Raw genomic sequence first — 144,179 nt, forward strand, 5'->3', positions numbered from 1 at the left:
AGCAGAGATGGATGTTTAATGTGATGTGATGTCAAGTCATGTGATCATCATGTCATGTCATTAGGCTTGTGTTTTGCAGAACCAATAAAGCCTCATCATTTTTGTAGAATCACTTCTTTCTTCTACTTGTGCTATGACAGTCATTTTAAGTGGACACTCTCTCAGTTCACGTACCCATGGTCGAACCAGTTAACACCATCTAGACTACACAATTGTTTGTGAGTAACTTTTTAAAAAGTTTGCATAACATCCAAATGTAGCTCTTTAGGTCTTTGAAATTTAACAAATTTGCTATTTTAGCATGTTTTTATATGTATTTAGTAGTCATGAATGCCTCAGATTCATCAGTCTAATTTTAATATATGAACTTAATGGTAGATGTACTCACTGAATTCATAAAGTATCTGATCAATGTGGAACTCTAAATGGGTAGATTACATTGTACTCTTTATGATTGCAGGCCAGACAAGTCATCCTTTTAAAAGCCATGAATATATTTTTGGTGCATTTCCTTCTGTGTCTAACAGGTATGGTGCAGTTATACACAGTCAATTTACATATGTGTATTTCAAATGCACATGATATATAGTATTATACAGCAAACTTGTATATTGTATATATAATATTTACCAATAGATTCTTAGCATTTGTTGTGTTTCAGCTGTGCAGTGCGATAGGAGTGTGACCTATCCCTCCAGACAGGTCTGTGGTCTTAAAGGGGCATCAGTGGTCCTGCCCTGCCGATACCAGTATTCCTGGATCGGTCACTATATCAGAGGAGAGTGGTACACAGAGAAGAGAGGCAGAGTGAGTGAACTCTCTACCTCTAATACATATCCAGACTGCAGCCTGAGAGTAGACAAACTTTCCGACAATCACACTGGTGTCTATCGCTTTCGGTTTTACACAACCCTTTACACGAGCTGGATAACAGGCATATCAGGTGTTTCAGGCGTATCGCTTTCAATCACTGGTAAGAAGAATTGAATCAAAGTTTAACATATTTTATTTTCAATGGTAGAAGAAATCTCAATTATCACCAACCTGTCTTCTTATATTAGACCTACAAGTGAAGAAGGACGCTGTTGTAGGGAATCAGAATCAGACTAACGTGACCTGCAGCACCTCCTGCAGTTTGGGCTCTAAACTCCAGTATGTCTGGTACAAGAATGGACAGAGTCTACAACACAAAACCACAGCCTCTATACTAGTGGACACCACCAGACCCAGTGAAGAGAGCTACTCCTGCAGTATAAGAGGCTATGAGGCTCACCGCTCCCCTGCAGTGTGTGAGCAGATATCACATCATTAACTTCACATTCATCTCAACAGAGAGAATGGACCTTGTGGAAAATCTAGCCACACCTAACAACAACTTCTACATTTTTGTGAAATTTTCTCCGAGAAAGGGACATCGCAACTGACAAATATCAATATCCCAATGTAGTGCGACTGGTTAAGTCCATATTCCAGGACAATCGTTCACTTTGTGGTACAAGCACCAATATTGGCATGAATAATCCCTAGAGCCTACTTTTTGAAAAAAAAGCACATTAGCTCAAGCTAACAAGTCAACACTTGTTATGGTTCTTTTGTCTCATTAGCTCAACAAATTGGCTGCCAACAGCCAATAAAAATGGGTGGGAATGTTATCATTCAGTCTGATAATCATTAATGTTATCATTTCAAACATTGTTTTAGGTGTTCCAGCAAAACAGTGTTGGAGTGTGACCTACTCATCAACCAGCATTTGTGCATTAAAGCAGTCCTCTGTGGACATTCCCTGCACTTACAGATATCCTAGAGATCACAGAATCAAAACAACATTCTGGATTAACAAACAAAATTCCAATAATCACCCTGACAATGTACCTCTGAATGAAGAATATCAGAATCATGTGCATTATCTCAGTGAAAAAGACAACAGCTGTATTGTGAGACTGAAAGACATCAGAGAGAGTCACTCTGGAGAATATGCCTTCGGGTTTACAACAGAACAGGGTGAAGGGCACACCGGATTACCTGGAGTCACCATCAATGTAACGGGTAAGCCCTCTTTGTAAACATGAACTGTGTTAACACACATTTGCCGTGTAAATGTCACCACATCTGTATACCTCCTCCAGCTCTGCAGGTCATGGTGACTTCTGCTGCAGTGACAGAGGGAGAGAGAGTGACACTGACCTGCAGCACCACCTGCACTCTGAGTGACCACCCCACCTTCACCTGGTTCAAGAACTCTCTCCTCTACAAAAACACCACTGACAAGAACCTTCACTTTGACCCAGTCCAAGGACACGACTCAGGCAATTACTCCTGTGCTGTTAGAGGACACGAGAGTCTCGCCTCCACTGATGTCCTCCTCAATGTCAGATGTAAGTTACCATATCCTTATCTAGAAGATGGGTTCCTTATGCCCACTAAACTCTCATATATTACCACTTTAAAATGTGAAATATTTGTGTGATATAAGATTTATTTTGAATTGTAGTATGGTCTAAAATATTTCACTATCAGGTAGGCTAGTTGCAAAAATTTAGTGAGAGATTTAGATTTTGATTTAGATTTTGTCAGCACAATTTACTTCAGAACAACTGCAACATTTACACTTAAATGTAGCTTCATATTTACACATACAGTATAAAATGATGATGATCTTCAGTGTCCTGTGGTGTCTAAGTGTAGATGAACGCTTTATAGAACATTTTATTATTGCTCTCGCTACAGTCACAGTGCAATAAGTGATGGCAAGCCTTTTGGGCTTCCGAAGAGTTTAACCAACTCTGTCGCAGAATGCTATCACTAATTTATCAAATCATTTTTTGAGATGTAATGAACCTACAGTTTATGTTCTCTCTCTCTCTCTCTTTCAATTCAATTCAATTCAATTCAAAAGTGCTTTATTGGCATGACAAATATTTAGACACTTGTATTGCCAAAGCAATTATCACATATGTTGAACATACAGGTTTAAGACAAGGACATAACAACAGACAATTAATCAGAATGTAGGGATAAAACATGTTCCTAAACAGACATTCATACAGTATATACAGTATACAGTCCATAGTATGAATAATAATGCAATTTGCAAACAGAGGATAGTGAAGGTGCGTGTATGTTTGGGGAGACATAGGTCAGAGTGTGTGTGTGTGGGGGGAGAGATATATCAGTGTGTGTGTGTGTGTGTGTGTGTGTGTGTGTGTATGAGTGTGTGTATGTGTGTGTGTGTGTGTGTGTGTGTGTGTGTGTGTGTGTGTGTGTGTGTGTGTGTGTGTGTGTGTGTGTTTCTGTGTGAGAATATGCACAACACAAGTTATTCGGTGTGGGTCACTCACTGTCCCTCAGTTGATGACAGGCAAGGATGTACTGGGCAGCTATAATGCAGGTGGATTTGTCTTCACCCAAAATAAAAGGTAATTTGCTTATGATTGGTAACGTTAGAAAATCAGGGTATTTTTCTTGAAATTTTGGGAAATAGAATTCACAAATTGATTGAAAGGTTTTGCATTCTGCTAAGAAATGGAGTTCAGTTTCAACAACATTTTCATTGCATTGCTTACAAAAGCGTTCCTCTTTGGGCAGCCATGTTTTTTGTGTCTACCAGTTTCTATGGCTAAGCGGTGTTCGCTGAGTCTGTATTTCGTCAATATGTTTCTCAAATTGGTTTCTTTAATTTCAGTCAAGTAATTTGCAAGTGTATATTCTCTGTTTAGGGCCAAATAGCATTGCATTTTGCTTTGTGATTTGGTTTTTGATTGCCAATATTGATCATAATTATCTTTTAAGTATGAGGAAATTTGCTTTGCTGTTGTGTGTTGGGTAATGTGGACCTGGTCAACGCCTGGGGTGTTGGTATGTGTTAGTAGAAAGGGTTGGCTGTGGACCAGGTTGGTAGGAGAGGTCTTGTCTTTGCTCAACTCTTGGTATTGCAGGGCTTTGTAATGGAACGAGTGTGGGTCACTTAATTTGAGGTGTTTCCAGAATTTGATTGCCCTTTTTTGAATTTTAATTAGAAGAGGATTGGCCTAATTCTGCCCTGCATGCGTTGTTAGTAGAATGTCGATGGACTTTTAGGATGGTTTTGCAGAATTCAACGTGCAGGGTCTCAATTGGGTGTTTTTCCCATTTATCCAATTCCTGATTTGTAAGTGGGCCCCACACTTCACTGCCATAAAGGGCAATTGGTTCGATCACTGATGAGAATATTTTAAGCCAAATTTGGATTGGAATTTCAAAAGGAACTTGTCTTTTTATGGCATAGAGAGCCCTGCGTGCCTTGTCTTTTAATTCATTCACTGCCATGTTGAATTTTCCATTGTAGTTGATTGTAAGGCCTAAGTAAGTATAATTTGTAACATGTTCAATTATTTGTGGTCCTAAACTAAATGTATGCTGTCTTCCCTGGTATCTGGATCCTTTTTGAAAGATCATTATTTTGGTTTTGTTTGTATTAACTGCCAGGGCCCAGGTCTGGCAAAACTTTTGAAGGAGGTCTACAGTAGTTGAATTTGGAGTCCTTTTTCCGTTGGTGAGAGAAGGACTAGATCATCTGCAAAGAGCAGGAATTTGGCCTCACAGTCGTGCAGAGTGGGTCCAGTGGCGGGTGACTTTTCCAGTATGGTCGCCAACTCATTTATATATATATTGAATAGGGTCGGGCTTAGAGGGCAGCCCTACCTCACTCCGCACTCTTGAGGGATGTAATGAGTTCTTTTGGGTTCAATTTTAATGGCGCACTTAGCTCCTGAATACATTGATTTTATGATGTCATATGTTTTACCCCCTACACCACTTTCAATTAGTTTGTAAAATAATCCATTGTGCCAAATAGAATCAAAAGCTTTTTTGAAGTCAACAAAACAGGAGAACAATTTATTTCGATTTTGGGTATGTTTTTCTATTAGGGTGTGTAGGGTGTATGATCAGTAGTGCGATAATTTGGTAGGAATCCAATTTGGCTTTTACAAGACATTGTGTTTCATAAGGAAGTTCAGGAGCCGTGTGTTAATAATACTACAGAATAACTTCCCCAGGTTGCTGTTCACACAAATGCCTCGGTAATTTTTGGGGTCAAATTTATCTCCATTTTTATAAATTGGTGTAACAAATCCATGATTCCAGATATCAGGGAAATAACCCACACTCAGAACTAGATTGAATAATTTGAGAATAACCAATTAAAATTTTCCATTCATACATTTTAGCATTTCATTTAAAATGCAGTCAGGTCCATATGCTTTTTTATGCTTCAATTTTTTAATAGGGGTGAGAAGGTCCTGTTCAGTGATTGAGGAGTCAAGTGAGTTTTGATAGTCTTTGACTGATCTTTCTAGATTTTGTAGTTTGTAGATTATGTCATTTTGGTCCCTGTTTTGGTCAGATTGGACATTCTTGAAAAGAGTTTGGAAATGATTAGTCAAGATATCTCCATCTTGAATCACTAATTCTTGCTGGTTTGATTTTTTAAAGTTATTCCAATTGTCCCAAAATGTATTTGTATTTATTGATTCCTCAATCAGTGCCAGTTGGTTTTGGGTGTATTGAGCTTTCTTAGTTCTGAGTGTGCGTTTGTATTGCCTTAGGGTCTCACAATATAAATGACGGATTGATGTATTATTTGGATCTCTATGTTTCTGATTGGACAATTTGCGAGTTTCTTTTCTTAATAATTGGCATTCAGCATCAAACCAAGTGATGTCATCTTTTTTAAATTTAGGTTTAGCCCTTGACCTTTTCAATTTGGCCTTTTCTGCTGTTTTTTCAAATATCATGTCAACTGTTTCCACAGCCTGGTTGACACCCTCTTTACTTAAGGTATATGGTGTGTATAAAAAAGTGTCCAGGAGAATTTGAATTTCATTATTTTATGTTGCTTTCTTGAATTCGTCGCTACTGTTTTCAGCCCATCTGTATGATTTTTTAATGTGGAACAGCTTACTGGGCTGTGATTTGAGGATGATATTTTCTGTCATTTTGATGTATATTGTGAGTTGGCTGTGATCTGATAGGGGGGTTAGTGGTTTGACAGTGAATGCTCTAATTGACATAGGATCTATATCTGTTATTGCATAATCTACTGTGCTATTCCCAAGAGGTGAGCAAAATGTGTGTCTTCCAAAGGTGTCTCCTCTTATCCTACCGTTGGCGATATACAGTACAGACCCAGACTACGGCAGAGTTGCAAGAGTTCTTTTCCATGTCTGTTCGTAACTGGATCGTAGTTTCTTCTGTGTGGGTGAACAGACAGATTATCTTTATCAAGTGAGTGGCAGATGTAGGCATTACCGTCAGTGTTTATAAAATCATCTTGGGTGCCTGTCCGTGCATTTAGGTCTCCAAAAACAAGAACATTTCCCTGGGCCTGGAAATGGCTTGCTTCTGTTTCTAGTGAAACGAATGTATCCTCTGAGTAGTATGGAGAATCGTAAGGGGGAATGTACAGTATATTGCACAGAGAAAGATATCTTGTTGTGAGATTAGTATATCTTTCTTAATCTTAAGCCAAATGTGGTATTTTCCCATTTTTATAATACTAATATACTTGTCAAATTTGGATTTATACCATATTAGTAAACCACCTGAGTTTCTTCCTTGTTGCACCGTACTAAGTTTTTGTGGGGGTACTGTTATTTCCTTATGGTCTGGGGGACAGTGACTGATGTCATTCTTTTGCCAGGTTTCCATTACAATATCAATATCTTTAATGTTTTCCTGGAATTCTCGATTCTTACATTTCGGGCCAAAAGCTGATGAGTTCAGGCCCTGAATGTTCCAAGTGCTAATGGTTAGTGAAGCCATATTAAATACTAACAACTAAATGTTCACAATGGGATAAACCTTTCATGTTATGATATAAGATAGATTTAAGTCAATATAGTTACAAATCAAATCAATACAGTATCAAATATAATATCAATATCGAACAATATATTACAATATAAGGATACATTTTTCTTTTCAGGTCTTAGATGGATCCTAAGTGAGCATAGAGCAGATATTCAAGAGTAACTGTTTGATCTCACCCATCTTTGGTGATCCTTGACCTTTCAGCACCTCTGCATAGCTGGTTTCCAATGTGATGGGTTGTGCTGCATGTTGGGGGTAGTGTAGCCAGGTGGAGGGGGGGTGGTGGTTTGGAGGGTAGTTGCCTGGTTTGGCGGGGAGGTGGTGCTGATGATGGTTAGGCTCTGGGAGCCCGTGGTTGGCTCTGGAAGGAGGAGGATGAGCTGGTGCTGGGGACTGGAGGTCTGGCCTGGAGGAGGTGCATGCTGGCTCTGGAGGTGAAGGGTCAGGTCTGATGCCAGGGTGGTTGGTCTGAGTAGGCGGGCTCGCTGTGTAGATGGTGTTGACTGCTCTAACTGTGACTGGTGGGCGTGGTGTGTGGGCTTCCTTTGGTTGAGGTGCTGGGTGCTGGGGCTTGTGGGCAGGTCCTCTTGGTCCATGGTGTTGGTATGGAGGACGATTCGGCTGCATGGCTCTGTATGCTGGCATGTTGTGGGGGGGCCAGGGCTGGGGGCTGGTGTGTCCATCTACTGGTGCAACTTGTCTGCCTAGTGCGGTGTCTTTAAGCATTTTCACAAACTTCCTGCCTTCTTATTTAGGTGACACTGGTCGTACAAGTCATGTTGATATTGTAGTGGTGAGCAACATGGACATTAGGGAGACGGGCGCAGTCTCTGAAGATGTTTGCATTCACTCTCTGGATTCTTGTTGGGTGGAAGTCTTTGCGAGGCAGAAGGGTGGATACAGTGATTCGGGAGCTGGGAAAAGACTCACTTGCTTTGTTTACCAGCCTGCCGATGAGTTTTCCTACCCGCTCCTGTTCAGTTCTCAGGTCATTTGTGCCTGTGTGTATTATTATGTGAGCTGGTGAACCAAACTCAGGATCAGAGAGGTGACACAGGGCATCTTCTATTCTGGGACTCCAGACTTTAGATACTCTCTGTCTAGGGAACAGTACCTGTTCTTGGAGAAACTTGCCATTGGTGTCTATCAAGATAGCCACCTCAGCTGCTCTGTCGAGCTTGGTTGTAGAAGCTGTATTTTGTCTGCTGACAGGGGTTGAGCATGAGATGGACTCACTTAATGGTGCAGGTCTTGTCTCAGCAGGGGCTGGTGTAGGTTGTTGGGTGCAGGGCTGCTCAGTTGGGTCCAAGACAGGTCTCTGTGGGGAGGCTGGGGTGGGGGGTGAGTACAATGTTTTAAGGTGTTCAATTATTTCTTCTCTCAGGTAGAGCTCCTCTCTGAGTTTTGTTAGCTCCCTTCTCATTTCACATCGCATTTCGGTAATGTCATTTTTAACAGTGTCTTTTAAATCTGTGAGGTCTTTCTGTAGTTTCTCATTGTTTTGTACTAGGTTTTCAGCGTGTCTTCTGGCTTCCTGGGCTGATGTCTTCATTTGTTTTTTGCTTGACTGAGTTGGTCTTTAAGAGCATCAATGTGGTTGTCTGGTGCATACCTTTCAACCTTTTCAGTCAGTTCCACTACACATGTCTCTATGTCAGAAATGGTGTATTTTAACTGGGCCACTTCTGCTTCAAGGCCAGGGCTTTGGGTGTTGCATGCAGGTAGATGTGTGGTGTCACTGCCTGGAGTCATTTGTGGAGTTGTGGAGGGTGATGGCAGGGGCTCTGTCTTGGGGGTTTGGTCTGTGCTTTCTTTTAAGTCTTTAACTTTGGGAAAAGCCTTTTCAAACGAACAGAGGGCAGCTTGGTTGCCTTGCACCATGACTGTGCCATTTTGGTTTACTGTGAGGAATTTGTTCTCTTTGTTTCCATCATCAAAAATACTCTCTTTCTCTCTCTCTCTCTCTCTCTCTCAGTGACAGAGATGGACACAATGTTATTTGTTTTGGTCGCTGTGACAGCTGTACTGGCTGTGGGAGCTTTGATTGCTGTTACTGTAGTTTGTATAAGGTGTGTTTCTCTCCACTGTTGTCTATTCATACATTGTCATGTTTACACTAAAATTCATTTGCTACAGTATTTGATTTGTAATGATTAATAATTAATGATTCATGTTCACAGAAGTGAAAGAAGTAAAATAAATGGTGTACAGGTACTGAATCTGTTCAAATTATAATGAAAGTTTCAATACGTGTGTGTGTGTGTGTGTGTGTGTGTGTGTGTGTGTGTTTCTTCATTAATCAATCAAACTGTTAAGAAGCCTTAAAGTAATTGCATCTGTATCTTTCAGAGAGTGCGGACTGTGAGTGACACATACATGGCTCTCCAGAGAAGAGCTCACTCGGTGTATGAGACTGTGCTGATTAAAGGGACGCCCCACACGCAGATGGAGGATCTTTCACAGGGCCTTTAGTTTATTTGCTGTGGATGGTGTAAGCCAGGCCTATTCAACTAGCGGCCCGCGGGCCAGATGCGGCCCGGTTCAAATTTCCTGTGGCCCGCGTGTCATGTCATGAGAATGAACTCGCTTTGATGCGTGAGCATTGGCGAGTAGCGCACTGTCGGCCCGCTGTCTTCCAGTTATCTTCACTCAGAGAACACAGCACATCACTACACAAACTGAAATGTCCAAATGTGTAACTCATTTTAAATGTTATCATTAAATGTTAATTAAATTACGATTTCTTACCGGCAAATATTCTAAACCTCGAGTGTGCGCAAAATAATTAACAATGTTACAATCATACCTCTCCGTTCCTCCGAGCCCTCGGGAAAGTTAGTGGAAAAGGAGCTGTGGTTTGTAGAGAATTGCCTCTTGACTTTATATTCCTTCCTTACAGCGATGGATTCGTTGCACAATAAACATGAAAGTCTCATAGCCTACTTGTTGCAGAGGGTAAAATGAACGATTCTCATTGTCAATTAGACGTTTCTTTAGACAGAGCCATCTTCACTCCACTCGTGGGAATGTTATTGTTTGTGATTTGTGCAGGCTCGACGTTTAGAATCTTTGGCGGTAAGAAATCGTGAAATAGATAAACAGAGGCAGAGCTGGCATTACTTTTCCTTTAAATTCAATGCTAATTATATTTAAGAGATTGGCGCTGTAGGCTGTGTGTGTTTGAAGCACCTATGAGCCTAATGATCTTGAAGTAGGCTAGTTACTGTAAATCAACACTGTGCAATTGTCCCCACTGATGCATGATATGGCAGCTACCAGACATCAGGTATGAAATATGGGTAGCCTGGGTGTTTTCAAATAGTGTAGTTTGTGTGGCAGCCTATCTTTTTTTTTTAATGGATATGGATAGTAGGCTATGTTCTTAGTTTCTATTCCAGTGTTTGTTGACATAGGCTACTGATATTGCCACTGTATAAAATTCAATTGAACTGAATTTTGCTCTGACTTTATCAAATATTGTTGGATACAATTATTTTGCGGCGTCTTATTTTATGCGGCCCCCGAGAACCCAGTGATTTTTCCATTGGGCCTTCTTGGTACTGAAGTTGAATAGCCTGAGGAGAAATCATCAGCTACATTGAAAACTTTTGATTTGAACATTTGATCACTATCAGAGGCTTGCAGGCAAATATTTTTTGTTTGACAAGTGAAAAGTTAAGATGACGTTTTGAGAAGCCTCCAAATGCCACCTCCATCAAAAATGAGATTTCCAATGCCGCCCGCCCGTCACCACACGCATTTAGCCAATAAATATAAGTGCCATAGCTTTACTTCAAACTACTTTTCATCCTTCCGAATGTTTACATTGGCAAAATGCAGCAACCCTGTTACATGCAATGATGATATGGGTCCTCTCAATCTCCACAATGCAGCAGATCTAATCTGGGGTGCGTTTACCTAAAACCACAGTTGCTAACCTCTTAGCAGCTTAGTTGTTTGGTAATGGGAAATTGCATTGCAACCAACAAAGTTGCTAACTTAGTTAGCTACAATGGTTTTTGGGAAACGCACCCCAGAATGTTTTGCTACTCCATTTAATGGGCTCTTTTGCACAAAAGGCTCTCAATGTGGCCTCTTTGTTTCCGTCGGAGCCAGGTGTAGACTTTTTGAATCTGCTGCTTTTAAAGGGATAGTTCGGGTTTTAAGACACGAAGTTATATGGGTTCCCTGTCAGCAACGTTGTGCATCAGCACTGACTTACCCCGCAACAGCGTCCTGTGAGCCGAGATCCAGCCGGTTTTTGATGCTGAAGAAAGTAGTCCGGCAAGTTTCTGGGGTCACGAAAGTAAAGTGTTTTTCTTCTCAAAACCATATGCGTTCAAAAGAGTGATATATTTGCACCACAAAAACGTTGTCCAGGAAAAATTCAAACCTCGTTATCACTTACTTATTTTTCGCGATTCCTATCACTGCGCGCTACTGACAGCCGGACAACGTTTTTGTGGTGCAAATATATCACTCTGTTGAACGCATATGGTTTTGAGAAGAAAAACACTTTACTTTCGTGACCCCAGAAACTTGCCGGACTACTTTCTTCAGCATCAAAAACGTTCAAAAACCGGCTGGATCTCGGCTCACAGGACGCTGTCGGGGGGTAAGTCAGTGCTGATGCACAACGTTGCTGACAGGGAACCCATATAACTTTGTGTCTTAAAACCCAAACTATCCCTTTAAGTCTGCTATGTTAAGTCTACTACGCCGACCCGGAGCACGTTATGATAAAGAAGGATTTATGCAAGTTAAAACTGTTATTGGCTGGGTTTCCCAGATTCGTTAAGAAGCTCTTAAGTGCTAAGAACCTCTTAGGAGTGCTCTAAGAACGTTCTAAGAACGCTCCTAAGAAGTTCTTAGCACTTAACTCATTGAGTGCCAACAACGTAATATTGCGTTTTTAGCTCCCATGCGTAGAGTGCCAATAACGCAATATGAATGCTTAGACCAAAGCCTCAATACGTAAACTTGTACTGTAGCATACCTTAAACATTGTTTCCAATTCTGCAATTAATTTATTGCAAAACATTACACACAATTTATTACATTAGACACTTTGCTCAAAAGTGAAATCTCATGTTATTATTGGGAAAATACCTCCATTCAAAGCACATCTGGTAAATGGTAAAACCCACAAACATACCTAAACTCGTTCTCTGCACACACACATATGTATATGCACACACACATGTACATTGCATTGATAAGTGTTTTCTTTATTTCTGTAAGAATGTCAGTTGATTACTGTAGAAATTCTACTTTTGTGTTTCACAAGACTGAGTCTGAGAAAATGACAATAAAATAGAAACACAAAGTCTGCAGTGTTTTATATAAAACATCAGTGTATTGCTGTTATTTGAAAGAGTAACTCAAATGGTGCATGTGTGTATGGTTTTGTTGCAATAATTACACTTTTAGAAGGGATTTTTGAATTTTGATTGCAGTGTTTCATGTTGCTTATGCATGCAAGTTTGTGCCACCAGGCACAAACAAAAAGTCTCCAGCCTGGCGATCATGCTCATGAAAAGGCAGACTGACTGATTGAGGATTGTTGTAAAATATATACACACTAAAGCTGTAGGGAAGCTCTGCAGAGAAATCTGCAAGGGTAAAAAGAACAAAAACGAAAAGCGAAAGCGAAAGCAAATCCAGTGATGAAATCGCCAAACCTGCATAGTTTTCCTTTAACGTTGGAACTTCAGTACACAGGGGCATAATCCCAGAAAAAAATATTTCTTTCATAGAGCCAGTGTAAAGTGTAAAGAATCTCTTGCTAGTCTCCTAAAAAGGCATGACGCTTTCAAACCCTACGTCATAGGGGAACAGGAAGAAATCACTGAATCATCTCGCTTTCTCAACCTTTCTGGTCAAGCTTGCCGAACTTAGTGACAGTATGGTGTTTTTTCCTGTTTGATGATACTTTCACATTCGTATGAGTTTCAATATTAAGCCTAACGGATTTATTTGGTCAGGATGAAACTAAATGCAAATCCCACGTTAGATGGGAAATACTGGAAAACCCAAATTACATTATAATCAGATACAATAACACATATTTTAATGATTGGCCGAGCAGCGCTTTGGTGACGTCTTGGGAGGGAGGCACTTATGAAGCAACTATACCAAAGATTGTTAAGGCGGAGCAAGATACTTCATCAGAAGCCACTTCTGGAAACCTGTAAAACACAAGAGTTCCATTGAAGTCTATGACCTCTGCTCTGCATGAAGGGGGATGTTGCGATCCGGCTTCTCGTAGGTGCAGAGCAACAGTCATCAGTAGCTCAGACCTCATCGGTGTAAATCCAGTCATTCACTCTATTGCCTGACAGTTCAGTCTGCATTGTTTGAGCTGTATTCTCAATGCAATACAGTGGATAAAGATCAACAGTCTGTGGTATCCTCTGTTTGTGTTGTCTCCTTCGGATCTTTGGTTCCCGAGTGCTAATTTGTCTAACAGGTTCTTTTCTAACATTTTTAATGACACCCTGACAATGGACTCACAACAAAACAACGATAAGCATTACCATGTATGACTTGTTTTTAAGAATTGAAAGTATTTTCTTTCACATTCATGTAATCTATATCCATGATCTGTCAACACACACAACAGAACATCATGATAACCAAACCAGGTGATTCATGGGAGAAATCTCTTAGCTGCTCTATGATGTGTCTTGGCAGATAACCATGATATTATCTGGTATGGTTCATCAAGAAAGGCCTTTAAGATGGTGACTATGCTACACTGCTATTCAGAGATGAGCAAGACAAGAGAAATAAGACTGATAAGGAGAATGGACACATGGCATTCTTGCACGCAGCCGTCGTATGGAGCTGCTCATTATGAATTCATACAGCCAAATCTCGAGGCTTTCTTGGATTGGAACAATTAAATAATTTGGCATCTGTTCTGTATATTTCAGTTTTTCAATTAAGGTCAGATAAGGATTGTTTTGGAACCACTGGAACCACCTCTTACTATCTGCATGTCGAATGGACAGTACCCGGATTGTGTTTTGTCCCAGAAGTCTGTTTTGATGTAGTGGTATGAAACACACACTAATCGATCTACTGAGGATGCCGTGGCCACAGCCCTCCACATTGCACTGTCCCACCTGGAGAAGCAGGGTAGATTCACGGCTGCTCTTCATAGACTTTGCCTCTGCTTTTAACACCATCCTCCCCCACAGACTGGTGTTCAAACTGTCCAGTATTGGAATCTACCTGCCTTTGGATCAAGGACTTTCTAACAGCCTGAACTCAGAGGGTAAGAGTGGGCAACCATACGTCCACGGCCCTAAGCCTCAGCACTGGCTCCCCATAGTGGTAGGTGCCGAGTCCTCTGCTCTATACCCTCTACACTCACGACTGCACACCCACTCACAACAGCAACACTTCCGTGAAATTCGCTGATTACTCCGCGGTAGTGAGGTTCATCTCAAGGGGGGGGAGAGTCCAACCAAAGATCTGACAAGATAGAGCAACATAATGCATAATTGCAAAATTTGAACAGTTCCTGTCTGCTTAAAGAGGTGTGTCGCAAAGTCGTCATAGTGGGATATCGATCTCTGTCTGATTGCCAAGCAGTTCAGTTCGAATGTAACGTCACTTTCTAGGTCTGCTTAAAGAGGGATTTCGCCCCCCCTCCCCTTTGTGAAAACAGAACGCGGAAATGTTTGAACGTTTGTGCCTCTCGCTCCGCTTTAACCCTCTCTGGTCCAACTGCAGAGAAGAGGTGGAGCGACTGGCAGTGTGGTGCAGAGTTAACAACTTGCTCCTCAACACATCAAAGACCAGGGAGCTCATGGACTTCAGAAGGAAGAAAACAGATATCCAGCTGCTGCTCATAGTCGGGACGTGTGTAGAGAGGGTCTCTAACTTTCAATTCCTGGGAGTCAACATGGACCTGGCCTGGGGCGCCCACACCACTGAGCTTGTGAAAAAGCAGAGACTCTCAGGTGAGAGTTCTCAGGAGGGACATCCTTCAAAAACTGCTGGTGTCCTTCTATCGCTGCTCAATTGAGGACATCATCGGAAATCATTGGAAATCAGAAGTCTGTAAATGTAATGTAAATAGATAAGGGGGTGCAGAGGGGGTAAGACTCTTAGCAGCGTGGGTGCAGTGAAAAACAAGGCTCCCAGGAGGTAGCCTGGCACGCCCTCCCAGTGACGTAACACCTTCGGCTTTTGCTGTCTCTGGTCTGGTCAACTGCTAATCGGGAAGGATTTCTGAGTTCCCGAAATCTGTGGAACTGCCCCCTTTGGTCGAGAACCAATCAACTTTGAGCAGCTCCAACGGCTCTGGGTAGAGGCGTGTTCAAGGCAGAGGAAAGAGTGTTGTTATTGGTTTAAACTCGGCAAACCGCTTTCTGACATCGACCAGTAGCAAATCGAGGCATTTAAAGGAGGCGGGTCAACCAGCGCTTGGAGAAACCGTGTTAGCACAGGCTCTTGGTCAGACTAAAGTCTCGCAGAGCCTTTGAATGTCGATGGTAATCAGGCTACCCATGAGGTGCATTCCCAGGGCCGATAGCAACAATCAGGCGACCAACATGATGGCCATGTCTAAGCTGCAGAAGTGGGCGAAGGTGCTATCCACAGCCCAGCTCGTACTCAGACAGATTTGTTCAATAGGCACTCTCCCAGTGGAGTGAACTGACAGACGTCAAACAAAACGGGAAGCATACCTGTGGCATTGTAGACAAGTTCTATCGGCCATTGTTCCATCGCCACACAGTGTTGTCAGAGAGGTCTTTTTTGGGGCTTCGTAGCTTGAAAGTGAAAGCCGTTGAGATCTGGAACAGGGGATGAAGGGTTCCTGCTGCAGTAGCAGGTTGTTGGAGATTTGCATCAGATCTATGACATGACCTGAGGATGAGCTCCCCTGGGTGAAGAAAACTGTCATGAAAGCTTCTTGATCATTATCTCAGTTCTCCCCATAAGCCCAATATCTCACACAGACATCTCACGGCGCTTTTGATGATCACAGATATCCCAACTATGTACTAAAACCAGTTATGCTGCTTTCAATTGGACTAGGTTGGTAATCCTTCATGTTGTCATTTCTGCACTACAGAAGAAGCGGTGAGCAAGATAAGGGATACTGCTGGATACACCACACAAAAACAAAGGTGAGATGAGAAAACCCACTAATGGCAACAAAATTGCTTTAATTTATCAACCATACTGCTTTTATTACAGTGCATGAAAATGCACTGTACTGTTCTTCCTATTCTTCTTATTACAGTGCATGAAAATGCACTGTACTGTTCTTCCTAGGCTTTTTCTTATTATTACAGTGCATGAAAATGCACTGTACTGTTATTCCAAAACTTCTTATTAGAGTGCATGAAAAATGCACTCTACTGTTATTCCACTTATTAGAGTGCATGAAAAATGCACTCTATTGTTATTCCACTTATTCTTATTAGAGTGCATGAAAAATGCACTCTATTGTTATTCCAACTATTCTTATTATTCTTCTTCTAACGCTTTTTGTGCGTTTAATGCGGCTTCAACGGTTTAACTTTGAAACTTCATTCAAACTGTGTCGCGTAGATCTCACTTAGGTGACTTCAGCTATATATTGTTCAACTTTGAAACTTTTATACTTTTTAAACCATTTAATTAAAACTATCAAAATTTCCCCATAGACTTAACATTATGATTATGACATCACCGATTAGAATCCTATGCCAGAACTCTCTCTCCCAGGCTTTTAGAATCCTATCCCAGAACTCTCAGGCTTCTAGAATCCTACTGTATGCCAGAACTCTCTCTCTCAGGCTTTTAAGCATGCAGTCTGGCTCTAATAAGACTACAGATCCTATTCAACTGTTCCCTGTGCCCAAAACTGTTTCAAAATAAAAATCCTCACTACCATAATTCACTATCAAATCGTTCAACCATTTAAACTACTCAACTATTTAACTGTTCAGCCATTTTAACTGTCAGTTGTCATCAACTGTTTCAACTACTCAACTATTTAAACTACTCAACTATTTAACTGTTTGGCTATTCAAACTGTCAGTTTTCATCAACTATGACTCCCTCCAACTGTTTCTACTACCTGAAACTAAATTCACTATTAATTAATTCAACTATTTAAACTACTCAACTATTTAACTGTTTGGCTATTCCAACTGTCCGTGTTCATCAACTATGACTCCCTCCAACTGTTTCTACTGCCTGAAACTAAATTCACTATTAAACAATTCAACTATTTAAACTACTCAACTATTTAACTGTTCAGCCATTTTAACTGTCAGTTGTCATCAACTATATATCCCACCAACAGTTTCCTCTGCCCACAGCTGTTTCAAAATAAAACTCCTCACTAAAATAATTCACTATTAATTAATTCAACTATTTAAACTACTCAACAGTTTAACTTTTTGCCAATTCAAACTGTTAATTGTCATCAACTATGACTCCCATCAACCATTTATCTACTTCACCTCTATCTTTGTGCTTGAATGATATTTGAAACATTATCTAACAATATTTTACTGAGCAGAAATGTCTCAATTTTCATGCACTCGTAATTCCTTGGAATTGCTTTCTCTAGTTATTACAGTGCATGAAAATGCACTGTACTGTTCTTCCTAGGCATTTTATTATTATTCTTCTTCTAACGCACTTAATGCAGCTTCAACCGCTTAACGTAGAAACTCCATTCAAACTATGTTGCGTAGGTCTTACTTACGCGATGTGGGCTTTGTATTTTTCAACTTTGTAACTTTTATACTTTTTAAACTATTAGTTAAAAACTATTATAATTTCCCCCATAGACTTAACATTGCTCATTATGACATCACGGCAGCAATTAGAATGTTACCCCAGCTGGTCAGCCACCTGGGCACCAACTGTCAGTTTCTCTCAGGCTTTAAGCATACAATCTCTCTGAAGACTACACATATCCTGTTAAACTGTTTCCTCTGTCCACAACTGTTTCAAAATAAAAGTCCTCACTGCAATAATACACTATTAAATCATTTAACCATTGAAACTACTCAACTATTTAACTGTTCAACCATTCCAACTGTCAGTTATCATCAACTATGCCTCCAGTCAACTACATGAAACCTCCATGTACCTAGCAACCAACATAGCAACCATTAAAATTAAGCGTTTATGACCGTTTCCATAGCAACCAACATGATTTTACTACAGTAACTTCTTTATTCCTGATAGTGGCCACCATGGATACCCTAGCAACAAATGTTTCAAAATAAAAGTCCTCACTAGCAAGTTATCTAGTTAGCATGGTTAGCATTGTTAGCATAGCTAGCATTTTTAGCGTAACTGCAAAAAATCATCAACTAAGTTAGCTAATCAACCTGGTTAGCAGTGTTAGCAAATCTAGCATTGTTAGCATAGTTAGCATTTTTAGCATTACTGCTAGAAATCATCGGTTAAGTTAGCTAATCAACCTGGTTAGCATTGTTAGCATTGCTAGCATAATTAGCATTTTTAGCACAACTGCTAGAAATCATTAGCTAAGTTAGCTAATCAACATTTTAACATGAATAGAAATCATTAGTTAAGTTAGAACTGGAATGTTTCAGCTTTAAACGGTCTACCTTCACACTATGAACTCTCTGTAAACTATGCAACCACCATGTTTACCCTAGCTACACCTTAGTAACCATATCTACATTATCTATCTTTTTTTGCATTTTCATGCACTGGTAATTCCTTGGAATTGCATTTCTAGTTCTTATTCTTCTTCTAACGCTTTTTGTGCGTTTAATGCGGCTTCAACGGTTTAACTTTGAAACTTCATTCAAACTGTGTCGCGTAGATCTTACTTAGGTGACTTGAGCTATATATTGTTCAACTTTGAAACTTTTATACTTTTTAAACTATTTAATTAAAACTATCAAAATTTCCCCATAGACTTAACATTGTGATTATGACATCACAATTCGATTAGAATCCTATGCCAGAACTCTCTCTCCCAGGCTTTTAGAATCCTATGCCAGAACTCTCAGGCTTCTAGAATCCTACTGTATGCCAAAACTCTCTCTCTCTCTCTGGCTGGCTCTAATAAGACTACAGATCCTGCTCAACTGTTCCCTGTGCCCACTATCAAATCGTTCAACCATTTAAACTAGGCTACTCAACTATTTCACTGTTCAGCCATTTTAACTGTCAGTTGTCATGAACTGTTTAAACTACTCAACTATTTAAACTACTCAACTATTTAACTGTTTGGCTATTCCAACTGTCAGTTTTCATCAACTATGACTCCCTCCAACTGTTTCTACTGCCTGAAACTAAATGCACTATTAATTAATTCAACTATTTAAACTACTCAACTATTTAAACTATTCAACTATTTAACTGTTTGGCTATTCCAACTGTCAGTTTTCATCAACTATGACTCCATCCAACTGTTTCTACTGCCTGAAACTAAATTCGCTATTAATTAATTGAACTATTTAAACTACTCAACTATTTAACTGTTTGGCTATTCCAACTGTCAGTTTTCATCACCTATGACTCCCTCCAACTGTTTCTACTGCCTGAAACTGTTTCAAAATAAAAGTCTTCACTAAAATAATTCACTTTTAATTAATTCAACTATTTAAACTCATCTATTTAAACTGCTCAACTATTAAGTGTTTGGCTATTCCAACTGTCCGTTTTCATCAACTATGACTCCCTCCAACTGTTTCTACTGCCTGAAACTGTTTTAAAATAAAAGTCTTCACGAAAATAATTCACTATTAATTAATTCAACTATTTAAACTACTCATCTATTTAAACTGCTCAACTATTAAGTGTTTGGCTATTCCAACTGTCCTTTTTCATCAACTATGACTCCCTCCAACTGTTTCTACTGCCTGAAACTGTTTCAAAATAAAAGTCCTCACTCAAATAATTCACTATTAATTAATTAAATATTTAAACTATTCAACTATTTAACTGTTCAGCCATTCTAACTGTCAGTTGTCATCGACTATGACTCCCTCAAACTGTTTCTACTGCCTGAAACTGTTTCTTAATGAAAGTACTTACTTCAATTATTCACAATTAAAGAATTAAACATTTAAACTGCTCAATTAATCAACTGTTCAGCCATTTTAACTATGACTCCCACCACCTATTTCCTCTGCCCACAACTGTTTCAAAATAAGTCATCAGTGTCCTCATTCCGTATTTAATAATGTAACTATTTAAACTATGCAACTATTTAACTCTTTAGCCATTCAGAATTACAGTTGTCATCAGCAATGTATCCCACCAACAGTTTCCTATGCCCACAACTGTTTCAAAATGAAAGTCCTCACACAGTAATTCTCTATTAAATAGCTCAACTATTTGAACTACTTAACTGTTTAACTTTTTGCTCATTCCAACCGTTAATTGTCATCAACTATGACTCCCCTCAACCTTTTCTCTACTTCACCTCTATCTTTGTCTCAATTTTCATGCACTCGTAATTCCCTGGAATTGCTTTCTCTAGTTAGAGTGCATGAAAAATGCACTCTATTGTTATTCCACTTATTCTTATTATTATTATTCTTCAACGCTTTTTACGCGTTTAATGCGGCTTCAACGGTTTAACTTTGAAACTTCATTCAAACTGTGTTGCGTAGATCTCACTTAGGTGACTTCAGCTTTGTTTTTTTCAACTTTGAAACTTTTAAACTTTTTAAACTATTTAATTAAAACTATCAAAATTTCCCCATAGACTTAACATTGTGATTATGACATCACAATTCGATTAGAATCCTATGCCAGAACTCTCTCTCCCAGGCTTTTAGAATCCTATGCCAGAGTTCTCAGGCTTCTAGAATCCTACTGTATGCCAGAACTCTCTCTCTCTCAGGCTGGCTCTAATAAGACTACAGATCCTGCTCAACTGTTCCCTGTGCCCACTATCAAATCGTTCAACCATTTAAACTAGGCTACTCAACTATTTAACTGTTCAGTCATTTTAACTGTCAGTTGTCATCAACTGTTTTATCTACTCAACTATTTAAACTACTCAACCATTTAACTGTTTGGCTATTCAAACTGTCAGTTTTCATCAACTATGACTCCCCTCCAACTGTTTCTACTGCCTGAAACTAAATTCACTATTAATTAATTCAACTATTTAAACTACTCAACTATTTAACTGTTTGACTATTCCAACTGTCCGTTTTCATCAACTATGACTCCCTCCAACTGTTTCTACTGCCTGAAACTAAATTCACTATTAAATAATTCAACTATTTAAACTACTCAACTATTTAACTGTTCAGCCATTTTAACTGTCAGTTGTCATCAACTATTTAAACTACTCAACTATTTATACTCAACTATTGAACTGTTTGGCTATTCCAACTGTCCGTTTTCATCAACTATGACTCCCTCCAACTGTTTCTACTGCCTGAAACTAAATTCACTATTAAATAATTCAACTATTTAAACTACTCAACTATTTAACTGTTCAGACATTTTAACTGTCAGTTGTCATCAACTATTTAAACTATTCAACTATTTATACTCAACTATTTAACTGTTTGGCTATTCCAACTCTCCGTTTCATCAACTATGACTCCCTCCAACTGTTTCTACTGCCTGAAACTAAATTCACTATTAAATAATTCAACTATTTAAACTACTCAACTATTTAAACTACTAAACTATCTAACTGTTTGGCTATTCCAACTGTCAGCTTTCATCAACTATGACTCCCTCCAACTGTTTCTACTGCCTGAAACTGTTTCAAATATTAAAGTCCTCACTAAAATAATTCAGTATTAATTAATTCAACTATTTAAACTAGGACTCAACTATTTAAACTACTAAACTATTTAACTGTTCAGCCATTCTAACTGTCAGTTGTCATCAACTATGACTCCCTCCAACTGTTTCTACTGCCTGAAACTGTTTCTTAATGAAAGTCCTTACTAGGCCTACAATTATTCACAATTAAAGAACTAAACATTTAAACTGCTCAATTAATCAACAGTTCAGCCATTTTAACTGCCAGTTGTCTTCAACTATGACTACCACCACCTATTTCCTCTGCCCACAACTGTTTCAAAATAAGTAATCAGTGTCATAATTCCGTATGTAATAATGTGACTATTTAAACTATGCAACTATTTAACTCTTTAGCCATTCCGAATTACAGTTGTCATCAGCTATGTATCCCACCCAACAGTTTCCTCTGCCCACAACTGTTTCAAAATAAAAGTCCTCACACAATAATTCTCTATTAAATAGCTCAACTATTTGAACTACTCAACTGTTTAACTTTTTGCTCATTCCAACTGTTAATTGTCATCAACTATGACTCCCCTCAACCTTTTCTCTACTTCACCTCTATCTTTGTCTCAATTTTCATGCACTCGTAATTCCCTGGAATTGCTTTCTCTAGTTCTTATTATAGTTCTTATTCTTCTTCTAACGCTTTTTGTGCGTTTAATGCGGCTTCAACGGTTTAACTTTGAAACTTCATTCAAACTGTGTCGCGTAGATCTTACTTAGGTGACTTCAGACATGTATTTTTCAACTTTGTAACTTTTATACTTTTTAAACTATTTAATTAAAACTATCAAAATTTCCCCATAGACTTAACATTATGATTATGACATCACCGATTAGAATCCTATGCCAGAACTCTCTCTCCCAGGCTTTTAGAATCCTATGCCAGAACTCTCAGGCTTCTAGAATCCTACTGTATGCCAGAACTCTCTCTCTCTCAGGCGTTGAGCTCTAATAAGACTGCAGATCCTGTTCAGCTGTTCCCTGTGCCCAAATCTGTTTCAAAATAAAAATCCTCTCTACCATAATTCACTATCAAATCCTTCAACCATTTAAACTACTCAACTATTTAACTGTTCAGCCATTTAAACTGTCAGTGGTCATCAACTATTTAAACTACTCAACTATTTATACTCAACTATTTAACTGTTTGGCTATTCCAATTGTCCGTTTTCATCAACTATGACTCCCTCCAACTGTTTCTACTGCCTGAAACTAAATTCACTATTAAATAATTCAACTATTTAAACTACTCAACTGTTCAGACATTTTAACTGTCAGTTGTCATCAACTATTTAAACTATTCAAACTATTCAACTATTTATACTCAACTATTTAACTGTTTGGCTATTCCAACTGTCCGTTTTCATCAACTATGAGTCCCTCCAACTGTTTCTACTGCCTGAAACTAAATTCACTATTAATTAATTCAACTATTTAAACAACTCAACTATTTAACTGTTTGGCTATTCCAACTGTCTGTTTTCATCAACTATGACTCCCTCCAACTGTTTCTACTGCCTGAAACTAAATTCACTATTAATTAATTCAACTATTTAAACTATTTAACTGTTCAGCCATTCTAACTGTCAGTTGTCATCAACTATGACTCCCTCCAACTGTTTCTACTGCCTGAAACTGTTTCTTAATGAAAGTCCTTACTACAATTATTCACAATTAAAGAATTAAACATTTAAACTGCTCAATTAATCATCTGTTCAGCCATTTTAACTGTCAGTTGTCTTCAACTACGTCTCCCACCACCTATTTCCTCTGCCCACAACTGTTTCAAAATAAGTCATCAGTGTCCTAATTCCGTATTTAATAATGTAACTATTTAAACTAGGGAACTATTTAACTCTTTAGCCATTCCGAATTACAGTTGTCATCAGCTATGTATCCATCCCACCAGGAGTTTCGTCTGCCCACAACTGTTTCAAAATAAAAGTCCTCACACAATAATTCTCTATTAAATAGCTCAACTATTTGAACTACTGAACTTTTTGCTCATTCAAACTGTTAATTGTCATCAACTATGAGTTCCCTTAACCTTTTCTCTACTTCACCTCTATCTTTGTCTCAATTTTCATGCACTCGTAATTCCCTGGAATTGCTTTCTCTAGTTACAGTGCATGAAAATGCACTGTACTGTTCTTCCTAGGCTTTTTCTTATTAGAGTGCATGAAAAATGCACTCTACTGTTATTCCACTTATTCTTATTATAGTTCTTATTCTTCTTCTAACGCTTTTTGTGCGTTTAATGCGGCTTCAACGGTTTAACTTTGAAACTTCATTCAAACTGTGTCGCGTAGATCTTACTTAGGTGACTGGAGACATGTATTTTTCAACTTTGTAACTTTTATACTTTTTAAACTATTTAATTAAAACTATCAAAATTTCCCCATAGACTTAACATTATGATTATGACATCACCGATTAGAATCCTATACCAGAACTCTCTCTCCCAGGCTTTTAGAATCCTATGCCAGAACTCTCAGGCTTCTAGAATCCTACTGTATGCCAGAACTCTCTCTCTCAGGCTTTTAAGCATAAAGTCTGGCTCTGATAAGACTACAGATCCTGTTCAACTGTTCCCTGTGCCCAAAACTGTTTCAAAATAAAAATCCTCACTACCATAATTCACTATCAAATCGTTCAACCATTTAAACTACTCAACTATTTAACTGTTCAGCCATTTTAACTGTCAGTTGTCATCAACTATTTAAACTACTCAACTATTTATACTCAACTATTTAACTGTTTGGCTATTCCAACTCTCCGTTTTCATCAACTATGACTCCCTCCAACTGTTTCTACTGCCTGAAACTAAATTCACTATTAATTCATTCAACTATTTAAACTACTCAACTATTTAACTGTTTGGCTATTCCAACTGTCAGTTTGCATCAACTATGACTCCCTCCAACTGTTTCTACTGCCTGAAACTAAATTCACTATTAATTCATTCAACTATTTAAACTACTCAACTATTTAACTGTTTGGCTATTCCAACTTTCCGTTTTCATCAACTATGACTCCCTCCAACTGTTTCTACTGCCTGAAACTGTTTCAAAATAAAAGTCTTCACTAAAATAATTCACTATTAATTTATTCAACTATTTAAACTACTCATCTATTTAAACTGCTCAACTATTAACTGCTCAACTATTAAGTGTTTGGCTATTCCAACTGTCCGTTTTCATCAACTATGATTCCCTCCAACTGTTTTTACTGCCTGAAACTTTTCAAAATAAAAGTCCTCTCTCAAATAATTCACTATCAATTAATTCAACTATTTAAACTGTTCAACTATTTAACTTTTCATCCATTTTAACTGTCAGCTGTCATCAACTATGACTCCCTCCAACTGTTTCTACTGCCTGAAACTGTTTCATAATGAAAGTCCTTACTACAATTATTCACAATTAAAGAATTAAACATTTAAACTGCTCAATTAATCAACTGTTCAGCCATTTTAACTGCCAGTTGTCTTCAACTATGACTCCCACCACCTATTTCCTCTGTCCACAACTGTTTCAAAATAAGTCATTAGTGTCCTTATTCCGTATTTAATAATGTAACTATTTAAACTATGCAACTATTTAACTCTTTAGCCATTTCGAATTACAGTTGTCATCAGCTATGTATCCCACCAACAGTTTCCTCTGCCCACAGCTGTTTCAAAATGAAAGTCCTCACACAATAATTCTCTATTAAATAGCTCAACTATTTGAACTACTCAACTGTTGTTGACTCCCTCCAACTGTTTCTACTGCTTGAAACTGTTTCTTAATGAAAGTCCTTACTACAATTATTCACAATTAAAGAATTAAACATTTAAACTACTCAATTAATCAACTGTTCAGATCAACTGTTATTTAAACTATGCAACTTTTTAACTCTTTAGCCATTCCGAATTACCGTTGTCATCAGCTATGTATCCCACCAACAGTTTCCTCTGCCCACAACTGTTTCAAAATGAAAGTCCTCACACAATAATTCTCTATTAAATAGCTCAACTATTTGAACTACTCAACTGTTTAACTTTTTGCTCATTAGAGGGGATGCATCCCCTCTATTGAAATCCGGTCGCTTCTTATTATTATTATTATTATTCTTTTTACCTTTTTGTGCGCGCTATTCAGCCCGAACCGCTTAACGTACAAACTTGGTTGAAACACCGTTCTGTAGATCTTCCAAATATCTACTAGACAATCTATTTGACATTTTTGAGAAGTTTATACTTTTTGAGATATTTGTAATTAAAAGTGTATTTTTCCCCCATAGACTTTAATGGAGAATGTGATGTCATAATGAGCCAGAACTCTCAGTTCCCAGTCTAGTTAGAACACTGCCCTGTGAATCCAACTGTCACTTTTAATCAAAGATTCTAGAACAGAGTTCCACTTTAGAATGTTTGCCATACAATCTGCATACAAAGCATACAATCTGGCTCTCCCTGAACTACACATCCTATTGAAGTGTTTCCTGTGTGTCAAAATAAAAGTCTACCCAACAGATTGCATCCCCTCGTGTAATTCCTCGGGAATTGCATTTCTAGTTCCAACTGTTAATTGTCATCAACTATGACAACAATTTTCATGCACTCGTAATTCCCTGGAATTGCTTTCTCTAGTTATTATTATTCTTCTTCTAACGCACTTAATGGAGCTTCAACCGTTTAACGTAGAAACTTCATTCAAACTGCGCTGCGTAGGTCTTACTTAGGCCATGGGAGCTTTGTAATTTTCAACTTTGTAACTTTTATACTTTTTGAACTATTAATTAAAAACTATTAAAATTTCCCCATAGACTTAACATTGCGATTATGACATCATAATAGGGCAATTAGAATCTTATGCCAGGTGGCCAGGCAAGCTGCAGCAGCTCTCTCTCTCTCAGGCTTTAAGCATACAATCTCTTTGAAGACTACATATCCTGTTTCCTCTGTCCACAACTGTTTCAAAATAAAAGTCCTCACTGCAATAATACACTATTAAATCATTTAACCATTGAAACTACTCAACTATTTAACTGGTCAACCATTCCAACTGTCAGTTATCATCAACTATGCCTCCAGTCAACTACATGAAACCTCCATGTACCTAGCAACCAACATAGCAACCATTGAAATTAAGCGTTTATGACCGTTTCCATAGCAACCAACATGATTATACTGCAGTAACTTCTTGTTTCCTGATAGTGGCCACCATGGATACCCTAGCAACAAATGTTTCAAAATAAAAGTCCTCACTAGCAAGTTAGCTAGTTAGCATGGTTAGCATAGTTAGCATAGTTAGCATTTTTAGCATAACTGCAAAAAATCATCAACTAAGTTAGCTAATCAACCTGGTTAGCATTGTTAGCATATTTAGCATTGTTAGCATAGTTAGCATTTTTAGCATTACTGCTAGAAATCATCGGTTAAGTTAGCTAATCAACCTGGTTAGCATTGTTAGTAAAGTTAGCATTGCTAGCATAATTAGAATTTTTAACGTAACTGTTAGAAATCATTAGCTAAGTTAGCTAATCAACATTTTAACATGAATAGATATCATTAGTTAAGTTAGAACTGGAATGTTTCATCTTTAAACTGTCTACCTTCACACTATCAACTCTCTGTAAACTATGCAACCACCATGTTTACCCTAGCTACACCTTAGTAACCATATCTACATTATCTATCTATTTTTGCATTTTCATGCACTGGTAATTCCTTGGAATTGCATTTCTAGTTATTATTCTTCTTCTTCTAACGCACTTAATGGAGCTTCAACCGTTTAACGTAGAAACTTCATTCAAACTGCGCTGCGTAGGTCTTACTTAGGCCATCCGGGCTTTGTATTTTTCAACTTTGTAACTTTTATACTTTTTAAACTATTAATTAATTAAAATGACAATTTCCCCATAGACTTAACATTGTGATTATGACATCATAATAGGGCAATCAGAATCTTCTGCCAGGTGGCCAGGCCAGCTGCAGCAGTTCTCTCTCTCTCTCAGGCTTTAAGCATACATTCTCTGTGAAGACTACATATACCTGTTAAACTGTTTCCTCTGTCCACAACTGTTTCAAAATAAAAGTCCTCACTGCAATAATACACTATTAAATGATTTAACCATTGAAACTACTAATCTATTTAACTGTTCAACCATTCCCACTGTCAGTTATCATCAGCCATGCCTCCGGTCAGCTACATGAAACCTCCATGTACCTAGCAACCAACATAGCAACCATTAAAATGAAGCGTTTATGACCGTTTCCATAGCAACCAACATCATTATACTGCAGTAACTTCTTGTTTCCTGATAGTGGCCACCATGGATACCCTAGCAACAAATGTTTCAAAATAAAAGTCCTCACTAGCAAGTTAGCTAGTTAACATGGTTAGCATAGTTAGCATTGTTAGCATAGTTAGCATTTTAGCATAACTGCTAGAAATGATTAGCTAAGTTAGCTAATCAACCTGGTTAGCATTTTAGCATAGTTAGCATTGTTAGCATAGTTAGCATTTTTAGCATAACTGCAAAAAATCATCACCTAAGTTAGCTAATCAACCTGGTTAGCATTGTTAGCAAATTTAGCATTGTTAGCATAGTTAGCATTTTTAGCATAACTGCAAAAAATCATCAACTAAGTTAGCTAATCAACCTGGTTAGCATTGTAAGCAAATTTAGCATTGCTAGCATAGTTAGCATTTTTAGCATTACTGCTAGAAATCATTGGTTAAGTTAGCTAATCAACCTGGTTAGTAAAGTTAGCATTGCTAGCATAATTAGCATTTTAAGCACAACTGCTAGAAATCATTAGCTAAGTTAGCTAATCAACATTTTAACATGAATAGAAATCATTAGTTAAGTTAGAACTGGAATGTTTCAGCTTTAAACTGTCTACCTTCACACTATCAACTCTCTGTAAACTATGCAACCACCATGTTTACCCTAGCTACACCTTAGTAACCATATCTACATTATCTATCTTTTTTTGCATTTTCATGCACTGGTAATTCCTTGGAATTGCATTTCTAGTTATTATTCTTCTTCTAACGCACTTAATGGAGCTTCAACCGTTTAACGTAGAAACTTCATTCAAACTGCGCTGCGTAGGTCTTACTTAGGCCATGGGAGCTTTGTAATTTTCAACTTTGTAACTTTTATACTTTTTGAACTATTAATTAAAAACTATTAAAATTTCCCCATAGACTTAACATTGTGATTATGACATCATAATAGGGCAATTAGAATCTTATGCCAGGTGGCCAGGCCAGCTGCAGCAGCTCTCTCTGTCTCAGGCTTTAAGCATACAATCTCTCTGAAGACTACATATCCTGTTTCCTCTGTCCACAACTGTTTCAAAATAAAAGTCCTCACTGCAATAATACACTATTAAATCATTTAACCCTTGAAACTACTCAACTATTTAACTGTTCAACCATTCCAACTGTCAGTTATCATCAACTATGCCTCCAGTCAACTACATGAAACCTCCATGTACCTAGCAACCAACATAGCAACCATTGAAATTAAGCGTTTATGACCGTTTCCATAGCAACCAACATGATTATACTGCAGTAACTTCTTGTTTCCTGATAGTGGCCACCATGGATACCCTAACAACAAATGTTTCAAAATAAAAGTCCTCACTAGCAAGTTAGCTATTTACCATGGTTAGCATAGTTAGCATTTTTAGCATAACTGCTAGAAATGATTAGCTAAGTTAGCTAATCAACCTGGTTAGCATTTTTAGCATAGTTAGCATTGTTAGCATAGTTAGCATTTTTAACACAACTGCAAAAATCATCACCTAAGTTAGCTAATCAACCTGGTTAGCATTGTTAGCAGTTTTAGCATTGTTAGCATAGTTAACATTTTTAGCATTATTGCTAGAAATCATCAGTTAAGTTAGCTAAACAACCTGGTTAGCACTGTGAGCATAGTTAGCATAGTTAATATTTTTACCATAACTGCATGAAATCAGTAGCTAAGTTAACAATCAACCTGGTTATCATTGTTACCATAGTTATCATTTTAACAGGAATAGAAATCATTAGTTAAGTTAGAACTGGAATGTTTCAGCTTTAAACTGTCTACCTTCACACTATCAACTCTCTGTAAACTATGCAACCACCATGTTTACCTTAGCTACACCTTAGTAACCATATCCACATTATCTATCTATTTTTGCATTTTCATGCACTGGTAATTCCTTGGAATTGCATTTCTAGTTATTACAGTGCATGAAAATGCACTGTACTGTTATTCCAAGTCTTCTTATTATTATTATTAAACTTCTTCTTCTAACGCTCGCAATTCAGCTTCAACCGTTTAACGTAGAAACTTCATTCAAACTTTGTTGCGTAGGTCTTGCTTATGCCATATGTGCTTTGTATTTTTCAACTTTGTAACTTTTATACTTTTTAAACTATTAGTTAAAAACTATCACCATTTCCCCCATAGACTTAACATTGCTCATTATGACATCACGGCAGCAATTAGAATGTTACCCCAGCTGGTCAGCCACCTGGGCACCAACTGTCAGTTTCTCTCAGGCTCCTCTCTGAAGACTACATATTCTGTTCCCCTGTATCCTCTGCGCACAACAGTATCAAAATAAGTCCTCCTAATTCCATCCAACTTTATATCCATTCATCTTCTTCAAACCATTCACTCATCCACCCATTCTAAACAGTCTGCCTATCAACAACATCAACTAGAAATGCAATTCCAAGGAATTACCAGTGCATGAAAATGCAGAAATAGATAGATAATGTAGATATGGTTACTAAGGTGTAGCTAGGGTAAACATGGTGGTTGCATAGTTTACAGAGAGTTGATAGTGTGAAGGTAGACAGTTTAAAGATGAAACATTCCAGTTCTAACTTAACTAATGATTTCTATTCATGTTAAAATGTTGATTGGCTAACTTAGCTAATGATTTCTAGCAGTTACCCTAAAAATGCTAATTATGCTAGCAATGCTTACTTTACTAACAATGCTAACCAGGTTGATTAGCTAACTGAACCGATGATTTCTACCAGTAATGCTAAAAATGCTAACAATGCTAAATTTGTTAACAATGCTAACCAGGTTGATTAGCTAACTTAGTAGATGATTTTTTGCAGTTATGCTAACAATGCTAACCATGCTAACTAGCTAACTTGCTAGTGAGGACTTTTACTTTGAAACATTTGTTGCTAGGGTATCCATGGTGGCCACTATCAGTAAACAAGAAGTTACTGCAGTATAGTCATGTTGGTTGCTATGGAAACGGTCATAAACACTTAATTTTAATGGTTGCTATGTTGGTTGCTAGGTACATGGAGGTTTCATGTAGTTGACTGGAGGCATAGTGGATGATAGCTGACAGTTGGAATGGTTGAACAGTTCAATAGTTGAGTAGTTTCAATGGTTAAATGATTTAATAGTGTATTATTGCAGTGAGGACCTTTATTTTGAAACAGTTGTGGACAGAGGACGTAGTGAAACAGGATCTGTAGTCTTAATGAGATTGTATGCTTAAAGCCTGAGACAGAAGGTGCCTCTCATATAGCGTTTACGCGTCCTCTGTAGCGGCAACAATGGGATAGTCTAGCCCTTCTTCTATCTTTCTTTATGTAGATCATTGAGGATCGAGGAGCGAGGGAGGACATATAAACGCTGCTTGAGAGGGACCCACAGTAAATACTTTAAAAGTTGTATGTAGATAGTCTAATTAATGTTGATAGACAGAATGTTTAATGGATGTTGATAGGCAGATTGTTTAATAGATATTGATTGACAGTTTAATGGGTGGATGAGTGAATGGTCTGAAGAAGATGAATGGATAGAAGGTTGGATGGAATGTGCCTTATATTCTTGTTAAGAGAGACACTGATACAGCTCTCTGAGAGTAGTTGACACAGGTATAATCAATTTAACTGGCTAGTCTTAAGAGAGCCAGAGTACTCTTAAAGCCTGAGACAGAGTAAATAATTTAAAAGTTAAATGTAGATAGTCTAATTAATGTTGATAGACAGAGAGTTTAATGGATGTTGATAGACAGATTGTTTAATAGATGTTGATAGACAGTTTAATGGGTGGATGAGTGAATGGTCTGAAGAAGATGAATGGATAGAATGTTGGATGGAATGTGCCTTATATTCTTGTAGAATGGAGAGACACAGCTCTCTACTGAGAGTAGTGGATACAGATACAGGTGTAATCAATTTAACTGGCTAGTCTTAAGAGAGCCAGCCTGAGACAGAGTAGATTGTTTAAAAGTTGAATGTAGAGCGTCTAATTGATGTTGATAGGCAGACTGTTTAGAATGGGTGGATGAGTGAATGGTTTGAAGAAGATGAATGGATATAGAGTTGAATGGAATTAGGAGGACTTATTTTGATACTGTTGTGCGCAGAGGATACAGGGGAACAGAATATGTAGTCTTCAGAGAGATTGTAAAGCCTGAGAGAAACTGACAGTTGGTGCCCAGGTGGCTGACCAGCTGGGGTAACATTCTAATTGCTGCCGTGATGTCATAATGAGCCATGTTAAGTCTATGGGGGAAATGGTAATAGTTTTTAACTAATAGTTTAAAAAGTATAAAAGTTACAAAGTTAAAAAATACATTGCGCTGATGTCCTAAGCAAGACCTTCGTAACACAGTTTGAATGAAGTTTCTACGTTAAACGGTTCAAGCTGAATTGCGTGCGTTAGAAGAAGAATAATAAGAAGTAGTAGAAGAAGAAGCCTAGGGATAACAGTACAGTGCATTTTCATGCACTGTAATTAGACGCTCTACATTGAACTTTTAAACAATCTACTCTGTCTCAGGCTGGCTCTCTTAAGACTAGCCAGTTAAATTGATTACACCTGTATCTGTATCCACTACTCTCAGTAGAGAGCTGTGTCTCTCCATTCTACAAGAATATAAGGCACATTCCATCCAACATTCTATCCATTCATCTTCTTCAGACCATTCACTCATCCACCCATTAAACTGTCTATCAACATCTATTAAACAATCTGTCTATCAACATCCATTAAACTCTCTGTCTATCAACATTAATTAGACTATCTACATTCAACTTTTAAATTATTTACTGTCTCAGGCTTTAAGAGTACACGCTGGCTCTCTTAAGACTAGCCAGTTAAATTGATTACACCTGTGTCAACTACTCTCAGAGAGCTGTATCAGTGTCTCTCTTAACAAGAATATAAGGCACATTCCATCCAACCTTCTATCCATTCATCTTCTTCAGACCATTCACTCATCCACCCATTAAACTGTCAATCAATATCTATTAAACAATCTGCCTATCAACATCCATTAAACATTCTGTCTATCAACATTAATTAGACTATATACAACTTTTAAAGTATTTACTGTGGGTCCCTCTCAAGCAGTGTTTATATGTCCTCCCTCGCTCCTCGATCCTCAATGATCTACATAAAGAAAGATAGAAGAAGGGCTAGACTATCCCATTGTTGCCGCTCCATCATTCTTTATGTAGATCAGTGAGGAGCGAGAGAGGACGCGTAAACGCTATATATGAGAGGCACCTTCTGTCTCAGGCTTTAAGCATACAATCTCATTAAGACTACAGATCCTGTTTCACTACTTCCTCTGTCCACAACTGTTTCAAAATAAAGGTCCTCACTGCAATAATACACTATTAAATCATTTAACCACTGAAACTACTCAACTATTGAACTGTTCAACCATTCCAACTGTCAGTTATCATCCACTATGCCTCCAGTCAACTACATGAAACCTCCATGTACCTAGCAACCAACATAGCAACCATTAAAATTAAGTGTTTATGACCGTTTCCATAGCAACCAACATGATTATACTGCAGTAACTTCTTGTTTCCTGATAGTGGCCACCATGGATACCCTAGCAACAAATGTTTCAAAATAAAAGTCCTCACTAGCAAGTTAGCTAGTTAGCATGGTTAGCATACTTAGCATTGTTAGCATTTTAAGCATAACTGCAAAAAATCATCAAATAAGTTAGCTAATCAACCTGGTTAGCATTGTTAGCAAATTTAGCATAGTTAGCATTTTTAGCATTACTGCTAGAAATCATCGGTTAAGTTAGCTAATCAACCTCATTAGCATTGTTAGTAAAGTTTGCATTGCTAGCATAATAAGCATTTTTAGCGTAACTGCTAGAAATCATTAGCTAAGTTAGCTAATCAACATTTTAACATGAATAGAAATCATTAGTTAAGTTAGAACTGGAATGTTTCATCTTTAAACTGTCTACCTTCACACTATCAACTCTCTGTAAACTATGCAACCACCATGTTTACCCTAGCTACACCTTAGTAACCATATCTACATTATCTATCTATTTTTGCATTTTCATGCACTGGTAATTCCTTGGAATTGCATTTCTAGTTATTAAACTTCTTCTTCTAACGCTCGCAATTCAGCTTCAACCGTTTAACGTAGAAACTTCATTCAAACTTTGTTGCGTAGGTCTTGCTTATGCCATATGTGCTTTATATTTTTCAACTTTGTAACTTTTATACTTTTTAAACTATTAGTTAAAAACTATCACCATTTCCCCCATAGACTTAACATTGCTCATTATGACATCACGGCAGCAATTAGAATGTTACCCCAGCTGGTCAGCCACCTGGGCACCAACTGTCAGTTTCTCTCAGGCTCCTCTCTGAAGACTACATATTCTGTTCCCCTGTATCCTCTGCGCACAACAGTATCAAAATAAGTCCTCCTAATTCCATCCAACTTTATATCCATTCATCTTCTTCAAACCATTCACTCATCCACCCATTCTAAACAGTCTGCCTATCAACAACATCAATTAGACGCTCTACATTGAACTTTTAAACAATCTACTCTGTCTCAGGCTGGCTCTCTTAAGACTAGCCAGTTAAATTGATTACACCTGTATCTGTATCCACTACTCTCAGTAGAGAGCTGTGTCTCTCCATTCTACAAGAATATAAGGCACATTCCATCCAACATTCTATCCATTCATCTTCTTCAGACCATTCACTCATCCACCCATTAAACTGTCTATCAACATCTATTAAACAATCTGTCTATCAACATCCATTAAACTTTAAATTAAACATTAATTAGACTATCTACATTCAACTTTTAAATTATTTACTCTGTCTCAGGCTTTAAGAGTACTCTGGCACTCTTAAGACTAGCCAGTTAAATTGATTACACCTGTGTCAACTACTCTCAGAGAGCTGTATCAGTGTCTCTCTTAACAAGAATATAAGGCACATTCCATCCAACCTTCTATCCACTCATCTTCTTCAGACCATTCACTCATCCACCCATTAAACTGTCAATCAATATCTATTAAACAATCTGCCTATCAACATCCATTAAACATTCTGTCTATCAACATTAATTAGACTATCTACATACAACTTTTAAAGTATTTACTGTGGGTCCCTCTCAAGCAGCGTTTATATGTCCTCCCTCGCTCCTCGATCCTCAATGATCTACATAAAGAAAGATAGAAGAAGGGCTAGACTATCCCATTGTTGCCGCTCCATCATTCTTTATGTAGATCAGTGAGGAGCGAGAGAGGACGCGTAAACGCTATGAGAGGCACCTTCTGTCTCAGGCTTTAAGCATACAATCTCATTAAGACTACAGATCCTGTTTCACTACTTCCTCTGTCTACAACTGTTTCAAAATAAAGGTCCTCACTGCAATTATACACTATTAAATCATTTAACCATTGAAACTACTCAACTATTGAAATGTTCAACCATTCCAACTGTCAGTTATCATCAACTATGCCTCCAGTCAACTACATGAAACCTCCATGTACCTAGCAACCAACATAGCAACCATTAAAATTAAGTGTTTATAACCGTTTCCATAGCAACCAACATGATTATACTGCAGTAACTTCTTGTTTCCTGATAGTGGCCACCATGGATACCCTAGCAACAAATGTTTCAAAATAAAAGTCCTCACTAGCAAGTTAGCTAGTTAGCATAGTTAACATTGTTAACATAGTTAGCATTTTTAGCATAACTGCAAAAAATCATCAACTAAGTTAGCTAATCAACCTGGTTAGCATTGTCAGCAAATTTAGCATTGTTAGCATAGTTAGCATTTTTAACATTACTGCTAGAAATCATCGATAAGTTAGCTAATCAACCTGGTTAGCATTGTTAGTAAAGTTAGCATTGCTAGCATAATTAGCATTTTTAGCTTAACTGCTAGAAATCATTAGCTAAGTTAGCTAATCAACATTTTAACATGAATAGAAATCATTAGTTAAGTTAGAACTGGAATGTTTCATCTTTAAACTGTCTACCTTCACACTATCAACTCTCTGTAAACTATGCAACCACCATGTTTACCCTAGCTACACCTTAGTAACCATATCTACATTATCTATCTTTTTTAGCATTTTCATGCACTGGTAATTCCTTGGAATTGCATTTCTAGTTGCTAATTGGTGTTTTGATCAATAACATAAAATCCTAATCTAACTTGTAAACAGTCTTTCCTCAGATTAATCTATGACCTTCAAAGTGATCACAACGTTCAGAATCATGGTAAGTTAAGATCAAATATTACTAATTCACTAATTTCCAACCAGTGCTCAAGCATTTCTTTCACATTTCTCTCCCCCCGAAACACTTGCAGCTTAGCTGGTCCTTTGCTTTGCTGCTTCCCTGGCTGGTGCAGTCTCGCCCGCTCAATCAGGATCTCCTGCCTATCGACTGTGAAGACGTCTTCTTCAACGGATCGATTCACAATGGCGTCTACACCATCTACCCAGTAGGAAAGGACTCACCCATGGAGGTGTTCTGTGACATGGGCTGCCGTGAAGATGAAAGCCATGAAAGGGGCCAGTGGACGGTGTGTGGAAGTCTGACTCTTACATACTGTACATGCCTCTTAATACTGTACCTCTCTTTTAACATGGTCCACATTCTTCCAATATTCACAATCAATTTACCTCTCAGGTGATCCAGAGGAGAATAGATGGTAACGTGAACTTCGAAAGGAACTGGAATGACTACAAGAGGGGCTTTGGAGTCAAGTATGGAGAGTACTGGCTAGGTAGAATACAGTACATTCAATACAACTACTGATGCTAACTTGACACATCTCTGTTGTCAGTCACTTGATGTTTGCTCTGACACTATTTCTCCTTCACCACAGGTCTCCAGAACATTTTTCTGCTCACACATGGGATGAAGTATGAGCTGAGGGTGGACATGGAGGACTGGGAGGGGGGGACTGTCTATGCTCTCTACCGCTCTTTCTTTCTAGAACCAGAGTCAGATGGGTACAGACTACAAGTATTTGACTTCATTGATGGTGGCGCAGGTAAGTCCGGTCTCTCTTCACCTACAGTAGGATGCACAGTACACAGCACATACTCTCTTTTCATTTTTATAAAAACAATCACTGCTTTTCAGGTGATTCCTTAACCTACCATAATGGACAGAAGTTCTCCACTTTTGATAGAGACCAGGATAACTGGTCTGGCAACTGCGTAGCGACTCACAAGGGAGGGTTTTGGTATAACGCTTGCATTAACACCAGTCCCAATGGTGACTACAAATTTCGGAACTACCAGATCGGGTCTGGTGGAATATCTTGGAAAGGATGGAAGGGGGTTAATTATTCACAGAGGAAATTCTCCATGAAGGTCAGGAGGTTGTCCTTGCCTGAGTCAGAAGACTAGTTACAGTTGTCTCCGGTTTTGGTCATGACTCAAAAACACTGTGATAAGTATGATAATTCATCATTATTATATCACATAATAATATATAATTTGAAATCAGATCATCAATCACTGTTACTGTACATGGAATTACAATGTTATAAATTGATCATACTTATGTTAGAAGATGTATTAAGGACAAAACTACTCGGAAAAGTTTATTAAAAGTACACTAATTTGAATAAATGTCAAAGTGTTTCCACTTTTATTATAGATACTGATATTTTTTATTTTTTAATTTTCTTTATTGCATGTTCTGCCTTTGAGTTCTGATTGAAGCCTCATTGTATGCGTACTGTAAATCACTTGGAGTGTAATTTGGAGATTCCTTTCACTGATTAACCTTGAAAGATAGTTCCGGAGTTACAGTAGAACAACCTAGGGTCTTTTTACAGAGAGGAGAGGAAAACCATTTCAAACTGTCATTTGAGCGCAAAATTATTTTAATTGGTGGAGTTTTGGACAAGACTGTTTTCTGCATTAGCAAAACGAATTGGCTTAGAGTGAAAGTTGTGTGTCTAGTTTTGTGCTTTAGACTGAAAAAAATAAAAAATACAGTATGTGCATTGTGTTATGGCCACAGGTCATGGGTTACCCCCCACGAAGGCTTGAGATTAATTTTACACAAAAATGGGAGTTAATAAATAAATAAGTTTAGTAAAAATTCAAGATATGACAACAAAACTAAAGAAAACTACAAAACAAAAGTATGAACAACAAAATATAGCCACTGTTCAGTCCTACACATTCTCTCCGCGGGAAATCAAATTTGTGTGTGCGTGTGCTGGTGTATGTCTGTGCATGTGTGTGTGTGTATTTGTGTGTGTGTGTGTGTGTGTGTGTGTGTGTGTGTGAGTGAGTGTGTGCATGTGTGCCTGCCTGCCTGCCTGCCTGCGTGCGTCAAGTGAGTCTATCAGGCCATGTGTGCTGTAATGGTTTCTATGCAAAGTGCCTCTCATAATGCTATGCTGTACTGCATTTTGTCTTTAAACTGAAGGACTAAAGGATTTCATATTGATGTTTATAGTAGTGTAACCTACTGTATGTCAATGCCATTTATGAACTGTAATGCTAATGTACTTCAGTAATAAATAGTAACCACCTTTATACAAATTGGACCTGGATTCATGTTGTATCCTGTGTGTTGAATGCAAGATGTATGCAATTACATCTGTATTTTATTTCTTTTTGTATTTTACTTTCTTTGCCTTGTAACCAGCACACTGTAAAATGTTTTGGACTAGACTTGACTCCATTGTTTCCAACACTGTTACGTGATTTGTCTTGGCTCTGAACAATATGGAGGCACCCTTTTTTATAGAGGTGTCTGTAACTTATGTATTTTAAGTAGCCAATGATTTGTTAGAGGAGGAGTTTTCCTTCTTTTAAAGGTAGGTACCTTTTCCCGTACTTCACTTGACTTCTTACTTCACTTTTATTTCTCCACTTTCCTATCACCCCATATCCCCCCATCTCCAACATGTTCCCGACTCTTTCTGTACTTTTCTTTACTCTTTCATTTCGCCTCATCTCATCCTCATCGAGTCACCTGTAAGTCTACAAGCCTGTCTACAGAGCGGTAGCCTACAAACGAGCCTGCGCAAAAGCAACCGTGCAAACTCTGGCTCCGGGAGAAGCCAAGGATCCTCGCAAGATTGTACAGTGTGACATGAACTTATTGTTTTCTATCACTTCCTGTCCTTAAACTCTCTTTCCATTGTTGTGTTAGTACTTAAGTCATATAGGTTAGTTTATCGTGCCTCCTCCTTTTATTTCTGGAATCAATATTTATCCAGGCAACCTGAGGACAAACATCTGAGCATACTGTATAAGCTATCTGTTGGAACCTAGACATCCCTTTAAAACTTTGTGTGAAACTCCCCTCGGAAGCCTGATCAACTTCCAAGAGTAAATCCACCTAACAACACAAGGACCGCTGGAGAGCACACACCAACAGCTCCGCCTCCACTGAGCTCAGAGGTACACACACACACACCAACAGCATTTAAGAATTATTGCATCATCAGTTTCAGAATGCCTCAACATTGTAGTTTTAAGGTGAACATTCTAGACTGATTCTAGAACATTCTAGATTCTACTGGTTTTGGTCTACTTCTGCCTAGTTACAGTAACTATGCAGACACATTCAGTGTTTTAATTGCTAATGATGTAATAAAGGAAAGTCAATGACATCACAATATGAAATGTAGGGATTCACTCCAAGGTTGTAGTTTGTGCTCAGTCTCTTCTAACAATGTGAGGGAAATGTCACGTTTGAAGAGGGCTCTTTGTTTCTTCTGCTGCCTTAGGGCAGAGACAGAGACTGAGGAAGAGGACCATGAATATACAGACCTGCTAAAGAGAGCGAGGTTACGACAGGAGACATGGCGCCGGGATGAACTGGCCCGACTCAAAATTGAGTTGGAGAGCCAAAGCAGGGTCCAGCAACCTGTCCAGGCAACCCAGGACCCTCCTAATGACAAGGCATCTAGAGGGGACAGTGTGGAGATAGATGTGGAGAAGGAGAGAGCACTGGAACAGGAGAGAAAGCAGGAGGAGAGAGTGACCCGTCTGATGGAGATCAGACGGCAAAATCTGCAGTGGAGATTTCAGGCAGAGAAGGTTAGACAGGCAGAACTAAACAGAAGCACCATTGAGTGTGTGTAGTCTAAAGGCCTGTTCAGTTGTTAACGTGTGTTCTGTTGATCTTTACAGCTCCGTAAGGAACTGGCTGCTGTTACGGTCCTTGAAATCAGGACGGGCATAGTCTGTAAGTGTGAACAAATGCCACACTAATGAAAGCTATTTCTTATCATGGATCTAACATTGCTATGGCACAAAGCTGGAGAGATATGTTGGATGTAGACACAAGAAAACCAGAGCATGACCTATGCTTTCATTGTGTTTTAGTGATCAGTCAGGGTGTCAATGGGACCTCCAATTATGTCATCTGGAAGGGCCTTCGTAATATCATCTCCAACCGCAAGGTAGGCCTAAATCCATTACCCACCACCAGAGGGGTCCACTGGTTGTTGGCATGCCGGAAAAAGATGAAAATGTTTGTTTGAGACTAAAACAACAAAGTGTGAGATACTTGGGTTACTTGGTACTTGATACTAGGGGGTGCATTAAGCTCTATGTTCTTCCTAGGGTGTGATGACTACCCTGCATGAGGGACAGGACCTGCTGGTCCCTTTCAGGCCTCAAGTGATCAGGCAAGAGCACGTCCGCAATTTCCTCCGAGTAGGAAATAGGGATTTTATGAGCATCCTCAAGGTAAGAGTCCTAAAGGGAATGGCCCTGCATGACTACATGCTGGAATTATACAGTACATGTGTACGGTGGTCGGGTGTTTGTTCATGTACATTTGTTTTGGTTGAGTTGTGAATGTACTGTATGTGCATGTATTGAAGGATGTGAATGCAAGCATGGTGCACATTGAGGAGAAGGGTGTGCCAGCACTCATCCTAAAGAGGAGCTCCGACCTGGTGTTTGCTCCAGGTGCACCAGAACCTGCATCCTGCAGCAATAAGTGAGTACTTTGACTGGGCTATAACCTAGCCATGACAAATCACTGTACAAACAATGGAAATCAAACAAAAGCTCTGGTGTGAGGGACTAACTACTAATCTGATAAATGATAGTTGTTCAATTCACTGACCAAAAATAGCCTCATCACTTTAATCCAAGCCATGTCTTCTATGGTCCTGTCTTTGTCTGTGCATTGCATAAAATCTGCTGCCTTTATCAGGTTCTTGGTGAAGTCGGGAACACCTGACAAAATTCTCCAGTTCCTGCTCTTCTCAATGACCCTGAACACTCCAGATGACCAGATGGGTAAGTCACTTCATGTGTGAGGGCAACTGGTGTGAAACTCAAATATACCATTTACATTGCAGATGGCTGAAATTGCTCTGTTTTTTTATGTGATAAAAATGTAGTTTATAGAGTGATTATGATCATTGTTTTGCTGTATTTTTCTGCAGATCCATTTGTGTGCAGTTTCCTGCTCACATATCATGTGTTCATGACATCTGAAGAGTTGTGCTCCGCCCTGCTGAACTAATATCCTTCCAAAACAACTGCCACTGACTGACCATTGTTTTTAGTAACAGAAATAGTTTAGACAGAAATTGCTATACTATAAAAATGTCCCTATATGGTTTAGGTTTTCTGTGTTTCTGAGAGGAAAGCAAAGACAGTTTTGGTTGAGTCAGAGGTCACACTTCCTTAACGATCGTTTCACTCTCAATTTTGAGCAATCAGTGGACACTGGGCTGGTGCAGGTCAAAGAGAGAGTAGTGACGCTGGTCATCCAGTGGGTGGCACTGTATGGCCTTCTCCTGCTGGACAACCCTGCAGTGGTTCTCTTCTTCGAGGTAATGTTTGTTTGACCCAGTGAGTGTGTGTAATCCCAAACAGTGTGTTGTGAGGGTGTGTCGTGTGAGAGATTCCAAGTGACAAGTTTTTTTTCTTTCTCCTTAATAACCATTAACAATTTGCCCAAAAGTGCAGATTATTAAGTTAGATTTCATTAAATCACTTCTATTCTGAACATGTATGCCTTTATTTGCTATTTGCATCATTTGCTTTTGTGCTCTCTTAAAACAGAAGCTGTCAAGACAGGTGAAGGGCTATGCACATCTCCGCATGCTGAGAGACTACATCAGGGCAAGGAGACCCATTTTGTGAGTAATACACACACACACACACACACACACACACACACACACACACACACACACACACACACACACACACACACACACACACACACACACACACACACACACACAGTTGGAAACCTTAAGGAAGTGGTTGGCTCCTCTGTCTGTGTCCCATGCATATGGCGCATGACAAAAATTGCAATATCAGCGTGCCATGCAGGGATATCATGTGCCTCGACAACCAACGATACACATCTTCGATGCACGCACATGTGCACGCAGATGTGCATACCACTTCCTTTAGCCCCTGAAAGATGTGCAATAGTGATAATATAGATATAATCATATCTTCAATGCTTTTTCCAGGCTGAACAATGGACAATGGATGAAGAATCAGCCCTCAAATAGGGTAAGTGAAAAACTCACAATATTCTAAAATGTATTAAACTACCTTTTAGTCTTCTTACATAAAGTACATTTCACTTCATTGTGTAAAGTAGATCATTATGACATCTGCCCTGTAATGATCATTGATTCATGATGTCTCTCAGGGACTTGTGTTTAATCGGCCTCTGGTTTGGAACATAAACCAAAGAACCCAGCCAATCAGGATAAAGGACAAAGGTGTGTAGCGTTTTTTTTTTTATTCCTGACCACTGAACTGACTGATTGCAACTCCTCTGTGTAAAAAGTTAACTATGTTGCTCCCATGACATGGTTAAAAAGTAGATCAATTAAATGGATCAGACCATCACCTTAGAGACTCTTCTTTGCAGTGCTGGTGAATGTCTACAGTCAGGACCACAGCTTTGTGTCTGTGACGATGCCCCTCCACGCCTCTGTCGAGGACGTCATGACATCCTTGAAAGCCCCAGCAGGAGACAGCTTGCTAGTGAGGGTGCAGTCCTCTGGAGGTGAGACCAACACTCAAACACTTTGTTGAAGAGGGACGAGTTGTGTTACCTCTCTTTCCACCTGATCTGGAGCTAGGAACAAGTAACAAGTAACCAAACGGTTTATTGAAGAGGTTTGTTAGTTACTGAGTTTTGAATGTATTATATCTCACTCCAGCGAGGGAGCAGCTCAAGATGGATGCCAGGGCCGTCTCCTTTCTGAGCATCAATGAGAGGCTGTTCCTCTGCTCTGCCAGCCAGGCTGCTGAGCTGGTGAGTGCCCTCTGAATCTACACTCATTTATACAGACACACTGTTGGAATCTACGGACTACGGAGTTTGAGGGAGCCCTGGCAGTGTTGAGATTTATACAAAAGACAAAGAACAGCAATGGTGCTAGTCCTGCAAGTGTATTGTATTCAGAGAGCTAAAGTGTGTGTGTGTGTGATCTTCACAGACGCCCCTGCAGGTACAGCTCGGCCCAAAGGCAAACACAAACGCAGTGGAGAACATGAGTGCCAAGGCCTTGGCAGTCCAGCTCACCAGCTATGACTGGGAGCTCTTTAATGCCATGCATGAGGTGAGAAACTTAGGGGAACTATAGGGAGGGGAGAACCATAGGGGATCTCGAGGGGAGAACCATAGGGGAACTAGAGGGGAGAACCATAGGGGAACTGCAGAGGGGAGGGGAGGGAGGGCAAGAGTTCTGTCTGTGAACTATAAGAGGTTGACTTTGTTTTTCATGTCACCATCTATACTTTACTTATCCCTTGGTAACCCAAAGAGCACATCATATAGTCACTAAACTGTTTAGCAACCATTACGTATTTAGAATGTTGACTCTTTTATTGGTCCATTTACACCAACTACCAACTCCATTCTCTTGTCCTTCCCTTTCTACCATGTCCATCCAACTAGACGGAGCTACTCTATTACGTGTTGGGGACAAAAAAATTCCCCAACAGCCCAACAGCTAACTTGGAGCGCTTCATACGCCGCTTCAATGTGGTGGTGTACTGGGTGGCCACAGAGATCTGTCTGTGTGCAGAGCTCTCCAAGCGAGCGCGGCTGATGAGGAAGTTCATCCAGATGGCCTCCATGTGAGTTTGACCGGACACTATGGAGAAGGAACAGTTTCCTTCACAGTTTATTTTAGAGATCCATAATGAAAATTCTAACATGGTCACTTGCCCTTCACAGCTTGCTTTGTGAGATTTTGCTGTTCCAAATGTGTGTTTAGCTTACGTGGTAGTAGATGCATGATCCTTGGTTTCTCCTCTTTTCAGCCTATATCGTGAAAAAAATATTAACTCATTCATGGCTGTAATGTATGGCCTGACAAACAGTGCAGTGTCCAGACTGCACAACACCTGGAAGGTATAGTTGGGGGCCAAGCAGCGAAGCTGCGAGGACCCCATTGTGTTACTCTGTTTTCTTATTAGGGCCCGAGCACCGAGGTGCGGCCGCTGTAGCAGCGGCTGCACCGTAGGTGCAAGGCCCTATTGTTTTTGCTCAGATTATTATTATTAGGGCCCGAGCACCGAGGTGCGGCCACTGAAAGTGGCTGCACCGTAGGTGCAAGGCCCTATTGTTTTTGATCAGATTATTATTATTATTATTAGGGCCCGAGCACCGAGGTGCGGCCACTGAAAGTGGCTGCACCGTAGGTGCAAGGCCCTATTGTTTTTGCTCAGATTATTATTATTCTTATTAGGGCCCGAGCACCGAGGTGCGGCCACTGAAAGTGGCTGCACCGTAGGTGCAAGGCCCTATTGTTTCTGCTCAGATTATTATTAGGGCCCGAGCACCGAGGTGCGGCCACTGAAAGTGGCTGCACCGTAGGTGCAAGGCCCTATTGTTTTTGCTCAGATTATTATTATTATTATTATTATTTTTCTTCTTCTTCCGTCTTACCTGTTTTTTTTTTTTCACCAACTTGGCATGCTCTAAAACTCTTGTAATTTCGCAGCCATTTGTAGAATTGCAATCGAAACTCAGAGACAGAGCTTTGGCCTAGGGTGTGGCTCAGGGACTCTATAGCGCCACCTAGCGCGGTTTCTGTTGTGTTTGACACATACATGCACGAAAATGAACCAAATTCGGTGGACATGTGTGTTGTATTAATCTGAACAATTTTTACATTTACACTCTATAGTAAATATTCGAAGAATTTGAGTTATGGTTATGATTATGAATTTTGCACATCATGTATTTTGAAACACTTCTCCTAGACGGTTTATCGAAATCATGTCCTTTTAGCAGTAAAATGATCTTGAGGGGTTGCCCAAGAGAAATTGCGACCAGATTTTTGAATTTCAAAAGTATATTGAAATGGCGAAGGTTTGAATCTAGGTGTCTTATAAAAGAAACAAAAAGTTGGTGTTATAGGCAGAAAACAGTGACTAATTTGGATGAAATTTGATGGAGTATTAGTTAGTGTGTTTGTAGTGACAGTCATATACAAAGTTTTGAATTTGGTGTTGTTTGTGATTTTTAAAAGCGCATTAATGATTGTGGTGGACACAGTTTTAGCTAAAATATGTTGAAGCGAGTTGATGAATAATAATAATCATATTAACCTATGCTGCAATTTTGACTTTAACCACATTAACAGAAAGTGAGTTATTTAGGTTTTCATATGAGGATGGCTCTGTGTTACTATCCTTCCTCATCCGCGCCTTCATGTTGGTCCTGTTACACACACAGAACCACATGTAACCGCACACACATTACACACGCGCAAGCTTTCCAGAGAGTTACGCACACACACGGCCTCCCCCTTGACCCCTCTGCCTCCCTCCCTCTCTCTCTTTGTATCTTAGCCCCATGCCCCCCCCCCCTCATTTGCATACCTACCCCCCACACACTCTCTCACCCATCCCCCATGCCTCTCTGGTGGTGGTAAGAAGGCCAACAGATGATAACCCAACTTGAGGATGAGAGAAGGCACCACAATCCTGCAACTTATTTGCCATGTGTGTGTGTGACAACACCTTGGTTAATAGATCTTAAACTTTCCTTAATATTAGACAATGATTAAAGAAGGCTTAAGAACGCTCTGTCGGGTTGTCTGTTGTGGTTGACACAAACATTCACAAAAATGAACCAAATTTGGTGGGCTTGTGTGTTATTGCTATCTCTAGTCAGAGACAGAGCTCTGGCCTAGGGTGTGGCTAAGGGACTCTATAGCGCCACCTAGTGCATTGCCTGTTGTGGTTGACACATACATTCACGAAAATTAACCAGATTTGATGGGCTTGTGTATTATCCCTATTGCTGGTCAGAGACTAACTCTGGCCAAAGGTGTGGCTTAGGGACTCTATAGCGCCACCTAGAGCATTGTTTGTTGTGGTTGACACAAACATTCACAAAAATGAACCAAATTTGGTGGGCTTGTGTGTTATTGCTGCCGCTAGATAAAAACAGAGCTCTGGCCTCGGGTGTGGCTTAGGGACTCTATAGCGCCACCTAGCACATTGCCTGTTGTGGTTGACACGTACATTCACGAAAATTAACCAAATTTGATGGGCTTGTGTGTTATTCCTATTGCTAGTCAGAGACAGAGCTCTGGCCAAAGGTCTGACTTAGGGACTCTATAGCGCCACCTAGAGCATTGTTTGTTGTGGTTGACACAAACATTCACAAAAATGAACCACATTTGGTGGGCTTGAGTGTTATTGCTGCCGCTAGATAAAGACAGAGCTCTGGCCTCGGGTGTGGCTTAGGGGCTCCATAGCGCCACCTAGCGCATTGTCTGTTGTGGTTGACACGTACATTCACGAAAATGAACCAAATTTGGTGGGCATATGTTTTGCTATAGCTATTCAGAGACAGAGCTCTGGCCGAGGGTGTGGCTTATGGACTCTATAACGCCACCTAGTGTGTTACCTGTTGTGGTTGACATATACATTCACGAAAATGAATCAAATTTGGTGAGCTTGTGTGTTATTACTGCCGCAAGTCAGAAACAGAGCTCTGGCCTAGGGTGTGGCTTTGGGACTCTATAGCGCCACCTAGCGCATTGTCTGTTGTGGTTGATACATTCACGAAAATGAACCACATTTGGTGGGCATGTGTGTTATTGCTACCGCTAGTCAGGGATAGAGCTCTGGCCTAGGGTGTGGCTTAGGGACTCTATAGCGCCACCTAGCACATTGTCCATTATGGTTGACACATTCACGAAAATGAACCACATTTGGTGGGCATGTGTGCTATTGCTACTGCTTGACAGGGATAGAGCTCTGGCCTAGGGTGAGGCTTAGGGACTCTATAGCGCCACCTAGCACATTGTCTATTATTGTTGACACATACATACACAACAATTAGGTACGCTTGTGTGTTATTGCTGCCACTAGTCAAAGACAGAGCTCTGGCCTTGGGTGTGGCTTTGGGACTCTATAGCGCCACCTAGCTTGTTTTCTGTTGTGGTTGACACATACATTGATGAAAATTAACCAAATTTGGTGGGCATGTGTGTTGCTCATGCACATGCCCACCAACAAGTACGTGTTGCTTTGTTAGATTCCGCAAATGTCACGGATCCGCACCGCAGGTGCTCGGGCCCGCCATCGCCGCTTGCGGCTATATTTATTATTATTCTTTTTCCGTCTTACCTGTTTTTTTTTTTTCACCAACTTGGCATGCTCTAAAACTCTTGTAATTTGGCAGCCATTTGTAGAATTGCAATCGAAACTCAGAGACAGAGCTTTGGCCTAGGGCGTGGCTCAGGGACTCTATAGCGCCACCTATCACGCTGTCTGTTGTGGTTGACACATGCATTCACGAAAATGGCCCAGATTTGGTGGGCATGTGTGTTGTATTAATCTAAACAATTTTTACATTTACACTCTATAGCAAATATTCGAAGAATTTGAGTTATGGTTATGATTATGAATTTTGCACATCATGTATTTTGAAACACTTCTCCTAGACGGTTTATCGAAATCATGTCATATAAGCACTAAAATGATCTTGAGGGGTTGCCCGAGAGGAATTGCGACCAGATTTTTGAATTTCAAAAGTATATCGAAATGGCGAAGGTTTGAATTATGGTGTTTTATTGAGAAACAGGAAGTTGGTGTTATAGGCAGAAAAAAGATTATGAATTGGATGTAATTTGGCAGCTACATGTGGAATTGCTTCAGCTAGTCAGAGACAGAGCTCTGGCCTAAGGTGTGGCTTTGGGACTCTATAGCGCCACCTAGCAGCACATTATATTTTGTGGTTGACACGTACATTCACCAAAATGAACCAAATTTGGTGGACTTGTGTGTTATTGCTATGGCTAGTCAGAGACAGAGCTTTGGCAAAGGGTGTGGCGTAGGGACTCTATAGCGCCACCTAGTGCGTTGTCTGTTGTGGTTGACACAAACATTCACCAAAATGAACCAAATTTGGTGGACTTGTGTGTTATTGCTATGGCTAGTCAGAGACAGAGCTTTGGCCTAGGGCGTGGCTCAGGGACTCTATAGCGCCACCTATCACGCTGTCTGTTGTGGTTGACACATGCATTCACGAAAATGGCCCAGATTTGGTGGGCATGTGTGTTGTATTAATCTAAACAATTTTTACATTTACACTCTATTCGAAGAATTTGAGTTATGGTTATGATTATGAATTTTGCACATCATGTATTTTGAAACACTTCTCCTAGACGGTTTATCGAAATCATGTCATATAAGCACTAAAATGATCTTGAGGGGTTGCCCGAGAGGAATTGCGACCAGATTTTTGAATTTCAAAAGTATATCGAAATGGCGAAGGTTTGAATTATGGTGTTTTATTGAGAAACAGGAAGTTGGTGTTATAGGCAGAAAAAAGATTATGAATTGGATGTAATTTGGCAGCTACATGTGGAATTGCTTCAGCTAGTCAGAGACAGAGCTCTGGCCTAAGGTGTGGCTTTGGGACTCTATAGCGCCACCTAGCAGCACATTATATTTTGTGGTTGACACGTACATTCACCAAAATGAACCAAATTTGGTGGACTTGTGTGTTATTGCTATGGCTAGTCAGAGACAGAGCTTTGGCAGAGGGTGTGGCATAGGGACTCTATAGCGCCACCTAGTGCGTTGTCTGTTGTGGTTGACACAAACATTCACCAAAATTAACCAAATTTGGTGGGCTTGTGTGTTATTGCTATCGGTAGTCAGAGACAGAGCTCTGGCCTAGAGTGTGGCTTAGGGACTCTAGAGCGCCACCTAATGCATTGTCTGTTGTGGTTGACACGTACATTCACCAAAATGAACCAAATTTTATGGGCATGTGTGTTATTGCTATAGTTATTCAGAGACAGAGCTCTGGCCTCGGGTGTGGCTTAAGGACTCTATAGCGCCCCCTAGTGCATTGTCTGTTGTGGTTGACACATACATTCACAAAAATGAACCAAATTTGGTTGGCATATGTGTTATTGCTATAGCTATTCAGAGACAGCACTCTGGCCAAGGGTGTCTTCGGGACTGTATAACGCCACCTAGCGCATTGTCTGTTGTGGTTGACACACACATTCACGAAAATTAACCAAATTTGGTGGGCTTGTGCGTTATTGCTATCGATAGTCAGAGATAGAGCTCTGCCCTAGGGTGTGGCTTAGGGACTCTATAGCGCCACCTAGCGCATTGTCTGTGTACGTTCAACAAATTAACCAAATTTGGTGGGCATGTGTGTTATTGCTATAGTTATTCAGAGACAGAGCTCTGGCCTCGGGTGTGGCTTAGGGACTCTATAGCGCCACCTAGTGCATTGCCTGTTGTGGTTGACACATACATTCACAAAAATGAACCAAATTTGGTTGGCATGTGTTATTGCTATAGCTATTCAGAGACAGCACTCTGGCCAAGGGTGTCTTCGGGACTGTATAACACCACCTAGCGCATTGTCTGTTGTGGTTGACACACACATTCACGAAAATGAACCAAATTTGGTGGGCTTGTGCGTTATTGCTATCGATAGTCAGAGAGAGAGCTCTGGCCTAGGGTGTGGCTTAGGAACTCTATAGCGCCACCTAGCGTGTTGTCTTTTGTGGTTGACACATACATTCAGGAAAATTGACCAAATTTGGTGGGCATGTGTGTTGCTCATGCACATGCCCACCAACACGCACATGTTGCTTTGTTAGATTCCGAAATGTCACATGTCTCCGCACCGCAGGTGCTCGGGCCCGCCATCGCCGCTTGCTGTATAATTATCTTACCAGTAACATTTTTCACCAACTTGGCATGCTCTAAAACTCTTGCAATTTACCTGGCATATGTAGAATTGCATTTGATACTCAGACACAGAGCTGTGGCCTAGGGTGTGGCTCAGGGACTCTATAGCGCCACCTAGCACGCCGTCTACTGTGGTTGACACATACATTCACGGAAATGAACCAAATTTGGTGGACTTGTGTGTTGTATTATTCTGAACAAGTTTTACATTTAAACTATATAGTGAATCTTAGAGGAATTTGAGTTATGATTATGATTATGATTTTTGCACATCACGTATTTTGAAATACTTCTCCTAGACGGTTTATCGAAATCATGTCATATCAGCACTAAAATGATCTTGAGGGGTTGCCCGAGAGGAATTGCGACCAGATTTTTGAATTTTTGAAGTATATTGAAATGGCGAAGGTTTGAATCTAGGTGTCTTATAAAAGAAACAAAAAGTTGGTGTTATAGGCAGAAAACAGTGACTAATTTGGATGAAATTTGATGGAGTATTAGTTAGTGTGTTTGTAGTGACAGTCATATACAAATTTTTGAATTTGGTGTTGTTTGTGTTTTTTAAAAGCACATTAATGATTGTGGTGGACACAGTTTTAGCTAAAATATTTTGAAGCGAGTTGATGAATAATTATAATCATATCAACCTATGCTGCAATTTTGATTTCAACCATGTTAACAGAAAGTGAGATATTTAGGTTTATTAGGTTTTTATAGGTCTGTTTCCCTAGCCGCGCATGGTCTTGCTCCCTCACTGTGGCTCACCCACTCTACCCCTCCTTTTCTGTTTCCCTCCCCCCACAGTTCTTCCCACCCCTCCCCTCTCTCCCAGCTGGATGTCTCTCTAACCTCCCCCGCTTTCCACACAGAGACTCAGACACAGACACAGACACAGACACACACACACAGACACACACACACACACACACACACACACACACACACACACACACACACACACACACACACACACACACACACACACACAGACACACACACACACACACACACACACACACACACACAAACACACACACACACACACACACAGAGTCAAGAATGACAGTGTGATGCAAAGTAAAAGGTAAAGAAAAGATCATGTGTATAAAGATTTTACTCAGGTTAAGTCATTTTTGTGATAGAATTGGGGACTGACTAAGTCAGACCCAAGTTCTAATCCTCATAAAACTGCTTGGTTGGAATGGCATGTAATAACCAGAATACAGTAAAGTCATGTATTTTGAAACACTTGTCCTAGACGGTTTATCGAATCAAACCAAGGGTTTATCAAATCATATCATATCAGCAGTAAAATGATCTTGAGGGGTTGCCCAAGAGGAATTGTGAAGTATATTGAAATGGTGAATGTTTGAATTGGGGTGTCTTTTAAGACAGAAAAAGGCCGCAAGGGGCATTGATGGGCCCAAGCACCTGTAGTCTGTGACCCAAATTTGCTACCTCTAGACTGAGACAGAGCCCTGGCCTAGGGTGTGGCTTAGGGACTCCTGGTCACTCACTCACTCACTCACTCACACACACACACACACACACACATACTCTCACTCTCACTCTCACTCACACACACACACACACACACACACACACACTCTCCTCACTCACTCACTCACTCACTCAATCACACACACACACACACACACACACACACACACACACACACACACACACACACACACACACACACACACACACACACACACAACCCCCCCCCCCCCCCCCCTTGAGGCAGCCGTGGCCTACTGGTTAGGGCTTGGGGCTTGAAACAGGAGGGTTGCCGGTTCAATCCCCAACCAGTCCACCACTAAAGTGGTTCTTATCCTCACAAAAATGCTTGGTTGGAATAGCATGTAATAACCAGAATACAGAGACGTCAAACAATCATGACTTAGTTACGTTTTGTTTACATCAAGACACACACACATTAAAAACAGCAACAGGTTTTATGAATTCAATGATCTGAAGCAAAGATATTGATGTAAGCCTTACAGATGCATGATTTACAGTACACCATATCAACACACTGGTTATCATCTCAAATTTGGACTACAAATATGGATACAGAGATAGAGCTCTGGCCTATGGTGTGGCTTAGGGGCTCTATAGCGCCACGTAGCGCGTTGTGTACTGTGGTTGACTCATATATTCATGAAAATGAACCAAATTTAGTGGGCTTGTGTGTTATTGCTACCACTAGTCAGAGACAGAGCTCTGGCTTAGAGTGTGGCTTAGGGACTCTAGAGCGCCACCTAGCGCATTGTCTGTTGTGGTTGACACACACATTCACGAAAATGAACCAAATTTGGTGGGCTTGTGCGTTATTGCTATCGATAGTCAGAGATAGAGCTCTGGCCTGGGGTGTGGCTTAGGGACTCTATAGCGCCACCTAACGTGTTGTCTGTTGTGGTTGACACATACATTCAGGAAAATTGACCAAATTTGGTGGGCATGTGTGTTGCTCATGCACATGCCCACCAACACGTACATGTTGCTTTGTTAGATTCCGAAATGTCACAGGTCTCCGCACCGCAGGTGCTCGGGCCCGCCATCGCCGCTTGCGGCTATATTTATAGTATTTTCCTCTTACCGGACATGTTTTGCCCTTTTTCACCAACTTGACATGCTCTAAAACTCATGAAATTTTGCAGCCACCTGTGGAATTGATGCCTCTACTAAGACACAGACCTCTGGCCTAGGGTGTGGCTCAGGGAATCTATAGCGCCACCTAGCGCGCTGTCTGTTGTGGTTGACACATACATTCACGGAAATGAACCAAATTTGGTGGACATGTGTGTGGTATGAATCTGAACAAGTTTTACATTTAAACTATATAGTGAATCTTAAAAGAATTTGAGTTATGATTATGATTATGATTTTTGCACATCACATATTTTGAAACACTTCTTCTAGACGGTTTATCGAAATCATGTCATATAAGCACTAAAATGATCTTGAGGGGTTGCCCGAGAGAAATTGCGACCAGATTTTTGAATTTTTGAAGTATATTGAAATGGCGAAGGTTTGAATTATGGCGTTTTATTAAGAAACAGGAAGTTGGTGTTATAGGCAGAAAAAAGGTTAGGAATTGTATGTAATTTGGCAGCTACATGTGGAATTGCTTCTGCTAGTCAGAGACAGGGCTCTGGCCTAAGGTGTGGCTTTGGGACTCTATAGCGCCACCAAGCAGCACGTTATCTGTTTTGGTTGACACAAACATTCACGAAAATGAACCAAATTTGGTGGACTTGTGTGTTATTGCTGTGGCTAGTCAGAGACAGAGCTTTGGCCTAGGGTGTGGCATAGGGACTCTATAGCGCCACCTAGCATATAGGCTGTTGTAGTTGTCACATACATTCACGAAAATTAATCAAATGTGGTGGGCTTGTGTGTTATTGCTACCACTAGTCAGAGACAGAGCTCTGGCCTAGAGTGTGGCTTAGGGACTCTAGAGCGCCACCTAGCGCATTGTCTGTTGTGGTTGACACATACATTCACGAAAATGAACCAAATTTGGTGGGCATGTGTGTTATTGCTATTGCTAGTCAGAGACAGAGCTCTAGCCAAGGGTGTGGCTTAGGGAATCTATAGCGCCACCTAGCAGCACGTTATCTGTTGTGGTTGACACAAACATTCACGAAAATTAACCAAATTTGGTGGGCTTGTGTGTTATTGCTATTGCTAGTCAGAGACAGAGCTCTAGCCAAGGGTGTGGCTTAGGGACTCTATAGCGCCACCTAGCATATAGGCTGTTGTAGTTGTCACATACATTCACGAAAATTAATCAAATGTGGTGGACTTGTGTGTTATTGCTACCACTAGTCAGAGACAGAGCTCTGGCCTAGAGTGTGGCTTAGGGACTCTAGAGCGCCACCTAGCGCATTGTCTGTTGTGGTTGACACATACATTCACGAAAATGAACCAAATTTGGTGGGCATGTGTGTTATTGCTATTGCTAGTCAGAGACAGAGCTCTAGCCAAGGGTGTGGCTTAGGGACTCTATAGCGCCACCTAGCATATAGGCTGTTGTAGTTGTCACATACATTCACGAAAATTAATCAAATGTGGTGGGCTTGTGTGTTATTGCTACCACTAGTCAGAGACAGAGCTCTGGCCTAGAGTGTGGCTTAGGGACTCTAGAGCGCCACCTAGCGCATTGTCTGTTGTGGTTGACACATACATTCACGAAAATGAACCAAATTTGGTGGGCATGTGTGTTATTGCTATAGCTATTCAGAGACAGCGCTCTGGCCAAGGTTGTCTTAGGGACTGTATAGCGCCACCTAGTGCATTGTCTGTTGTGGTTGACACACGCATTCACGAAAATGAACCAAATTTGGTGGGCTTGTGCGTTATTGCTATCGATAGTCAGAGATAGAGCTCTGGCCTAGGGTGTGGCTTAGGGACTCTATAGCGCTACCTAGCATGTTGTCTGTTGTGGCTGACACATACATTCAGGAAACTTGACCGAATTTGGTGGGCATGTGTGTTGCTCATGCACATGCCCACCAACACGCATATGTTGTTTGTTAGATTCCGAAATCTCACAGGTCTCCGCACCGCAGGTGCTCGGGCCCGCCATCGCCGCTTGCGGCTATATTTAGGGCCCGAGCACCGAGGTGCGGCCACTGAAAGTGGCTGCACCGTAGGTGCAAGGCCCTATTGTTTTTGCTCAGATTATTATTATTATTATTCTTATTATAGTATTTTCCTCTTACCGGACATGTTTTGCCCTTTTTCACCAACTTGGCATGCTCTAAAACTCTTGAAATTTGGCAGCTACCTGTGGAATTGATGCTTCTACTCAAAGACAGAGCTCTGGCCACGGGTGTGGCTCAGGGACTCTATAGCGCCACCTAGCGCGGTTTCTGTTGTGTTTGACACATACATGCACGAAAATGGACCAAATTTGGTGGGCATATGTATTGTATTCATCTGAACAACTTTTACATTGACACTACACAGTGAATCTTACAAGAATTTGAGTTATGATTATGATTATGATTTTTGCACATCACGTATTTTGAAACACTTCTCCTAGACGGTTTATCGAAATCATGTCATATCAGCACTAAAATGATCTTGAGGGGTTGCCCGAGAGGAATTGCGACCAGATTTTTGAATTTCAAAAGTATATCGAAATGGCGAAGGTTTGAATTATGGTGTTTTATTAAGAAACAGGAAGTTGGTGTTATAGGCAGAAAAAAGGTTATGAATTGGATGTAATTTGGCAGCTACATGTGGAATTGCTTCTGCTAGTCAGAGACAGAGCTCTGGCCTAAGGTGTGGCTTTGGGACTCTATAGCGCCACCTAGCAGCACGTTATCTGTTGTGGTTGACACAAACATTCACGAAAATGAACCAAATTTGGTGGACTTTTGTGTTATTGCTATGGATAGTCAGAGACAGAACTTTGGCATAGGGTGTGGCGTAGGGACTCTATAGCGCCACCTAGTGCGTTGTCTGTTGTGGTTGACACATACATTCACGAAAATGAACCAAATTTGGTGGACTTGTGTGTTATTGCTATCGGTAGTCAGAGACAGAGCTTTGGCCTAGGGTGTGGCTTAAGGACTCTATAGCGCCACCTAGCGCATTGTCTGTTGTGGTTGACACAAACATTCACGAAAATGAACCAAATTTGGTGTGCTTGTGTGTTATTGCTATCGTTATTCAGAGACAGAGCTCTGGCCGAGGGTGTGGCTTAGGGACTCTATAGCGCCACCTAGTGTGTTACCTGTTGTGGTTGACATACATTCACGAAAATGAATCAAATTTGGTGAGCTTGTTTGTTATTACTGCCGCTAGTCAGAAACAGAGCTCTGGCTTAGGGTGTGGCTTAGGGACTATAGCGCCACCTAGCAGATTGTGTGTTGTTGACGCATACATTCAGGAAAATGAACCAAATTTGGTGGGCATGTGTGTTATTGCTATAGCTATTCAGAGACAGCGCTTTGGCCAAGGGTGTCTTAGAGACTGTATAGCGCCACCTAGCGCATTGTCTGTTGTGGTTGACACACTCATTCACGAAAATGAACCAAATTTGGTGGGCTTGTGCGTTATTGCTATCGATAGTCACAGATAGAGCTCTGGCCTAGGGTGTGGCTTAGGGACTCTATAGCGCCACCTAGCGTGTTGTCTGTTGTGGTTGACACATACATTCAGGAAAATTGACCAAATTTGGTGGGCATGTGTGTTGCTCATGCACATGCCCACCAACACGCACATGTTGCTTTGTTAGATTCCGAAATTTCACAGGTCTCCGCACCGCAGGTGCTCGGGCCCGCCATCGCCGCTTGCGGCTATATTTAGGGCCCGAGCACCGAGGTGCGGCCGCTGTAGCAGCGGCTGCACCGTAGGTGCAAGGCCCTATTGCTTCTGCTCAGATTATTATTATTATTATGTCTGTGGAATCTTCTTACAGGTCATGTTTGGCCTTTTTTCACCAACTTGGCATGCTCTAAAACTCTTGAAATTTGGCAGTAGGATGTGGAATTGGTAACGCTACTCAGACACAGAGCTTTGGCCAAGGGTGTGGCTCAGGGACTCTATAGCGCCACCTACCGCGCTGTCTGTTGTGGTTGACACGTGCATGCACGAAAATGGCCCAAATTTGGTAGGCAGATGTGTTGCATGAATCTGAACAACTTTCACATTTACACTACATAGTGAATCTTAAACAAATTTGAGTTATGATTATGATTATGATTTTTGCACATCATGTATTTTGAAACACTTCTCCTAGACGGTTTATCGAAATCATGTCATATCAGCACTAAAATGATCTTGAGGGGTTGCCCGAGAGGAATTGCGAACAGATTTTTGAATTTCAAAAGTATATCGAAATGGCGAAGGTTTGAATTATGGCGTTTTATTAAGAAACAGGAAGTTGGTGTTATAGGCAGAAAAAAGGCTATGAATTGGATGTAATTTGGCAGCTACATGTGGATTTGCTTCTGCTAGTCAGAGACAGAGCTCTGGCCTAAGGTGTGGCGTTGGGACTCTATAGTGCCACCTAGAAGCATGTTATCTGTTATGGTTGACACAAACATTCACTAAAATTAACCAAATTTGGTGGACTTGTGTGTTATTGCTATGGCTAGTCAGAGACAGAGCTTTGGCATAGGGTGTGGCGTAGGGACTCTATAGCGCCACCTACTGCGTTGTCTGTTGTGGTTGACACAAACATTCACGAAAATTAACCAAATTTGGTGGGCTTGTGTGTTATTGCTATCGGTAGTCAGAGACAGAGCTCTGGCCTTGGGTGTGGCTTAGGGACTCTATAGCGCCACCTAGTGCGTTGTCTGTTGTGGTTGACACAAACATTCACGAAAATGAGCCAAATTTGGTGGACTTGTGTGTTATTGCTATGGCTAGTCAGAGACAGAGCTCTGGCCTCGGGTGTGGCTTAGGGACTCTATAGCGCCACCTAGTGCGTTGTCTGTTGTGGTTGACACATACATTCACGAAAATGAACCAAATTTGATTGGCATATGTGTTATTGCTATAGCTATTCAGAGACAGCGCTCTGGCCAAGGGTTTCTTAGGGACTGTATAGCACCACCTAGCGCATTGTCTGTTGTGGTTGACACATACATTCACAGAATGAACCAAATTTGGTGGGCTTGTGCCATATTGCTATCGATAGTCAGAGATAGAGCTCTGGCCTAGGGTGTGGCTTAGGGACTCTATAGCGCCACATAGCGCATTGTCGGTTGTGGTTGACACGTACATTCACCCAAATGAACCAAATTTGGTGGACGTGTGTGTTATTGCTATAGTTATTCAGAGACAGAGCTCTGGCCTCGGGTGTGGCTTAGGGACTCTATTGCGCCACCTAGCGTGTTGTCTGTTGTGGTTGACACATACATTCAGGAAAATTGACCAAATTTGGTGGGCATGTGTGTTGCTCATGCACATGCCCACCAACACGCACATGTTGCTTTGATAGATTCCGAAATGTCACAGGTCTCCGCACCGCAGGTGCTCGGGCCCGCCATCGCCGCTTGCGGCTATATTTATTATTATTCTCTCTTCCTCTTAGCCCGTTTGGCCGTTTCACCAACTTGGCATGCTCCAAAACTCTTGTAATTTAAGAGGCATATGTAGAATTGCATTTGATACTCAGAGACAGAGCCCTGGCCTAGGGTGTGGCTCAGGGACTCTATAGCGCCACCTACCGCGCTGTCTGTTGTGGTTGACACATACATTCACGGAAATGAACCAAATTTGGTGGACATGTGTGTTGTATTATTCTGAACAACTTTTACATTTACACTACATAGTGAATCTTAAACAAATTTGAGTTATGATTATGATTATGATTTTTGCACATCATGTATTTTGAAACACTTCTCCTAGACGGTTTATCGAAATCATGTCATATGAGCAGTAAAAGGATCTTGAGGGGTTGCTCGAGAGGAATTGCGAACAGATTTTTGAATTTTCGAAGCATATCGAAATGGCGACGGTTTGAATTATGGCGTCTTATTACAAAACAGGAAGTTGGTGTTATAAGCAGAAAAAAGGTTATAAATTGGATGTAATTTGGCAGCTACACGTGGAATTGCTTCTGCTAGTCAGGGACAGAGCTCTGGTTTAAGTTGTGGCTTCGGGACTCTATAGCGCCACCTAGTAGCACGTTATCTGTTGTGGTTTACACAAACATTCACGAAAATGAACCAAATTTGGTGGACTTGTGTGTTATTGCTATCGCTAGTGAGAGACAGAGCTTTGGCCTAGGGTGTGGCTTAGGGACTCTTTAGCGCCACCTACTGCGTTGTCACTTGTGGTTGAAACATACATTCACGAAAATGAACCAAATTTGGTGGGCACATATGTTTTTCCCATCGCTATTCAGAGACAGAGCTCTGGCTGAGAGTGTGAATTAGGGACTCTATAGCGCCACCTAGTGTGTTACCCATTTTGGGTTGACATTTACATTCACGAAAATGAATCAAATTTGATGAGCTTGTGTGTTATTACTGCCGCTAGTGAAAAACAAATATTGGATGACAGATAAAAACACTGTTATTGGTTAGCCAATTAATATGCACAGACATATAAGAAGTCCGTTTATTGCAGTATATCAACATAATACATTGGAATACAGTAGTCATTGATAGTGGGCGTTAGGGATATTATGTGTGTGTGGTAGTGTATAGAGATCTATTAGTCTTGCTTTTATATGTGGTGGCTTTGAGCAAGGACACTGCAGGGAGTTGAACCCCATTCCACAAATGTGAAAGTACCACTACCAGTGTCTTTTGCTTTTTTAGCCAGTGGGGAAAGCAAAACATGAATGCATCATCATGATGGTAAAAAGTGTTACATGTGTTGGGTAAGGATATGTGTGGTGGAATGTTCTAATAAGAATAATGCTGTATCCATTGGCCATGATGATGCATTTATGTTAAAGCGAACCCTTGGTGTATAACTAATCTAACATGTTACACCAGAAATATAGGCTAATTATCTACAGTACATCATATTAACTGATGGTTGACAGAGCAAAATGGATTGTTAAGCAAAACTATATTCTGTATATTTTTGTGCAGTGCAACACAAAGTTATTTTTGCGATTAAACTGGGGACTGACTATGGCAGACCCAGTTCCCATCCTCACAAAAAAAGCTTGGTTGGAATGGTATGTAATATCTAGAATGCAGTTGAGTCACACAATCATGATTTATTAGTTAAGTTTGCTTATATCAACGCATAGAGACAGACACAAATGACACACAGGTGTGACACCTGTTGTACCTGCTGACGTTTCCATGGTCATGGACACGCAACAGGCACAGGTAAGATGCAATACATACTCCTTAGTAGTTTGTAGTCTACATATAAGCTGGGACAAAACCAGTCAAAATTAGTGACGTGTCAATATCTTTATCAATGTGTAACAGTACATAAAATAGCTTCATGAGCTGAAAAATATAAAGGCATCACTTGTGTGTGTATTTTATATGTGGATGTGTTTTTGATATACACATGGTCTATTAATGTACCAGCTTCTGTGGTTGATCCTGAAACCAGTTGGGTGTAATTATTGGTTTCCATGAACTTAATGTGATCATTAGGTTTGTTTACATCTACATTGAAGTCTCCCAACAAAATGATGTTATCACTCAACACTGTCAACGCATCCATCAAGTGTTTGAGATGTTTTTGGAATATACGCAAATTATATGATGGAGGTCTGTAGATGACCACTAACAAAAGTTCAGGGTCTTTTATTTGTAGAACTATACATTCCAAATTACAAACAGGAAAAGTAGGAAACTGATACAATCTGGCAGAGTGCACATACATCCCAACTCCACCATGTTGTTGTGTGGCCAGGGCATGAAATTCACGACTAGAATGAGCATATGACAATCGTCTTGGTTTGTGATGAAAACAGTATTCTGTTATGGAAAGTCTTTCAGGACTACAGGAGTCACCTAGCCATGTTTCTGTTACTGCGACACAATCAGGATGTAATGCTGCAACAATTGCTTGTAAGTCTTGAAAATGTGCTTGTAAACTTTGTACATTTAAAAGATAAATGGAAAAGCAGTTAGACATAGGTTTTTCAATGGTGTTTTCACACAAAAACTTTGGCATGCTTGCAATATGTTGGGATATGTGCTGATTACAATAAATAGCTTTTTCAGTGAAATCACTGATGATCAGACCATCAAGAGAGGTAACTCTACTCAAAGCTACATATGCCTGTCCAGGTGCAAATATTTTGTGCAAAGAAACCACAGCCTTTGCGAGTGTTAAACCTTGGACTTTATGTACAGTTATTGCCCATGCTAGTCTCAATGGGAATTGCCGACGCAATCCACCTTTGTAATCAACTCGCTCTTCTTCGAGGAAGATAGGTGTAGCCATGTGTAATTGTGAGTTATCTGAAATGTATTGTTTACGTCTCTTTATACCTATGTCATCATCATCAAATTTAACATATACAGAGGTAGGGAATTGACTTCCAGGCTGAATAGCTACATGCACCACTGAACCACACACACCATTAACTAAACCATCTGATACATCAATGTTTTTAATCAACATAACACGTGCCCCTTCACCTATGCATAACTCTTCCAATAAGTTTGTCTGACGTACTGAACTATGTTGCCCTTGTTTCAACATTGTCTTCCCTGTTTTGTGGTTTTTAACATAGTCTTGAGCTTTAATTGAAACATATTCCTTACAATTTTGACATAACTGTTGCAAGTTATATTCCTGTACTTGAGAGTTTGTAGAGAATATATGCAGAGCTGGACTGTCCTCACCTGTTTCACGACTTTGTAAAAGTGCAATGTCTTCTTGAAGAAGAACATTAGTCTTAACTCGTGTGCGCAAACGATTCAACAGTTCTGCAAACTGTGTATTTTTTTGACGAACAACAGTATGTAGTTCAACAACAGAAAAAAGACTATTCCAGAAATTAACATTTGATGTGTCCATATGTAATGGTGTACCTCTAACTGGACTTAACTGAAATAGGTCTCCTACAGCAATCACGCTAACATTCCCAAATGGGTACGAAGTACCAGATTGTTTTATTTGTCTGAGTCTACCGTGTACATAAGCTAATAGTTTATGGTCAACCATGGACACCTCATCAATGACCAACAACTTTACATTGCCTAGAGTTGCTCTTAGGGTATTAAGTTTTTCCTCACCAAGAGGGGTGTATGGCAATTTTACATCTGTCCCTATGCAAAATGCACTGTGAATGGTTGTGGCTTTTAAATTATAGGCAGCTATACCTGTGGGAGCAGTTAGTAAAACACACAAATCATCTGGATTTTTGTTTTGTTGACACAGAATACGATTGCATTCATACTGAATTGCTTTGATCAAATGGGTTTTCCCAGTTCCTGCTCCACCTGTGATAAACACATGAAGAGGTGGCGGTTGTTTTCCCTGCACTTTCTCTAAACACCATTGACGTATCTTGTAAAATATGGACAGCTGTGCTGTATTGAGTGACCTAATTAATGCTAAACCCTCAGCCCTACCTAAGGATCTTTTTTGGTTTTCAAAAAGAAAGTGTGGTGAAGAGTTATTTTCCAAGTCTGCAATGGAATCTACTGGGTCATTTACTAAGTCCCCCTGATTTTTACTTTCCAATTGACATTCTAACCTGTCAATTTCTTGTTCAGGACATAGTTGACCCCACGCATCTTCTACAACAGCATTTTCTAGTTGTTGCTCAGCTGACTGTAATATCTCCATATCCACTTCAAATTGACTTCTGATTTGATCTACCAGAGTTTTAACAGATGTTAGTATGCCATCAGAAAGAGACACATGACCAAGTTTGTAAAATTCCTCAAAGCTGTTGAATCCTGGTGGTTTCAATTGTATGTCTTGTCTATATGGTAGAAAAAGTTGTAGACTGGTTTGGTGGAAAAGTTCTGGACTTTTGGTTTCTGAAAAACTTGCGTAACGTATAACAGCAGGTTTTGTACGAGTTCTACGAACAACATAACCCAAATCGTTTTTTAACTGTACTTTGTTTCTACATTTTTCAGTTGTAGAAAGAACCCTATACTCAGATGCAAATATTGCTAAAGGCATGTCCTGAAATAACTTGTCATCAGGCCTACTTTTATACCTGTCTATGATGCTTGTCATCCACATATCATTAGATAACACAGGTCCAGTATCAGCTCGCGCTTGTAGAACAGCTAAAGGAAGACTCATTTTGACAACATTGTCACCAGTGGGAATGAACATTACTTTACGTGAACATTCTTTCAAATGCATATTTGTTAATCGATAAACTGCCTCCTGCGCACTTATGTCACGATTATGCAAGTACACACTGCCTATCTTCTTAAGTGCACTTTTTGCATCAAGGTTATGTTCTTTTTTTGCTTCCCTTTGGGCATTACTTAGGAGCAAACCCATCTCTCTTTCTGCTTTAGATATGTAAGATATTATGTACACAATACAAGCGTATGCATCCACAACATACTGAATATCCATATTGGCATTCCAGCATTTCAAAAGGGACTTATTATACTGATTTACCCACACGTGTTGTGGTTGCCTTTTCAAAACAACTTGAGTTTTGTTTCCATGAACTGCATATGCGGTTTCAAATATCTCTTGGGTTATGCCTACAGAGTCAAATAATGAATCAGTTGAGCTGAAGTTGTTATCACCATTTTCTATAGCATCTTTAACAGATGATAAAATTTCTTGTGCCCTTTTTTTCTCCATTTTATATTCATTATTAATACCACAGTCACATTTACTAGATATGTCACATTGACATTCTCTGTTTGCAACAACAATCTTAGGGCATTGACATACATCTGGTTGCTGACATTTGCATGTGTTGATGTTCATGTCTTCATCCTTCTTATGGGTGATGAAAGTACGTGCAGACGGAGGTTTTGGGAAATTAAATCTACAAGTTGTACCTTTCTTTTTACAAGTCTTTGAATGCTTCTTGCTATGCTGTTGGACAGCTGATGCGATTTCATATAACTGTGTATCCTCAGAATCTAACTCACATGTAACATAATTGTCAATAAAAGCAATAACATCCTCATCTAACGCTTTGTCTATTTGAGGGGCATTCTCAATCCAAAACAGACAATGAACATGTGGAGATCCACGTTGTTGGAACTCAACTCTATAAAAGTAATCCACAATTTTACCAATTGGATTTGCTGGTGACATAAGCACACCTTTTAAAAAACAATGCCATCTGTGATCAAACATTCGAGCTGCAGTGACTGGATTTTGGCGCAATAACTCACACTTGTCTGCCCATTGCAAATCCTCAAGAGTTTCATGTCTGCCTTCTTGTAGTAGAAGAGTTGACAGCAAATTTGTCCAACGCATGTCGGCAGATGAAAACGAACAGAACCAAGTTGGAATACCTAATTGCCGAATTAATGCAAACAAATCCTTTTGTGCAGCCTGCCAGAAAGCAGGTGTGCCACGAATGGGTTTTAAAAACCTATAACCCTCATCATTTTGAAGCAGAGATTGTAAACTCCCCTCATCTTTCAGTACATTTGAATCAACAATTGTTGGATTTTTCCGGTGTTTTCCTTTTCTTAATGCTATGGACACATTAGATACAACTTGTTGTATCTCAGATAAATACTGGGCATAAAAAATATACTCAACATTTTTAGCAAACCTTTTATCTGCATTTAACACTCTCATGTTAAAATATCTGGACAAAGTTATTTGTGATTGCCTTTTGTCATGGTATGTATGTAACCCATCTGGAAACAATGCAGGAAAACATTTCGCTTCATTAGCTTTATCCATTAACATTTTGATGGGACTATTACCTTCACCTGGCGCTAGATGCAAAATTTTATCTAAGTAATGATCCAAAACCTCTTGCCCAATGTCCACTGGCTGCAAACATGTATCCATAAACATACAATATTGCTGTCTATCATGTAGTAACTCGTCCTCAGTCCCCTCATTGTCTAATGCTTGATCTATATGAACATCATTATGTGTTTGTTGTGCAAACACATTTACCCAATCATTATTAAAATCAATGTCTGAATAATATTTATTGTTCTCTTTCAAAAAGTTAAATGCATTTAATACATTTGTTGAATTCACAAACTCATATTTGTAATGTCCTTTATATGTTAATTTCCTTTTCAATTTAACCGGTAAAAGCGAATTTTCCACATCAGCTCTTGGCAAAACTTTTGTAGTCTCAACTATGTTTGCAGGAACACAAGTTACTGGGCCATGCACACCATTTTGCCCTCCTTTGGGTAATGCTAACAGTTTCATGAAAGGGATATGTAAAGCAACTAAATGTTGTTCTAAGGAATTTAAAGTGCTCAACTCACTAGGAACATTTGAAAGAACCATGTTATTGTGAACACTTTCAACAGGAATTTGGCCTTTGTTTAATTTACAATGACAAGTATGACATATCCACAATTCACACCTAGGTGTATTTTTCCATTTACAATCCTCACAACAAGAAGCATTGCAAATGTGCAAATAATCTTTGGTTATGCATTTTGCAGCAACATCTTGTGCACATGTAGACTTCATATATGTTTTTTCATTGCAATGCCTCACCTGATCTTTAAAAAGCAATCGATGACACACACAACAAACATAACTTGGTCCATCTTTCACTTTTTCCAGAAAATGTAACATTACTGAATTGAATTTCTGCTGCTCTAGCGTGTGTTTGACTTTTCTGTTCTTATTTTCAACATACAAATACTGCTTCAATTCTTTATTTGAAGCATATTTCAATATACTTGCATTTTTCACAGTATTTCTATGCAACTCATTTTTCTCATACTTTTGCTTACTTGCAGTTTTCACTCTAGCTCGAAATTGTGCATTTTCCTCATATTTCTGTTTACTTGCCATTTTCACTCTAGCCTGAAATTTTGCATTTTTTTCATACTTTTGTTTACTTGCCATTTTCACTCTAGCCTGAAATTTTGCATTTTTTTCATACTTTTGTTTACTTGCCATTTTCACTCTAGCCTGAAATTTTGCATTTTTTTCATACTTTTGTTTACTTGCCATTTTCACTCTAGCCTGAAACTCTGAATGTTCCTCATACTTCTGTTTACTTGCTGTTTTCATTCTAGCCCGAAAGTGTGCATTTTCTTTATATTTATGAATACTTGATTTCCTTTTCTCAACTCTGTATTGTGTATCTTCATGGTATTTCTTAAGATTTGCTTTTCTTGTTGACTCATTAATAACACGCCTTACCTGTACATTGTGCTGATATCTCTTTAAAAATGATTGTTTTTTGCATGTTCTGTATTGTTCATTTAATGCATATTTCAGGTTAGCTTGCTCTAATTTCTTCAATCTTGCATCAGAATTAGCATGGTACTTCTTACGCATATTTACCTTCACACAATTTCTGTATTGCTCATTACTTTGATATTTAAACTTTTTTGGAGAAATAAGCTTATTCTTTAACATTGACATCAATTGTGATACTTGATCAATACTGCTACCTTCATCTATCAACACCTCACAAGACATTTCTTCAAAAGAACGTTTTACTCCACGTGTAATACATCCTATCTTAATCAAGTTCACTTCATTCTGGCAAGCCATAAGACACCCTTCCCTGTTGGCAGTTTTAATACAAATTACCACACCATACTGCATATTTGAATGATTAAGATATATCCCGCCTTCAGCCTTTGTCCCACCAAAACAGCTATATGCAACCCACATTTTGCCATTAAAAATATGAATTGGCACTTGCAATAAATCACACATCAGTTGTATCTCAAGTGTTGTTACTTCAGTTTTGACATAATTTATTCTAGACGTGTTAATATATTCAACTACACTGTTGTACCTTCCCTTTAATAATGTATGGCATAACGTGGGATAATCTTTCATATATTTGACAACAGCAAGGCGTAATTTTCTATGATTTGCTTCAGTACCACTCAAAACATGACTGATTGCTCTGAAAAACCCATTGCCATCTGAAGTCATGGCCTTAATGTCACAAGGATTGCCTAAAGGTGAGCTTGAAACTAGCCTACAAGGTAGGACTATATCCTTCTGTTTGTTATGCTCAAGCTTAAGTCTTTCACACAAACGTTCTGTAATCACTGTACTTATAGGGTTAAACTCATCATGTAATGGTTTCATCACATCAATATTCATGTCTATTTCTTCATCTGCTTCCTCTTTTTCTGTAATCTTTACAGTACTGTGCACCTTTCCAACATATTCATTTTCTGAACTTAACCCTACAGTATCATGTTGCATATGTTTAACAATGCTGTTCTCTTCCACAACACACTTGTTATTGCTTATTTCAACAACATCCTGAGGCACCTCAGCCTCAAACCATTCACTCTGTCCGTCTGTTTCAACAACATCAAAAACATTTTCATCATGCATCATACAAGTGATAAGTCCTTTCTCAGACACTGGTACTGGTAAACGTCCTGGACGTGCATTGAAAGTCATTGAATTTGAAGACAATTCACTTACAACCTCCACATCATCTTCAGACAAAGATAGATCATCATCAGAAACTACATGACTCTCTTTGCCAATTACAGGGAACTTAGGCGTGAAACTAGACGGGACATCGTCAAACCCATCCCTACTTGCAACATGAACAGAATCAACAACATCATAGTGACAACCTCTAAAATGGTCCAGGTAAATGCCTGGAGTCAACTGTGTACTGTTCTGGCATCTGAATTTCAACCACTGCTTATTACTAAATGTGTATATATCCACGTTCAAAAACTGAGCCATCATGTGCATTTCTACCTCCGTTGCCCATGTGCCCAAGTTAGCCATTCCTGTACTTGTAATGTAATCTGCAACTGAACGTGACCCTCTATCCAGAATACACTGATCTTCGTGTGACAGCATATATTTTAATACACTCTCCCGCAGAATTGCGTGGTGATTCTGTGACCCACTTATGGAGAAACTAACACCACGAAAAAAACAATTGCCATCGCCAGCCATCTTTGTTATTTTACGCGGCTCACCAAGAAATGTCTTGTCCACATACTGTACATCACAATTGCCAGTAAAACGTATATTTAATTCCCCACACAATACCAAAGCTAAAGGTGATGGAATGGGGTTGAAATATCTTGTATCTGAAGACGATTCGCTCACACACTCAACACCATCTTCAATTACATCATTATCAACAACGCCGTCAATTGGCTTGCTAGATACTGGCAAAGTGGGCTTTCCACAAACCCGACCATAGTTTGCTGCGCAATTCACTAGCACGTCACCAACAACCTCCTGTCTGTCATTCGGACGTTTATCCACACACGGTAAGGCTTTGGTTGTTGGTGAATACATTCCACAAACCTGTGCATAGTTTCTTGCACGCCTCACCTGTACATCACCAACCACTTCGTGTCTGTAGCCCGTACTAGGCCTATCTACACATGCTGAAGCTCTGCTGGTCGATAAGGCTAAACCACAATGGCTATCAACAACATCTACGTTTTCCATCTCAACATTGGCATCTACCGTCGGGTTAATAGGTTGGCCTAGGACTACTTGTAGCTGTTCAGTGTCTACCTGTATACCGACCACGGTGAAATGTCTGGCCTGTAATGATCTCGACAACTTCTCCAAATGATACATCAAATCTTGGAAATTGGTATTAAACACAACCACGCTTGTACCCATCTCGGACATTAAACCTTGCGCATCACGACTGTTAAAATCCAACACCACCAGGTAATCGTTATGTCTCACAATCGCACAAACCTCACCTCCGAGATTTAGAACACAAGAGTCACTGCACAAAAGCTTCTCCTGTACACACTCGTACAAAGCATGGACTTCACCTAATCTAGAAAATGTACCACAATGCAATCCATCACACCGCACATTCACAGTGCGCTCAAACAACGTCTGTTTCCCATCAAATGCCATCATCTTTTCATCAACTGTTTGCTGACCATTTGAACATGCCACCAACTTCTTGCTCTCTGTAATTATATTGTCTATATCGTGGCTTTTCCAAGCGCACACAGCATCTAAACGGCTCCTCACCACACCTGCAATGGCACAACCTAAGCGAGTTACAAAGCCAGATTCAGACGTTTGATCGCTCACCTTTGAACCACGCTTAACCCCGCAAGGAGCTTGACGACTGCACACACAAGCCAATGTAGAAAAACCCATATTCTTACTGTGTTTGATGAAACCATCGCGTCTCATATTCTGTGACTTTCTTCTCGGCATTTCCGTCCCTCTGCAACTCAACCGCTGCTCTTCAAAGGCAGGAATCCAAATCGGCCAGAATGTTGAACTGTGTTAAAAATAGCAACCGTTTTCGAGGTACACTCCCAACTCGACCGCTGCTTTTCAAAGTCGCTTTAATTCAAATGTAGGCTATCAAACTGTGTATTTCCAAAAAATCCGTTTGTAAAACCGCACACGCAACTCACCCGCTGGTCTTCAAAACAAGTAATCCAAAAACCAACTGGCATGAAAGTAAGAATTACATTTTTCTGCAACCAACTATTTATCTCCTAAAGTTACCTGTAATCGTCCCCCTGCCCCGCCCCACCCCGCCCCACCCCGCCCCACCCCGCCCCACCCCGCCAACATGCCGATCAAACAATATCCATCTCCGTATAGGCTAGCCTACTGTTACCCAAACCAAAAAATCTCACAATGGTCCCCATTTCTTATCTGTAATCACCATCCTCACTAACACAGTTTATGCATTTTTCATGTTACTAAAGTGTTTTGACTTGCTTTCATGCACCACGCATAAAAACAATACTCTCCATTGGGGCAATTCAATTGCTATTGCAGCTTGTGTTTATGTGGTGGGTGTTCTGTTTTGAACAACATTTTGAGCCTTATAAGGTCAAAATGCACTTCTTTTTTTTTGTTTGTTTAACATCAAAACTGTTTTTCACCGACACCTACAAACATTTTTAGCTATGAAAATCACGTTGCAATTCCCGACAAGAAAAACAAGCATAACCTTACGCCTATGTTTACGTTCAATTTACGCACAATTGAAAGTTTTAATCACAGCACGACTGGTCTTCATCACATTTTTATAGCCTACCGATTGCTCACGTACACATACCATAACAAGAAATAACTACACAACCTCACATTGACAGAGCAATGACAATTAAAACATAGCTCTATGTGATTATGTGTGTGTTTTTTAAGCGTTGACTCAATATTCTCCTTTTATTTTTACATCAACACAATTTGACACTGGCACATACAAACTGACATCACTCCTAAACCAATGACAACGCACTCTGCCCACTACCTATTTGCACTGCCCAGCAAATAGCAGGCCATATAGCCTACCTCCACTACAGTCTCACAACACACCGTGCAAGACCCCCGCCCGTGCCTCTTGAAGATTCAGAACATTCTCGTTCAGCAAGATGCTGAACCCTCAACACACAGTAACCGCTGAAATCCAGCGACTTACACCTATGACCATTACCAACAATGAGCCGCGCATATCTACTCACCAACCTATTCATCAAACCTACACAACGTCAATGCAAGTAAAAACATCATCCAAAAGAGTTTGTATTAATCTACACACCAATTACTTCCAAACAAGCACTAAGATAGCGCCAAACAACAGATCTACTATCAAAACAAAAATGCAAATTGTCCGTGCAGCGCTAAGAGTACATTCTTCTACTGTTCCCCTGGTCGCATGCGCCATTGTCTCTTTGGTATTCTCGCAACAACGTCTAGGCCTACACCTTCTCCATTTTCTCGCAAGAAGACTAGCATATTAATAAAACTTCAAAACGCAAACTAAACGGTACAATACCAAATTCTCTCGTCTCTGTATAATTTATTTCAATGTAGAAATAAAACTTTAATTCCAATGGCTGTCGTTTATTTTGCTAAATAACAAGCGTCACCATTCAGTCTTGAGTCTTTACACGCTTTGGTTGTACGCCAAATAATGTCAACGTAATTACAAAAGGTTATTTCAAACAGTCCACACCCTATGCATTTTCTAGCAAAAGGCTCTCTATGTATGTGTTCACTTTTCACTTTCAAAAGGGTACCTGTGGAAAACCTTTCAAACAGTTACTGAGCTCACCTACTGTACACATGACCATGCACGTGCTTCAAGGTGTAATTCCATTTTCAATAGGAGAATGTGAAGGTAATGGCAAGTAGTTAATGCCTATTCCCAGACATACAAACTATTGTGTGCAGGAGGCCAACATCCAGGGTGCTATTAACACATTGGACCTATACCTGATTTACATTCTGTAGACCAAGTCAAATTCCACTGAGTGCTTACAAATGTAAATTCATTGTCAATAGGGAAAAGTGAAAGGTAATGGCTATTCATTAGTGCCTAAAATTCACAGACAAAAAAACTCTTCTGTACAAATGGCTCACATCATGGGAGATATAACCTGAATAGGCCTGTACCTGATCTACATAATGTAGACCATATCAAATTCCTCTGTGGGCTTAAAAGTGTAAATTCATTGCCAATAGCAAACTGTAAGACTTAATGTCTTGTAATTAATGGCAAATATTCACAGACATACAAACATACAAATCATAGATGACAAACAACAGGGTAAACTGACATTTTGATCTAAATTGAGTTATCACCTAAAAGCTCTCAATTAACTCTTTCTAACTGACAAAATGTATAGGGGTATATATTTCTCATTATAAAGTTATTGAACAATTACAAAGGTCTTTCATTGTGAAAATATAAAAGCAAAAACATTTGCTTTGGCCCTCCTATAAAGTTCACGAAATGTCACCCCGCCCATTGGCTTCTCAGCCCTCAAAATGTAATTTCAAGTAAAGTCAAGTCAAGTGAAGTTTATTTATATAGCACATTTCATACACAGAGGTCATTCAATGTGCTTTACATAAACACAAAACAAACAGTAATTATAGCAGATAAAAGCATAGATGGGCAAGGACTAGTAATAGTAATAAAAATAATAATAGCAATAATAATAATAATAATAATATAGAAAATAAAAACAAAGCATAAATCAAGATCAAATCAATAAGGAATAATTAACATAAAAGACTCCAGATGGAATAATTAAGAGACAGTTAGCAGAAAGCATCTGAGAACAATTTGGTCTTAAGTCTAGATTTAAAACAGGCTGCAGTTAGGGGCCTTTTTAATGTCAAAAAGCTGAGCCGCATAGCGGCTAAAAGCTGCTTCGCCATGTTTAGTTCTAACAGAAGGTTTTACTAAGAGGTTTTCTCCTGAGACCTCAGAGGACAAGAAGGTGTGTACTGCTGAAACATGTCTGATAGGTATTTAGGTCCTGCTCCATTTACTCATTTATAAACAATTAGTAGTGCTTTAAAGTCAACTCTGTGACATACAGGAAGCCAGTGCAGAGATTTAAGAATTGGAGTAATGTGCTCAGTTCTTTTTGGTTTTGTGAGAACCCTAGCTGCTGCTGACAATTTCATTGTCACGAGAAGAATATGACAAATAATCATTAATACTATATGCTTAAGATTCACAGCAAATCAACTCTCTACACATGTAATGAAGGTGACCAACATCCTGGGGTCTATTAACCAGTAAACACCAGTACAGTACCCATGGTTTACATTATCTGTTGTAGCTACTAGACATTCACCAGAAATAACCTACATTTGATGTTGCTAGTCCAACACAAAGCTCAACCCTACGGTGTTGTTTAGGGACACTATGACAACAACTACTCCATTGACTGACGTAGTCATTCCCAAACTTAACCAAATTCATTTAACATGTGTGTTATTCCTACCACTAATTAGGTACACAACTCTGCCATAGAATGTGGCTTAAACATTTATACATCACCCTGTAGCTCAAAAACCACACCATCACATATGTGCATTTCACACACGCAACGTCATGCTACAATATGTTTACTTTCCAACATATCCCATGTCGCTGACCGCAGGTGCTCGGGCCCGCCATCGCCGCTTGCGGCTATATTTATTAGGGCCCGAGCACCGAGGTGCGGCCACTGACAGTGGCTGCACCGTAGGTGCAAGGCCCTATTGTTTTTGATCAGATTATTAGGGCCCGAGCACCGAGGTGCGGCCACTGAAAGTGGCTGCACCGTAGGTGCAAGGCCCTATTGTTTTTGCTCAGATTATTATTATTATTATTATTATTATTCTCTCTTCCTCTTAGCCCGTTTGGCCGTTTCACCAACTTGGCATAAACCAAAACTCTTGTAATTTGGCAGGCATATGTAGAATTGCATTTGATACTCAGAGACAGAGCCCTGGCCTAGGGTGTGGCTCAGGGACTCTATAGCGCCACCTACCGCGCTGTCTGTTGTGGTTGACACATACATTCACGGAAATGAACCAAATTTGGTGGACATGTGTGTTGTATTATTCTGAACAAGTTTTACATTTACACTACATAGTGAATCTTAAACAAATTTGAGTTATGATTATGATTATGATTTTTGCACATCATGTATTTTGAAACACTTCTCCTAGACGGTTTATCGAAATCATGTCATATGAGCAGTAAAATGATCTTGAGGGGTTGCCCGAGAGGAATTGCGAACAGATTTTTGAATTTTCGAAGCATATCGAAATGGCGAAGGTTTGAATTATGGCGTCTTATTATGAAACAGGAAGTTGGTGTTATAGGCAGAAAAAAGGTTAGGAATTGTATGTAATTTGGCAGCTACACATGGAATTGCATCTGCTAGTCAGGGACAGAGCTCTGGCCTAAGGTGTGGCTTCGGGACTCTATAGCGCCACCTAGTAGCACATTATCTGTTGTGGTTGACACAAACATTCACGAAAATGAACCAAATTTGGTGGACTTATGTCTTATTGCTATCACTAGTCAGAGACAGAGCTCTGGCCTAAGGTGTGGCTTAGAGACTCTATAGCGCCACCTAGTAGCACGTTATCTGTTGTGGTTGACACAAACATTCACGAAAATGAACCAAATTTGGTGGACTTATGTGTTATTGCTATCGCTAGTCAGAGACAGAGCTTTGGCCTAGGGTGTGGCTTAGGGACTCTATAGCGCCACCTAGTGCGTTGTCTGTTGTGGTTGAAACATACATTCACGAAAATGAACCAAATTTGGTGGGCACATGTGTTATTGCCATCGCTATTCAGAGACAGAGCTCTGGCTGAGGGTGTGGCTTAGGGACTCTATAGCGCCACCTAGTGCATTGTCTGTTGTGATTGACACATACATTCACGAAAATGAACCAAATTTGGTTAGCATATGTGTTATTGCTATAGCTATTCAGAGACACGATCTGGCCAAGGGTGTCTTATGGACTGTATAGCGCCACCTAGCGCATTGTGTGTTGTGGTTGACACACACATTCACGAAAATGAACCAAATTTGGTGGGCTTGTGCGTTATTGCTATCGATAGTCAGAGATAGAGCTCTGGCCTAGGGTGTGGCTTAGGGACTCTATAGCGCCACCTAGCGTGTTGTCTGTTGTGGTTGACACATACATTCAGGAAAATTGACCAAATTTGGTGGGCATGTGTGTTGCTCATGCACATGCCCACCAACACGCACATGTTGCTTTGTTAGATTCCGAAATGTCACAGGTCTCCGCACCGCAGGTGCTCGGGCCCGCCATCGCCGCTTGCGGCTATATTTCTTATTATTCTCTCTTCGTCTTAGCCTGTGCGGCCCTTTTTCACCAATTTGGCATGCTCCAAAACTCTTGTAATTTGGTAGCTACATGTGGAATTACCGTCGCTACTCAAAGACAGAGCTCTGGCCACGGGTGTGACTCAGGGACTCTATAGCGCCACCTAGAGCGATTTCTGTTGTGTTTGACACACACATGCACGAAAATGAACCAAATTTGGTGGGCATGTGTGTTGTATTAATCCGAACAACTTTTACATTGAAACTATATAGTAAATATTAAAAGAATTTGAATTATGTGAGATTTTCTGATTTTTGCACATGATGTATTTTGAAACACTTCTCCTAGACGGTTTGTCGAAATCATGTCATTTTAGCAGTAAAATGATCTTGAGGGGTTGCCCAAGAGAAATTGCGAACAGATTTTTGAATTTCAAAAGTATATCGAAATGGCGAAGGTTTGAACCTAGGTGTCTTATAAAAGGAACAAAAAGTTGGTGTTATAGGCAGAAAACAGTGACTAATTTGGATGAAATTTGATGGAGTATTAGTTAGTGTGTTTGTAGTGACAGTCATATACAAAGTTTTGAATTTGGTGTTGTTTGTGATTTTTAAAAGCGCATTAATGATTGTGGTGGACACAGTTTTAGCTAAAATATTTTGAAGCGAGTTGATGAATAATGATAATCATATCAACCTATGCTGCAATTTCGACGTAAACCACATTAACAGAAAGTGAGTTATTTAGGTTTTCATATGACTATGGTCTCTCCTATCCGCTCCTTGCTGCCCGCGCGTGTTACACACAGAACTACCTAGCTGCTCCCTCACTGTGGATCACCCACTCTCCCCCTCCTTGTTTCTTTCCTTCCCCCCACAGTTATTCACACTTTCCCCTCTCTCCCAGCTGGATGTCTCTCTCTCCTCCCCCGCTCTCCACACAGAGACACAGACACAGACACAGACACACACACACACACACACACACACACACACACACACACACACACACAGAGTCAAGAATGACAGTGTGATGCAAAGTAAAAGGTAAAAAAAAGATCATGTGTATAAAGATTTTATTCAGGTTAAGTCATTTTTGTGATTGAATTGGGGACTGACTGAGTAAGACCCAAGTTCTAATCCTCATAAAAATTTGTCTTTGCCTTGTGTGTTGCCACCTCTAGTCTGAGACAGAGCCCTGGCCTAGCGTGTGGCTAAGGGACTCCTGGTCACTCACTCACTCACTCACTCACTCACACACTCACACACACACACACACACACACAATATTATTATTCTCTCTTCGTCTTAGCCCGTTTGGCCGTTTCACCAACTTGGCATGCTCCAAAACTCTTGTAATTTGGCAGGCATATGTAGAATTGCATTTGATACTGAGAGACAGAGCCCTGGCCTAGGGTGTGGCTCAGGGGGTCTATAGCACCACCTATCGCGCTGTCTGTTGTGGTTGACATGTGCATGCATGAAAATGAACCAAATTTGGTAGGCAGATGTGTTGTATAAATCTAAACATCTTTTACATTTACACTACATAGTCAATCTTAAACAAATTTGAGTTATGATTATGATTATGATTTTTGCACATCATGTATTTTGAAACACTTATCCTAGACGGTTTATCGAAATCATGTCATATGAGCAGTAAAAGGATCTTGAGGGTTTGCCCGAGAGGAATTGCGAACAGATTTTTGAATTTTCGAAGCATATCGAAATGGCGAAGGTTTGAATTATGGCGTCTTATTACGAAACAGGAAGTTGGTGTTATAAGCAGAAAATAGGTTATAAATTGGATGTAATTTGGCAGCTACATGTGGAATTGCTTCTGCTAGTCAGGGACAGAGCTCTGGCCTAAGGTGTGGCTTCGGGACTCTATAGCGCCACCTAGTAGCACGTTATCTGTTGTGGTTGACACAAACATTCACGAAAATGAACCAAATTTGGTGGATTTATGTGTTTTTGCTATCGCTAGTCAGAGACAGAGCCCTGGCCTAAGGTGTGGCTTAGGGACTCTATAGCGCCACCTAGTAGCACGTTATCTGTTGTGGTTGACACAAACATTCACGAAAATGAACCAAATTTGGTGGACTTATGTGTTATTGCTATCGCTAGTCAGAGACAGAGCTCTGGCCTAAGGTGTGGCTTCGGGACTCTATAGCGCCACCTAGTAGCACGTTATCTGTTGTGGTTGACACAAACATTCACGAAAATGATCTAAATTTGGTGGATTTATGTGTTTTTGCTATCGCTAGTCAGAGACAGAGCTCTGGCCTAAGGTGTGGCTTAGGGACTCTATAGCGCCACCTAGTAGCACATTATCTGTTGTGGTTGACACAAACATTCACGAAAATGAACCAAATTTGGTGGACTTATGTGTTATTGCTATCGCTAGTCAGAGACAGAGCTCTGGCCTAGGGTGTGGCTTAGGGACTCTATAGCGCCACCTAGTAGTACGTCATCTGTTGTGGTTGACACAAACATTCATGAAAATGAACCAAATTTGGTGGACTTATGTGTTATTGCTATCGCTAGTCAGAGACAGAGCTTTGGCCTAGGGTGTGGCTTAGGGACTCTATAGCGCCACCTAGTGCGTTGTCTGTTGTGGTTGAAACATACATTCACGAAAATGAACCAAATTTGGTGGACACATGTGTTATTGCGATCGCTATTGAGGGTGTGGCTTAGGGACTCTATAGCGCCACCTAGCGTGTTAGCCGTTTTGGGTTGACATTTGCATTCACAAAAATGAATCAAATTTCATGAGCTTGTGTGTTATTACTGCCGCTAGTGAAAAACAGCTCTGGCCTAGGGTGTGGCTTAGGGACTCTATAGCGCCACCTAGCGCGTTGTCTGTTGTGGTTGACACATACGTTCAAGAAAATTGACCAAATTTGGTGGCCATGTGTGTTGCTCATGCACATGCCCACCAACACGCCTCATGTTGCTTTGTTAGATTCCGAAATGTCACAGGTCTCCGCACCGCAGGTGCTCGGGCCCGCCATCGCCGCTTGCGGCTATATTTATTATTATTCTTTCATCGTCTTACCCCGTGCGCCCTTTTTTCACCAACTTAGCATGCTCCAAAACTCTTGCATTTTGGCAGCTACATGTGGAGTTACTGTGGCTACTCAGTGACAGAGCTCTGGCCTAGGGTGTGGCTCAGGGACTCTATAGCGCCACCTAGCGCGCTGTCTGTTGTGGTTGACACATACATTCACGGAAATGAACCAAATTTGGTGGACATGTGTGTTCTATTAATCTGAACAACTTTTACATTTACTCTCTATAGTAAATATTAGAAGAATTTGAGTTATGATTATGATTATGATTTTTGCACATCATGTATTTTGAAACACTTCTCCTAGACGGTTTATCGAAATCATGTCATTTCAGCAGTAAAATGATCTTGAGGGGTTGCCCAAGAGAAATTGCCAACAGATTTTTGAATTTCAAAAGTATATTGAAATGGCAAAGGTTTGAATTATGGCAACTTATTAAAGAAACAGGAAGTTTGTGTTATAGGCAGAAAAAAGGTAATAATTTGGATGTAATTTCGCAGCTAAATGTAGAATTGCTACTGCTAGTCAGAGACAGGGCTTTGACTCTAAGGTGTGGCTTTGGGACTCTATAGCGCCACCTAGCAGCGAGTTGTCCGTCTTGGTTGACACAAACATTCACGAAAATGAACCAAATTTGGTGGGCTTGTGTGTTATTGCTATTGCTAGTCAGAGACAGAGCTCTGGCCTAGGGTGTGGCTTAGGGACTCTATAGCGCCACCTAGCAGATTGTGTGTTGTGGTTGATGCATACATTCACGAAAATGAACCAAATTTGGTGGTTTTGTGTGTTATTGCTGCCGCTACTGAAAGATAGAGCTCTGGCCTAGGTTGTGGCTTAAGGACTCTGTAGCGCCACCTAGCAACGCGTTGTCTGTTGTGGTTGAAACATACATTCACGAAAATTAACCAAATTTGGTGGGCTTCTGTGTTATTGCTACCGCTAGTCAAAGACAGAGCTCTGGCCTCGGGTGTGGCTTAGGGACTCTATAGCGCCACCTAGCTTATTGTCTGTTGTGGTTGACACATACATTCACGAAAATGAACCAAATTTGGTGGGCTTCTGTGTTATTGCTACCGCTAGTCAAAGACAGAGCTCTGGCCTTGGGTGTGGCTTAGGGACTCTATAGCGCCACCTAGCTTATTGTCTGTTGTGGTTGACACATACATTCACGAAAATGAACCAAATTTGGTGGGCATGTGCATTATTGCTACCGCTAGTCAGGGATAGAGCTCTGGCCTAGGGTGTGGCTTAGGGACTCTATAGCGCCACCTAGCGCATTGTCTGTTGTGGTTGACACACACATTCATGAAAATGAGGCAAATTTGGTGGGCTTGTGCGTTATTGCTATCGATAGTCAGAGATAGAGCTCTGGCGTAGGGTGTGGCTTAGGGACTCTATAGCGCCACCTAGTGTGTTGTCTGTTGTGGTTGACACACATTTAGGAAAATTGACCACATTTGGTGGGCAAGTGTGTTGCTCATGCACATGCCCACCAACACGCACATGTTGCTTTGTTAGATTCCGAAATGTCACAGGTCTCCGCACCGCTGGTGCTCGGGCCCGCCATCGCCGCTTGCGGCTATATTTAGGGCCCGAGCACCGAGGTGCGGCCACTGAAAGTGGCTGCACCGTAGGTGCAAGGCCCTATTGTTTCTGCTCAGATTATTATTATTATTCTTTTTCCGTCTTACCTGTTTTTTTTTTTACACCAACTTGGCATGCTCTAAAACTCTTGTAATTTGGCAGCCATTTGTAGAATTGCAATCGAAACTCAGAGACAGAGCTTTGGCCTAGGGTGTGGCTCAGGGACTCTATAGCGCCACCTAGCGCGGTTTCTGTTGTGTTTGACACATACATGCATGAAAATGAACCAAATTTGGTGGGCATATGCGTTGTATTAATCTGAACAACTTTTACATTTAAACGATATAGTAAATCTTAGAAGAATTTGAGTTATGATTATGATTATGATTTTTGCACATCACGTATTTTGAAACACTTCTCCTAGACGGTGTATCGAAATCATGTCATATAAGCACTAAAATGATCTTGAGGGGTTACCCGAGAGGAATTGCGACCAGATTTTTGAATTTTTGAAGTATATTGAAATGGCGAAGGTTTGAATTATGGCATTTTATTAAGAAACAGGAAATTGGTGTTATAGGCAGAAAACAGTGACTAATCTTCATGAAATTTAATGGAGTATTAGTTAGTGTGTTTGCAGTGACAGTCACATACAATTTTTGATGTTGTTTAGTATGGTTGTGATTTTGTCACTTAATAGCATATTAATGATTGTGGTTGACACATAGTTTCACCTAAAATATTATGAGATGAGTTTGCAAATACTAATAGTCATGTTAATCTATGCTGCAATTTTGACTTTACACTCTTTAACAGAAAGTGAGTTATTTAGGGTTATTTGTCTGATGCCCTAGCGAATGAAACTCACTGTCTGTAAAACGTCTCTCACTCATTTGACATTCTGTTGTCGAGAGCACTGTCCCGCCCACTACACCATGTGATTTGTTGGTCAGTACACATCCAGGGAAGACTGTTCTCGTGGACTTATCCTAGAAACAGTGCAGTCATTTTGACTTTTTCTCTACGGAGTTATTCTTGACAGTAAGGTAACAGTTTGTTAAAACGCTACACTGAAGTTGTTAAAGCACAACTTTGCAAGCTATTATGTCTTGATCCGGTTCCATAAAGCGCTCGTTCCCTCTATTTAGCTAACTCCAAGTGATGCACGTTAGTGATATGATGTCTACTAGGTAGTTTATCTTACTTTACAACTACAGCCTTGATAGCTTAGGTGTCAGTCTAACTACTGAAACATAATCCAAACTCTCGACTGTTGTAAAACGTAACGTAAGTTAAAATGTGTCACAGTTTGGGAGTATCGTTTGGGAGTAGGCTAACGTTATAGCTAGGCAGGTTTTAGGCAAACACATTAACCAGAGTCCGTCCGTGGACTTATCCTAGAAACAGTGCAGTCATTTTGACTTTTTCTCTACGGAGTTATTCTTGACAGTAAGGTAACAGTTTGTTAAAACGCTACACTGAAGTTGTTAAAGCACAACTTTGCAAGCTATTATGTTTTGATCCGGTTCCATAAAGCGCTCGTTCCCTCTATTTAGCTAACTCCAAGTGATGCACGTTAGTGATATGATGTCTACTAGGTAGTTTATCTTACTTTAGGACTACAGCCTTGATAGCTTAGGTGTCAGTCTAACTACTGAAACATAATCCAAACTCTCGACTGTTGCAAAACGTAACGTAAGTTCAAATGTGTCACAGTTTGGGAGTATCGTTTGGGAGTAGGCTAACGTTATAGCTAGGCAGGTTTTAGGCAAACACATTAACCAGAGTCCGTCACGTTCGGTAATAAACAATTCTCAGTGCCATAACGAACGTCAAATAGTTGGTCTTTTTTTTTTTTTTTTTAAAAAGGCCTGTCGGAAAAGATTACAGGCACTCAGGACCAGCCGTAGTAAATTGGACGTTGTTTAAATATTGTCCTAAGCTAGCTATAGGGTGCCATTTTGGCTCGTACAAGTAGTTTAAACAGATAGTTCCGGTCCTTGAATATGAGTGGGTGAGTCAAAGATTGTCTAGTTGCTCTATAAACTGTCCCTGCTTGAATCGTGTTTTATGCATGGTTCTATGTTGTTGTAAATTTCAGTCAAAGATTGTCTAGTTGCTCTATAAACTGTCCCTGCTTGAATCGTGTTTTATGCATGGTTCTATGTTGTTGTAAATTTCAGTCAAAGATTGTCTAGTTGCTCTATAAACCGTCCCTGCTTGAATCGTGTTTTATGCATGGTTCTATGTTGTTGTAAATTTGCCAATAAACACACATCTTGACTGCATTTCGTAGTAACTTGCTACCACAACTAGCACACAAGTTAGAGTGGCTGCGTGTCGTTGCATGGCAATCATTCATATTGAGGGAATAGCCTATCTTGGCTGAAGTAGGCTTAATATTAGTCGTTGCTGTGTTTTTGATTCATGAAATCTTGCTACATCGATGTAGTAAACGTTTTAGAAAATCCATAAGCCACTCGACTGAGTGGGTTAGCCTGTAGTCTTTACTGTAGAACAGCTTCGCGATGTGCCAACGCAACTTGATGTTCGATTATAGCCTGCGTATAAACCAACCAGGGCCAGGGGGTTATTTGCTTATAAACCACGGTCTTTCAAGGTTTATTTCTTTAACAACTAGCCAATTTTAAAACGGTTTCGTTAAACTATTCAACCCATAGACTGTATATGATTCAACCTTAACACTTGGATAGTCATCACACGTCACCTCTTTCCTCTGTCGTGCACTTAAACGCATGATGGCAAAGCATCATCCTTAACTAACACACATCCAGTTAAGTCAGCTCTTTCATTAACATGATACATTGCAAGTTGATTAAATAAGAAAGACAAAAGTAGCCTAGCTAATGAAATGCTTTTGGATTTTTGTTGATGTTATTATACCATACCCCCCTTTCTTGTCAACTGAAATATCACTTTTACATATTGGTTATCAATCTCAATTTTAATTAGTAATTGATCAGTATCATCCCTGAAAAAGAATATATTGGTTGATCCCTAGTGTATGCATGTTGTGCAGTGGTGGTAAGGATGTTAAGTTAACTTGGATGAGGGTGAGGATGAGAGTTATTGCAATGTGTGTGGGTCGTGTGTTCATGTTCATAGAATGTGTATTTTTGGTAAGATTAGGGCTATTAGGTTTTTGTGGTAATGTGTAGAGTCTTCTACAACTGTTTTGTTTTTATATGTGGTGGCTATGAGCAAGGACACTGCAGGGAGTTGAACCCCATTCCACTAATGTGAAAGTACCACTACCAGTGTCTTTTGCTATTTTTTAGCCATTGGGGAAAATCTAATACATTAATGCAAAAGCATGATGGTTAAAAGTGTTGTGGTTGTTAGATGTGTTTAGATAGATGCAGTGGGGAGCACATGTATTTGATACCATGCTAAAACAGGAATATAAAATCATCATTTGAGAATTGATCTTAATGCCTTAATTCAAAAAATGAGTAAAAATCAAACCACCAAGGACACCAATTGTCTTTGTAATTGAAGAATGTATCATAAATAAATACAAGATTTCGTTAAATTATAGGGGGAAAGTATTTGACCCCCTATGTAACCCTATGGGAAGGCAGATTTTTATTTTTAAAGGCCAGCTATTTCATGGATCCAGGATATTATGCATCCCGATAAAGTTATGTTGGTCGTTGGAATTAAAATAGCCCCACATCATCACATACCCTTCACCATAGCTAGAGATTGGCATGGTGTTTTTTTCAGTAGGCCTATTAGCCTGGCTAATAGGCCTACTGGAAAAAGCACCATGCCAATCTCTAGCACCATGCCAATCTGTAGCTATGGTGAAGGGTATGTGATGATGTGGGGCTATTTTAATTCCAATGACCAACATAACTTTATCGGGATGCATAATATCCTGGATCCATGAAATAGCTGGCGTTAACAAATAAACATCTGCCTGCCCCTATGTTAATCCTATGTGTTAAATTCCCATAGGGTTACATTGGGGGTCAAATACTTCCTTCCCCTTAGGATTTAGGAAGAACAGTTATTTATTTAAGATATGTTTCACAAAGAAAATTAATGTACTTAGCAGTTTTATTTTTACTCATTTTGTGAATTAAGACATTAAGATCAATTGTCAAATGATGATTGATTGTCTTTTTAGGCAACTTCAGCATGGCATCAAATACATTTTCTCCCCACTGTATGGGTCTGAGGTAAGATAAAGGATACTTGTAGTGAAATATTCTAATATGAATAATGCTATTTATCATGGCCATGCTGATGCATTTATGTAAAATGTAACCCTTGGTGGGATTAAACCAAATTGTCACACCAGAAATAGAAGATGATAATTTACAGTACATCATATCAACTCAGATTGATAGAGCCAAATTGATTGTCAAGCAACACTGTATTTTGTATATTTCTGTGCAGGGCAACACAGTCATTTTTGTGATTGAACTGGGGACTGACTATGCCAGATCCAGTTTTCATCCTCACCAAAAAGCTTGGTTGAAATGGTATGTAATATCCACAATGCAGTGGACTCACACAATCAGGATTTATTAATTAAGTTTGTTTATCAACACATAGACAGAGACACAGATGAAACACATGTTGTACCTGTTCACGTTTCCATAATCTTGGACACGCAACAGGCACAGGTAAGACACAACACATAGTACTCAGTAGTTTTTCCATAGTTTCAAATAAGCAGGGAAAGCTTTAGGCAATTACTAACATCTCAATATATTAATCAATGTGTGACAGTACATAAAATAGCTTCATGAGTTGAAAAATATAAAGGCATCACTTTTGTGTATATTTTATATGTGGATGTATTTTTTATATACACATGGTCTATCAATGTACCAGCTTCTGTGGTTGATCCTGAAACCAGTTGGGTGTAGTTATTGGTTTCCATGAACTTAATGTGATCATTAGGTTTGTTCACATCTACATTAAAATCTCCCAACAAAATTATGTTATCACTCAAAACTGTCAACGCATCCATCAAGTGTTTGACATGTTTTTGGAAATTATGCAAATTATATGATGGAGGTCTGTAGATAACCACTATCACAAGGTCAGGATTTTTTATTTGTAGAACTATACATTCCAAATTACAGATTGGAAAAGTAGGAAATTGACACAATCTGTCTGAGTGCACATACATCCCAACTCCACCATGTTGTTGTGTGGCCAGGTCATGAAATTCACTGCTAGAATGAGTATATGACAATCGTCTTGATTTGTGATGAAAACAATATTCTGTAATGGAAAGCCTTTCAGGACTGAATGAGTCACCTAGCCATGTTTCTGTCATTGCGACACAATCAGGATGTAAGGGTGCAACAATTGCTTGTAAGTCTTGAAAATGTGCATGTAAACTTTGTACATTTAAAAGATAAATGGAAAAGCAGTTAGACATAGGTTTTTCAATAGTGTCATCACACAAAAACTTTGGCATGCTTGCAAGGTGTTGGGATATGTGCTGATTACAATAAATTGCTTTTTCAGTGAAGTCACTGATGATCAGACCATCAAGAGAGGTAACTCTACTCAAAGCTACATATGCCTGTCCAGGTGCAAATATTTTGTGCAATGAAACCACAGCCGTAGTGAGTGTTAAGCCTTGGACTTTATGTACAGTTATTGCCCATGCTAGTCTCAATGGAAATTGCCGACGCAATCCACCTTTGTAATCAACTCGCTCTTCTTCAAGGAAGATAGGTGTAGCCATGTGCAATTGTGAGTTATCTGAAATGTATTGTTTACGTCTTTTTATACCTATGTCATCATCATCAAATTTAACATATACAGAGGTAGGGAATTGACTTCCAGGCTGTATAGCTACATGCACCACTGAACCACAAACACCATTAACTAAACCATCTGACACATCAATATTTTTAATCAACATGACACGTGCACCTTCACCTATGCATAAGTCTTCCAATAAATTTGTCTGACGAACTGAAGTATGTTGCCCTTGTTTCAACATTGTCTTACCCGTTTTGTGGTTTTTAACATAGTCTTGAGCTTTAATAGAAACATATTCCTTACATTGTTTACATAGCTGTTGCAAGTTATATTCCTGTACTTGAGCATTTGTAGAGAATATATGCAGAGCTGAACTCTCCTCACCTGTTTCACGACTTTGTAAAAGCGCAATGTCTTTTGGAAGAATGCCATTGGTCTTAACTCGTGTTCGCAGCCGATTTAACAGTTCTGCAAACTCTGTATCTTTTTGACGAACGACAGTATGTAATTCAACAACAGAAAAAAGACTATTCCAGAAATTAACATTTGATGTGTCCATATGTAATGGTGTACCTCTAACTGGACTTAGCTGATATAGGTCTCCTACAGCAATCACGCTAACATTTCCAAATGGGTCTGTTGTACCAGACTGTTTTATTTGTCTGAGTCTACCGTGTACATAAGCTAATAATTTATGGTCAACCATGGACACCTCATCAATAACCAACAACTTTACATTGCCTAAAGTTGCTCTTAGTGTATTAAGTTTTTCCTCACCAAGAGGGGTGTATGGCAATTTTACATCTGTCCCTATACAAAATGCACTATGAATGGTTGTTGCTTTTAAATTGTAGGCAGCTATACCTGTGGGAGCAGTCAGTAAAACACACAAATCATCTGGATTTTTGTTTTGTTGACACAAAATACGATTGCATTCATACTGAATTGCTTTGATCAAATGGGTTTTCCCAGTGCCTGCTCCACCTGTGATGAATACATGAACAGGAGGCGGTTGTTTTCCCTGTACTTTCTCTAAACACCATTGACGTATCTTGTAAAATATAGACAGTTGTGTTGTGTTTAGTGACCTAATTAATGCTAAACCGTCAGTTCGACCTAGAGATTTTGTTTGGTTCTCTAGAAGAAAATGTGGTGAAGAGTTTTTTTCCAAGTCTGCAATAGAATCTACTGGATCATTTACCATTTCTCCCTGATTGTTACATTCTAATTGACTTTCTAACCTCTCAATTTCTAGTTCAGGACATAGTTGACCCCACGCATCTTCTAAAACAGCATTCTCTAGCTGTTGCTCAGCTGCCTGCAATATCTCCAAATCCACTTCAAATTGACTTCTGATTTGATCTACCAGAGTTTTAACAGACCTTAATATGCCATCAGAAAGACACACATGACCAAGCTTGTAAAATTCCTCAAAACTGTTGAACCCTGGTGGTTTAAGTTGTATGTCTTGTCTATATGGTAGAAAAAGTTGGAGACTGGTTTGGTGGAAATGTTCTGGGTTTTTGGTTTCAGAGAAACTTGCGTACCGTATAACAGCAGGTTTTGTACGGGTTCTACGAACAACATAACCCAAATCATTTTTTAACTGTATTTTGTTTTTACATTTTTCAGTGGTAGAAAGGACCCTATACTCAGATACAAATGTTGCTAAAGGCATGTCCTCAAATAATTGGTCATCAGGTCTACTTTTATACCTATCTATGATGCTCGTCATCCACATGTCATTAGTTGACACGGGTCCATTATCAGCTCGTGATTGTAGAACAGCTAGAGGAAGACTCATTTTAACAACATTGTCACCAGTGGGGATGAACATCACTTTACGTGAACATTCCTTCAAATGCATATTTGTTAGTCGATAAACTGCTTCCTGTGCACTTACATCACGATTATGCAAGTACACACTGCCTATCTTCTTAAGTGCACTTTTTGCATCAAGATTGTGTTCTTTTTTCGCTTCCCTCTGGGCATTATTTAGCAGCAAACCCATCTCTCTTTCTGACTTAGATATGTAAGATATTATGTACACAATACAAGCGTATGCATCCACAACATATTGAATATCCATATTGGCATTCCAACATTGCAAAAGGAACTTGTTGTACTGATTTACCCACACATGTTGTGGTTGCCTTTTCAAAACAACTTGGGTTTTGTTTCCATGAACTGCATATGCTGTTTCAAAAATGTCTTGGGTTAAGCCTAAACCCTCAAATAATGAATCAATTGAGGTGAGGTTGTTATCACTATTTTCTATAGCATCTTTAACAGATGATAAAATTTCTTGTGCCCTTTTTTTCTCCATTTTATATTCATTAATAGGACAGTCACATTTACTAGATATGTCACATTGACATTCTCTGTTTGCAACAACAATCTTAGGGCATTGACATACATCTGGTTGCTGACATTTGCATGTGTTGATGTTCATGTCTTCATCCTTCTTATGGGTGATAAAAGTACGTGCAGACGGAGGTTTTGGGAAATTAAATCTACAAGTTGTACCTTTCTTTTTACAAGTCTTTGAATGCTTCTTGCTATGCTGTTGGACAGCTGATGCTATGTCATATAACTCTGCATCTTCAGAATCCAACTCACATGTAACATACTTGTCAACAAAAGCAGTAACCTCCTCATCTGATTGTTTGTCTATCTGAGGGGCATTCTCAATCCAAAACAGACAATGAACATGTGGAGATCCACGTTGTTGGAACTCAACTCTATAAAAGTAATCCACAATTTTGCCAATTGGATTTGCTGGTGACATAAGCACACCTTTCAAAAAGCAATGCCATCTGTGGTCAAACATTCGAGCTGCAGTGACTGGATTTTTGCGCAATAACTCACACTTGTCTGCCCATTGCAATTCCTCAAGAGTTTCATGCCTGCCTTCTTGTAGCAAAAGTGTTGACAACAAATTTGTCCAGCGCATATCAGCAGATGAAAATGAGCAGAACCAGGTTGGAATTCCTAATTGCCGTATTAATGCAAACAAATCCTTTTGTGCAGCCTGCCAGAAAGCGGGTGTACCACGAATGGGTTTCAAAAACCTATAACCCTCATCGTTTTGAAGCAGAGACTGTAAACTTCCCTCATCTTTCAACAGATTAGAATTAACAATTGCTGGATTATTGTGTTGTTTTCCTTTTCTTAATGCTATGGACACATTAGATACTACTTGTTGTATCTCAGATAAATACTGAGCATAAAAAATATACTCAACATTTTTAGCAAACCTGGTATCTGCATTTAAAACTCTCATGTTGAAATATCTGGACAAAGTTATTCGTGATTCTCTTTTGTCATGGTAAGTATGTAACCCATCTGGAAACAACGCAGGAAAACATTTCGCTTCATTAGCTTTATCCATTAACATTTTGATGGGAGAGTTACCTTCACCTGGCGCTAGATGCAAAATTTTATCCAAGTAATGATCCAAAACCTCTTGGCCAATATCCACTGGTTGCAAACATGTATCCATAAACATACAATACTGCTGTCTATCATGTAGTAGCTCATCTTCAGTTCCCTCATTGCCTGCTGAAGGTTGGTCTATATGAACATCACTATCTGTTTGTTGTGCAAACGCATTTATCCAATCATTATTAAAATCAATGTCTGCATAATATTTATTGTTTTGTTTCAAACACCTAAATGCATTTAATACATTTGTAGAATTCACAAACTCATATTTGTAATGTCCTTTATATGTTAGTTTCCTTTTCAATTTAATAGGTAAAAGTGAGTTTTCCATATTAGTTCTTGGCAAAACATTTGTGGTTTCAACTATGTTTGCAGGGACACAAGTTACTGGACCATGCACACCATTTTGCCCTCCTTTAGGTAATGCCAACAGTTTCATAAAAGGGATATGTAAAGCAATTAAATGTTGTTCTAAGGAATTCAAAGTAGTCAGCTCACTGGGGACATTTGAAAGAACCAGGTTATTGTGCACACTTTCTACAGGAATTTGATTTTTGTTCAATTTACAATGACAACTATGACATATCCACAATTCACACCTATGTGTACCCATCCATTTACAATCCACACAAGAAGAATTGCAAGAGTGCAAGTAATCTTTGGTTATGCATTTTGTAGCAACATGCTGCTCACATGTAGACTTATATGCGTTTTCATTACAATGTTTCACCTGATCTTTGAAAAGCAATCGCTGACACACACAACAAACATAGCTTGGCCCATCTTTCACTTTATCCAGAAAATTGATCATAACTAAATCAAGCTGTTCTTGTTTAACCATGTGTTTGTATTTCCTTTTCTTATTTTCAACATACAAATATTGCTTCAATTGTTTATTTAAAGCATATTTTGCAATACTTGCATTCTTCACTTTATATCGGAACTCTGCATTTTTTTCATACTTTTGTTTACTTGAATTTTTCACTCTAGCCCGGAACTGTGCATTTTCTTCATACTTTTGTTTACTTGAATTTTTCACTCTAGTGTGGAACTGTGCATTGTCTTTATACATTAGCATACTTGCTTTCTTTTTGTTAAGCCTGTATTCTTCATCTTCACTGTATCTTTTTCTGCTGACCTGTTTAACAGCGCATCTTACCTCTGCATTTCCCTGGTATCTCTTTAAGACTGACTGATTTTTCGATGTTCTATATTGTTCATTACATGAGTAATTCAGCCTAGATTGTTGTGCTTTCCTCAACTTGATATCAGCATTTCTATGGTAATACCTACGTGCTTTTTCTTTCACACAATTTCTGTATTGCTCATTAGTCTGATATTTAACCTTTTCTGAAGAAATAAGTTTGTTCTTTAATGACGACATCGACCTTGATAATTGTTCTTCACATCTCCTTCTTGTCCTTTTACATACAGGAGATTTAACAAAGTCTTGATCTTTACCACTACTGTTATCTATGCTATTAAACACCTCACAAGACATTTCTTCAAAAGAACGTTTTCGCCGTGTAATATATCCTATCCTATCAATTGTGTTAACTTCTTTTTGACAAGCCATAAGACACCCTTCCTTGTTCACAGCTTTAACACAAATTACTACTCCATACTGCATATTTGAATGACTCACATATACACCACTTGCAATGTTTGTTTGACGAAAACACCTATATGCAACCCACGTTTCACCATTAAAAATATGAATTGGCACTTGCAATAACTCACACATCACTTGAATCTCAACACTTGTTGCTTCACTTTTAACATAATTCATTCTAGATGAGTTAATATATTCAACCACATTGTTGTAGTTTCCCTTCAATAATGTATGACAGAAAGTGGGATTATCTTTCATATACTTCACAACAGCAAGGCGCAATTTTCTATGACTTGCTTGAGAACCAGTTAAAATATCACTAATTGCTCTGAAAAACCCATTGCCATCTGAAATCATAGCCTTAGTATCACAAGGATCTCCTAAAGGTACTGAAACTGACGTACATGGTATGGCCTGTGTGTTATGCTCAAGTTTAAGTCTTTCACACAAACTTTCTGCAATGACTGTACATATAGGATTAAATTGTTCATTATCTAATGGTTTGGAAACATCAATATTCATTTCTATTTGTTCATTTCCATGCTCTTCTTTTGTAGTGATTGAACTGTGTACAAGCTCAATGCATTCATTTTCTGACCTTAAGCCTGGTGCATTATGCTGCATATCTGTAAAGCTGCTGTTCACTTCCACAACACACTTCTTCAAGTTGTTACTTATCTCAACAACATCCTCATGCATTTCAGCCTCACACCATTCACTGTGCCTGTCCGTTTCACTGACAGAACGTTTGTCAACATCACAACCATCATGTACCGTAAAAGATCCCCGTTTTTTCTCAGACACTGGTACTGCTAAACGTGATTGTAACGGATTAAAAGCCTTTGTATCTGCGCACAATTCACTCACAAACTCTACGTGATTTTCAAACAAAGGTACATCATAATCAGAGACCTCATGGATGTCTTTGACGATTACACTGGACATCTCCGTTTCACTGACAATACGTTTATCAACAACTTCCTCATCATCTACCGTCAAAGTTCCCTGTCCTTTCTCAGACATTAGTGCTGCTAAACTTGATGGGAACGGATTGGAAGTCTTTGTATCCGCGAGCACTTCACTCACAAACTCCACCTCATCTTCAGACAAACGCGCGTCATTATCAGAAACCACATGACTCTCTTGCACAATTACAGGTAACTGAGGTTTAACACTACACGGTACAGTGTCAACAACACTTCTGCTTGCAACTTGAACAGAATCAACGACATCATAGTGACAACCTCTAAAATGGTCTAGATAAATGCCTGGAGTGAACTGTGTACTGTTCAGACACCTGAATTTCAACCATTGCTTATTACTAAACGTGTATATATCCACGTTCAAAAACTGAGCCATCATGTGCATTTCTACCTCCGTTGCCCATGAGCCGAGATTCCTCATACCGCTCCTTGTAATGTAATCTGCAACTGAGCGTGACCCTCTATCCAAAATGCACTGGTCTTCGTGTGACATCATATATTGTAATACACCCTCTCGCAATATTGCGTGGTGCTCCTGTGACCCGCTTATGGAAAAACTCACACCGCGGAAAAAACAATTGCCATCGCCAACCATCTTTGTTATTCCACGCGGCTCACCAAGAAATGTCTTGTTGACATACTGTACATCAGAATTGCCAGTAAAACGTATATTTAATTCCCCGCACAATACCAAAGCTAAAGGTGATGGAATGGGGTTGAAATATCTTGTATCTGAAGACGATTCGCTCACACACTCAACAACATCTTCAATTACACATACATCATTATCAGCAATGCAGTCAATTGGCCTGCTGATTACCGGCGAAGAAGGCTTCCCACAAACCTGCGCATAGGATCCTGCGCAATTCACCTGTGCATCACCGACAACCTTCTGTCTGCAACTCGTACGTTTATTCATACACGCTGGCGCTTTGGCTGTTACTACAGGCTTTACACAAACCTGTGCATAGGTTTGTGCACACTTCACCAGTGCATCACCAACTGCCTGTCTGTACCCCTCTACGCATGCAGAACTTTTGCTTGTTGGTATGGTCAAATCGCAACGGCCATCAACAACATCAACATTTTGAATCTCAACAGCCACATCTACTGTTTGATTAATAGGCGCTTGCAACTGTTCAGTCTCAACCTGAATACCGACCACGGTGAAAGATCTGGCTTTAATCAATAAAACCAACTTGTCCAAGTGATACATCAAATCGTGAAAATTGGTATTAAACACAACCACGCTTGTACCCATTTCCGATATTACACCTTGCTCATCACGATTGTTGAAATCCAACACCACCAGATAATCATTATGCCGCACTATCGCACACACCTGACCTCCGATATTTAGTATGCAAGAGTCATTGCACAAAAGTGTCTCCTGTACACTCTCGTACAAGGCATTGTGTTCACCAAATTTAGAAATTGTACCGCAATGCAAGCCATCACATCGCACTTTCACAGCACAATCAAACAACCGGTGTTTCCCGTCAAAAGTCATCATCTTTCCATCAACTGTTTGTTCGCCAGTATTGCACTTAATCAACTTCTCGCTTTCTATACATATGTTGTCTATGTCACGGCCTTTCCATGCACAAACTGCATCTAAGCAACTCCTCACAACACCAGCAACAGCACAACGTAGGCTAGTTAAAAAATCGGGTTTAGACATGGCATTTCTCAACTTTAAACCAAGCTTAATCCCGCTGGGAGGTTGACGACTGCACACACATGCCAAAGGACAAAATCCCAAATTCTTACTTTGATTGTTGAAGCCAGCGCGCCTCATATTATGGCACCTCTTTTTCGGCATATCTTCAGTCTGCAACACGCCTGCTGCTCTTCAAAGAAATAATCCAAAATGGTCCAACTGTTGTGCTGAATTGAAATTAGCAACCGTTTTCAAGGTCCACTGCAACTAGACCGCTGTTCTTCAAAATCGCTTAAATTAACCTCAAAAAATCAAATGACTTGATTCCGTTCAAATAAGTTTTAAAGCCGCACACCGCAATTCGCCCGCTGATCTACAAAACCAGTAGCCAAATACAACGACGTGAAACTCTCCAACTGCAATGAAATAGTAACACCTATTTACACCACCCAATAATTAACCTCCTAAAGCGGACCTTGATGAAGACTTCCAAACAAATGTCGTCCCACCCTCACACCACCCCCACGGCCCCACCCCAACACAGAGATGAACGCCATGAGAAAAATCCTCATCCTTGGCCTAACCCTGCATGCTCACATATTTCCAAAATTGTCCCCTTTAGCAATTCCCATTCATATCTATAGCATAGTATACATTTGTCAGGGTAAATAACAATAACTTTACATTAGGCCAACACATTTGCCTAAACACATTAGCCTACTTCAACTTGTCTGTGCTATAGCCTAATGTGCATGTGTTTTGTATCAATCATTGACGTTTTGAGCCTTAGTTCAAAATTCACCTTTATTTTGAACTAAACTGTTATTTACTGACACCTACAAAACTTATCAAAGCATGGAAATCACGTTGGAATTTCTAAAAGAACAGCAACACAACTTTCTGTTTACATTCAAATGGAATTTATCAAGTCACTACATCAAACACCACAAACGCTTAAAACTTTTCAAGTTATAAGGACACCGCAAATGTGATAAAAGTTTCATGATGATACCTATTATTTAAAAACTTTACCCTATTCAACTGCCCTGTCTCGCCTTAAAACATCAGGCCGCAAACTAAAATGTACAATTCCAAGGGATTCACTGTAAATTATTTCAATGCAATAGAAAAAGCTTTATATACCTCCAAGGGCTGTCATTTCTTTCACTGTACAAATCATTGCAAATGTAAATAACATTACTCGCCTATGTGTTTTGTGTCTTCACACAATTCATATCATATGTGTGCACGTATTTCATCATTCACCCTGCTCAAACAAATCAAACATTTTGTTTTCTCACAAAAATGCTCTATGTATTGGCTCATTTTCAAAAACTCTTCCAACACTGACTGAGCCCATACACTTGCCACATGCCTATTTTGTCAAACAATTGTGAAAAGTACTGCTTCATTCCTCCACAGACATACCTACTATTGTGTACAAGTGACCACATCCTGGGAACTATTAACCAGGATGGACCTGCATGGTTTACATATTGTAGGCCTACACCATCTCAAAATTCCTCTGAGCACTTACAATTGAAATTTCATTCTCAATAAAAAAACGTCCAAGTTAATGGTCAGTCGTTAATTCCTGATATTCACACACATACAAACTATTGTGTAGAAGTGGCCAACATCCAGGGGGCCATTACAATGGATGGCCCTTACCTGGTTTACATAATGTTGACCATAAAAAATTCCTCTGAGTGCTTACAAGTGTAATTTCATTGTCAATATGTGACACCTTAATGGCTAGTCGTTAATGTCTAATCTTTACAGACAAACAAGCTATTGTCTCAAGATGTGGTGCAGGTGGCCAACATCACAGGGGGGTCATTCCATGTCAAATCACCCAATTTCAGCTACATTTGGAAAGTGACCCTCTCCAAAAAAATCTGAAATAAATCACAGGTGTTTGTAGATTAAACCTATGCATAAATCTTAAATAGTATATCTGGATCACTAATGGTTTAAAAACTACAGCCCTTTGAAGCTTCAAGTCATTTTAAGCATTGTGGTGAACAATCCTTTTTGGTCAACTTGCAACGTTATTGGTTCTTTTGGTATTTCACACACATCAATGAAACTATGTGAATGGAAGCACATTTTCCTGTTGAATTAAGAAATCTAATCAGATCAGAGGTATCTTTTGTAATTTCCCCTCTGCAAAGCTCTGAAAATGGCTATAAATTCATTATGTGAAAAGACATCATCACTTTTGAAGGTTTTCATTCGTAAAGTATGTGCCACAAATTTCATCAGTTTTTTTCCCCACTCATATATGGACTATAAGGTCATGTCCATGCATCAATTTTGGTTGTAGTCGTTGTCGTATTGTCAGAGCATTTTGTTTTAATTAGGCTTGATTTTCATAAGCCCATTTTCGTCCTATCATTTCACCATGTTGATAGTAAACAGGATTTTTTGTTTTATTTGACCACATGTCATTTTGTATGTGAGGATCATCTGTCCAAAATTTGGGCTTGTTGCTGAGTTTCTTTATTTGAGATATGATTTTTGGAAAATACTCTCTATAAATCCACTAAACTTGCATTGGATCTGCAGTACCTCTTTACACCACATGGGGTGCTCTTTTAATACAATGGAAGTCAATGGAAGAGTAAGAGAGTCACTTGTTTGATGCACATATCCAATCTAAACACACATTTTATGGTTCATAGTTAAATTTCTCCACGTAATTATTGCAACATGAACAGCTGTGGTGTACTGGCCGTGGTGTACTGGTTAGCCCATCGGGCTTGTAACCGGAGAGTTGCCGGTTCGATCCCCGACCAGTCCACCACGGCTGAAGTGCCCTTGAGCAAGGCACCTAACCCCTCACTGCTCCCCGAGCGCCGCTGGTTGGGCAGGCAGCTCACTGCTCTGGGTTGTGTGATTCACCTCACTGTGTGTTCACTGTGTGCTGTGTGTTCACTAATTCGGTTAAATTGGGTTAAATGCAGAGAACTGAATTTCCCTCACGGGATCAAAAAAGTATATATTCTATTCTATTCTATTCTAACATACTACTCATAAATAAAACTTATTTAGAGAAAATAAGCAGATCAAGCAAATTATACACACATAAGACTGACTGGTCATCATACATGCAGCAAGAGGATTTAGCATAATTGCCATCTTTGGCAGTTCCCACTGATATAGATAAAAAATTATGGGGCAACAACACTAGGATAGCATATCCAGTGTTAGTTAGATCAGTGGGAATGAGCCTGGAGCACCTTCCTCCAGAGTTGAGGAGAGAGGTTGAGAAGGGGCCTATATGCTTGGTATGCAGTCCTCTGTGAGAGACAAAGAGCATCAAGGTGGATCAGTGGTTTGTTTCCATGTTATCTGGGAAAGAAGTGGGAAAATGAATGTCATGACGGAACATTAAGAAGGGGGGGTTCTAAAATTCAGTGCATTGCCGGATGCACAAAAAACTATTGTTTCAGTTGAGATCAGGTATTTTAAAAGATACTTGATGAGTTATCTCCTTTTCATGAATGCATCTTGGTTTTGAGCCCTCATACCTTTTGATGAATACTTTTATGTGATGGAAACATGCATGGTCATCTTCATCAAGTGAAATACCTGCTCTAAACTGCATCTGACGCTTTTTCTCCATCTGACAATGCACTAAATTCTACAACCCCCTTTTTTCTTAGATATGTTCATGACTTTCATTTTCCAAATTCTATGGTGGTGTAGAAAACTGTTACAAAGATGGCGAGCTTCTGCTACATGTGATCAGTTAGTGTGTTTTTGCTTAATCAGTTTATTTACCTAAATAACATTTATTATGAGTAGTATGTTGTTCATGTTGCAATCATTACTTTGACCAATTCAACTATGAACCATAAAATGTGTGTTTACATTGGATATGTGCAGCAAACAAGTGCTTCTCTTACTCTTCCATTGCCTTCCATTGTATTAAAAGAGCATCCCATGTGGTGCAAAGTGGTACTGCAGATCCAATGCAAGTTCAGTGGATTTATAGAGAATATTTTCCAAAAATCATATCTCCAATAAATCAACTCATCAACAAGCCCACATTTTGGACAGATGATCCTCACATACACAATGTGATATGGTAAAATAAAATAAAAAAAAAAAAACCTGTTAACTGTCCACATGATGAAATGATAGACAAAAATGGGCTTTTTGAAAATCAAGCCCAATTAAAACAAAATGCTCTGACAATATGCCAACGATTACAACCAAAGTTGATGCATGGACATGACTTTATAGTCAATATATGAGTGGGGAAAAAACCTGATGACATTTGTGGCACATACTTTTCGAATGAGAAGCCTTCAAAAGTGATGATGTCTTTTCACATAATGAATTTATAGCCATTGCACAAACTTATTTGCATTTGACATTGCACATGTTGCATTGTTAGATTCCGTACAGTCACAGGTCCGCACCACTGGTGCTCGGGCCCGCCATCGCCGCTTGCGGCTATATTTAGGGGCCAAGCAGCGAAGCTGCGAAGGCACCTATTGTTATTGTTAGTTTTCTTATTATTATTATTATGAATCCGCCATGGGAGTCAATGGCAGCCCATAGAACCGACTGGTAAAAAGTTGTGAAATTTGGCACACCTATTAAGGACAGTCCCATGATTCATGACACCAAATTTCATGTCGGCACCTCATACACTCTAGCGCCACCAACAGGCCAAAGTTGGACGTGCGTTCAAGCACGTAACTTTTGACCCGTTGGTCCGATTTTCAAAAATCGCGTATTGTTGGAATCCTTGGACCTGCCCGAGTTCAACGCACCCTGTGACGTCATTTTCCGCCATGATGGATTTTCCGCCATTTTGGATTTCATCAAAAACACTTGAAAGCCTACTCCTCTCACAAATTTTGTCCGACCGACACCAAACTTGACACAAAGCATCCACAGAATGTGTTTTGCCCACGCATTGCTTTTTGTCTCCGGAAGTATTACCGTTCGCCCACAAAAGCGAATCAAAATTCACGGCGAAGCCGCCAAACAGGAAGTTGGCTCATATTTCAGCAACCCTTACACGCATCAAAACCAAACTTAGTACATGGACTTGTGACCCCATTGGAAGGACGCTCAAGAAATCTGGTGACCTTTGACCTCTAGGGGGCGCTGTAATTCAGAAACATGCCTTTTGGCCTATAGCTGCTGTTGTGTTTAGAATTACAATATACTAGTGATGTCTAGTAATACTGTGGAAGATCATCATGTGGACAGATGGCAACTTATGACATCAACGTAATTGATTTGGCCGCCATATTGGATTTAATTAAAAACACTAACAAATTTCCCTAGGTCACAAATTTCAACTGATCCTCACCAAAATTGGCACAGACTATCTTCAGACCATGCCTTGTTAGTGTTTTGATTTCTGTAACAATTGACAGAAGCGTTTGCCCGTCGCAGCCAATCGAAATTCGCGGTGAAGCCGCTAAACAGGAAGTGAGCACATATCTTAGCAGCCTTTGAAACTATCAAAACCAAACTTGGTATATGGACTCGGGATCCAATCGGGACGATGCCCAAGAAATTTGGTGACCTTTGACCTCTGGGGTGTGAAGCCGCCAAACAGGAAGTGAGCTCATTTCTCAGCAACCTTTGAATCTATCAAAACCAAAGTTAGTATATGGACTCGTGAATCAATAGTGAGGACGCCCAAGACATTTGGTGACCTTTGACCTTTAGGATAGCTGCAATTAGCAAAAATGCAAGTTGGCTTGTAGCTTTTGACGTGTTAGACATGAAACTTGCTCTGACTGCTTACGGCTTCATGTCTCATTGCGGCATTGAACTAATAGCGTCGGGTTGCCGTGGTTACTCCGGCCTACTGCTTGGCCCCTTCATTGCTGCTTGCAGCTATATTTATTATTATTATTATTATTCGTCTGCCATGGGAGTCTATGGCAGCCCATAGAACCGACTGGTGAAAAGTTGTGAAATTTGGCACACCGATTCGGGTCCCAACTCTAAGCACTTTCACCAATTTACAGACTCCAGACCTCAAACCTCTAGCGCCACCAACAGGTCAAAATGCATCAATTTGTCAACATCATTAATGCAAATATCTCTGAAATGTTTTGACCTATCAAGCTGAAACTTGCTCAGTGTATTAAGGCAAAAGGTATGGCCCCACCCACCAATTAACAAGACTTTTCCATTAACGCTGTAGCGCCACCAACAGACCAAGATCAGAACTTTCAAAAAGTTTCACAGGTCACAAATTTCATCCGATTCTCACCAAAATTTGTACACCCCATCTTCAGACCATGCCTTCTTCCCGAATTGCTTTTTGGAAGAATTGACAAAACAATTTGCGCGTAACAGCCAATCAAAATTGGCGGCGAAGCCGCCACACAGACATTAAACCCATATCTCTATGGAAGCCTTAGAACCATACAGTAAAAACTTCTGAAATTTAATACACATATTCCTCTATGGCCAATGACCACTTTCCCCAATTTACAGACTCTTAACCTTAAACCTCTAGCGCCACCAACAGGTCAAAATTAATCAATTTCTCAACAACATTAATGCAAATAACTCTAAAATGCTTAGACCTATCAAGCTGAAACTTGCTCAGTGTATTAACGCAAAAGGTATAGCCCCACCCACCAATTAACAAGACTTTTTCACAAACGCTGTAGCGCCACCAGCAGGACAAGGTCAAAAACGGTTAAAAAGTCTCACAGGTCACAAATTTCATCCGATTCTCACCAAAATTTGCACACACCATCTTTAGACCATGATTTATTATTGCCTTGCTTTATGGAACAATTGACGGAAGTGCTCGCCTGTAACAGCCAATCCAAATTGGCGGCGAAGCCGCCACACAGGAAGTGAACCTATATCTCTGCAAGGCTTTCACATATCAAGACCAAACTTAGAACCTGGGCTCAGAACCCAATTAAGAGAAGCCTCAACAACTTTGGTGCCCTCTGACCACTGTGGGGGCGCTATAGTAACAGGAAGTAGGCTCATATCTCAGCAATGCTTTCACGTATCGAAACCAAACTTGGTATATGGACTTGGGACCCCACCCTGAGGACGCACAATACATTTGATGTACTCTGACCACTAGGGGCGCTATAATTGGCAAAACTTTCTCGTATCGACACCAAACTTGGTACATGGACTTGTGAGCACATCCTGAGGACCTACACTAAATTTGGTGACGTTTGACCACTAGGGGCGCTATAATTAACAAAACTTTCTCGCATCAACACCAAACTTGGTACGTGGACTTGTGAGCACATCCTGAGGACCTGCACTAAATTTGGTGACGTTTGACCACTAGGGGCGCTTTAATTAGCAAAACTTTCTCGCATCAACACCAAACTTGGTACGTGGACTTGTGACTCCATCAGAAGGACACTCAAGAAATTGGGTGACCTTTGACCTCTAGGGGGCGCTGTAATTCAGAAACATGCCTTTTGGCCTGTTTTGGGGGGGGGGGGGGGTGGGGAGGGGGTGGGGGGGGTGGGGGGTGACTTTCCCACATTTTCCCATGGACTTCCTGGATGACCACTACGTCTCTCCACCTGCCGGGTGGTGAGACACCTGGGATTGTCCGCTGCTGTGCCTCAGCCCGAGGCCATGTTAATCTTAGCAATGCCACAACCCTTTGAAAGGATGAAGTGGACTTACTCACTGTTAAACATCCTGCTAGTTCATTCTCTATATATAGCCCACTCTTACCAGAGTTGTCTCTGCGACGGTGTGTGGACGATTGAGAGCTGAGCATTGTGGGTAAATCACACTCAAAGAGTTTGTTGGGGGCCAAGCAACAATATTAATGCAAATATCTCTGCTATGCTTGAACCTACCTGTAATTCAGAAACATGCCTTTTGGCCTGTAGGCCTGTTTTGGCCTTCAGGCCTTTACATACCTGATGGGAACTCTGGCCTTTTGACCTGCCTGCTTGGCCCCCACATTGCTGCTTGCAGCTATATTTTAAGTTGAATTCTCTCTGATTTATAGATTTATTAAATGACTCGCACAAAATAGGTTTCTGTTACGAACACATCTTGAGAATTTTCTCTCAAATGCCTCACAGAAAGTGCCAAAAGTACAGCTGAAGCAGTTCAGGAAATATGAGCTCATACTGGTGAGTTCAGTCAAATATCTTTACAAGTATATTATACTGAGGGATTGTTTAGTAATCAGGTGCTAACGTCTTGACTAGATTTTTTATTCTGAACTAATATGTCAATTTCCAAAAGATGATTTTAGAATCCCTCTTTTTAGTCAACTTTAGCATGGGTGCCAACAATTTCAACCATGACTGTATGTCAATTCTACTGTGTATTGAGCAATAGATTTAGATGAAGTTTGTTTCTGCTTTTGCCTACAAGTATAAATGCAACATAGCCTACTACATTTTGTACTTGAACGCAGGATCCATTCAGCAACCATGACGCATTGAGGAAAGTGGTGGCTAAACTGGACCCGCCATATATCCCGTACCTGCCCCTCATTTTAAAAGGTAATATCGACACAGCTGAACTTATATTGCACTTTATAACATGTACAGCCACACTGTTTGTCATATTGACTATAGGCCTGACACTTTCATACCTTCTTATCTTCTGTCAATAACAGACCTAACATTCATAAATGAAGGGAACAAAACAAGACAAGATAATCTTGTCAACTTCGAGAAAATGGTGAGTGCCGTTTGTCATGTTATGAGTTTATATGCCACCAAAATAATTCTGGAAATGTTATGTTAATGTTAGCAAAAAAAAAACACTGTTAAGGGCTTTGAATAGAATAAAAGTAAAATAAAAATGTAAAATTGTTTTCATTCTTTCTACTGTTTAATTATTCTTTTTTGTGATATTACAGAAATTATTTGCCAAAACATTAAAGATTATGAAAGACTGCCGGAATCAGCCCTACTGTAAGCATAACCATATCTTCCCTATTATCAATGATTTGTTAGGTGAACACTCTTAAGGGACACTGTTTTCAGGGGGTTATGATGAAAACATGCAAACAAACAAATACGATGCCACCCTTCCCTTACAGTACCCATTTCACCAGAAACTGTCCGTTCAAAGAAAGGCACTGGCCTTCACAACATACAGAAGCCCTCATGTAAGTATGCATGTACTGTTGACTTGCAGGACATCTGACATTTACTTGCTGGACACTTTACAATCATCACATCTTCACCATCTACAAGGTAACCACATTCTCACCCATGTCCTTCTTTAACCTGAAATCTTACTGTCTTCCATCTAGGTCCTGAGCAGTTCAACAGCAGAAAACTGCACGTAATCAGTGACCAGCGGAAGCTGACCCAGCTCTCCAGGGCCATTGAGCCGTGAGGGCTATTATAAAGTTTAAATACATCAAAATAAAAACATATTCATCAACAGAAAAAGTCAGACTGGACTCAGTGTGGTCAGTGTCTTGACTTTACATGTCACAGAGGCCAAGTCAGGTGACTAGGTCAAACCATGTGTAATTAGTGTAACTTTGATAGATATGCATCATGGCTTTCCTGCAAAGACCTCATGATTGACATGGTAAAAAAAACCCACATCATCTATCTATAAATGCAAGGAACGTCTGTCTGTGTGTCACTCTGTCTGTCTGCTCCACGTATAACCCTCGAACCACTCATCCGAAATTTGGTGGGTGTCATCTGTCATCCTAATGGCACGAGTGTGTGCAGTGCAGTTATACGAACAAAAAATGCCACATCTACGGGCTCTGCACTAGTATGATATAATTTGTCAATAGGAAAACATGTTTGATATGGTACAAATCCACACCAAATGATCATGTGTGAAGAGGAAAATATGTTTGATATGGTACAGATGTTTTGCTTTTATTTTTTAAAGTCTTACTACTTTATAGGCTATCCTCTCCAACTGCTTTCAAACTGGCTCAGGTAACTGGACCGTTTCTGGCAGATGTTTAGCAGGCCTTGTGTGATATGGCCATGTGTAAGAGGTCTGACAAAGACCTCTGGTCGAAACACTGTAGCCTAATTAAACACTCTGGGAGTTTATAAAACGGTGTGCTGTTACTGTATATCTTTTTTGTAGGTATGCATGCACTTTAATTCAATGACCTCAAAACAAGACAAACATCAAATCAAATAAACTTAACAGTTTAAGGGGCTGCGGGGCCTTTTCATATGATTGTTTAGAAAATCATTATCTTGTGTGATTAAAAAATAACCATTTAATTATATGGTTATTATAATTAACAATAATCATTTTTATACCTCTTCTACTGTTCCAAACAACATTACACTTACGTGATAGTGAGTAGAGGGTCCCTAAAGCCAAACCGAAGTATCCCCAGGTCTTTATGTGGTCGGATAGAGAGTCCAGAAGGAATTTAATCGAGTCAGTACCTTTCCGGAAATGTTGTTAGAGTGTTGTTAAAATGTTTCTGAGCTGCAGCGGCGACATTTCCGGAAAGGCACTGGCTTGATTAAGAGAACAGTGATTAATTTAGTTTTGGAACTACTTCAAAGGTAGCCTGGCATAGCCATACGTAAGCTTCTGCTTAATTTCCATTTCTCTGTACGATATTAATATGAGGGTTTGGTGTGTTATGAAGTTAATGGCCACCCCATCAGCCAATCAGAGAAGAGAATCCCATTGTTAAGGGAGATAATGAGATTCAAAGAGCAGTTCTGCAAAAGTGCACACATAGTTAGCACAATATAAAAGACTATAGCCTACAAATAAATAAATATATATAGGCCTACACAGTAAAACGTTTACATTAGTGCAAATTTGACTGAAGTTTGAAATAAATTAATGTGTCAACACTGATCTTGAATTGTTTTTCTGAATTAACTGAATTCATTTTATTTTCCTCTTACTGTAGGTGTGTAGAAACTGACGACCACAGATGGTTTGGGATTGTATACTGTTCTTTTCACTGTGAAAGGAGAGCCCAGCTACTTAAACACTACCGGTTAAAACATGGGAGTTACACGAGAACAGAACCATTCCCTTGTTTACATCAAGACTGTCTGTGCACATTTAAATCACTCAATGCACTTAAAGGGCACTTAACCCGCTATCACATCAAACCTCTGGATAAGCAACCTAGTGTGTGTGTGCCAGATAAGTTTTGCTGCCTGTCATGTGGGTTTGCAGAGTCTTGTTCTGAGTATTTTCGCCATTTGCACAATGCACACTTAAAAGTAAACCATCAGGTCAGCTGCCCTTATAAAGACTGTAGTTTCAAAAGCAGTGTGTACTCCACATTCAAAGCGCATAAGAGTAAGCTTCACAAGGAGCAAGACTGGAAGAATTTTAGGTTTGAAATTATTAGTACATACGGTAATGATGATGATAATGTGGTCCAAGATAATGTGTCTGATGCTTCTGTTGATGTAGAGGAGTTAGAGGAGGTAGGTGAGGAAGCCAGCACAAGTGATCTTTATTATTCAGAAAAACAGCTTGAGCACAACTTGGCATCTTTGCTGTTAAAGGTACAAGCTGTTCTGCATGTACCAGAGAGTAATACAACGGCTTTGTGAACTAGACAAGATGTCAGAGCCACTGATTTGTCACAGAGTGAGGGCTGTACTAAAGAAATATTATGCCGACATAGATGAAACCATAGTCAAAGAGGTTACCAATGCCTTGTCTGAAAGTAGCATAATGAGATTTTGTGCCAAAGATGGACCCTTAGGTACTGGTAAAAGGAGAGCAACCTATGTATGCAGAGAGATCTGTTTCGACCTCACTCTGACCGTCACTACGGTCTAAAAAGGAATGATCACCTTCGTTCTGCCTATCACCGAGATCATATGTCAAAATAGTCATGTCCATGACCTCCGGAAGCAGAACGACTTGCGTTAATAAATAGCAGAGAATGCTCCCGGGTCAGTCTCCTATCCCTGAACGCCTCAGAATGGTCCGAGCGACAAGGATAGTGACGGTCATCCCTCGGTCTCACAGATCCATAGTTACATTCGTAACCTACGTTTTCCCAGGTAAGCCCCATAGAATATGTTGTGCAAAAGGGCACCAAAACAGTGGCATATGTCCCCATTATACCTATGCTCCTGAGGTCATAGGCGTAATTTGCGGGGCGGGGCGGGGGGGGGGGGGGGTCACAGGGGTCATGACCCCCTCAAAAGTCATATCCAGCTAATATAACCCCCTCAATATCATCACATAATTCAGATTACACTGAATATTAAATATTCTGGATGAATGTTTTTTGTTCGTTTTCTTTATTCATTTTATTTTCCAGCAAGATAGCATCATGTTTTAAATATTCTGAAATGTACCCCCCTGCCCACCGACTATATTACCCAACCTGCGTTCTCTAACAAAAGCTTGTTTACTATTTTGCGCAGTCGCTGGGATGAATGGTTGCAGAAAGCTCTCAACTCAGGTGGGAAGATGAAAAAGACATTGAAAGGCAGCCAGACAGCATTTTTTCATTGTTGGTTGACACCAACCAAAAATAGGAAAAATCCTGACCAAATGGAGGTATACCCCTATTGCTAAGTTAGCTGTGAAATTAGCTGATGATTTGTTGACTGGAGTTGGCTGGCTAGCCCTATGAGCCCGACGGACGCAAAGTGCGTCTAAAACACACCCATTCTTCTGTTACATTGCTCCGGGATAATTAGTCACAGCGAGATGAGACCTATATATTGCACGAATGAGCAGAACCGGGGCTTTCCAACGAGACTCGACACTTGTCTGTATGATCAAGTATGAAACTAAAATAAAATCATGAAGTTAAATCAAAGTATATCATATTTACAGTCTATATTGCTCTGCATTCACTTGAATTACACGCGAACCCGCCATCGGAAAGATATGGCACGCATAGGGATGTAACGGTATGAAAATTTGACCTCACGGTTATAGTGACCAAAATAATCACGGTTTTCGGTATTATCGCGGTATTTTTAAAAGTGTGTTCAAACTGTTCTGAAAGCATTAATAGGCCTACACAAGCTGAAAAAAGTGCAACAGTGTTTATTATATTGAAAAATCTTATCAAAAACATCAACATTTAACATTAAAGGAACAAGGGTTCAGCATAAACGGCTTATTTGTCAGAAACATTTCCAGTAGTGCAGGTTTAAATGATACAAATCCAAACATTCAAGCTAAGACATAAAGAACAATGTGTAAACAAGTCAAATAAATACCACTAATTATATACATATTTTCTTCATCAAAATATAAAACTGCTTATTTGTCAGGAAAACGAACCATTGTGCAAGTTTACATGTACACTTTAAACTCAACCTTAAATAAATAAGACAAAAGTGTATTATGAATTTATAATAAATAGCCACTGTAAACAAATTACAAAAATAACTACAAGCATATGCAATCAAATCCAAATGTTCAAGTCTTGATGACAATAAAATAATAATAATAATAATAATAATAATAAAGAAATATGTAAACAAATCAATGGAACAGAACTGATTGTATATTCTCCATCATCAACAATACGATGCTACTGATCTAGCATCCTGTACGGATCTCTATTCACTGGAGATTAAAATGTAAAAATGTCAACATATTTACTTTGGTTGGTTTAAGCTGTGATCTAAGGGGAAACGATGTACCCGCTGGCACTGAATATTCTCTCTGAAGGAACACTGGTTGCTGGGATGCACAAAAGCTTTCTTGCAATCCTGGCAAGATGAGGCAGCTCCGATGCATGGCCCCTCCACCACACCAGTGGATCATCCTCAGCTGGAATGGATGGCAGAGATGTGTAGACCCTGATCTCCTCCTTCACTGTATTTTCAGGGGTGGCTGGAACTGAACCCTCTTCAGGGGCCTCATTTATAAACGATGCGTACGCACAAAAGAATGCGTACGCCTCGTTCTACGCAAGCTTTGGTATTTATAAAACGTGAACTTGACGGGAAAATGTGCGCACCTCCACGCAAGCTCTGACCCATGCGTACGCACAAAAAAGGGAAAAGCAGAAACTGCGACCTCAGGAGGGAACAGGTACAACGACCCGAAATTGGTTCAATAATTGAAGTTTAACACAAGCATAACATCGCGCAATGACGCGCATCACATAACTGCCTTAACCTAATCCTGTTTAAAATCTAAAACGTGGTTGATTGTTGTTTCGTGCGCCCGTCAAAAATTCCATCTTATTTGATGCGAGAAAGACATGCTGATAGGCTATGCCTATGTATGTTTTGTTAATTATCCACTTATGGCTTTCATGCATGTTTTGTTATTTGTCAATAATCAAGGCTCAAACATGTTGCTTGTTAGCTTGCAAATGGTAGGCTATATACAGTAAGTGCTGACTTGCATCGGCTTTCTTGCCACTGGCTGAATCGAGAACTGGCTGACCGGACTGGAATAGCCAACCTTCAGCCGAATTTTGCCAGACGTGTTAGGAGGTGTAACTGCTTCATCACCAAACTACATCAACTTTCCTTACATGGTGAACAGGCAAATAAAAACGCAGTCTAATTTCCCAAATGTGATCCGTGCTATTGACTGCAATCATATTGCTATAAGACCACCGAGTGAAAATAAATGTGCCTTTGTTAACAGGAAGCATTTTCATTCCCTCAATGTCCAAGTTATAAATGTGACACGGACATGTTGCTCACAAATGTTGGCCTGATTCATATTGAGACATACTGTAGCAGCGTTGGGCGCAGACTGAATGCTGGAGCTCTGCGCGATGGTGGCTTCTACTGTAGGTGCGGGCGAATCGTGTTTAAATCCTGTGTGTAAATCCTAAAAGAATTTGTTGCAATTTTTCGACCATTTCTAAACATTCACCCTTTACTCATTCAAGTTATGTTGTAGGTGACAGTGGATATCCGCTGAAACGGTGGCTGCTCACGCCATTTATGAACCCACAAAAAGTCAATGAAGTTGCGTTTTTTGTCTTTCCCGCTGTTTTTGGCATGTTGTCCACAGACATCAATATTCATTAAGGGCGTTTCGCTGAATATTTATAAGCAATTATGGGTGTGTCTTGAGGTACGCACAGGTGCCGCAAATGTAGAGTAGAGCTTGATTTATAAAGGGAAATTGGCGTGGAACGTGCGTGCGCACGGTTTTATAAATCAGAATATTTCTGTGCGCACGCACTTTCTGAGTTTTGAGCGCACGCCATCTTCTGGCGTACATCCTGCGCAAAGTTTTATAAATGAGGCCCCTCATCTCTGCTGCCTTGTTGACGTTATCTTTTTTAGCAACCCAGCCAGGCCTTTCCCTTCAGGTACTGCTGTGGACGTAGTGCTGGTGCTTTCTGGTTCCTGCCTGACTTGAACAGGTGTCAGCTTCAAAGCCTCCTGGACACAGCTCTCAATTATGGCATCCGGAGGCTCATCTAAAAAGTTGGTTTTAAATCTAGGGTCAATGAAACAAGCCATTTGCATGACATCCAGTGCCTTCTGTGTGTACCTCTTGTTTAGGTCCTCTCTCATGACCAGTTTCATTTGCTTGGTCAGGGCTGGATCCTCATCATTTTCCTCCAGGATATCCCCAGTGATGTGATCAAGAACTGGCTTAACGGCTGACAAAGTGACCCGTGTCTCTGAGCCAAGAGCATCGGTAAATTTACTCAGAGGTTCAAGGAGCTGGCAGAGCTGCTCCATGACATTTATATCAGCATCCTTTGGCATCAGATGCCAAACTCCCCTTTCTGCAGCCAGTGCAGCACAGACTGCCTGCTGCTGGCTGAGGAACCGTTCAAGCATCTTGTATGTAGATCCCCATCGGGTCACGACATCATGGATTAGGCTCTTCTGTGGCAGGTTGAGGGCAGCTTGTTTTTCTGTCAGTGCTCTCTTTCTCTTCCAGCTCCGTGAGAAGGCTTGGACAAGATGACGACAGGCCTTGACTGCCGTTTCAGCTCTCTGAATTTTCAAAGCCTTTGAGATGGCCAGGTTCAAATTGTGACCGAAGCATCCAAGCCACAGATCTGGGAACTGGTCAAAGGCCTTGATCATGTTGTTTGCGTTATCTGTAGTTATGGAGACCAAATCTGCCTTGTTTATCACCCACTCTTCCAACATATTCTCAAAAAACTCTCTGATATTTTGAGCACTGTGATCTTCTGGGGAAAACTGGGTTTCTAAGCAGTGTGATTCCAGTTGCCAGTCTGGGGTGAGATAATGAACGGTAAAGCTGATGTATGGTTGGCCATTCCCACTTTCACTGGTCCAGAGGTCAGTCGTTGCAGCCCTGTGCCAAACTTTTCCTGACATCAGTTTTGACTGCATTGTACATCTTTGGTATTTCGGTCTTTGAAAAGTAATTGCGTGAAGGCACTTTGTAATGAGGCACGGCAACCTTCATCACCCTCAGAAAGCCAGGCCTCTCAACCATCTGGAAAGGCATCATGTCTTTTGCTATGCAATAGGAGATTGCTGCTGTTAGTTCTTGAGCTTTTTGGATGCAGGTGCATAAGCTGACTGTCTTTCGAGTGCTTGCTCAAGTGTCTGTGTCACTGATGAACCAGTGGCAGTACTTGGTTGCCCCACTGATTGTCCTCTCTGTAAAAGACGAATAAAGATATGTCATTATTATTAATAATAAATTATTATCATTAGGCTACCATTCATATGAATATTCCTACGTTTTTGGCTTTAACTGTTACTGTTGCTAAATCAAAAGAAGACGACAGGGTAGAAATGAATTATCTTACAGGGCAAATAATGTTTCGCGTTTTCAAAGAGTCACCATCACCGTGCGACTAATTCAATTAGAGTTTTCCAACTTCGGTAGAATTAACTGATTTACTGAACTTAGGACAAATATAAATTAGGCATTCTTGAGAGGGACACTAAAAAACCTACACATGAAAAGCAAATCAATAAATGCAAAGAGATGCTGTAGCTTACAACTTTATGATAAACCCAACTCAAATGGGCACCCGTCTAGCTCTAATGCTAACTTTCAACATGTGTCTAGATTAGCGTCACGCTAACACCACTGCACAAACATGTGCATGTGCCCTGGGCATCTGTTTAGATTATTGACAAGTTATTTAGAAGTCAGGGTTGAAGCAGAATGCAATGATCCGACTGTCTAAGTCCCCACACCATGCATTTATGTATGCATTTGAGCTAAAACGTTAACGTTAACTTACCTTGCATTGGCTGTAAAGTTGTGCATGATGATCACGGAGATGAGTCATGAGATTTGACGTATTGCCACCTTTAGCAGACACTTTTTTCCTGCACGTTCTGCAGACAGGACAACTGTCTGCAATCAACTGTCCCGCTGCATTTTTATAATAACCGAAATATGACCATACTTCAGACTTAGTCCTCTTAGAGGGCTGATAAATGTCCTGAGCGACGTCCTCTCCTCCTTCTGCCACGATTCCAACTTCAAGAAACAGGTTGCAGGCTCCGCAGTGAGCATGCGCGGCAACTTCAGTTACTCGGATGCGGCCAGAGAGGAATTAAACGCACGGTAACCACACCGTAGTATCAACCGTGATAATAATGATATTCGAAACGAACACGGTAATTGTTATCGTCAACATTTTTAACATGGTTTACCGTTACACCGGTAATCGTTACATCCCTAGGTACGCATGTCAGATGAAAGAGGAGAGCTAGAGCTATCCACACAGCCTGATCTCACCAAAAGGCGTAGAACAGGGGTACTCAATAGGCGGACTCCGGTCCGGATCCGGACCCAAACGTAGTGACATCCGGACCGAGCAAAAATCCGAGATTTAATTCATTTATTTTTTTTTTCATAGTGATCCAAGCGAGATTTCATTGGGCTGATAATTTATTTCTACCTGTGTTTCCGATCACTCATCTACTGTAGCTCGCGCCCAATCCTAATGTCATATCAGTGGTTGAACAACCTACATCACTATGACAACTCTTGTAGCTGCGAGTGCCTGGTCTGCGAGTGGCCTATCGGTCCGTTCCATTGGGCTCACCCCCACAGGACATCACTAGAAAGCTAGCGTAAGCCTACAACAACGATTTATGGTATTTGTTTCTTTAGCAAGCCAAGCAAATATGTGACCCTGTAAAGCGGAACCAGTCGTTTCGGTAAAATTTAATAAATTAAGTTATGGTGCTCACGTGAACGGCCATCAACTAAGCTTTCCAACGATATGTATATCGAGGGTATTACACAAACCATCGCTAAGATAAACGCATGCAAAGTTGACATGGTTCTCCTGTCATGAAATGCCAGAAGACGAGAAATCACCTTTTTAAGCGGCGCGTGCACAATGGGAATGACAGCAAATGTGTTGAATCTTCGCCGGGTTTAACAGTCAAAACATATGTTTTTCCGTGAAATGCGTCCACAATATGAAACTGTTGACTGTATACAGTCGAATTATGCGAAAACGTGAAATTCAACATTTTAACCCGGAAGTTTGTTATTGTTGATTTTCTCAAAATAACGTTGTGCGCAAAACGACTGATTTCGCTATGAATGGTCACATATCACGGTGCTCCAAAATTGACAAAAAGCGAAAGTTGGATTCCGAAAATCGTGAGTTCAGACAGAGTAGACGACGTCAGGACTGGCAAATATGCATTGCTGCCTGCGGGGAGCACGAACGAAACCAATGTGTTTAATCTCTAACTAGCACTCCAAGAGCGCAGACCTTCGCCAAGCGCCTCCTGGATTCCAAATGGTGATCCTGGTCACTCTCAAAATGTAATTGTTTCTTTCTTAAGAAACAAGTTATCTTGCTAACAAACAAACAGACAGACAGACAAACCCCGATGAAAACAGAACCTCCTTAATTGACGGAGGTAACAAACAAACCCTGATGAAAACATAACTGGTGGAGGTAATGAGACAGTTGCACTTGTCAAAAGTGGAAACTTGAAACGTCATTATGAAACAAAGCATATTCACTTCGAGCAGAATTATCCACAAACCTTTTATTTACTGCCTTTTTATTTAGCCTACTTTTTTCTAATTTTGGAAATGCACGTCCGGACCCTGGAAAGATTACAAATTTGGGGAGTGGACCTTTTGAGTTTCTAATTGAGTACCCCTGGCGTAGAATATCACGCTGGTCCCTTAAGTCATTTGGCGTATTATTTGACGCATTTAGGGCTTTTGGCGTACAATTTCACGCTCTTAAAGGGATAGTTCGGGTTTTAAGACACAAAGTTATATGGGTTCCCTGTCAGCAACGTTGTGCATCAGCACTGACTTACCCCGCAACAGCGTCCTGTGAGCCGAGATCCAGCCGGTTTTTGATGCTGAAGAAAGTAGTCCGGCAAGTTTCTGGGGTCACGAAAGTAAAGTGTTTTTCTTCTCAAAACCATATGCGTTCAAAAGAGTGATATATTTGCACCACAAAAACGTTGTCCAGGAAAAATTCAAACCTCATTATCACTTTATTTTTCGCGATTCCTATCACTGCGCGCTACTGACAGCTGGACAACGTTTTTGTGGTGCAAATATATCACTCTGTTGAACGCATATGGTTTTGAGAAGAAAAACACTTTACTTTCGTGACCCCAGAAACTTGCCGGACTACTTTCTTCAGCATCAAAAACGATCAAAAACCGGCTGGATCTCGGCTCACAGGACGCTGTCGGGGGGTAAGTCAGTGCTGATGCACAACGTTGCTGACAGGGAACCCATATAACTTCGTGTCTTAAAACCCGAACTATCCCTTTAAGCCTCCATTTACATACAACAGGCAAGGAAAGAGCGTATCTATTTACGGCCAACAAATGCAGGAGCCTTTTTCCGGGTTTCTCCCATATGACCAACGAAGCTTTTTTTGTCAAAACATTTTCATATTGATGAACGGCATAGTGGTGTAAGCCCATCTGACTAATTTAGTTGCATCAATAACAAACCTTATTTTATTCGTGTAAGTCTTGTAGACCTGTAAAAATCTTGATATGCCAACAATAAAATTGTGATCGATTGCACATGTCTAGGGGCGAAATTCGTCATTGATTCATTCATTTATTTGCTCCAGCGGAAATCTGTCATAATATCGCTCTGATCCGCTACGGTAAGATGCTCCCACGCTTGCTTTTCATAGCAATGTGAAATGTATGTACATGGGTTGAATCTTATAAGCAATTGTAGTTACTGTAATTGGAATATGTAGTCTAAAATGTTTCTTATTTGTTTGTTTGTTTGTTACAATTTATGAAACAGAGTTGGTGTAGTGAGCTAACCTAAACGCTGCTCCTCGCAGGCGTTTGGGGAGGTCATTGTTGTCTTTTTTGGGGGGGGAACTTCGAAGTCAAAGTCAATGTGAATATTAGTTTAAATCTCGTTGCAATTTTCTATTTCCTATTGTGCGTAAGGGAGGGGCAGGATAAGTGCAAAAAGCATGAAAGTGAATGGGGGGGATAACAGTAAAGCTGCAGGGTGTGCGTGTGAGTGTGCGCGCGCGAAAGGGGCGGGGGGAGGGGGGGGGCACCAGTGGACACCCAGCGACACCCTGGAGCAACAGGGGCAAGGACAAGCTTCCTTGTCCAGGAAGAAACGGGCAGATCCACGGCTCAAGGGGTCAACCCCAACTGCCTGGGGTCGTCCTAGTAGAGGGAGCCTGTGTATGTGTGTATGTGCGTGCGCAGGTTAAAATGTTAACCTAGATTTTTCTTGATTAGATATGAACACTTTGTTTCCCTAATTAAATTTTTGTTTTATTTTTGTTTTGCAGCATTCTCTTCAAGTTCCTTTACCCTCAACACCTATTGATCCGCCTAGTGAACCCAAAGGCTCTTTTAAGAGCCAACCCTCTAATACTTACTGATCTCTCTCGCTCTCACTCTTGCTTTCTTTATATTTCTCTCTCACTATAGCTTTCTCTATCTCTCACTTAGTGTCTTTCTCTCACTCAACTCTCTCTCTCTGCCCCCCCTTCTTTTTGTCTGTCTGTCTGCATCTCCAATGGAGGGCAAAAATCATATGTTGGAAGCTACCTTGCTTCTTGGAGAGATCTTCCTGGAAAACACTACAGGGACCCCCACTCCAGTTCCTGTTCGGCCAGTTCCTTGTAAACGGAAGCGCAAGAGTGAAGGGAGACCCAGTGATCATCAAGAAGGTTGGTTCCAGTATTATTATCTCTCAATTCCTTTGAAAATCCACCTAGTCTTTATCCTCATCTTCTCAGCACAGCAGAAGTCATATATATATATATACACACACATACACAAAAGCACACTCTCATTTATATACACATGAGCTGCAAGAGTAGATGCATACATTGCACAAATGCAATTGGTCATATTTTGTACCGCCATGCTTTGTGATTTGCCACCAAGGGGACATTTGGTGGCAATGCCCATGAAAATTGGTGTATTGGTACATTTCTCACTGGCCATGCTGTCCCTGAGGGTGATGATTCTTGGAATATCCTTATGCTGCTTAAAGACATTGTGGAGTTAGTTGTGTCACCAAGACATACTGAAGAAACACTGCAGTTCCTCCACAGTAAGATCTCAGAGCACAGAACTGCGTTGCAGTCAAAATTTCCAGATTTCCGTCTAAGGCCAAAACATCACTTCTTGGAGCTTGTAAGAAAATTCGGTCCCCTGTCTCACGTTTGGACAATGCGCTTTGAGGGGAAGCACAAGTTCTTTAAAGGGGCAATTCGCAATTCTAAAAATGTCTAAAACGTTGCCATGAGCCTAGCAACCACACACCAGAAAGTGGTCAGCTATCACCTTGATTCCAGCTCATATTTCAGACCATCAATTGAGTTGACAAAGGTGCTTCCTGCTGTGCTTCCTGCTTTACCTGTCCATGTTCAGAGGGTAATCACTCAAAGCATTGCAAACCCAGGTTGCATGTTCGATTTGTCATCTGTCTGCTTAGATGGCATCCAGTGTCACCCAGGCATGCTACTCTCTACTAGCCTGGCACGCCCTCCCAGTGACGTAACACCTTCGGCTTTTGCTGTCGCTGGTCTGATCAACTGCTAATCGGGAAGGATTTTTTGAGTTCCCGAAATCTGCGGAACTGCCCCCTTTGGTCGAGAACCAATCAACTTTGAGCAGCTCCAACGGCTCTGGTTGGAGGCATATTCAAGGCAGAGGAAAGAGTGTTGTTATTGGTTTAAACTCGGCAAACCGCTTTCTGACATCGACCAGTAGCAAATCGAAACACTTAAAGGAGGCGGGTCAACCAAGCGCTTGGAGAAACCGTGTAGCACAGGCTCTTGGTCAGACTAAAGTCTTGCAGAGCCTTTCAAGTCGATGGCAATCAGGCTACCATTGTGCATGATTGTCCTCTCCTTTTCCGTGTTTTCTAGGACGCAACTGAGCAAGAGGTATTTAGCCGAACGTCAGTGGGAATCCTTTGCATCGATTCAGAGAATCCTCAGTTGAACCCATCCAGAGTGGCAATCATTTTGGAAGGGCCTGTGGTGATATGATGGGTGACCTGGACAATCTTCCTCAAACCTTCTATCTCCTGTTCGGTCTGATTTATGCCCTACACCTGCGCTCCGTTCGAATCGGGAAAAACTGCTGCCTTCGAAGATATCTAACTAGAGAGCAAGGCAGCGAAGGCCGTTTGAAACCGAAAAAACGATTTTCGCTGCCTTCTAAGATATCTTAGATTTCCCGAATAACGGTCATTTTTGAAGGCAGCATCGATGTACACTTCAAGCTGCCTACTACCCATGATCCTCTACAGTCAACTGTCAAATCAATAAAAGGAAGATGGCTGACGAGACGGCAAAAGTAGACTTGTACAAATGTAAGTATTTATTTTACTTTTTCTGTATACTTACCGACAAATACACAAAATACTATCAGATAATGTCGCTATACCAGCAGTTTTTACATGTGTGAGTTTTCACAGCTTTTAGCCAGCTAGCTAATAGGAATGAATGGAAACTGTAACGGAACAGTAATAACCTTGAGACGACGTTAACGTCTTTGCCAGTTTCATGATACTAATGTCTGAATTCACAATGAAGTTAACAAGTTCCCAGTTATGATGATCTGAATCTGAGCTGCAGCTCGATCCAATAGTAAATAGCCCTGTTAACGTTGTTACGTTACGATGGCAAGACTAATCACTGTGACATTAACGTTAACATTTATGTGTTTTTCGCAAATTACGTTAGCATCAATAGGTCGCTGCTTAGACTCGGCAAAACAAACCACTGTTATCAAAATAGTTACCCCATTAGGAGCATCAAGCTATCATGTAGTGAGAAAATAATAAACTAAAATGTTTGATGGCTGTTTCCTTGTAGGGACATCCAATGACACAGGACAGTTCATCCGGGCGAGGGGTGAGGCAGACCAGCTGTTCACAGGGCAGAGGAACAGCGCGATGGATGGTTGGAAGTAAGTTTAAAGTTAACTGTTACTGTTAGAGGCTTTGAAATCAAGTGTCTCGTAAAAAGCATACTGTGACCTTCTTTATATGGTCTTAGCACTGACTCAATTGACTGTTTGTTTAGACAGGTCCTTAGGTCTGTTGACCTGGAAGGCAAGGTGACCCCACAGCAGGCCCGCAAAAAGTGGGACAATTTAAAGAAAAAATATAAGGTATGACCAGACCATTGACCCAACAGTAACATTTTTATGTTTTGGTGTAGGCTACATTATGATCCAATAGATCATAGGAAAATTAAAAGTGTAGGATAAAATAACATCAAATAAGACTATTACTTAAAGGAATACGCCACCCAAAAATGAAATTAAGCTAGTCTCGGTCACCCCCAGAGTTAGAACAGTGAAAAAAACCCGGCTTAAAATCCGTCCGGGCATTCTCCTGCTTTGGGAGCAGCGATTTTAGCTTTAGCTTAGCACAGTTGCTGTAGAGGAAGGGTGTCAGTGAGCACGTCCTCCAAAAAAGTGACCGAGACGTCTTTTTTTCTAAATATATCTTGGGAGCCGTGTGTTCAAAACGAGTACAAATCATAATGCAAAATCGAACGAGACTATTACCTGGGCAGATCTTTACTTGGAACTATATTCAGCCTCATCGCCGACGAAGCACCGCTAGCTAGGCGCAAAGTTCTCACGTAGCAGTCTTGTAAACTCCCAACTTCTAGATTCGACTGGAACTTCACGGGATGGGATTCAAGTGGTGCTACGTGAGAACTTTGCGCCTAGCTAGCGGTGCTTCGTCGGCGATGAGGCTGAATATAGTTCCAAGTAAAGATCTGCCCAGGTAATAGTCTCGTTCGATTTTGCATTATGATTTGTACTCGTTTTGAACACACGGCTCCCAAGATATATTTAGAAAAAAATGTAGACGTCTCGGTCACTTTTTTGGAGGACGTGCTCACTGACACCCTTCCTCTACAGCAACTGTGCTAAGCTAAAGCTAAAATCGCTGCTCCCAAAGCAGGAGAATGCCCGGACGGATTTTAACCAGGTTTTTTTCACTGTTCTAACTCTGGGGGTGACCGAGACTAGCTTAATTTCATTTTTGGGTGGCGTATTCCTTTAATTGTCTGTGAATTCTGTTACTGTTACTGGTTACAGTAAATGTTACTGGCAGTTGAAAAGCTGATTTTTCCATTGTTTTATTGCTAATTACATATTCCTCATACCTGTAGGAACTGAAAAACCCTCCAACAGGGACAGGGACAGATGCTGGGGAGGACACGGCAGCCTCGTGGCCATGGTTCTGTGCCATGGATGAGTTTATGGGGCAGAGGCATTCCATCTCCCCTCCAGTCATCAGGTCCTCAATGCCCCAGAACTCATCCAGGGAAGCAGAGCCATGCCACGAAGCTACCGTGTCCTCCCCAGCAGAGACAGACAGAGAGCCGCAGGGAGAGGCCAGGGAGCAGAAGCGTAGCAGCTTTGCTGCTTTCCTCAAGGACCAATTTGAGAGGGAGGAGACCATGGAGGAGAAGCAGAAGGCAGCTGACGAGCGGTTTGCCCGTCTGCTGGCGGTGTTAGAGAGGATGGCAGAAAAATAAATAAATATATATATTTTTAAAGTAGTTACACTGTATTGTCACTATTAAGTGAGTTAAGTTACACTAGGCAAGAGGGACATCAACATGACATTTACTGTGAAGTGTATTTCTTTAAGAAAATATACGAATAATGTGACACATGTGGCTACCTCCGAGGCTGGTTACAGACAGGGAGGGACATTAAAGAAAGAAAACAAAGAAAGAAATGCTCTAGCCTGTGGTGTATACACCTGCACTATACCACATCTGCTATCCCCCACAAGCTAGAGGGAAAGAAATAGAAACAACTAAAGCAAATACAAAGGTTCCTAAACAGCGAGCAGCACGCACGCACGCACGCACGCACGCACGCACGCGCACACACACACACACACACACAATCACACGGTGTAGAGAACGGGGCCGAACCATTGGTCCGACATCCCATTAGTCCGAAAATGAACCATTCAATAGAGATACCATTAGTCCGACATCTCATTACTCCGAAAAAAAGAGAACCATTGGTCCGACGTCCCATTAGTCCGACCATACACAGTAGCCTAGAGATGCATGGATGACTTGAAACTGAAAGATGCAAAATTCGCGGAAAAGAGGAGACATCTTTTTTTGCAGCATTGTGTGTCTAACAACAGGTGGAAATGTGCTAGCCTGTTGTAACAATCAACCGTTTACCTTCGGCTGTGTTAATTAAACGCAGAAGGGTTTTTTTGAATGACTAAATATGAATGGCAATAAACAGATCATTCTGAGAATGAGTAGGCTACAACGTAGACTACACATCTGTGCGTCTCTTGATTATAACAATGAAACAATGTCGCTTTCTTCGGTTTAACAGTAGGCTAAAGGAAGACACACACCAAACAATAACCCATGTCGTGCACAGCGGCGCTTTATATTCACACACAATTAAATGTCCCAAACAATCCCAAGCGTTGCAATTCCCCCTTTCATTCAGTCCCGAAAATAAACCTACAAGTCCAAACTAAACGAAAGATGTCCTGTATTTTGCCAGGACCGCGCACAAGAGTCAATAATCCAATCCAGGAAAACTAAAAGGGCCGCTGCCGACAAAACGTCCCGCAGCAATCAAAAAATATAATGGTCAGAAAAAAGGGAAAATGCGATTGCTGTCTCTCTGCTAGACCAAGCAATATGAAAACACAGAAAAGCAATCGATCTCACCAAATCTGGTGAATGCACCAGCAGTCCCCGAAGGCTTTTTCTCTTCGTGCATCCTCTGTTTGGTAACGCAACGGTCCAAACTGCGCACAGCGTTTACCTAATGTGAAAGTAGCCTACGTTTCCTCGGTATTGTTGTTAGTTTCAAACTCGAAGGAAAACATTTACAAACACTCGTTGCCGCAGCACTGAGTGGGCTAGGCCTACTGGCGCCACAGATTCAAAATCTCACACGCACTTGCTACCCTCTTCAGACCGCCCCCATCATAGCGCATTCGGGTAAGGTGCGCGGGTGCGCGTGCATATAAAAAAATACATAGAAATAAGTAGGCTACATATAATGATATTACATGAGAACAGAGTTATTATATGCAATTAAACAATGTAATATTAAGAAATGGCACCTAAACCAATGTGGCAGTGTGTTGTGCGACATTTTGGGAAGCCAGGACTATGCACAAATTAAAACGAGTTTCTGGAGTGAAACTTTGAATTTAGTCAGACCTGTGTGATAGAAGAATATGGCAAGGCTCTATTTCTAGCTCATATCGAGAAGAACGCACGATGGAAATAACTGTGGACTAACTGTGGATAACTTGTAGCCTAGAACATAAAGGTAAGAGTTCATTGTCCTATAGGGCCTACGTTTAGCTATGTTGGAATAGGCTAATTTGTGGTTTTGTCGTATGAAAGTTTATACGACTGAAACACGTTTGCCTCGATGTTCGTTTGCAAAAATATAAAACACATCTCATGCTAGATGAAGTTCATCGCGGGATGTGAGCCTGGGTCACCTGCATGACAGTCACGCACCCATCCACTAGCCTGTGTCCCTGCTATTGAAATCATACTACAAATAGCGTCACATCACTCTAACTGTAAACAGTGGTAGACGGAGTTTTTAGGAAATAGACCAAAGTCTGGATTTGTTAATGTATTGTATGGTCGGACTAATGAGATGTCGGACCAATGGGCTTCTTTTTTTCGGACCAATGGTATGTCGGACTAATGGGATCTCTGGTCAATGGTTCATTTTCGGACTAATGAGATGTCGGACTTATGGGATGTCGGACCAATGATACGGAACCGTAGAGAACAGCAACTAGCAACTTGTTGTAGCTGTATAGATCTAGGAAAACAAACCAAAACAAGATAAAGCTGCTTGTAGTCATTCTCCCAAGTGCAAATATGACACATTAAAACATTATTTTCCTAAACATGTTCAAAAACAGTCTTTACTCGAGGGTACAGTGTCCATATAAACTAAGCAAGCTAGTAACATTCATATATTGGCGATGCCACACTGACTCGCATAAATATGCACACAAATATCTCCACATGATCATGGCATAGTTTGCATCACGTAGCAAGACATACCTGCCGTCAGGTTAACAGCACAATTGGGGCTAAGTTCTACAGGTCACCTTCCACCGCAAACACAGTGTCCGGGGAAGCTAAAAGAAAATACATACACATAGTATTACAATCACACAGATAAACACAGTGTAAAACAATGGCCGCGTTTGGCATCATACCTCATTACACACATAACGGGATTGGCATCCCTTTGCCATAACACGCTCAGCCACAACTTCCACTCGAACAATGGCCTCCCGCAGCTCAGTCAGCGTCTGTCTCCCCCATGCACTCTAAACACAAACGGCAACTTGCTATCACCTAGCCCAAACTAGCCCCCCCAGTGAAAATAGAAGAGAGAAACGTTTTCACTGCAACATACCTTACTACTCCAACGCAGCACCCAAATCGCGGCTAAACCCAGCAGAGCTAGCAGTAAATGATAACATACCGGTCTAAGGACCCCAGGAGTCTGTATATACGCCTGCCTCAATCATGCTAAGTGGTTCAAGTAATGCCGGTCCCACCCCACAATTAGTGCCGTGAGTGGAGTGTGCAAAAGCGTGCAAGCAAGGGAGAGAGAGAGAGAGAGCGTAAGAGAAAAAAGGAATGCACTACTCCCAAACTGGTCCACAGGCTACACTAGTAAACAAGAGAGATCCAAACACCACATAAACAATAAATAGATGTGATAATTATTATAGTATGAATATTGTCTGAAATGTATGTTTCAGACTCCTAACACAACAGACGAATGGAGGGATATTGCTCAGGGATTTCAAAGGAAATGGCAGTTCCCTCACTGCCTTGGTGCCATTGATGGGAAGTATATGCATCCAACCACCAGCAAACAGTGGCAGCATATTCTACAACTATAAGTGCCACTTCTCTGTGCAAATGATGGCTGTGGTAAACTCATCACTCAAATTTATTTATGTCAGTGTAGGGGCTCAGGGTAGACTCTCTGATTCAGGAATTTTTGCTCAATCGGATTTTAAGGCAGCATTAGATGCTGACCTCCTCAACATTCCAGCTCCAGATACAATAGGCCTATCAGGATTTGAGGCTCCTTACTGGTTTGTTGAGGATGAGGCCTACCCTCTCCGAAAAGATCTACTGAAACCGTATCCCTTTCGCCTTTTGGAACAGGAGCAAAGAGTTTTTAATTAAAGACTCTCTAGAGCCCGTTGAGTGGTAGAGAATGGGTTTGGCATTCTCACCAACCGCTGAAGAATATTCCGCACCACAATTGCCTTGCATCCAGACAAGGTGAAAATCAAGAAATCATAACATGTATTTGCTTTAAAGGGGAAATGAACCCAAAAACAACACTATGCTCAAACACTATATTTCATCACATGAATATAGTTGATTGTGCTGCCATCAAATGTACTAACTCAATATAAAAAATAAAAGAATTTAACTGCTACAGTAACGGTGATTTGACGCGTCATCAAATCACCGGAATTAAAAATGCACGACTACAAGTTATGAACGTTCTGAATGGGGGGCGGGTTTTGAGCGAGATGATTGACAGTATCGTTCTTTGGTTGACAGCGGCAGCTACTACTAAGTAGGCTAACGTTAGAAGAACTGCTGCTGCTAACCAAAGAAGGTGAGCCTCACGAAAGTAATGGACGATACCTATAGCGATTTTTTGGTTGCTGAGGAGCTTAATGCTGACCCATTTGAAGGCTATTTATTTGAGCCGGAATATTCTCCCGCTGAAGTAAGGCAACGAAGGGAACAACAGCAGGCAGCTCCGGATGGTAACGCCATCGTTGCGGCCGACCGTCCTCGAGAAATTTTGCGTACTCTGATGGCGGTGTGTCGATTGGAAAATGTATTGCCGTTAGCCACTGGGTGCAGAGTTGAGGGTCGCGAGGTAAACTGTAAAAAGTAACTCCCGGTGGCCTGAATTTGTTGTCCTTACGGTGGGTTTCCACACAAGTTCAATTTCGCCTCGCGCCCATTGAAAATGAATAGGGAAGCGAAATGAAGCGAATTCGCCTCATGGGGCGAATCAAAGTTGGCGATCTCCCAACTTTATGCAAATTTGAACCGCTCAGAGCAAATCAGAAGCCTGCGTTGTACACAGAGGCGGGAGTTACAAAAAAATCAGAAAACAATGGCGGCAGCCCGGGGGTCGTAACTGGAAATATTAAATGTGAATTAAGGTTTCTTGACCACTTTTAATGGTTTATTTTGATATGGTTTATTGTTTATGTGCGACATAAATGTGTTCAGGACACACAGATCATTGTAGGTTAACGTAAGCTCTCTAACGGTAGAGTTAGCTTGTTAGCTAGTTGACCCATTATAACCTATTGAAAACACATAGCAGCTAAATCGCTAGCCCACTGAAATGAACTACTATCGTGTTTCTGTACAACATGACTTGTTGTCAACATAAAAACATTAAAACGGATTGTTGTGTGTATGCCACTTGAACATACTTGGGCCAAAGCCATCGATATCTCAAAGTTGCGACACTACCATTGACTCCCGTGTACAAACAATGGCGGCACTTCCGGGAACTATTCCATTGAGAATGAATGAATATAATACGACTTTTCTACATGACTTATAGTCGTGTGCATAATAATGCATTTTCATTGAGTAATGTATATGTATGTGGAAATGCAGTTTATAGTAATTTTCATCGAGTATTCACCGTAAATATTAATGCGATCGCTGCTGTCAATCCCGTAGTAAACCAGGGACCGAGGGAACTACTGAGTCGACCCACTAACCACGTGACCGCTCTAATCTGGCTTTAACATGGAAGTCAACGGCTGTCGCAACTTTGAGATATCGATGGCTTTGACTTGGGCTAGATAAACCACTGGATATAATCTGAAGCACTAGACTGTCTCGCTAACTAACCACTAAGCTAACGTGTTGAGCTACTGTTGACCACCGTTTTCAACGAGTATCCTGCCTGTCACTCAACCGAAACGCTAGGTGTGCGACCACCCCCCTCGGGCGAAATTTTAACAGGCGTATTTCGCGTGGTGACATGCCCTGTGGAAACCCAGCGTTACATCCACATATGGCACAGATTCTTGTCATTTTTTTGAGAGAGAGAGCGCCAAAAGAAGGCGAAGCCTGAGATTTGAGAGCAAGTTTGAGAGCAGATTTGAAAGCAGGTTGAGGGCGGCAAAAGAAGGTGAAGGCTGCGTCGTTGGGTGGTCTAGTGGGTGGAGCTAATGACTCAGATCCGCGCAGTGCATTCTGGTTAAATGAGTCCATCAAAATAGTTCCGTAAATTATGCTTCAACACACTATCTAATCTAATGAATTGAAATCATGCAAATTTCGTTTTTTTTCTCAAGTAAAATGTATAATAGAAACAAATTACCCGTGATAAGGCTAGAATGTCTAAAGTTCATTTCCCCTTTAATCTGTTCAATCTATCTTGCACTAAATGCTTTTTTTTTTTACTTGTCTATTTTACTTGTCTACCTTGTCTAAAGGTTGTCAAGATAACAATGGCAGGTGTATGTCTACACAACTCCCTCAGATCGATCCGGTCAGAGGTATATCTACCACCTGCACTGGCTGACTGGAAGGATGGGGACCATGAGATTGTGGAGGGTACCTGGAGGAGGGACGGCCTAGGTGCCATGGAACCATTTCAACCTGGCCATTCCAGAAATAGCCCAATGGCTGCCAAAGACCTGAGAAATAGTCTTAGGTGCTACTTTATGACACCAGCGGGCCAGGTCCCATGGCAGGAATATATGTAGTTTGTCATTGTTATCGTTGTTTCTCTTCTCTCCTTGCATTTCTTTCTTACACATTACATTGCATTACATTGCTGACATGCATCACATTATATTTTATTTTTTTGCTTACATGATATCTTTGAACATTTATGTAATAAATTATTGTTTAGAACGTTACATGATCGGTGTGGTCTCCCAATGTCATTCCTGAGCCAGGTAGATTACAGTTATATTAGTGATATTATCATCATATTATGTATTATCATCATTTAATGTCATATACTGTAAGTATAAGAAATTAAAATAACTCCATTGACTTCACTAGTAATAAAGTTTAATACCATAATGCAATACATAAAATACACTTAATAATACATATTTGTTAATAATAAATCAATCATAAATCACATATCATACAATTTATGTGTAACTGCTGTGGTGGCTTTAGCAGTCGTATGTAGAGGGGTATGGGGGTTGTGGAAGGTAGCTTTGTGGCTGCAACTCATGGGTTGGGGCAGGGTGATATATGGGTGGTGGAATGTAGTTGCTGGACACTGCCTGGTCACACTCTTGGGCCTCATATATATCATTCATTAATTTTCTTTTCAATCGGGTTTTAATTAGGGAGTTTTAATTAATCTAAGTTCTTCTGCTACTTGCTTTTCCGAATGTTTCATCCGCATCAACAGGCCTCTGGACCACTGTTGTGATTTGTTTTAATATTTCCCATTTTTAATTTTCAATATCAATCGTTGCTACTTTCTTTTTGGGAAGTTGGTTTTGGGGAGGTTGCTTTGGAGGTTGATGTTGGTTGGCTGATGGTTTCTTCATTGTCTGTTGTGCTGACACTGTCGTTGTCATTGTCATTAATGTCCTCTGCATGTTGAATAGCCTCCTTCACTGACTGGTCAAGCTATAATATTATTACAGAAAAAGAAAAAAAACTTAATTAGCCTACTCTTCAAGTTTAATGCAAGCATGGCTTCTGTAGGCTACCAAAATCACCAGTTTATATAGCTGAATACACAGCCTATTCCTTTCATGGGACCGAGTTATTTGAACACTTTTCCACCTGACTGTATTCATGAATTCCAGTCAAAATAGTGGTCGAGCCTTGTCGGCCAATCAAAATCGAGTGTTTCACTTCCTGGGAGAGCCGCAGGAATGAAGCTACAGTAGGCTACGAGGATGGGTTTGTGACTAAAGTGCGGCTAGGGTCAGATAGGCTTCACTAAACTTTCTTTAACTTGAGAGAAGACAAACACATTTTTTTAAATTATTCAACATTACGTGAGCCAATCAAGGTAGGCTATGGAGACAGGTGACGTTGTTTAGGCTACGCTGTCATGATATAAAATGAAATGAACGGACCATTAGCAGATACCATAATAACAACTACCAAAACTGTCTGATTAGCCTACTCATATTAGAGCTGGCTATCATAAGCCCCTTTCACATTCACCGAATTTAACGCTAAATCAGCCAAATTTAACGTTAAGGCTGTTCCTTTCACACTGACGACACAGGGTGGGGAGTCAACCCGCTTCGGCAATCGAACCCGTCTCGGGGGGTAGTATTATTGCGGAGGCGTGTTGAATATGAAAGGAACAGAGGTCAACCCCGCTATTAGGGGATTTGCTAAACAATACATTTTTGGAAAGGTTATTGTATAAGGCAGTGGTTCCCAAACTTTTAACAGGCATGTACCCCCTGAGACATTATAGATATTCCCGAGTACCCCCACACCACCAATTGTTAACAACACGTTTTTTAATTATAATATTAATTAGTATCAATTTTGTCACAGACAGATCTCACACACATTAGGTCTACAACACATGTCCAAGATCTCATTAAAGCTATTGTTAACTTAACAAGTATTGCTTTTCACATATTAACATTGTATATTTTCTTAACTTCTCTGCTGTAAAGTAATAATAAAAAAAGGAAGCACATTAACAATAGTTACACTAAATTGGAGTAAACCACACAGAATAGGCCTACCACCTCTCCACCCACGTCACCAATCAATGTGAGGGATGTGCCTGGGTGTTCTTGCATAATGCAGCGATGTTAGGCCGAATTGGGGACAGTTTCAGTCTTCGATAATTTTCAACAAACAGTCTGTACTCTTAAGGTAGACCAGCGCTGAGAATCCAGTCTCGCATAGATACGTTGTAGCAAATGGCATCAACGTCTTAATAGCTCGGTTTGCCAGGACCAGATACTCTGCCCGCAAACTAACCCAGACATCTGTCACTGTCTTCTGACCGAACTCTATGATAGTTTTAGTTTGCTATGATAGTGTCTTGACCTGAAAAGCTTGTCGCGACAGCAGGTGACTCCTTTGACGTTTCTGTTGTCGCTGCGTGAACCCGTTGCGTTTCAGCCATTTATCCATCGATTGCAATTTTCTTTGTCAAATAGGCTAGTCGTAGTTTACGTGTGACAAATAGCAACATTTATTATGACGCCGCACTGTAATCAGCGCTCCAACAGGCTGCTGTAAAGCTCTACTTTACTATCTCTGTCTCCACTCTCCAATATTTAGTTAATGCGGAGAAAATACGTTTTTAATGTGCAGTGCAAATGCGGAAGTTAAGTTACCTCAGTGGGATATAAAAAACGTTTGGAAAGGCATATGATTTTGATATTTTTTCACGTACCCCCTGAAATCGGTCCACGTACCCCAAGGGGTACGCGTACCCCAGTTTGACAACCACTGGTATAAGGAGTCAGAAAATCAATGTTTGCATTTGCTCAGATGTTTCTATGGCGGCCATATTGAAGTTTAAAGTTATATTGGCGAGACACTACAGTTGAATAGGGTAATTTTTTTAACTAGCAAATATCATTATGAAACTTCCCCAGTTGATTACTTACATTAATATAAGAAAATAATGTATTACAAGTTTTCAAGAATTTTATGTTTCAATATGCAAATTAGGCATTATCTAATTATATGCACTAATTTGCATACAACTTTCAGTAATATCTCATCTTCTGAATAAGCTAAACTTTTAATTCTAACCATGAAATGGTGCCAGTTACAAAGCTCCAAGACTTCACCACATTGACCCATAGATGCATAAGTGGGTCAAAAATGACCCGGTGTGGTTATTTTCTTGCAATTTCATTGTAATGAAAAGGCATTCCATGATCCTCCTAAACAATGTTTAATTAATCTTCCCATTGAAATACATCCATAATATGGGTTAAACAAACTATAGCAGTGGGTCACTCAGAGTTCCTTTTATTGAAGAGTTCAAAATTATTTAACGTAAAACTTGAATGTTCTGGAACTATCGACATGCACATTTAGACCACAGCATGATTAAGCAACCTTTTTAAGTGGACAATGTCTATACATGATCATAATCAAGAAGACCCACATATCATAAGACCAGAACTGAGAGACTCAGGAGAAGCTTCTATCCTCAGGCCATCCGAATCATGAACTCTACACTATACTGAAATTGCACACATTCACTCTCCAGCACAAACACATCTTAACACTTTATACACACACACACACACAGGTATTCTGGATTCACTTGATTCTCACATCACTTGCCGCTAGTCCAGCTGTCAGTAGAGAACACAGTAGAATCATCAAGAAGGTGTTGTTATTGTAATTATGGAATCCTGACTTATATTCCTGAAATCTGACTGGGTTCTGGCAGACTGGACACTCTTTAATGTACACCGGACATAAATATAACCCTGAAACTAGTTAGCTTCACAATCAAATAAACAAAACATAAAGTGCAAATCCAGTCAGAAAAACAATGGAAAATAATGTGCATGTAGTCTACACATACCTCTGATAATTGAAGACGTACCATAAACCGTCCCATGACGAGTCAAGAGCCTTCTCTCACCCAAAGATGGAGGGCTTGGGCCAGGACAGTATGGGCAGGAACTCTCTGCAGTTTCAAAACACTGTGGGACATCCTTTTCTTTTGTTGCCAGATCACTGGGTAGCTCGGACGGGATCTTTTATTTTCGCCAAATATATTCGGTCAATTGACGGTTCTCTGTTGTTTTCTGTACTGGTGTACTAGTGCCAGCAGAACCACAAAGTCTGTCCGATTCCTCTGCTGTTGACTGGTCTGTGGCCCTCAGAATTTCGGGTCTATATTGAAATACCCACCAGATGCAAACGGAGCGATGTGCGCAGTAATTGATCCCTTGGGGATCAATAAAGTATCTATCTATCTATCTATCTATCTATCTAATGGGTCTTAGTCCGACAGAGACAGATCCACTGCCCCTTGGCAGTATCGAATGACACTCTGGTCCTCCCAAACACACACCACCGGTCAAATTCCCCAGTATACACTGAGAAATGCAGGACCCTCTCTTCTGGTGTTTGACTTTCCAAATTAATGGGAAAAAACGGTCTCGCGGCCTTCAGAGAGGGCCTTTCCATGGAGTTGCATGCACTCCTCTTGCCTTGTGCTGTTCAATCATTATTTGCAGAGCAGCAGTCGAAAGGGGGGGGGGGGGGGGGGTGCAGAATAGCTCACTGCCTTGCTGGTTCGAATCAGGTGGTGGCAATCGACCCCAGGCCTCCCACTGTCAACCGCAATTTGCATAAAATCCCTGCAGATGGGGACCTCACAGCCCAAAGTCTGCATCAAAACTGATTTGATTACATGTATTGGAATTTGAGGACCAGTACAGTCTTTTGGAGTCACAAAATTGCCATTGGCTACATCCACACAGACAATGGGAGGATGCTCCCTTCCATGTTGTGTGTGCTCATGTTGTCGCAGGTTGGAGACTGTATTGAAGCTGAGAGAACAATCCCTAAAGAACAATCTATTCTGACTGTCCACTGATCGCACTGGAGTCTCATCAATTTGCTTATCTTTAAAAGAAACACACATGAATTACATCAAAATTACAAACACAACATTTTGTTAGGCTGAGACATAACATAGATGTACCTGTGTCTTTGGGTTCTACTGTAATCTTATGACCTGCAGCATGAACAAGAACAAATATAAAGCCAAATAAAAACACAGCTTGGGAGATTCAAAGATAAGAGGAAAACATTTCAAATTCGCTCAAACCATGATTAGAAAGATGTGCTCTGAAGTTTGGAGTCCGAGTGATCATTTTTCGGCACATTGGACAGTGCCAATGGCAACGATCCTGCAGTCCTTCCACGCAAAAACATGGAATTGTGAATTTAACTGTAAGAAAGGTCAGGAATCACTGGCTGATATTCAGTAGGATGTGGTGTGTGTATATATAAATTACAGAATTTAAAAGTACCAAGGCACCAAGAATTCTATGCCAACTAGACAATGTCACTGAATTGAAGAATGGAGCATTGAAAATACTAACCACATCCCCCGGCTTCGAAGTAGATCGCATGGCTGAGATGCCTCACTCTCATATGCTGAATTGTACCTAAAACTGGCCTCCGGCAATAGACACTCCCACTTGTTTCGGAGGCACGCTGAACTATGTGTTCCTTGAGAAACTCCAGCGATCTGGCCATCGACACCTGCCTGCTAGATATAGGCCTGGCCAGGAAGGGGCCATCTCCGAGCTGGGCTTGGCCCCTTGGTTCCAGTGAAAGGAACTCTGAATGCTATAACATTAACCAATAGATTTTGGACAATTCCCTGCTCCCAACTTTGTGGGAACAGTTTGGATAGCCACTTCCTGTTCCAACATGACTGTGCACCAGTGCACAAAGCAAGGTCCATAAAGACATGGATCTCAGAGTTTGGTATGGATGAACTTGACTGGCCTGCACATTGTGCTGACCTCAACCTAATAGAACACCTTTGGGACGAATTAGAGCGGAAACTGAGAGCAAGTCGCCTCGTCCAACATCAGTGTGTGACCTCACAAATGCGCTTCTGGAAGATTGGCCAAAAATTCTCATAAACACACTCCTAAACCTTAAGGAAAGCTTTCCCAGAAAAGTCAAAGCTGTTATAGCTTGAAAGGGTGGACCAATGTCATATTAAATCCTATGGATTAAGAATGGGATGTCACTTAAGTCATTAGGGGGGTCAAGGCAAGTGACCCAATACTTTTGGCAATATATTGTATCATGTAACTGTATGGATCTCAAATCACTGATATTTTTTAATTCATTTTTTATTGTTGCAGGCTCCTGTCCAATGGAGATAATCGCAAGATGTCAGAAAGCACTCAGAAATTACAATTCTGGGATGAAGTTAGGGGAAGCATGCGCAAGAGCAGGGGTGACAGAGCTGACTGCAGGGTGACAGAGCTGACTGTAAGATCCAAGGCAGCGATACCAGAAATAGCCATAGCTTCTCCTGACAACTTTCAGGAGCTCATGGCAGGCCATGCCAAAAGGGGCAAGATTGCAGATTTGCTGTCAAAGTGTGAAGTGCTCATTGAAAGTGACCAAGAGGTCAAAGATGCCATCATGCTTAATAAAGCTGAAGGCAAACTAATCCCCTATGTAAAAAGAGAAAAAAATTTAATTGCCTAATTGTAAGGGCCTATGTTCAGTTTGTTGGGTAGCACGCGTTTGTTGTACTTGTTATTGTTCTGTCTCTCACTCTCACACACACACGCGCACATTTATTGTTTTTTATTAGTAGTAGTATTATTTATTTATTTTAATCCAGGCACAGGAGAGGGAGTAGGAGGAAAGTCAACCGCTGAGACTTGGCCCTGGTTTGTCCTCATGGATGAGGTTTTAGGACAGAGGCCGTCAATTCTGGGGATGAGTTGATGGAGCTATTAAGAGAAGACATGAGGATGCAGTGGGAGGCTGAGGAGAGGAGGGCAAAAGATGGGAAAGAGAGGATGGACAGGTTGTTTTCGATGTTGGAGAAGTTGGTGGAAAAATAAAAAAAAACCCTGTATAATACAACAATTGATAAGGACATTTGTTTATTTTTATTAATATTGATTAGAATTACCATGAGGAATTGTATTTATATAATGTATGAATCAATGATTATTTGTTAATTATTTGTTAATTATTAATAATTATTAAGATAAATTATTTTAATTAAACTACATACAACTATTTACAATATATACAACAGCTGAACAGGGAGGTCCTGGTGGTGTGTATGAGTAGGGTGTATGTGTTAATGATATATGTTGTATCTTTCCACAAGTTCTTAGACATGGCAGCCGTTGATTAAGCCAGCCCTGCAAGTCCAGTGGACGATGCGGTGGAAAATGCATCACTCTGGAGACCACCCCATATGTATGATGCCCCACTATTGTGGCACCCCATCCAGGTCCAGCAGCACTGCCAGGGCCTCCCTGCTCAGCCTGAAATCAGGTCTAGTGTCCTCATCATTGAAAAATCTGTCTAGGACTGGGACGCAGAGGTTGATTTTACAATACATGATTGGTCCATTCTGTTTTAGGGAAAAGAGAAAAAAAACTATTAATCGAACAGGCCTATTAACACCTTGGCCTTTATTACTACTTTTGCTTAGCATTCGACTGAGGTTGCTTATTTACACCTACTGTAAGGCTTACACGTTTCATAAGTAATGCACACAGTAGCCTAAACCATTCTGTGTGCTGATTAACCTGTTCTCCAATATCAAATAAATAAATAAAAGATTACCGTAACATTTGACTGTTGGTAAGGTAACAAGCCTAGCGACACTAACCCTGCCACCATTCAGTTGACACTCATTGTGTTCACCACTGACAGTAACATTAGCCTTTTATCACTAACGGTAACGTTAACCAACCACCATTCGTTGACACTCATTGGCATGTTACAACCGCATAACTTATTCTGATTTCTAGGCGAATATTAATTGCCACTGTTGCCTATGCGTAGCCTACATCTTCACTAGTTACTTAGTAGTCTAACAATGTATCAGTTGTATTTTACCTGATTATTACCTCTCGCAGCCGAAGAAAAACTACTCTTCGTCGCCGGCGCTGTTCATTTTCCATCTCCTCCAAAATTGAATGTAATAAAAAAAATTACAAAAAAACAGGACAATCTCTGGATCCATGATTATTAAGTAGGCTATTAGGCTACAATTAAAATAATCAATAGTCATTAGTTTAAATAGGCTAGAATCTAGATTTATATTTGAGAGAGAGCGATAGAGTTGGCTAGAAGTTGACTGTAGCAGTTGTACACGTCGTTTTCACGAGCGGAATAAATTGTGTTCTTAAAGTGATGCATTTGGGAATTCCACCGTAGGATAGACCGTCCCGTTTAAAAACGTTGGTCCAGGTAGGTCAGGGCTCTGCGGTCATAGTAGACCAGTGCTACGTAGCACGAATGCTCCGAAGCATCCGGCCCCTGGAATGAGACACAACTTATATTGCCAAAAGTATTTGCTCACCGGCAATCACCAAACAAAGTTGGGAGCATGTTATTGTCCAAAATATCTTGGTTAATGCTGAAGTATTCAGAGTTCCTTTCACTGGAACTAAGGGACCAAGCCCAGCTCTGGGATGGCCCTTCTTGTTCAACCATGACTGTGCACTAGTGCACAAAGCATGGTCCATAAAGACATAAAGACTTTTGGCAATGTAGTGTACGCAAAGGTGGCACAGGTCCATGTGGGTGTGAGCCAAGTAGGAACAAAAGTTTGCAATGTTTTTCTACATTTCTGAACACTTTTGACAGGAACATAAACATTGCAAATGCAAAGCTTAGAAATGTTTAATTTGATGTCTTTGCCCTTCAGATTTCTTCTTTGGCCACGATTGGAGGCCAGGACGTCAAGAGGATAACCTGGAATATTTTAGGCAGGCTCTTCACTGATGAGGTGTCACACCAGATAAAATGGAAGGGTGTGAACAACAAAAAGTCCTTCAGTAGGATGGCGACGAAGAACTTGCTCTTTAGTAAGGAGGCTCTTCACTGATGAGGTGTCACACCAGATAAAATGGAAGGGTGTGAACAACAAAAAGTCCTTCAGTAGGATGGCGACGAAGAACTTGCTCTTTAGTAAGGAGGCTCTTCACTGATGAGGTGTCACACCAGATAAAATGGAAGGGTGTGAACAACAAAAAGTCCTTCAGTAGGATGGCGACGAAGAACTTGCTCTTTAGTAAGGAGGCTTTTCACTGATGAGGTGTCACACCAGATAAAATGGAAGGGTGTGAACAACAAAAAGGCCTTCAGTAGGATGGCGACAAAGAACTTGCTCTTTAGTAAGTATATAATGTACAAAAGCTGCAATTACATTTAAAGTTTGACCTGTAAATTGCTTTGCCTGTAGACTTCACCTGCCGACTCTAGCGTTGACGCATCCCTGAACTTGAAACTCTTTGCAATCGCCGGGATTCCCTGGAAATTACTATTATTGGCGTTTGTCCAATAAATATCTAGCTTTTTCTGCCCTGAGACCAGCCCACTCTGTAGTGCCATTGAACCCCAGTGAAGCAGAACTTGGTTTTTTTTTTTTTAATAGACATGTCGTCAATTGTAGGGGTGCAAAATCACATAGATGACCGGCAAAACCTTATTGCTAAACGAAATAGCCACCTTTTCAGCATGTGCTAGTTGTAATAGTAGGCTATGCTGCTAATGTAATGGCCATTATTTGATGCAATTTTGAGCTTCCCCTGTACTCTCTTAGAGCAATCGCCTCTGCATGACTCCCTGAGCAGCTGGCTACCTACCTTAAATACGCAACATTTAAATCAGGTAGCAGCTAGGCCTACGCATAGCCACGGGGTCTTATGTTTTAAAAAGGTCTTAAACGTCATGTTCCTAAATTAAGGGCGTAATAGACTTACATTCCGTACGTTCATTTTTAAAAACGAAGGTCTTACATTTCATTATTACACAGCTCTCCATAATGCTGCAGAATGATCCATTCTTTTCAATGAGCCTTCTCAACGTTCAGAGGTCTGATATTTGTCGATAACAAACTATTACTAGTATGATATATAAGTGGTCTACAGGCTGACAAATGAGGGTAACGTTAACGATAAACAATTTACTTACTACCAAAGTATTCCTCCGCTGGCAGAGGAAATAGCAGATTGATAACTGTGTAGCCAAGGACAATTGTTTCCAGTAACAATTGTAGCCATATGTAGCCACACACTTCTCAACAGCAAAGCCATCGATATATCATCAACAGTTGCAAGCATCCATGCGCTACAACGTTCGAAGACATTAACGTTAGCTGCTAATCCTTTTTAAAGTTAAGCTTAACTCATTGATTACGTTAGAGATAGTGGCATGCCGTTGTCTATAAGGTTCAAATTCGGCTATACAATTAGGGTATATTGCAAAGGCTGTGGCTTGGCTATAACCTCACGTTCATGTCACAGGCAGGGGGCGCTACTGGCCCCTTTGTACTGTTTCCCCAGGGGAGCAACCAGAATCCCACCCAACAAATGCCATGGACAAGGAGTAGCGCTTAAAACAATAGTATATTTGTTAAAAGGTGTGAATTCGCAAATGACGGCAGTAGTACTCCCCAGTGTGGGTTCGCTAATGTCAGTAGAGGCTATTCAGGGGAATGAGACACTCGTGAATAAGACGGCAACAGATGCACTCAGTGGGCACTGCAAACAGTGAAGGTTAGCACAATCAATCGTAGTGTAAACAAGCTAGCTAAGGAATAGCCTCCACAAGCGGACTGGATTCGTAGTCACTCGATCAGCAGACAGCAACACACCTGACGTCACTTCAGTTACCCAGCTAGGGGCGGACTTTGTAACGGCACTTAACTTAGATGCGGTGAACGTTTCCCAGGTCTCCAGTGTCGGCACCACGCATAGCGTGTCTCTCCCAACTCGTCTTCCCTCGTCTCGAGTCTGGCTCCACGCTTAAGCCTAAACTTGGCAAAGAATTCAGACACACTGGCTCCGTTCGAATCGGGAAAAACTGCTGCCTTCTAAGATATCTAACTAGAGAGCAAGGCAGCGAAGGCCGTTCGAAACCGAAAAAACTATTTCCGCTGCCTTCTGAGATATCTTAGATTTCCCGAATAACGGTCATTTTTGAAGGCAGCATCGATGTACACTTCAAGCTGCCTACTACCCATGATCCTCTGCGGTCAGCTGTCAAATCAAAACAAAATCAATCAAAACAAAGATGGCTGACGAGACGACAAAAGTAGACTTTGTGTACAAATGTAAGTATTTACTTTACTTTTCATACACTTTTTCACTTCTTTCTCTGTATACTTACCGACAAATACATAAAATACTATCAGATAATGTCGCTATTGTAACCAGCAGTTTATTACATATGTGAGTTTTCACAGCTTTTAGCCAGCTAGCTAATAGGAATGAATGGAAACCGTAACGGAACAGTAATAACCTCGAGACAACGTTAACGTCTTTGCCAGTATGGTAAATTTTCATGCAGGCCTCATGTGTTGCTGGGCAGGAGCAAAAGGATGATGTCACAAACATGCGCGCGCGCACACACATACACGCACACGCACATACTCACATACACACACAGACCAAGGGGGCAGGCATATTCCCGGAATGAGCTGGTGATCAACGCTCTGCTAACTCCCTTGGACGGCCATAGATTTCAGATTTTTTTGCGATCCCATAACTTCATGTAACATGTGCCCTTTGTCTCCCTTATAGCTTCTGTGTATTCTATATAGGGTATCGAAGGCAAAATGAATTCACTTCTTCCCCGTATATTACGTTGGTTTCCCGTAAAGAAGTATTTTAGCATGTCGGTTGTAGGGAAGCTAACGTTCGCCCGTAATGTTTGGATAAGAAGCTGAGTGAGCCTGCACGAAAACCATGATGGACATTCGCAAGATCAGTGAAAATGCGTGTAGCCTACGGTAGCCTACTGTTTGATATGGTAAAGCATTACCTAGAGGCAAGTACACATAATAATAATATTAAAAAACGAATGTTAACAATTTCAGAGGTTTTCGATCTATCAGACGAGTTACAGCAGGCTAACGTCACGAACTGAGTACGAGTCTGCGCAGTACGACGGAAAGTAAACGGAATTTTGTTTCAGCCCCCTTCCATCGAGAACAACGGAGTCTGTTTGTACATTTCTTTTAGGTCTATGACACAGACACACACACACACACACACAGTCGTGCGGTCATGCCCCGGTCATGAACCAGGCCTACTGTAGACCCAGGCCTACTGTAGAGTAATTAAATCATCTAAGGGGCAGGCCAAGTGGCCTCATCCACGTATGATATAATTTTTATATTGATTGGAAGATAAGAATCTCCTATTTACATAATTGGAAGACATTTGGGTAGGATTGGCTAGAAGTAAACAAAGGAGGTGTTGGGCTCTCCCGAGGGGGGCCTCAGAACGTGCGCGCCTTCTCCCGAAGGCCTGGGTCGTGGACATCCCGCTGCAGACGGCATCCATCATTCGTGACTCCTGCTTGGCAACACTTAGGCTCTGCTTGTTCAGAGTTGTGTCTTGGTGGACTCTGCGAATAAAAACCACAAGCGGCTACTTCTCATCTCAGATCATTCTCCGCTGGTTTTTGTTCAGAGTGCTAAGTTAGATTTAAAGTTAAGTTAAAGTCTGTGTTTTTTTCCACGACACCAGTTTCATGATACTAATGTCTGAATTCACAATGAAGTTAAGTTTCCAGTTATGATGATCTGAATCTGAGCTGCAGCTCGATCCAGTAGTAAATAGCCCTGTTAACGTTGTTACGTTACGATGGCAAGACTAATCACTGTGACATTAACAGGCATCCCAACCTGCAAAAAGTAAGTTTAAGTTAACCCTCTAACCGCCCAAGGCGCCGTACGGCGACAAGCAACATCACTGATTAAAACAGACGGTAGATCCGAGTAGGGTGACAAATTGCCTTTGTACTCTCCACCACTAGTTGGCAGACATCCAGAGCTTCGATTCAAGCCCAAACTTGAGTAAAAAAGTTTTCAGGAAGTGCCTGTATTACTCGCGAGAAACCAAAAAAAAAGACGCATTTCCTGTTTATAACGCGGAAGTGAAATGCGCGATCGCTATGCACAAATTGAAGCAGAAAAACGGCAAATGTTAAAAAACAAAGTCGTGTGTTATGAAGTCTTGGGTCTGCCATTCACCTACTCTGATTTTGAAGGAGAATATCTGCCTTTTGGAGATTATGATCGGTCGTTCATTGGCAGTGACAGTCAAGATGCGTCTGTGAATGGAGGTGGGTCTTTGCGTGTGTACGTCAATGTTTACCTGCAGCAATGTTGACCAAAGGGTTCAAATAAGCATGGTGTGCTTGGTGCCAGTGATAATCATGATGATAGTGTCTGTAATTGACATGGTACAGACAGCAGGTCTAGTAAAAATAGGGCTCTGAAGAACTACAAAGTCATCCGCGATAGGAACTGATTTGACCAGGCTACTTTATTATATAGTAACATAGGGATTGTGATAATACTAATAGTTTACTATTGTTGGTTTACATGTGGCTGTGGTCCTGTTTGTTTGTTATGTCGGAGAAATTACAAAAATCAAAGTAAAACTGCTCAAATGTGTTCAACAATCAATATTTACTGAAATGTGCATAATTTGACGCTATTGCCATCCTGTGATGTCATAATATGCAAATTAGTTGCGTACATTTACTCCCTTTATAAACTTTAGTTCATACTCAATGATTTTCACATTTACAGTAGGACTTTATCTCTGACCACTTTCAAGCCATTGCCTTTTGAATTTTTTATGCAAAAATCCAAAAAAACCCGGGCGGTTAGAGGGTTAACTGTTACTGTTAGAGGCTTCGAAATCAAGTGTCTCGTAAAAAGCTCTGGATATTAAATAAGCATACTGTGACCTTCTTTATATGGTCTTAGCTCTGACTCAATTGACCCTTCCAGAAGTCCCACCCTCCATAGTTACTGTTGCTACGCCTGTCAAACTTTCGCACCTTGCCCGTCTATTACAATGGAGGAGACACGGGATTTTTTAAAGGGATTTTCCGCCATTTTTGGAAATACGCTCATTTTCCACCTCCCCTCGAGCAAAACAAACGATATTTACCTTGTTCCCGTTCATCCAGCCATTCTGTGAGTCTGGCGATACAACTTTTAGCTTCAGCCTAGCATAGATCATTGAATCGGATTAGACCATTAGCTTCTCGCCTGCTAGCTTCATGTTTAAAAGTGACTAAGATTTCTGGTAATTTTCCCATTTAAAACGTGTCTCCTCTCGAGTTAGAAAGTGCAATAAGACCAACTGAAAATGAAACCTGACGTTTTTCTAGGTTGATTTGACATGGAACTACACTCTCATCTGGCGTAATAATCAAGGCAACTTGCAAACGTACCATAGGCGCAGTGATATCTTACGCAGCATCTGAAAATAGTCCCCATAGACAACAAGCAGTAGTAGTGCCAGTAGCTGCAAGTTGCCTTGATTATTACGCCAGATGAGAGTGTAGTTCCATGTCAAATCATGTCAAATCAAATAGGGCGTGGCTCTGGAAGGGTCAATTGACCTATGGCTAAACCACACCCCCGAACGCAACGAGCCAATCAGTGGGCAAATAGCTAGCAATACACTCGGACATTCTCGGCTTCCACGTCCATTGAAATGTAATATAGTTAGTCAGTTTTCATTCGTTTTTATATGTTTTTTTCTTGACATTTTAAGTTTTAAATGGTCAAACGGTGTGCATGGGGTACAGGCAACTCTGACACAATGTATCAGAAGAAGCTGGGCGACCGTGTGTATTTTTTACCCTTTCCTAAGCCACATTTTAACCGAGATAAGCGTCTGCTCTGGATAAGACAGTATACCTCAACACCAAATAAACGTGGATAACATGAAGAAGGTTTTCCAAGTCAACAACGTGTTGGAACGCTATGTTCAAGACCTTTCTAACCAAGGTTAGGCCAATGTTAACTAACATTAGGCAACGTTAATGAAAACGTTAGCTTAGGTGTGTTGTCTATGTCGCTTAGGTGCTTTCACACTACAGCACTCCAACAATTTACCCGTCTTTTGGGGGGTTAATAATAGCAGAGACAACACATGACAATGTTCAAATCCACAAAACTTGCAGTCATTTAACGTTGACTAGCAAGGAGTGCAATCAGTTGTCGCCTATCCTCCAACAATAAAAGAAAGCATGACTGGTTTCTGTAGTAAGACTCATTGCTCGTTGATATTACTCCGCCACCGTCTAGTGGTCTGGAGTGTGTAATCTTCAGATTCAAATACAGAACGGAAGTTTATACACGGTTGTAGGGTGATCTGAAAAAGTAGTTCCAGGATTTACAAAATGCCTAATATAACACAACAGAAGTTGAATTTCGCTGCGAAACTTGCTACAGAATATCGTTGAAGACCAGTAACCATTCGGTGAGTTGCACATTTTTTAAAACGAACTTTTAGGGGTGTTTTAAGGACAGAATAGTTTATGCACATATGTTAAAGCCATGCAGAGAAGATTCTAAAGCTGCCAAATTGCAGACACAGGCTCAATTGTCGAAATGTTGGTGTCAAACAATCGTTTGTCAAACAATTGTCAAATACAGAAAACGGGCTTAAAGTGTAAAATATCGAAATATACCTTTAATGATCAGACGGATGCGGTCATCATTAAATGCAGTTGAAATGCGGGTTGAAACATTCTGCCACCTGGTGGTTGTTTGGGTACATTGCCTTAGCCTCGAATAAAATCGTCTTGACAGCCTATGGGATCTCTTCGGGAGTCCCGCAGCAAAAGGTGCATTCTCAACCCGTACCCACTGTAGCTGGAGTGTTTGACGTTTTTCGCTTATATCGAGAAGCAGAGGTCGTAGAGACTCGAAACCAAGATCCGTCCCACATAATTTGGCCACTGGCTTTCCAACGGTACCGGGCACGAGTCTGAACGATGTACGGTTCAGGAGTTATGATTTTATGAAAATACCGAACTTTGCGTACACATATTTCCGAACACCATACAACGTCGAGAGTGGTACCATTGGAAAGGCCATGGTCGATTTAGTGGGGGTAGGACTTGTTTGCAGGTCTCTATGGCCTTCCGTTCAAGAGTTAAAAAATAAAAATCAATTGTACATAGCTGTTCTCCAAGCTAGCTTGAATTTTTGACGTTTTACGCTTATATCTCTAGAAGCAAAGGTCGTAGAGACTCGAGACCAAGATCCGTCCCACATAATTCGGCCACTGGCTTAAGAACGGTACCAGCCACGAGTCTACGATTTTATGAAAATAACGAACTTTGTGTATGCATATTTCCGAACATCGTACAATGTCGAGAGTGGTACCATTGGAAAGGCCTTGGTCGATTTAGTGTGGATAGGACTTGGTTGCAGGTCTCTACGACCTTCTGGTCAAGAGTTAAAAAATAAAAACAATTAGACTTACCTTGTCTTGAAGTTTTATCGTTTTTCGCTTATATCTCGAAACCAAAGGTCGTAGAGACTTGAAACCAAGGTCCCCCATAATTTCAGCCACTGGCTTCACAATGGTACCAGCCACGAGTTTGTACGATGTACAGTTCGGGAGTTATGCATTTATGGGTCGTACGCATATTTCTAAACATCGTACAATGTCGAGAGTGGTACCATTGGAAAGGCCATGGCCGATTTAGTGGGGTAGGACTTGGTTTCAGGTCTTTATTACCCCCTTTCCACCGACGCAGTTCTGGTGCTGGTTTGGAGCCAGTGCCAAGTCTGGAACCGGTTCTTTGCTTTTCCACTCAAAATAACCTGGCTCTGGGGCAGGAAAACTGGTTCCAACTCAGCACCAACTTTGAGCTGGTCCAGAAATAAGAACCAGTTATGTCAGGTGTTAGGAGCGGGATGTCAGCAAATCAGAAGCTTGAGTTGTCCACAGAGGCGGGAGTAACTAAAAAATCAGAAAACAATGGCAATGGTGGGCATAACTGGATTTATTCAATGTGAAGAAAGGTTTCTTGGCCACTTTTAAAGGCTAATTTTGATACGGTTGATTGTTTAAATGCAACACAAATGTGTTCCGGACACACAGATCATTGTAGGTAAGCTCCCGAACGGTAGAGTTAGCTTATTGACCTAAACACATAGCAACTAGATACCTAGCATGCCGATATGAACTACTGTGGTGTTTCTGGTCAGGCTAACATTAGCTAGCAGCAAAACAGCAGCGTAGCCATAACCATATAACAACGGGTGGTAGGCTAATCAAGAGCTAATGTTGGCTAACATGCTTTTCTAGCGACAGCAATTTATACACATGCAACATTTAGGGGACGTCCGGTTTTATTTCACAAATGGATACAGTGATACAATAAAATTCTCTCAACATTTGAGCTTTTTATGCTCAAAGTTAATCGTAATAAGTTTCTTCGCTCTTATGCAGTGCGCATTCCCCTGCATGCAACACACATTCAGGACCCACACAACTTCCTGAATTTTCACTATGATGTAGCTGCCATAGCATTGTGATCGAGTTGGCCTCCATCACAGGTATTAGGCCTGAGAACTAACTTGAGAAGACACGTTTTAAATGGGGAAATGTATCTCTTCGTTACACTATTCTAAAGCTTAGAGATACGGCTCGAATGCATAACTTAGTTTAGTCTCCCTAATGTAGGCTACGTTGTGAGACGTTAGCAGAGTTAACTTGAATGCAGCGGTTTTGAACACATTTGCGCAGCATATTAAAGGTCTGTTTTTTCGTTAATTTTGCGGTGATCTGTAGTATTAATGAATGCCCTGAGAGCCGGTTTTAGACGAAAAAATGCTTTGCTGGGTCTGTTTCATGCTGTTTTCGCTTGTTGCGGGGGGGGGGACGAACGATTTCGCCTCTCAACATGAATATGCATGATATGATAATCTACTCGCCTCTGATTGGCTAAGAACACTGTGACGCCAAAGCCTTCGATATAACAAAGTTGTGACACTTCCATTGACTCCCGTACAAACAATGGCGGCACATCCGGTATGTCATGGTCGTTGAAAGATGCATAGTATCCTGGATCCATGAAATAAGTGGGCTTTAAAAATAAAAAAATCTGCCTGCATATGGGAGTTGAGAACATAGGGTTAACATAAGGGTGCCAATACGTATGACCCCAGTCTTTTAAGGAGGAACATTTATTTATATGTGATACATTATTCATTCACAAAGAAAATGGTGTCCTTAAAGCTTGGATATATCCTCATTATATTAACCCTCTTTACCCCATAGTGGCCGCCGACGGCCTGTTAGAATTCTACTGTAACAGCCGCGGCCGGCCGTGATTTTTAAAGGGACATCTGCTACAGTATAACCTTCATTCGCGAAGTAATACAGTGTTAGTGGATACATGAACATCAGACTTTTATTTTGACACACTTATTTGTCTATGTCACCATTGACATTTCTGAGGTATTTTTTAGTTTAACCTGCATTACGCTGTTGATTGACCGGCTGAGCAGTTGCGTTGTTTTGAGAATGGCTTCTAACAAGCGTCCACGTATGTTCTCGTTGGAAGAGACAGTATTGATGATGGATGAAGATGATCTACCCTGTTTGGATGTCAGTGTGGATCATATTGATGTAAGAAAATAACTTAATACAAATAAAAAAGTAATATTTAACGTTAGCATCCTCCCGTTTGTTATGACTTAGCTGCCTCTCTCTGGTACTGTATCCTCGTATGACTGGCTCTATGAAAGTTGATTAGGGTTTAGCTAACACCAGCAATATAAAAACATACACCGGTAATGTGTTGTAATTAACCATGAACCCATAAAATGTTTAGTTGCAGATATATCTCTTAACACTAACGTTGACGTTAGGCTACTCCTTTCTGGCATGTTCAGTAACGCTAACTTTATCATACATCACTGACAGTCTGGCTACGAGGCACCTGTCTCTTTGATTCAGAGTTGACTAACTAATAACCACAACGCTGTAAATCCGCCGTGTTTTCTACTTATGGTTGTCAGGAAAACGTAATTGATACACATAATATTTTATCATCTCGTGTAATTACAAATCATCATAGCCCGCTAATTTGCTATCTTCACTGAGGTAACGTTGGTCTGAGGCACGCTACGTTAGGACAGGATGATTAGTGAAAGTGTGCAACAGGTTCATCACCAAATTGACCAAGTTCAGATAAATTATATCACATGATGTACGTGAAAAAAAACGTAAATCCATGTCAGGTTTAACTAGTGTTTGTGGCATTCTTAGTCAAATGAGTTACAGTTTCATGAGCTATGCTTCTCCACTAAATTGGTTCATAGCCTGACCTATAGCCTATCATGCATGAGCTGTAAGGGCCAACAGCTAAAACACAAGCAAGTGCAAGATAATTGCCTGTATATTTCAATGAATTCATTACTCCTATAGTACCTCGTTTCCCAGCTTCAAATACAGACCTGGTGTTAACCACATTATAACTTTGGGTTAGTGAAAGACTTTGAGACTATTCACATTATAGGCAATAAACATGCTACCACTTAACACTACCACACTATCCTTTTCACTACTAAATAAATCTGATGATTATGATGTCCTCTAGTGTGTCCATAGTCCATATCAGCTAGTGATCTAACAGCAAACAGCCCACTATTGTGTGTGTGTGTGTGTGTGTGTGTGTGTGTGTGCGCGCGCGCGCACACTGATGAGAGAGAGAGACAGAGGGAGGAGGGAGAGATTTAGGGAATAGTTATCCTGCTGGCTAAATCATTCCACGAAATAATGAATCAGTTCATGAAAATGGACGGAGCACTGAGATTATGGAGAAGTTTTTGTTGCTTTTTATTGCGTCAGGATGTTGGGCGTTCCAGCTCATCAGAGAGTAGTCAGGATGCTGTGAGTGTGGCAGCAGAGAACGTGGAGGACATGGAGATGGAGGAGGAGGAGGAGGAGGAGGAGGAGGAGGAGATGGAGGCTTTGGTAGTTCAGAGAAGAGGAGGACGTGGGCATGGCAGAGGAAGGCGCGGACATGGCAGAGGACACATGAGGGGGAGAGGGCGGGGCAGACTGTCGGGTAGGCGGGTGGCTGACAACCCATTCTCTTGGGTCAGAGGGGCAGTTGATCCTTCCCTTCAGCCATACAGTCATGAGGCTGGGCCACAGATCACACTAGGGGGTGTACTGGATATTTTTATGCAAATGGTGGGGCTTGCTTTTTTTGTTAATCTGGCAGAAAACACAAATTTGTATGCCTCTCAAAATGTGTCCTGGACCAGTACATGTATGGAGGAGATGAAGGTCTTTGTGGGGTTGAATATACTCATGGGAATTCATCGTCTGCCATCTTATCTAGACTACTGGTCATCCGATCCTGCCCTGAGAGTGTCCTATGTGGCAGACACTATGCCTAGGAATAGGTATGAGGAGTTATGTAGGTACCTCCATTGTTCACGCCCAGGCCCAGCAGATAGGGGCGACAAGCTGCACAAAGTGCGACCACTGATGTGTGTGTTGCAGGAGAACTTCCCTGCACTTCTTAGGCCTTGGAGAAATCTGTCCATAGATGAGGCCATGATCAAATTCGATGGCAGGTTACTGTGGAAGCAGTATATGCCAAAGAAACCTGTCAGGTGGGGTATTAAGATCTGGTGTCTCTGTGACTCATCGACTGGGTACTGTTTGGCTTTCCACGTCTACACAGGAAAAGATAACGGTGAGGCAGATGACCTTGGTTTGGGATACAGGGTGGTTATGGGTCTGATGCGAGACTACTTACACAAACACCACCACCTGTATGCCGACAATTTCTTTTCTTCCATTCCCTTGGTAAAAGCCCTGCTAAATGCTGACACA

At 40.5% G+C, this 144,179-nt stretch overlaps 2 protein-coding genes and 1 long non-coding RNA gene across 4 annotated transcripts; all 3 read left to right on the forward strand.

Annotated features, from left to right (window-relative positions):
• The first annotated feature begins 15,915 nt into the window (after positions 1-15,915).
• Positions 15,916-38,458, forward strand: LOC134075862 (microfibril-associated glycoprotein 4-like). 2 transcript variants are annotated; one of them, XM_062530897.1, is made up of 6 exons: positions 15,916-15,992; positions 36,119-36,173; positions 36,265-36,480; positions 36,588-36,684; positions 36,787-36,954; positions 37,047-38,457. In XM_062530897.1, exons 2-6 carry the CDS (start codon positions 36,138-36,140, stop codon positions 37,313-37,315), a joined length of 786 nt encoding a protein of 261 aa, XP_062386881.1. In that variant the 5' UTR covers positions 15,916-15,992; positions 36,119-36,137; the 3' UTR covers positions 37,316-38,457. The 2 variants fall into 2 exon arrangements, with proteins under 2 accessions (XP_062386881.1, XP_062386888.1); XM_062530904.1 differs by having other exon boundaries at positions 15,939-15,992; positions 36,130-36,173; positions 37,047-38,458.
• Positions 38,459-43,485: 5,027 nt separating this feature from the next.
• On the forward strand, positions 43,486-101,739 carry LOC134079139 (rap guanine nucleotide exchange factor 3-like). Its single transcript, XM_062535325.1, has 9 exons — positions 43,486-43,494; positions 43,833-44,014; positions 44,201-44,291; positions 100,445-100,495; positions 100,786-100,873; positions 100,990-101,054; positions 101,236-101,290; positions 101,419-101,487; positions 101,635-101,739. Exons 1-9 carry the CDS (start codon positions 43,486-43,488, stop codon positions 101,718-101,720), a joined length of 696 nt encoding a protein of 231 aa, XP_062391309.1. The 3' UTR covers positions 101,721-101,739.
• On the forward strand, positions 79,930-84,865 carry LOC134075880 (uncharacterized). The gene is made up of 4 exons (XR_009938505.1): positions 79,930-80,376; positions 83,076-83,127; positions 83,348-83,433; positions 84,434-84,865. It is a non-coding gene; the product is annotated as an uncharacterized LOC134075880 (long non-coding RNA).
• Positions 101,740-144,179: the final 42,440 nt, after the last annotated feature.

The sequence above is a fragment of the Sardina pilchardus genome, chromosome 1, assembly GCF_963854185.1.
Source record: "Sardina pilchardus chromosome 1, fSarPil1.1, whole genome shotgun sequence".
Classification (NCBI taxonomy): Eukaryota; Metazoa; Chordata; class Actinopteri; order Clupeiformes; family Clupeidae; genus Sardina; species Sardina pilchardus.

Bases quoted from the DNA above. Each gene is read 5' to 3' on its own strand.
- LOC134075862 (XM_062530897.1), top strand. From the start codon at position 36,138: ATGACCTTCAAAGTGATCACAACGTTCAGAATCATG. The intron at 36,481-36,587 runs GTGTGTGGAAGT...TTTACCTCTCAG, and splicing joins ATGAAAGGGGCCAGTGGACG to GTGATCCAGAGGAGAATAGA. The intron at 36,955-37,046 runs GTAAGTCCGGTC...ACTGCTTTTCAG, and splicing joins CTTCATTGATGGTGGCGCAG to GTGATTCCTTAACCTACCAT.
- LOC134079139 (XM_062535325.1), top strand. The intron at 100,496-100,785 runs GTGAGTTCAGTC...ACTTGAACGCAG, and splicing joins GGAAATATGAGCTCATACTG to GATCCATTCAGCAACCATGA. The intron at 101,291-101,418 runs GTAAGCATAACC...CTTCCCTTACAG, and splicing joins CTGCCGGAATCAGCCCTACT to TACCCATTTCACCAGAAACT.